Genomic DNA, 144,179 nt, shown 5'->3' on the forward strand with positions numbered 1-144,179 from the left:
GGTATGATGGAATGTTCCCTAATGTGTTTATATGAAACTCTGCTCATTTTTCAGGTTGGTTTTTGTCGAGTGAGTGATGTGTGTGAATGAGATTGGAGACAGGATGGCTGTGGAATGCACCGCACTGTCATTGCAGGTGCCTCTCCCAGAATTCATTTCTGTTCTTTGTGTGATGTCATGATAACATCAGTCCTCCTGCCACCGTGACAATGGCGTGCTGTTAACCCCACCCCCAGACCCCAATAATTATCCCGGGCTAGATTCTGATTGGAGGGGTCAGACTAATGGGGCACCCCATGTAAGGAAACCACAGAGATAAACTCATGCCAGACTGAATTACAACACTTGCATACACACACTCACTCTATAATTCACAGTTCAGACTCAGCGGGGCTCCAGCGCAGTCACACAGGACGAGTAATAATTACACGGAAATGAAACCTGTCATTTAACAATGTCATCTGTCCCTTTGCCCTCTTCCGCTCACTCTTTCATTCTCTTTGTTTCTCCATCATCAAGATGAAGTGAGCTGAAATGCAAGTCTTTCAAGTGCATCTGCCCACCATGTGTTCAGCATGTCCCAGAGTGTGTGTGACTGATTGACTGTGGTGAAAGCGAGCTGCCAAGCCAAACCAAAGTGACATAAATCTACACTTAACCACAATGGCTCCAACCATTACAAAAAGCTCTGTTTCAAAACCTAGTGTGCTGCCTACCTCTCACATAAACTGCTGCATTCTGAGGCAGCGTCAACCGTCATGAAAGCTCTTAATTGACCAATTTAAAACACTTTACATAGGCCGTAACCACACTTACCACACAAATAGCATATATATATATATTTTTTTTAAATACTTAAACAGTCGTAAATGGACATTCCAGTGAAACTACAGACTACAGACTTTTCTCTGGTGGGATGTTTGCAGGGCTTCTCTAATCATTTAGTCCTCTTAAACTCCGCCCCTCACCTTCATCTGCCTTCACTTTTGAGACCGACACTCACATCTTAACATCCAATCAGCAACCGATGCATCAATTTTATTAACGCAACATTAATGTTAGCAGGTAGCTAAGCTAACAACAAGACATTGTAATAAGCATACAAATACTTAGCACACATATTAGGTACAATAAAATATTTGTAATTACACAGAACTCATTTTACACACTTTTTTTAACAAATGAAGCATATTTATAATTCAAATCATCATAATCTGTCCACTATGCAGTCTAGGATTGCCTTCTTCAGGAGGGATTCATGTGATTTTGACTTAGAATTTGGCTGTTTACTATTTTGAATAAAAAATAGAAGCTTGCTTATTTATTTATATATTTATTTTTAAAGGGGCTGTGTAGAAATCAGAAACTCTTGTTATTAGCGACACCGGTGGCCGTTAATTGAACTACAGACAGCAACTTATTACTCGTGCTTGTGCTGCTCGCACTTAAGCTCGACTGAACGTGATTCAAGGCCACATCACGCCACATTGCATGCTGGTACGGCGCCGCCATCTTAAGAGGATCGTCTTCTGCTACTGATACTGAAATTAATACAGATACCTGCTTATCTTTTGTTTTGTTTTTTGCCTTGAAATTAAATATTCACATTCTTCATGGTATCGTTTTGCAGGGAAGAGAAGCTATTTTATTGCCTTGATGTTTTCACTGTAGTTTTGCAGAATTCCGTTCACAATGTATTCTATATTTATTTCAACACACAACAACCAAAATCTAATTCCTAAGCTTGTGAACAGTTTTGTAGTGGCTGTGTGCAAGTTATGCCAATTCACAAGCCAACCAACTGAGACACGTACTCTCAAAAGTAATGTTAATTATTAAACCAAACAAAACTCCCAAAAACACTCAGCAATGTGATTATTTTGAGTGATAGGCAGTGGGTTTTAATCAGTGACATTATTAATAGATTTTCTGTCCGGCGTTGTCTTGTTACCTCAACCTGCTTCCTTTAGCGCTTTTACCATTTACATAGAAAAAGTGAAAAAGCGTATTGCATTGTCCCGAAATGATGATGAGAGTTACTCTGGCAATTCTTGATACAGAAGGAATGACCTACAATGGCGACATTTTCAAAATTATGAAAGAAAATCAAAACACTGGCTTAAACTCAATAGCAGAAAGGCAGCATGATCCTCCTAATATGGCATCTAAACAAAACAGTAACCCAAAAATCAATACAGTGTGATGCCAGCTTCACGTTTGCTATAGCCATACTCATGGTGAAGTTCTTTTTTCGTTCTTCACTTAGAAGGAGTTGGCAATACAATACCTTTGCAACAATATACTTTTAACGAACATCCTGATGCAGTCGATGCTGCTGAGAGCAACCTTTATGTGCTGATCTTGCTTTCCTCTCAATAATAAAAAATAAATAAATAAATGACAGCGGTGAGAAAACAGCAGTCCAGAAAGCATCTTGATCGTAGTGATGTGGATATTTTTGGACCAGCTCTGTAATTCACCGGCATCATGTTCATGTTGACAGATGAGGTAATTAAAATTACATTGTTATGATAGTTTGATAATAAACACATTGACAATATAGTACAGAATGACTCTGTATAAACATTCATATGATGTCATTGAACGGAAGAGATGCTTTCAGGAGTGAGCGTAAAGGTCACATCCTTTTGATTTTCCCGGCAAAAATGGCCAGAGTCCTTCACATAAAAAACAGTCTACAGGCTTTCATAGACAACCTAGGAAGTTTGGGAAGGTCTCACTTTTTTTTAAAAGTTTATTACAAGTTTTTTACATATTGGCAATAAAAAAGTGATTAATACATGAACATTTTTACTTATACCCCCTTTAAAAAGGGATTTTCTTATCCTCAAAAGATACATGTGGTGCTGTTTTAGAATTGGGATCAAATGTGTCAGGGGTGCACCTATGATTCGTTGAAATGTTGCTTCCTTAGGCAGCTCACTAAGTTTTGGAATTGAGCAAAAAATGTGCTGAACTGTTGATGTGACTTTGTGAAGGGGATTCGATTTCATTGGTATAAGTATGTGTTATTGCACCATAATTTGATATAGTGTTGTGGAATGTGTTGTGTGAAAGTGTGTGTGGGTGTTGGTAGACATTTCACGCCACATAAGTTCCTAAGAAAGCAGTGAAATTACTTTCTTAGCACATTTTCTCGCTCTCTTAGTGTGCAATTATGCATGCATTATTTTATTATATATAATGAAGGTCTTAAATTGCATATAATTACCCGTTCTTATCCTCCAAATACACTCATGGGTGCAGTCTGGCTCTGATTTGGTTTGGCTCTGTTAGATAGCCAGTGGTTTGATTGTGCGCTTTATGTCTTTGAGAACATGATACTGCATAGCTCTAAATTGAGCACATATACAATATCCTTCTGCTGACCTTGTTTGTGTCAAATAAGAAACAATAAGTTTCCTGTTTTCCAAAACTGTTTCATATTTGGCTGAATGGATTTCTCTGACACAGTCATTTTATATAGTCTTGTCTAATTTGTTTATTTATGAGAGAGAGAGAGAGAGAGAGAGAGAGAGAGAGAGAGAGAGAGAGAGAGAGAGAGAGAGAGAGAGAGAGAGAGAGAGAGAGAGAGATGAGCAAATAGAAAAAAATATTTGAGAACAATAAGGACAGAAAGTACTGTGGTGGTATTTTGTAGTTGTTTTCAACTGGTTTTGACACTTAACCCAATGGCATGGTGTATTTATGGGACAAGATCAGCTAATACCATGGTACTGAATGCTGAATTGTACTGAATTGTTTGGTGCCAAGGTAACATTTCTATTTTTTAGTTTATATTTTCTTCTAATATTTCTATTTTATATTATTTCAGCTTTATTTCAGTTACTGAAAATCTGTTTGAACTGCACTGCACTTGTTCCTTTCTTCCCCCTTTTTTTACCAAACTGAATTTGCAGACTGCAGCAGAAATGAATGTAGTATAGGCGAGATTAAATTAAATGCTCATGAGGGAGTATAATGAATAAAGGAAGGTAATAAAGGAAGTTTTGGGAGTGATAAAGCAAAGGTTTGGAGGGCACACAGTGGGTGGAGACAATATACACAAAAGCGCCCTGTTTTCCCCCCTGCTGAGGCCCAGAGGGCAGCCCAGGGTCAGACTCTCTCCCTGGGGCATCTTCTACTCTAGCCCCAGGCTTCTGACAGGCCTGTGGGAGTTTTTGGGAGGTCCTGAGAGAGGCCAGACCCTTTACACCTCAGAGACCTTACTTCACCTGCTTCTCTCTCTCTCTCTCTCTCTCTCTCTCTCTCTCTCTCTCTCTCTCTCTCTCTCTCTCTCTCTCTCTCTCTCTCTCTCTCTCTCTCTCTCTCTCTCTCTCTCTCTCTCTCTCTCTCTCTCTCTCTCTCTCTCTCTCTCTCTCTCTCTCTCTCTCTCTCTCTCTCTCTCTCTCTCTCTCTCTCTCTCTCTCTCTCTCTCTCTCTCTCTCCTCTCACCTCACTTCTATTCTCTCTACATTCCCACATATTAAATGCAGTAATCACAACTCTACAACCATTATTAGGTGAATATGACATATGTTTTTTACATTCTGATAGAAATGTCCTGTGAAAAGAGAAGATATTTCCATATGGGTCAAGCATGTTTCATCTGTATGTTTAGCAGCTTAATGACGTCTGTTGGCTTCGATTTACATGGGTTGGAGTGAGGTCGCTGTTTTCAACACTGCTAAATCCATGTTGGCAGGTATATGGAAGTGTTTATGTTGTTGTTGTTGTTGTTGTTGTTGTTGTTTTCCCTCCACAAATGTCTTTTTTAATTTCTTGTCTTGTCTATGTGTGTGTGCGTGCACAAGGGTGTGTGAATGTTTGGCCAAAGGGCTTTGATTAGAATCAGACATGTGTGAGTAAAGGTCAGCAGATGGGAAAGCAATAGGACACATACAAAGAGGCTAAGGGACCGGAATGGGGAATACATTTTCTTCTAATACAATCCTCAGGTGGAGAGGTTTGAGCGGACAGATTGTTGATGTTCAGTGTTAATCATAATTCTCATTGTTGTGTTTGTTCCGGTCTGATGTGATCTGGCTGTGTTTGGACAGAGTTGTGCAGATGGAAGTCCTCACAGCGGCCTAAGTTTAAATCACATCATCAACTCTATAACCCAAACTACACCAACTCAATCAACTACAATCAGCAAAATGCCCTGTGATATAATTTCCATCCCAGTAAACATTCTTGCCCCTAATAAAACTTTTGTGAAGTTTTGTAAGTGTACTTACCAAAGAGACAACAGTGTCAGTGAAGTGAAATATGAAATATGAGGCATGTGATGTGTGCAGAAAACAAAGATATATCAAGGTAAATATCTCTTCACATACATTTTTTAATTATGTGTATTAAGGACATATAGAAATGGACTTAGAATTCAACAGTATTTCATAAAAAAACTGTTTTATGTTCCAAAGAAGTTAAATATTCCAAAGCTGAGGTTTCTAATTCCAGGTCTGGTTTAATCAGAGACTTTGAGGGAAAGACTTGGATATAGATCAAAAAGGAAAATGTGCATGTTATTCATCTAGCCATGAGATGAACTGTTCTTTTCCATCTTAAATAAAACTGAGGAGCAGAGGTACAGGCCCAGGGTGAGATGAGATGTTCCTCAAACACAAAAGAGACAGAATTATGAGCCTGTAAGATATTATGCGTTACAGTTCTTAAGTTTTTATGAACTGTGGGGTTTCTGTGAAAGTGTGTGCAGCACGTGTGTAAAGTGTAAGAATGTGTGTTATGCGTTCTTTGAGATGTGATTGCTGAGGGGAGGATGGATGTGTGTATGTGTGTGAGATGGTTGTTTGTCGGCTTTGAGAAGGGAGTGCTGAGTGAGTGAGAGTGCTCGTTTGTCATTGAGATTTGTTTAATTACAGCCTGTCCTTCTCTCCCTCATCCCTCCATCCTCAGTAATCTTCTCCTCCTCATTTTCCTGTGTAAATCCCTCCCTCCATGATGGAGGCTCCGTCTCTCCTTCAAGGGAGGGCAATATTCGGCTGACTGAAACACTGGAGAGACCAGCAAATGAGTAGGAGTGCGTGTGTGTGTGTGTAAGTGTGTGAGAGAGAGAGAGAGAGAGAGAGAGAGAGAGAGAGAGAGAGAGAGAAGAGAGAGAGAGAGAGAGAGAGAGAGAGAGAGAGAGAGAGAGAGAGAGAGAGAGAGAGAGAGTAACATACAAAGAATAGGTTGCACTATTGTGGAAAAAATCATTATATGTTATACATTATTAGGAGAGAGAGAGAGAGAGAGAGAGAGAGAGAGAGAGAGAGAGAGAGAGAGAGAGAGAGAGAGAGAGAGAGAAAGAGATTCTTGAGCACATGCAGTGATTCCTGCAGGGTTTCATTTAGGGATTTGTGCATGTGTGCTTGTACATACTCATCCGTAACTTTACCATTAACAAAAACAGAAACACAATCGCAAAGAACACACACACGTAGACCTTTTCTGCATCTTCCACCTCAATATTAGCAGATTTTGACCTTTTTTGATTAATGCTGATTTATAAATATACTAGCATTCATTGTTAATTAATGTTTGGTTATAAAGCAAATGAATTAATCAAGAGTAATGTTTCTTTCTTTTAATATTTTTTTACTTTTGAATGGTGGCGTATGTGGTAGCGAGTGTATTAATGTGGAATTTATTTTATTTTCAGTCAGGAGAGAAATCCCAAACCTGGACAAAACTCACAAGTAAGTCTGACAGAAATTGCAGTGAATTCTGAGCTTCGGTCTCTGAAGGGATGTCAAATCACAATGATCTGTGCTATAGTCTGAGGTGAACTCTCAATAGAATCCATGTCTACCATTCCTTGCAGACCAGTCCTACTTCTCGCTCTTTTCTTTCTTTCTTATCTCTGTATTTTCAGGCTATAGACTGAATTATTCTGGCTGGTAATAAAGGATCAGTGTCTGTGGGGTGACACAGGGCAAGACATAAGCGTGAAGGATGTAGCAAGGTCCTGTGAGAAATTACTTTTTGATCCTCAGTCACTTTCATTTGTCCAATCGGTTTCCCTCTCCGAGTTTGTGTCTCTGAAGGGGTCTGTCTGTGATGTTTATAATGTATAAAGCTTATGAAACTCTGGATTGTCTCTTTTCGTGCTTTTGGTGTCTTTTCCTCTACTTTCCATTTGACATCTCTTTCAGTCATACCGCTAAATGTGTGTGTGTGTGTGTGTGTGTGTGTGTGTGTGTGTGTGTGTGTGTGTGTGTGTGTGTGTGTGTGTGTGTGTGTGTTTCCAGCATGGGTGTGTCCCTCTTCAGTTAAACAATACAAGTTTACGTGATCAGGAAATCTCCACTCTCCACCGCGGCAATTGGACAATACAAGCTTGACCTTTGACTTTTACAGTCAGTGGGCTGAAAGAGGAAGGAAATGTCAGATTAAATACAGGTTACATGTGACCTGTATTTAATCTGACAACTGTCCTAATACATATTTATAATGCAAACTGTCAAAATCTTTTATTGTTATACAAGTGTTATGACTGTTCAAATTGATGTTTGAGCTAAATCGATTTTGAAAGTAACATACAACGAATAGGTTTCATATTATTTAAAATGTTTTAAAACTTATACTTTGTAATAGCTTACTATAATGTCTACTATTATTTTAATATACGTTTCATTATTTAGACAGAATTGTCACTATTAGAACAGGATTTGAACCAGAATAACTAGATTAGCACTACTGTGTTTTTAAAAGTTTTTGTTTTTATTATTTTATTTTTATTTATTTTAATTTTTGTTGGTCCCATCTTGTCCTTCCTAGAGCACAGGGAACTGTCATTGGTGCCCCTTTAGCAAATGAAGATGCATGACGATTATACAGTATGTGTGTTAACTATAGAGTCTAGATATTTATCTTTTATTCTAATATGCATACAAATCCATTCTGCCTTTGTATAAGTGATGTATGTATACGTGTAACAAGCAAACGTCTCTCCATAAAAGCGTTCCATTTTTGCCTCTTGATGAGAACTCAATGTCAGTGCTGATTGGTTGATGCTGCCGTTTTGGAAACTAGATTGTCTTTGAATTTAGAGTAGTGAGGAGTACCTCACCTTCCCTCCATTCACCAACTTTCTCTCTCTCTTTCTCAATCACTAACTCACTCCACTGTGGGAATGAGGCTGTTATCGTGGTGGTGATTTGTGCTGATTATGGATGTGGAAACAGAGCGCGGTCAGTAGATTACCTCCCTTTGCAACAGCAGAAAATTAGTTCCAGAACATCAGACATACCTGTGACTGTGTGTTGTAAGTTTTTTTTGAATGTTTCCACAGCATTTTTCCTGTATTATCTTGTTTTGTGGAATGCGTGAGGAACCACACACAAACACAGTCCCTAGAATGAGGAGAGTGATGATTTGTGTCCGCACCAGTCATCCATCAACTAAACTAATTCAGCCCTTACACATAAACACTTGCATACTCACCAAACTGTATTTTATTCATCTGTGTTTTTGTCTTGTCCAGTCAAAAGATCTATGCCGATATTGTATCAAGAAGAAAAATTGCTTAAGATATATGTAAGATGTAATAAGTAAGAAATATGTATTTATTTTAGTGTACCACTCACATTCTATTTATGTTTGTGTTGCTGTTGTGCCTGCATGTAAAATTATTTATCTAACCCTATTTCTCTCTTTCTCTCACACATTTTATCATGGCAGTCAGAAGGAAACAAATTAATAATAATAATAATGAAAAACATAATCATGAATATAGAGGCAAAGCAGATGCAAGATGAAACCCATGTACAAACATTCCTGAAGAATTATGTTATTTTCACAAAACTAAGTTTGAGTGAAGATGAATTAAGCTCGATAAGGTAAAATCCTTTTTGACAAAGCAAATCTTCTGTCAGCAGTAAATATCATTGAAAATACTGTATTTCAAAGTCTCACTAGAAGAATAACAGAGCCATCAGACAGCCCAGAAAGGAAAACATATTATTGTACATCTGTTTAAGACTATATAGATTATGATAGCAGCCTTCATAATGCACACAGGTCATATAAATTAAGCTAAGGTGAGTTTCTGTGGAGTTTAACGTGAACTTATCTGCTAACTCTGCCATTAAATCAGGTTTTGCTTGGACTCAAGGGAAGATTTGAAGGCGCGGTTGGAGGTGAATGATGTCCTGACGTTTGTGTGACTTTGTATAGGGGTTTTGGAGCTGACAGATAGATTTGTCTTCACAAAGGAGTAAGCTGTTTAAACAGATGAAAGACAGGGCCGAGGCCTCATGCGTACTGACTAGTGTGTGTGTGTGTGTGTGTGTGTACGTCTTTGTGTGAACGATAAAGCTTTAATATACACATAGCTGTATGTATGAAGAATGAACTTCATGAGGAGAAGTCAAAGTAACAAACTGGAAGATTAATACATTTTGTATGCGTGTGTGGCTCAGGTTTTCCCCCCTACGTTATGGGGACAAAATGTCCCCCACAAAGATGGCAATATCCAAAATACTTGTGGGGACATTTTTTGATCTCCATCAGGAAAACACGTTATAAATAAAACAGAATGATGTTTTTTGAAAATTTAAAAATGCAGAAGGTTTTCTGTGATTATACAGTTTGTAAAGTATAAAAATCATGCATGAATCATGTCCCCAGGCCATAAAACATGAAAACCCAATGTGTGTGTCAGTCTGTCTGTCTCCTTTACTCAGTATGAGTCTGGGATTTGCTGCATGTGCAAGTTTAAAGGTCACTGGCTGCAAGGTGAACACCAATGATGCTATGCCAACCTCCTGATGCTTATTGGTCAGCTGCCAGATGATTGCCGGAATGCTGCTGGGTCATCTCCACATAGTGTTTGTGATTGCTGGGCCAGTGCCATGTAAAAGAACATTTTGATCAATGGCCGCTGTTGGGAATACCAGATTTTGACTGGGTCCATGCCAAAGAGCCAAAGTGTGAGTGAATGTGGATGGTCCATATGTGTTGTACATAGCGAGATAAATTGCTTTTTATTAAACTAGTAAAGTAAGTAAAATAATGGCAAAAGTTTTTGAAACAAAAAAGCCTGTTGAATTGCACTACTTGAAAACAATAGCATTAACCATGCTTGCATTTTAATGCATTGTATTTTTAGGGCTTTCATTTTTTTGGGCTGAAATTCAACATGGTTGAATATTTAAGCTGTGAATATTTCAATTCAAAACATTTTTAAACACATTTTCATTATTAAAAATGAAATAATCCATATTCACCTTTCATATTTCAATTCCAAAATATTCAAACTGTTTAAAAATACAACCTATAATATTCAACAGGCAATTTTCAGTCCATTTTATTTCTTTGCAGATTTGCTTCCACAAATTCAGTGGTTCAAATTCTACAGTAAATTCAACATTGACATCCACAGGAACTGCAGGAAAAGCAGTAGATTACCGAGCATACTCTCCATCTGCTGTTAGTCGACCTCACCAGCAGGTGGTGCAAAAGCGCTTGTTGTTGACAAAGACCAGAGCAACAGTTAGAGCAAGCCATTCATTCATAAAAACTCATTTACAGCAATTGTGATGATTATCTGGGTCAGTATATATGCGGAAAAGATTATAAAGACACAAAAGCTGTGTTTATGTTTCATTCAATAACTTCATTGTTACTTTCCTTCATTGTTACCTACATGTTATCAGCTTTCTCATACCATGAACGGGTTTATAATCGGTTTCCCTCAATACCTCATCATACACAAGGATTCCCCTTCCGTCGGGACAAAACGCTTAACGTAGCTTAATGGACTAATAAAGTAACATAAAAGACCAAACTCGCACCTTATTGGGGGTGTAGGCTGTACTATATAGGCTACAGGCAAGCAGATGGACTCAGAATATGAACTTAACGTGCAAAGTTTGATGCTGAGCGTTTCCCAGTGATATACTGGCATTAATACTAACACTTTCTCTTCTATTCTATTCTATTCTCTTCTATTCTATTCTATTCCATTCTATATATAAGTATGCCTACATGTACTGCATTAGATTAAACTGGGAAGGGTCATAGCACTTGCACATTGTTGGCCTATTGCCAGTTTAACTATAAGTCGCTTTAAATAAAAGCGTATGCTTAATGACTAAATGTAGGGTAAATGTAAAATTGACTTGACATCGGACATTCGCACATTTAGGGACCGTCTCTAAAGTTGCATACAACATTGGTATACACCTTTCTAACTTCAATAGCAAACTTCAATTTATTTGAATAAATATCCAGATCTAAAAGGTGCGCATTAGGCTATGCCTGACACGACATGAACACTTTACAGTTGGTTTTATGACTGAAAGTCATTCTCTTCAAATGCTATTTAAGTTAGAAACGTGCATACCAATGTCATATGTAACTTGAGCGACGGTCCCTAAATGTGCGAATGTCCAATGTCAAGACAACTTTATGCCATTATATCACTGGGAAACGCTCATCATTAAACTTTGAGCGTTAAGTTCATATTCTGAGTCCATCTGCTTGCCAGCGAGTTTGGTCTTTTATGTCACCGTAATAGTCCATTAAGCTACATTAAGCGTTTTATATGTCCAGCAGGGGAATCCTGAAATATTGAGGGAAACCCTAGTAGCCTACTGCATGCAGCAAATGGCTGCAATATAAAGTTAAGGCAACTAAACAACCAAGAGAAATACATGTCAACCTCAAATGTAACATTGGATCTGTACATCTGCATCGGGGGAATAACATTATAATCTCGTTCACGGTAGGGAAAGATGCATGTAGGCTACGCAAGAACAGTAACCGTGAAGACACTGAATTAAACATAAAACAGCCGTCATAATAATCACAAATACACTTACATTGCTGTAAAAGAGTTTTTACGAATGAATGGCTTGCTCTAACTGTTGCTCTGGTCTTTGTCAACAACACGTGGTTTTGCACCACCTGCTGGTGAGGTCGACTAACAGCAGATGGAGAGTATGCTCGGTAATCTACTGCTTTTCCTGCATTTCCTGGATGTCATTGTCAACGCTGAATGTACTGTAGAATTTAAACCACTGAATTTGTGGAGGCGAATTTGCAAAGCAAAATACAATGGACCGAAAATTGCCTGTTGAATATTATAGGTTGTATTTTTAAACAGTTTGAATATTTTGGAAGTGAAATATGAAAGGTGAATATGGATTATTGAATTTTCAATAATGAAAATGTGTTTGAAATGTTTTGAATTGAAATATTGACAGTTTAAATATTCAACCATACTGAATTTCAGCTCATTAAAATGCAAGCGCTAAAAATACAGTACATTAAAATGCAAGCATGGTTAATGCAATGCATATTTTTTTCAAATAGCTAGTGCAATTCAACAGGCTTTTTCGTTTCAAAAACATTTGGCATTATTTTACTTCCATACTATGGTACATTTTTTATAGTGCATTGGATTAATTTGTTCAGTCTTGGCGGCGGAGTAAAATGTCATGAGTTTTGCATTTGAAAAATGTACAAACCATCTGCTTCAATATATCGCAGAGGTTTTGTCTTTCTCATCCCTCTTTTTCACTTACCCTTTGTCCACAGGTAACACAATTCCTCTTGAAGAGGTTATGTGGTTTTAACCTTTGACCCCATGACCCTTGTTAGTGGGTCCTCGTTAAGTTGTGAAACGAATGGCTGTTTGTGGTTCTGTGGATTTCGGTGGTGATTGTAGTTCAGCAACTGAACCATTCAGAATGTTTTGCTTGTAGGCTTTTAAAGCAGTGCAAGTGTGTGTTGTGTGTATATTTTGTATATCTGTGGTTTTGGCTCTGGCTAATCTACTCATCTCTGGGGAGTCTGGACCCTGGACTGTGTTGAGAGTGTGGTGCATGTGTCCATTCTTGCCTATTATGAGTGTGTGTGCACAAATGAAAAGTGTGTAGTTCATTTGTTCATACTGTTGAGATTTGTATGTGGTCATATAGATTTAGAAATGTTAATACATTTTAATAATACTTAATACCTTGCTGATTTTAAGAAGCCTGTGTTTTTTGGATAGTAGCCATATATACTTATGCATGTGTGAATGCATCTAATAGACGCAGTGTGTGTTCATGTATCCGACTATAAAGTCCCTGCTGTGGCTGGTTTGAGAGGGTAATTGGTGGTAATTGGCAGTAAATGTCCAGGAAGCACAAAGACCATTTCAGCTTTAATCTATAAACAAAACTGCCTATACTTTAACTATGTGGGTCCAACGTATAAATTACCTCTTTGTGTTGGTAGATGACTGACTGTGTATATGACATAGTTATATATGTGTGTGTATGTGTGCGTTTGCCTATGGGACCTATTGCCTTAAAGTCACACTGAGGGATTAGGACCAGGCGCCATATGGAAATGGGAAATTAGCCCGAGGCTGTGTATGTGTGTGTCCAGAAGGCTTTGTAGAAAGCGCACTGGTATTTCCATTGAGACGTTAAGACATAGCGCACAGATTCTTGACAGGAAACAGGCTTATAGTGGACCTGTGCACGTAGGTTAGGGAGTGACTGTGTATATTTATTTGGAAGAGAGAGGCATGGTGTCCTCATGTTATTTAAAACATTATGTGTCAATTTACTCACCCTCATGTCATTCCAAATCTGCATAAATTTCTTTCTTCTGTGGAACACAGATCAAAAGAACGTATTTTTATTGTTTTTGGTTACATGCCTGAAATAAGCTCTGTGGTTAACACAAGCTCAACATATTTTCATGTTTTATTCTACGGCATAAAGGCGTTTGCTAACTAGTGGCTACATGGAACTAGAAGCTTTAAGGCACATTAGATGTCATCATGATGAGCAGCATTGTTGTGTTTATACTCATGTTCCTGCAAACTATTCCAACTGGTACATTTTAAATAAAGATTGCAAGAGTTTTTGGAAGGTTAGTGGTGATGATATTGAAGTCATGTGACCCAGGTGTAGTTCTTCCATAGTCTAGCTGTACTTTTTTACTTCTGCCATGATTTTACTACAAAAGTCATACAAGATTATCATGTTTATTAATAAGAATCATTGGTCACAGCTTATTTTCTGCAATTATCCAAAAGTCAATGAAGAATCTTTTTGGCCTTTTGTCGAGGTAACCAGGGTGATGCTCACTTTTGAGTTGCAACTTTTGTATAGTAATCATTTTTGTGTCCATACATTGTGGGTCAGCAGCCAATCAGAAAGAAAAACAAAGCATTAAATGGCAAGTGAAGCGAGCGTTAGTGGTTATTAGTTTCTTGTTTTGCGGCCAAATTCCATCCTGAATTGTATTGTTCTCTTTAAAAGTCAAATCCATACGACAATAATCAAAGTGAATAAAATATAAAAATAAATGAAAAAGGAATGGGACTCTTTTGGAGGAGGTGGTCTGGGGTTCTGGAAAATGGGTTTGGCAGATAGTATACAGTAGGTGGGGCAGAATGAAGTTTGGATCATTATTAGGGGACTTTTTGAGGAGGCTAGTGGAGTTATGAGAAGGTTTAGAGGTTCATTGGGGGCAAGTGGGCTCCTTTTAGAGGAGGTTTGGGAGTCAAACACTTATCTAAAATAAATCCCTGTGTTTTAAATAGGAAGAGGCTGAGAGAAAGGTATTTGTATAAAATAAAAGCTGGATTAAGGTGAGGTCTGGTCTTCATTGGGTTCAGACAGAGTAGCAGAGCCTAATAAAACCCTCTTGATTGTCTTTAAGCTTTATAACACCCTCATTTCCTCACACATAGATGGACACACACAAACACATAGATAAACATTCTCTTCATGATCTTCAAATGTTTATTTTGTGTGCTCAAATTAAAATAGCGCAGGCCAGCTTTGTTCAATGTCTTTGCTGTATACATCCGTACACTGAGGCATATATCACCATTTTATGTGGCATTCCCATGAACACACCCACAAACACACAGATATTCTCTCGGTGGACATCTGCAATGGCTTTTAGTAGCAATATAAATCAATGTGATTCACTTGTTATGTTGCTGAACGTTGTGTGTGGGGCGATGAAGTCAGTAAATTAATTGGATTCACCCTAAACACATATTAAATGCACATTCTGACATGCCACACACACACACATTCATCTTGTGTTTTAATGTGTTTTAGTGTGTTTAAATATCTGTGGTTTATTGACTTGTTAAAGGGATAGTTCAATCCAAAATAAAAATTCTGTCATCATTTACTCACCCTCATAGCATTTCAAAACGGTATGCTTTTCTTTCTTCTGTGAAACACAATAAAATTTATTTTGAAGAATGTTGGTAGGAAATAGTTTTGGTGGCCATTGGCTTCCATTGTATGAACAAAAAAGAAATTTCCTAATATATATTTATATGTCCCACAAGAGAAAGTAAGTCATACTAGACACGAGGGAGGGTGAATGATATCAATTTTCATTTTTGGGGGAACTATCCCTTTAATGACTTATTGTAAATTTTGTTACACAAAGCTATCGTATGACTTTAGAAGACTTTAAATATAGTATGTACCACTTTTATTACTTTTTTATGGTGTGTTTCTGTCCATTTAGAAAGCTTTCATTGTAATTGCATGGAAAACAGTTTCCTTTTTTATTCTTTCCTTCTTTTGTGTTCTGTGGATGGATGTCATACGGTTAGAGGGTTGACATGAGAGAGCTATTCAGCTGCTAAAACCTTTTCCACACAAACTTTAGTGTTAACAGTTAAGACTGCAGAATTGCTGATGCTGATACAGACTCCAGACGCCCCCAAAAGCCAAAACACAGTAACCGGATCAACCACAAAACAGAACTGAAATAAAGCCAGGGAAAGATGTAAGGAAATAGAGGGAGGAAACAGGCTAGGGAGGAGGTAAAACAAATCTTTTCATCCTTTCAGTCACTAATTTCTGTTCAAACTGAGGAGGTGGCTCTGGACTCTGTTATGTGGATGGTTATAGCAGAGGACAAGGATAAAAGAAAAACAGAATGAAGGATGAAAAGAGGAAAAAAGTTCAAAGTGCTTGCTCTCACAGGTTTGGAAGCATGAGCGCGCACACACACACACACACACAAACACACACGATGTTGATGTAGCCTACCGTTTGTGGTCCACCGCCCCTTATGAAAATTATCCATGATTTTGTGATCGATTACTGTTTGTATTACCATAGTTTTCCGACAAATATGATTAAATGGTGGATAACATCATATCTATAAAAAAGTCCTTGCTTGAAATCCGTTCAGCATGATCCCCTTTGTCCATTAACATTGTCAGAGTCTGAATCGGGCTCGAAATGGCTTGAAATTGACACCATCGTTAATATTTACATCTGAATAGAGCTTGCGGTTATGAAGGGGCGGGACATTTTCCGAAAATATAATAATTAATAATCATGCATAAAAGACAATTATTATTTATTATTCAAAAATATTGACCAATCAGTATCATGTAGGTTTTTCCGCAGTTTCTTAGGAACAAGTATTTTATAATTTATTTGACAGAAAAATCATTCAGTTGAGTATAATCAGCATGTATCTTATTATTTAATATATTCAGCATTTTCAGCTGTGACTGTTTAGTGTGTGTGTGTGTGTGTGTGTGTGTGTGTGTGTATGTGTGTGTGTGTGTGTGTGTCCGTGCTCTGAAGCTTTCAGGTAGCTTCTGGTGAGTAATTGGCCTGTTTTACCACTGTAAACATGAATGTCTAATATTCAGCTGTTTTCACATTAAAAACACATCTTCAAACCACACGTGCATTCACGGTCCAACAGACTAAACATGGCCATTGATTTGCACAAACTTAAATATTTATGCTAACCCATTTTTCTCAGAAATCTACATTCACACACACCTGCAAACATACAGACCGGCACTCAAAGCCACAATTATCTTTAAACATGCGCATTGTTGTGACAGTTATGATTTATGAGCACCAGGGTTTTCAGGGTAAACAAATAAATGCAGTCAGAATGTGCAGGAGGTCAAAAGCTAAGAGTCACAGTCAATGACAATGTCACTATGATCATCTGTGTCAGGGTCACGACCCTAACTTGCTTGACCAATCGCTGCGAAGCATCACGCCCTTTTCAGACCGCAAGCTGAAGCGACGCCTAGTGAGTGCGTGTTAATAGAGCTTCATTACTAATCACATTATAAAAAAGAGTTTCATGTAATCACCTCAAATTTAGAGAAGATAAGAATTAAACCATAACAAACCCAAACCCACAAATACATTCCACATAGAGCCTCGAATAGACATTTGAGCCAGGATGCACAGTTCAGGGTGTAATTGTACTGTAGTTTTGCGTTTAAATCTGTTCATTTATCTTTCTACTGGCCAGGGAAGTTCTCAAGTTCTTGTGTAACAAGCCATACGCTATAAATTCACCCTATTCTGGAGACTTCCTCTGTTAATCTCTGTCATCATGTCCCACACTGGAAACACATGCACGCAATATATACAGTATATACACACACTATATATACATATGTCTGTAAGCAAGCTTGCAGTGAATTGTTAACAAATAAATGTGTGTGCATGTGCTTCCATGCATGTTTACTCATTGTCGTAGTAGCTGTTATCGGTCTGTTATCAGAAATAGCTTCAAGTCAGGAAAGGGTGGGATGACAAGTACACTGCCATATCCTCAAAGAGAAAATAAGTCTGATGAGAAACGAGCAATGGAAGAGAGCAGAATGAGCGCCGTGTCAGAGGTCACAGTACAATCAAGACTTTCTATAATTGACCTCTTTCCTCTTCATAGTGTCAAAAGGTCAAGCCCCAGTAGGGATTTGGGGATACCTCACATTTCATCTGTCTAGCAGGTGGTTTACACACACTCTTTGGTGAAACAACTTGTCGCTTTTCTAGCTTTTTCATTCTAGTCCTTTCTCTTCCTCTCTTCTGTTCAACATTCAGGCAAGTTAAAAGACAAGAGGGTATTTGAGATTTTGTTCATCATGTTTATCAGATTCACAAACACTTTGCATTAGTTTAACACCGTGTCTACACCGGACGCAAGCATTGACGCCTCATTGTGCTGAACCACAACAGCTAAAAGCTAAAAGCTTTCTACACTGGACGCGATAGAGCGACAGTTGCAAATCCATTTGACCATATGAGAAGTATCGTGAGTGCTTGGAGTACGTCATAAATAGAATGAGGCATCAGTTTACTTTGTTTTTTAGTTTGTCGTTGTGCCACATCCAGTGTAGACAACATCACTTTAATGGGTTCTATTGTCTTTTGTCGCATCGCATCCCGCTGCTCCCGTCCAGTGTAGACACGGTGTTACTGATTTAAATCTGCCATCTTTATATATGTATATATATATGTTTGTATGTAGAAAATGTAGGCTAAGTGATAAAGAAAATTACATGCATACAGATGCATTACTGGTCTACACTACATACTAAAACATCTAGATAAGGCAAAGAAAGAATTGGAGGAGCTAAACCTATAGAAATTCACATGCACCATCTTAAATGTGTTCTCTCGGCCCACCAACGTACTGGCTGTCAGTCTAAATCATTGCCTGAATCCTTCTGTATATTTAGACGTGAGCTGCTGTGTTTGGACATGGAATGACTGAGTACTCCTTGCAGACTTTAACTAAGAAATGTCCTAGACAATAAACTAAAAGTCTGTTAAAAGAGGTTCTAGTACTTTAGACAGTTTGCACTTGGCAAACAGTCATACTGTGCCCAAAGTTTCTCCCTATATAAAATACCTCTCTCTCTCTCTCTCTCTCTCTCTCTCTCTCTCTCTCTCTCTCTCTCTCTCTCTCCCTCCCTCCCTCTCCCTGCTCATTTCCAATCACCCGTTGCTATAACAGTAACCGCTCTGGAAGTGGTATGCTGACATCATGCACTAATGACGTCTGCATTTTTGCCGTTTGATTGTCCTGATCAAAAGATCCCACAGCGTTTTAAACGCTCCCAGAGTTTAGGGACCACCGATCCCCCCCCCCCCCCCCACTCCTCAGAAAAACATGGTTTACAAAAGACACTTTTTGAAACCACCTCCCCAATTCAACCCTTGAGTTAATTAAAATCCTCAAACCGCAACAATAGCGCCAAGTGGCAGATCAAGGGAGAGGTGGAATGTGGCCTGCTATATATTCTGACCCTAAAGTCAAAATAATCAGAATAGAATTCTGCAAACAAATCCAAGCTCAAACACTTACGGGCAGACTGAATGAGTGCATAGAACAAAGAATGAATTTGTGGTTACTGCAAGAAAGCAGGTAATTCCCTGTGAAAACGTTCCTTCTAACAAATTCTAACAATCCTTCTAAATGTAAATACATTGAAACAATGTTTAATCTGTAATTCTATTTGATAATGCTAGACTTTTCAACAATTTGGAACGGCATTTTACTTGAACAGTTTTATTTCCAGGTGCAGTGGGTCAGATCACCAGCAAAAGTGGAGTTTAAATAATATAAGCCATTTCTTTCTATGACAAGTGGCAAAATTTAGCCTATAGAAAAATTAATCATCTTAAAATGATTTTGTAACATGTTAACTGGTTTATTAGCTTGATTGAGGTGTACCTGGTTGATCTTGGTGGCACAAGCTGCTATGTCCATCTGATCTATCATCAAGACCAGCTTAAAGGAAATGGCCATAAATGACCAGCATGGTCCTGCTAGAAACCGTGTAAAACCAGCTACTAGCATATATGTAATTTAATGCTAATATCCAAGCTAACTATTTTATGGTTTATGTCATAGCACTTAAAAGAATGGTGATTAATGATCATAATCCATCCAGACTTTTTAATTATCTTTCTTATCTGACATCTTTCTTATGCAGTTAAAGGGATAGTTCACCCAAAAATGAAACTTCTGTCATCATTTACTCACCCTCATATTGTTCCGAATCCAAACCCATAAGACTTTGGTTCATTTTCAAAACACAAATTAAGATATTTTTAATGAAACCCGAGAGGTTTCTGTCCCTACATTGAAAGTCCAGGAAACCAAAATAGGTCATGACATAAAGGCCTCGTGGAGAGGGGCCAAGATGGCGTCTGTCTAAGTCTTGTTGTGAAACAATGAAACGTGTGCATGATTATGTACAGACACCTATGCAGGAGTATAAAGTCGCTGTTACTTTTCTACCTGATACTCCTATCAAGAGTCCACAGTCGAAGATGCAACGCCACACTACAGAGCCATCAAATGCTGTTCTCTTGGAAGCAATCGAGAAGCTAGGGAAAAAACAAGACTTTTTAGAGAAATTGACGGCAATTGAAAACTACTCAAGCCGCATCGCTGATCTCAGAGTTAAAATGGACGTGATCTCCAACAAGGCCGACCTGTTACTAACTCCAGTGTAGTGAAGGATGAAGTCACGTCCTTAAAGGGTTAGTTCACCCAAAAATGAAAATTCTGTCAGTAATTACTCACCCTCATGTTGTTCCAATCCCGTAAGACTTTCGTTCAACGAAACAACACAGACGCGCTACGCTTAAACACTACGTAAAAAAGACTCGAGGCCCAGAGAGAAGGAAATGAAAAGTGGAATAAAGTCGTTATTTTTGTTTGTTTTTGCACACAAAAAGTATTCTCGTCGCTTTATAAACTTAAGATAGAGCCACTGGAGTCACTTGGACTATATTAACAATGTCTTTAATACATTTTCTGGGCCAGCAAGTTAAGGTGTCCATAAGCCTGCAGGAGGAGTGATCCGGCTCTCAGATTTCATCAAAAATATCTTAATTTGTGTTCCGAAGATGAACGAAAGTCTTACGGGGTTGGAACAACATGAGGGTGAGTAATTACTGACAGAATTTTCATTTTTGGGTGAACTAACCCTTTAAAGACCGAAAACAAGCAACTCTGGGAATAGCTGGATGAATTGGAGGCATACAAAAGGCGGTAGAACCTTCGGATTGCCGGTATCCCTGAAATGGAAGGTGAAAATGTAAAGAAAAAAGTCTGGCAGATGTTCTCCAATCGTCCATCGACGTAGCCCACAGGCATGGAAAGAAACTCACTCAGCCCCGTCGCATTATTGTAGCTACATTTAATCTCTCGTACGCACCGTGACCGCATTTGGGCCGACGCAAAGCATTCCCGAAATTCTCAAACAAAAGAACATCAGGATAACGGAGGACTTAACACAACCTGCAAGGGAAGCTCGAAATAAACTGTGGCCACTCGTGAATCAAGCCAGACTTTGAAAAGTGCAGGGTTTAGGGTTCAATTGCCATCATCAACGGGAAGAAAGTCACAGTGGACAACATCTAGTGACTCTTTAGCGGTTATAATTCGTAGCGAGCTCTGTCATCTTCATGGGACTGTTTTTTGTTAGGGTTCAAGCTAGTCTAGAAATATTACTGTGAGGAGGTCTAGACAAGTATTGCACTCCCTTTTTTTCCATCTTAATCCGTAAAGAAAGTTCTAATTTTATTTACTAAATAATTTAATTTGGTTATATGTTCTTGTTTGTTGTTTTATGTCAATTAAGTTGACTTGTTTTTCACTTAATGTTAGGGGAATCAGAGACTTAACCAAACGCAAAGCTTTATTTCTATTTTGTAAATCGAAATGCAGAGATGTCTATTTTTTGCAAAAAAAATGCATTCAAACTTGAACGACTAAACTTTTTGGTCCAATCAATGGGGGAGTAAAATTATCGGCATGGTTCCAATAATTCTGCTGGGGTTATGATTTTATTTAATCAACATTTTAAAAACACTGTGCTTGAATCACATCGTTCAAATGAAGGCAGATGGTTAATTATCGTTATTCAGTTTGGGGAAAACATTGTTATTTTAGCTAATGTCTATGGCTTTAACAGATCCAATCTTAATAACAATCTTTTTACAGATTTAACCTCAAAATAAATATCTTTAAAGATAAAATACCCATCTACATCATTAGTTTTGGGAGGGGACTTTAATGAGGCTCCTGATTTATGTTATGATAGATTTCCTCAGATATGGCACTACCACTTTTAATAATAATTAGTGATCTATGTTCCAATCTCTCATTGGTAGATACAGATTCTTACATAACGACATTTCCTCTTCCTTTACTTGGTTTAAATCTGACTTAACACAAAAATCACGTATTGATTAATATCTGACAATCAGATTTATTTTGTTAAATCATGTACTATTTCCACTGCACCATTAACTGACCATGCAGGTATCGAGTTAGAAATTTCTGACATTACCTGTTGCTCCTTAAGGAAGCCAGGGTATTGGAAATTAAATAACTCTTTGCTACATAATTCTAATTATTGTTTGGGTATTAAAGACATAATTGATTATTTAAAAAAATAAATAAAAAAAACTAATATTTCTCATACCTTAAATTGAGAATTGTTTAAATATGAATGTCGAAAATGTTCTATTAAATTTAGCGAAGACCTTTCCAAATCAAATGGATTACAATATGAATCTTTATTAAAAGAAATTAACCATATTACTTGTCTTGCCTCTCCAAATGAGGCAGAGAAAGAAAGTTTATACTTGTTAAGAGAGAAATTAGACACTTTTTATATGGAAAAGGCCAGGCGTTTGTTTGGTCCAGAGCCAAATCTAGAAGCCGGGGAAAAACCAATTTTTTTTAATTTGGAAAAAAAACAAGAACTTTCTTTATCAAAAACTATACATCATCTTTTAACTCTGATTCAAGTGCTTTATTTTTTAGCAAAATACTGCCCTTCACTCACTGTGTAAGTATAAATAACAAAAACCTTTGTGAAGAGATGTCATTGAAAGAATTAAGACAATATCATTAAAAAAACTCCTTTTAACAAAAGCCCAGGACCTGATGGTTTGCCTTTTGAGTTTTACAGAGTTTTTTGGGAAGATATTAGAGTTTATTTTGAAGGTGTTTAATGAGTGTGCAACAAATGGAGAACTTACAGATTCTATGAAACAGCGTTATTACACCACTTCCAAAACCTAATAAAGACGTGTTGCACTATAACTGACCTATACGTATAACTGGCGCCCAATTACGCTACTTAACTCGGATTACAAATTATTAGCGTCTCTGAATGCAAATAGGTTGAAACCATGTTTGGAGGAAATCATCTGTCACCCAGTCTTGATTTATGAAGGGAAGAAATATTTCAAAGAACATCAGAATGGTGTTAGACCTTATAGATTATTCATATCTGGTAAATGAGTAAGCTCTTATTTTGTTTTTAGATTTTTATAAGGCTTTCAATACCATGGAGCACAATTTCATGTATCAAGCCCTTCGTCAGTTTGGTTTTGGCCCAACCTTTACAAATATGATCCACAAATTTTATAATAATATCTGAAGTTTCTTTATCCTGCGGTACATCCTCTCATTTTGTTATCCAAAGAGGCATTAGACAGGGATGCCCTATATTTCCCCGTTTTTTTTATTTTTATTAGTAGCTGAAACTTTAAATCTTTACACTGTACATTGCTCTCAAATTAAAGGTATTGAGATGGGAGATTTCACTTTAACTATTAGTCATCTCGCTGACAACACTTGGTTATTTCTGAATAACAAAGATCAGGTCCCTGTTATTCTAGAGGCACTTGAACTGTTCTCTGATGCCTCAGGTCTATCAGTGAACCAGTCTAAGAGTGAGATTATGGCTGTTCACCATCTGGATGATTCAAGTATATCTGGAATACAGGTTAAACAGGTAGTTAGATATTAGCAAATCAGCCTCAGAGAGAATTACAGAAATGTTTTCACAAAGATTACAAAAAACTAGAAATATTTTTAATTGTTGGCTCCAAAGAAATGTATCTATTCAAGGTCGTGTATTGATTTCCAAGGCTGAAGGGATCTCCAGACTTATATATCCTGCATTATCTCTTTATGTAGACTCTAAAATGTCTACAGCAATTGACATTTGATTATCTGGAGAGGCAAGACAGAGTATGCTAAAAGGAAACCCATAATTAAAAGTGTATCAGATTAAATGCTTTAGATTTTGAAACTATTAATATAGGCCTATTTAAAATGAACTGGATCAGGCACTGATGTCTTTGTGAGAAGAATTTTCCATGGTTCTTTATCCCCAAGCTCATCTTTAATAAATGTGGTGGTCTTAACTTTTTACTTGCTTGTGATTTAAAATGCACTAAACTCCCAAATTAAGTTGTCTAATTTTCACAAACAAGCTTTGGATGCGTGGAAATTGGTATACAAACACAATTTTACAATTTTACATATTTATAAATGTGTAATTCCTAAGAAAGTAAAAGAAAATCCCTTTAAAATAATAAATGGATATTATCCATAATGATTTTATCAGTAAGCTTAAAGAAGGGGTTTCTCCATTATGCTGTTTTTGTAAAGAGGAAACAGAAACAATTGTACATTTATTTTTTAGTTGTAATTATACCAAATTATTATGGTCCAAAGTTTCTCTATTGATTTTTGAGGTGTTTTACAAATTCATCACTATAACTGATATAATGGTCTTATTTATGGATTGTGATACTGGTTTACTGGAAATGGATAATATAGACAAATGCACGTTTCCGTGTTTACCAATTTGTTGCACTTCACATGCATGTCTATCATTGTTTAGATGTAAATAAAATCCTAAATAAAATCTGTTCATCATTTAAAGTGATTGCATCTCTGCAGAAGACTTTGGAAAAAATGCTTGATTCATATGGATTAAATTTACAACAAATTTTTAACCTTTTTGGATCTTTTTAGTTCTGGTTGCAGTGGAGGGACAGAAAATGAGAGAATTTTCATTTTTGGTTGAACTATCCCTTTAAGCTTTAAACTTTTTTTTAAGATAGAATGATTTATGAATGGATATAATCTCTCTCCAGTGTAATCTACATAATTTTCCAAGTCAGTGTTTTATGTTCCTCCCAGTTGCGTTCCTCTACAGATGTAATACTAAAGATATGTTGTCTTTATTTTTAAGGTGTAGCCTAATCTTTTGATGTTTGCCTATAGTGAAGCTGCATGGGAAGCGCTCGGGCCGCCTGCTGTTGCTACGGTAACCTCATCACGCGACCGTGACTACTGTTCACTGCGGTCAAGCCAGCCGTGGTTTGAAAATACACGGTCAAGCCAGCCGCCAAAAAAAAAAAAAAAAACGTGTGCGCCTATTACTGTGAATACGGTAATTTCAGTAACAGCAGAGAGAACGCGCTTTCAGAGCGCTTGAGTTGCCCAGATCTCTCTCTCTCTCTCTCTCTCTCTCTCTCTCTCTCTCTCTCTCTCTCTCTCTCTCTCTCTCTCTCTCTCTCTCTCTCTCTCTCTCTCTCTTTATCTTTTTTCTTTTTTTCTCTTTCTCTCTCTCTTTCTTTTTTCTTTTTCTATCTATCTATCTATCTATCTATCTATCTATCTATCTATCTATCTATCTATCTATCTATCTATCTTTTTTCTTTCTTTTCTCTCTCTCTCTTTCTTTCTTTCTTTTTTCTATCTTTTTCTTATCTATCTATCTTTTTCTTTCTTTTTTTCTCTTTCTTTTTTTCTCTTTCTCTTTTCTTTTTGTCTTCTTTTTTCTATCTTTTTCTTCATCTATCTATCTATCTATCTATCTATCTATCTATCTATCTATCTTTTTTCTTTCTTTTCTCTCTCTCTCTTTCTTTCTTTTTTCTTTTTTCTATCTTTTTCTTCATCTATCTATCTATCTATCTATCTATCTATCTATCTATCTATCTATCTATCTATCTATCTATCTATCTATCTATCTATCTATCTATCTATCTATCTATCTGTGAGAGACGATATAATAAGATGCCGTATTTTGAGAGTTTTTGTACTTTACTCTGTTATCCTTTTAATTTACACTCATGTTGTCTTTGCAAGTTGTGTATTTCTTTGACTAATGTTTTTTTTTTCTTTATAGGTCACATCTAGAGAATTTTTATGTAGAGGTTTACAACATAATTATTTGCAAAAAAAGCAGTAAAATAAAGTATACATTCTTTCTAAATACATCTTTTTTGTTTTCATATTTTTTACTACATTAAAAGTTTCTGAAATTCAATGTCACATTTTACTGCAGCATTTTGGAGATACGTCAATTTATTCGACTTCAGAGGCCTATAAAGACCTCATTTCTAATAAGTAGAAAAAACTAATGGTCAGTTCTTATAGGGGACGTCCCATACGGTATGCACACCTCATATCAAAACATTTTACTGCAGCATTTTGGAGTTTTGTCACATTTTACTACTTCAGAGACCTATAAAGACCTTATTTCAAATAAGTAGAAAAAACTAATGGTCAGTTCTTATAGGGGACGTCCCATACAGTATGCACACCTCATATCAAAATATTTTACTGCAGCATTTTGGAGTTATTTCACATTTTACTACTTCAGAGGCCTATAAGGACCTCATTTCTAATAAGTAGAAAAAAGTAATGGCCCTTTCTTATAGGGGACGTCCCATACAGTATGCACACCTCATATCAATACATTTTACTGCAGCATTTTGGAGTTATTTCACATTTTACTACTCCAGAGGCACATAAAGACCTTATTTCTAATAAGTAGAAAAAAACTAATGGTAAGTTCTTAAAGGGGACGTCCCATACAGTATGCACACCTCATATCAAAGCATTTTACAGCAGCATTTTGGAGTTTTGTCAAATTTTACAACTTCAGAGGCCCATAAACACCTCATTTCTAATAGGTAGAAAAAACTAATGGTCAGTTCTTATAGGGGACGTCCCATACAGTATGCACACCTCATATCAAAGCATTTTACTGTAGCGTTTTGGAGTTTTGTCACATTTTACTACTTTAGAGGCCTTTAAAGACCTCATTTCTAATAAGTAGAAAAAACTAATGGCCATTTCTTATAGGGGACACCCCATACGGTATGCACACCTCATATCAAAACATTTTACTGCAGCATTTTGGAGTTTTGTCACATTTTACTACTTTAGAGGCCTATAAAGACCTCATTTCTAATAAGTAGAAAAAACTAATGGTCAGTTTTTACAGGGGACGTCCCATACAGTATGCACACCTCATATCAAAGCATTTCACTGTAGCGTTTTGGAGTTTTGTCACATTTTACTACTTTAGAGGCCTATAAAAACCTAATTTCTAATAAGTAGAAAAAACCAATGGTCAGTTCTTATAGGGGACGTCCCATACGGTATGCACACCTCATATCAAAACATTTTACTGCAGCATTTTGGAGTTTTGTAACATTTTACTACTTCAGAGGCCTATAAAGACCTCATTTCTAATAAGTAGAAAAAACTAATGGTCAGTTCTTATAGGGGACGTCCCATACAGTATGCACACCTCATATCAAAGCATTTTACTGTAGCGTTTTGGAGTTTTGTCACATTTTACTACTTTAGAGGCCTATAAAAACCTCATTTCTAATAAGTAGAAAAAACTAATGGTCAGTTCTTATAGGGGACGTCCCATACAGTATGCACACCTCATATCAAAGCATTTTACTGTAGCGTTTTGGAGTTTTGTCACATTTTACTACTTTAGAGGCCTATAAAAACCTAATTTCTAATAAGTAGAAAAAACTAATGGTCAGTTCTTATAGGGGACGTCCCATACAGTATGTACACCTCATATCAAAGCATTTTACTGTAGCGTTTTGGAGTTTTGTCACATTTTACTACTTTAGAGGCCTATAAAGACCTCATTTCTAATAAGTAGAAAAACTAATGGTCAGTTCTAATAGGGGACGTCCCATACAGTATGCACACCTTATATCAAAGCATTTTACTGTAGCGTTTTGGAGTTTTGTCACATTTTACTACTTTAGAGGCCTATATAGACCTCATTTCTAATAAGTAGAAAAAACTAATGGTCAGTTTTTACAAGGGACGTCCCATACAGTATGCACACCTCATATCAAAGCATTTCACTGTAGCGTTTTGGAGTTTTGTCACATTTTACTACTTTAGAGGCCTATAAAAACCTAATTTCTAATAAGTAGAAAAAACCAATGGTCAGTTCTTATAGGGGACGTCCCATACGGTATGCACACCTCATATCAAAACATTTTACTGTAGCATTTTGGAATTTTGTCACATTTTACTACTTCAGAGGCCCATAAACACCTCATTTCTAATAAGTAGAAACAAATAATGGTCAGTTCTTATAGGGGACGTCCCATACGGTATGCACACCTCATATCAAAGCATTTTACTGTAGCGTTTTGGAGTTTTGTCACATTTTATTCCTTTAGAGGCCTATAAAAACCTAATTTCTAATAAGTAGAAAAAACTAATGGTCAGTTTTTACAGGGGACGTCCCATACGGTATGCACACCTCATATCAAAACATTTTACTGTAGCATTTTGGAGTTTTGTCACATTTTACTACTTTAGAGGCCTATAAAAACCTAATTTCTAATAAGTAGAAAAAACTAATGGCCATTTCTTATTGGGGACGTCCCATACGGTATGCACACCTCATATCAAAACATTTTACTGTAGCATTTTGGAGTTTTGTCACATTTTACTACTTTAGAGGCCTATAAAAACCTCATTTCTAATAAGTAGAAAAAACTAATGGTCAGTTCTTATAGGGGACGTCCCATACAGTATGCACACCTCATATCAAAGCATTTTACTGTAGCGTTTTGGAGTTTTGTCACATTTTACTACTTTAGAGGCCTATAAAAACCTAATTTCTAATAAGTAGAAAAAACTAATGGTCAGTTCTTATAGGGGACGTCCCATACAGTATGTACACCTCATATCAAAGCATTTTACTGTAGCGTTTTGGAGTTTTGTCACATTTTACTACTTTAGAGGCCTATAAAGACCTCATTTCTAATAAGTAGAAAAACTAATGGTCAGTTCTAATAGGGGACGTCCCATACAGTATGCACACCTTATATCAAAGCATTTTACTGTAGCGTTTTGGAGTTTTGTCACATTTTACTACTTTAGAGGCCTATATAGACCTCATTTCTAATAAGTAGAAAAAACTAATGGTCAGTTTTTACAAGGGACTTCCCATACAGTATGCACACCTCATATCAAAGCATTTCACTGTAGCGTTTTGGAGTTTTGTCACATTTTACTACTTTAGAGGCCTATAAAAACCTAATTTCTAATAAGTAGAAAAAACCAATGGTCAGTTCTTATAGGGGACGTCCCATACGGTATGCACACCTCATATCAAAACATTTTACTGTAGCATTTTGGAATTTTGTCACATTTTACTACTTCAGAGGCCCATAAACACCTCATTTCTAATAAGTAGAAACAAATAATGGTCAGTTCTTATAGGGGACGTCCCATACGGTATGCACACCTCATATCAAAGCATTTTACTGTAGCGTTTTGGAGTTTTGTCACATTTTATTCCTTTAGAGGCCTATAAAAACCTAATTTCTAATAAGTAGAAAAAACTAATGGTCAGTTTTTACAGGGGACGTCCCATACGGTATGCACACCTCATATCAAAGCATTTCACTGTAGCGTTTTGGAGTTTTGTCACATTTTACTACTTTAGAGGCCTATAAAAACCTAATTTCTAATAAGTAGAAAAAACTAATGGCCATTTCTTATTGGGGACGTCCCATACGGTATGCACACCTCATATCAAAACATTTTACTGTAGCATTTTGGAGTTTTGTCACATTTTACTACTTCAGAGGCCCATAAACACCTCATTTCTAATAAGTAGAAAAAAATAATGGTCAGTTCTTATAGGGGACGTCCCATACGGTATGCAGACCTCATATCAAAGCATTTTACTGTAGCGTTTTGGAGTTTTGTCACATTTTATTACTTTAGAGGCCTATAAAAACCTAATTTCTAATAAGTAGAAAAAACTAATGGTCAGTTTTTACAGGGGACGTCCCATACGGTATGCACACCTCATATCAAAGCATTTCACTGTAGCGTTTTGGAGTTTTGTAACATTTTATTACTTTAGAGGCCTATAAAGACCTCATTTCTAATAAGTAGAAAAAACGAATGGTCAGTTCTTATAGGGGACGTCCCATACGGTATGCACACCTCATATCAAAGCATTTTACTGTAGCGTTTTGGAGTTTTGTCACATTTTATTACTTTAGAGGCCTATAAAAACCTAATTTCTAATAAGTAGAAAAAACTAATGGTCAGTTTTTACAGGGGACGTCCCATACGGTATGCACACCTCATATCAAACTATTTTACTGCAGCATTTTGGAGTTATGTCAAATTTTACTACTTTAGAGGCCTATAAAAACCTCATTTCTAATAAGTAGAAAAAAGTAATGGTCAGTTTTTACAGGGGACGTCCCATACAGTATGCACACCTCATATCAAAGCATTTTAATGCAGCATTTTTGAGTTATTTAACATTTTACTACTTTAGAGGTGTATAAAGACCTCATTTCCAATAATTAGACCACAGCCAGGACTGCCTCCCACGGCGGCGGCGCAGGAGGCAGTAGCCATGGAGTGAAGAGTCCAGACGCCACCATGGGGACTGCCGGTGGTGACGACAGTGATGGATGTGGAGCACACCGCGTAGCCAGAGAAGCCATGAGGCAGTGAGACACAAAGACCTATGCGACCGTGGCTGGGCCGCAGCGACGACCCCCTGAGGTGGAAGCAGGGATCCTGAGGTTAGAGGCTGAGCTGGAGCGACCATATGTGAAGGTGGAGCCTGAGGGAGTGCGGGGCTAGCCAAAGCTGAAGAGGTGGAGGGCCACAGGGCAACAAATGGGCCACAAGTCCATGGCAAAAGTGGTGCGATGACCAACCCAAGTGGAGCCGACGTGCCGAGGGAGCCCGGCGAGGCCGAATGGCCAATGGTCCACGTTGGAGTCGAGGGTGGTAAGAGCACAGGAGCCAGGGCGATGGGTAGAGGTGGAGTGGAGGCGGTGCACTCAGAGGCTGGAGGCGGAGCCACAGTCTCCACACTCCCAGGAGGAGATGGCTCCCAGCAGGCCCAAGATGTAGCCGTGCCACTGAGAGGAGGCTGAGATGCACTGCGGGACAAATGGGAGGAGGAGATGACTGGGTGGCAGGAGTGTCTTGGGACTGCAGAAACATACAGATACTGAGGAAACATACACATTTATTACAAGTGGTTTGGAGAGGTGGTGGGAGAGGGAGGTTGGACGGGACAAGTGAATTCATTCTCGCTGCTTTCGGTGGGCTCATGCTGCTGATCCTCACAGTCTGGGTGATCTTGGCTGGGAACTGGGTTGTGAGTGGGACTGGCGTTGTTGTCCACAGTTACGACGGTGAGTGGCGTCACAAGCATTCACAAGATGCCAGCAACCACTCTACAAATTATGAATTTCTACTTATTTAAAATGAGTTCTTTATAAGCCTCTGAAGTAGTAAAATGTGACATAACTCCAAAATGCTGCAGTAAAATGTTTTGATATGAGGTATGCACACTATATGGGACGTCCCCAATTAGAACTGACCATTAGTTTTATCTACTTATTAGAAATTCGGTCTTTCTAGGCCTCTGAAGTAGTAAAATGTGACATACCTCCAAAACGCCACAGTAAAATGGTTTTATATGAGGTGTGCATACTGTATGGGACGTCCCCTGTAAAAACTGACCATTACTTTTTTCTACTTATTAGAAATGAGGTATTTATAGGCCTCTAAAATAGTCTAATTCGACATAACTCCAAAATGCTGCAATAAAATGCTTTGATATGAGGTATGCATACTATATGGGACGTCCCCTATAAGAACTGACCATTACTTTTTTCTACTTTTTAGAAATGTGACCCTGGACCACAAAACCAGTCTTATGTGTATTTTTTCTAAAATTGAGATTTATACATCATCTGAAAGCTGAATACACAATCTTTCCATTGATGTATGGTTTATTAGGATAGGACAATATTTGTCCGAGAAACAACTATTTGAAAATCTGGAATCTGAGGGTGCAAAAAAATCGGAATATTGAGAAAATCGCCTTTAAAGTTGTCCATTTCTATTGGCGATAGTGCTGCATCCATTCACAAAAATAAATGTTTTATATATTTAAGGTGGGAAATTTACAAAATATCTTCATGGAACATGATCTTTACTTAATATCCTAATGATTTTTGACATAAAAGAAAAATCTATAATTTTGACCCATACAATGTTTTGTTGGCTATTGCCACAAATATACCTGTGCAACATAAGACTGGTTTTGTGATCCAGGGTCACAAATGAGGTCTTTATAGGCTTCTGAAGTAGTAAAATGTGAAGTAACTCCAAATTGCTGCAGTAAAATGTTTTGATATGAGGTGTGCATACTGTATGGGACGTCCCCTATAAGAACTGACCTCTACTTATTAGAAATAAGGTCTTTATAGGCCTCTGAAGTAGTAAAATGTGACATAACTCCAAAATGCTGCAGTAAAATGCTTTGATATGAGGTGTGCATATTGTATGGGACGTCCCCAATAAGATCTGACCGTTAGTTTTTTTACTTATAAGAAATTAGGTCTTTATAGGCCTCTGAAGTAGTAAAATGTGAAGTAACTCCAAATTGCTGCCGTAAAATGTTTTGATATGAGGTATGCATACTGTATGGGACGTCCCCTATGAGAAATGGCCATTATTTTTTTCTGCTTATTAGAAATGAGGTCTTTCTAGGCCTCTAAAGTAGTAAAATGTGACAAAACTCCAAAATGCTGTAGTAAAATGTTTTGATATGATGTGTGCATACTGTATGGGATGTCCCCTATAAGAACTGACCATTAGTTTTCTCTACTTATTAGAAATGAGGTCTTTATAGGCCTCTGAATTAGTAAAATGTGACATGACTCCAAAATCCTGCAGTAAAATTCTTTGATATGAGGTGTGCATACTGTATGGGACGTCCCCTATAAGAACTGACCATTAGTTTTTTCTACTTATTAGAAATGAGGTCTTTATAGGCCTCTAAAGTAGTAAAATTTGACAAAACTCCAAAACGCTACAGTAAAATGGTTTGATATGAGGTGTGCATACCGTATGGGACGTCCCCTATAATAGCTGACCATTAGTTTTTTCTACTTATCAGAAATGAGGTGTTTATAGGCCTCTGAATTAGTAAAATGTGACATGACTCCAAAATGCTGCAGTAAAATTCTTTGATATGAGGTGTGCATACCGTATGGGACGTCCCCTATAATAGCTGACCATTAGTTTTTTCTACTTATTAGAAATGAGGTGTTTATAGGCCTCTGAATTAGTAAAATGTGACATGACTCCAAAATGCTGCAGTAAAATTATTTGATATGAGGTGTGCATATTGTATGGGACGTCCCCTATAAGAACTGACCATTACTTTTTGCTACTAATTAGAAATGAGGTGTTTATAGGCAACTGAAGTAGTAAAATATGACATATCTCCAAAATGCTACAGTAAAATGTTTTGATATGAGGTGTGCATACCGTATGGGATGTCCCCTATAAGGACTGACCATTAGTTTTTTCTACTTATTAGAAATGAGGTCTTTATAGGCCTCTGATAGTAAAATGTGACATATCTCCAAAATGCTACAGTAAAATGTTTTGATATGAGGTATGCATACTGTATGGGACATCCCCTATAAGAAATGGCCATTAGTTTTTTCTACTTATTAGAAATGAGGTCTTTATAGGCCTCTAAAATAGTAAAATGTGACATATCTCCAAAATGATACAGTAAAATGCTTTGATATGAGGTGTACATACTGTATGGGACGTCCCCTATAAAAAATGGCCATTAGTTTTTTCTACTTATTAGAAATGAGGTCTTTATATGCCTCTAAAGTAGCAAAATGTGACATAACTCCAAAATGCTGCAGTAAAATGTTTTGATATGAGGTGTACATACTGTATGGGACGTCCCCTATAAGGACTGACCATTAGTTTTTTCTACTTATTAGAAATGAAGTCTTTATATGCCTCTGATAGTAAAATGTGACATATCTCCAAAATGCTACAGTAAAATGTTTTGATATGAGTTGTACATACTGTATGGGGTGTCCCCTATAAGGACTGACCATTAGTTTTTTCTACTTATTAGAAATGAAGTCTTTATATGCCTCTGATAGTAAAATGTGACATATCTCCAAAATGCTACAGTAAAATGGTTTGATATGAGGTGTGCATACTGTATGGGACGTCCCCTATAAGAAATGGCCATTAGTTGTTTCTACTTTTTACTAATGAGGTCTTTATAGACCTCTAAAATAGTAAAATGTGACATATCTCCAAAATGCTACAGTAAAATTGTTTGATATGAGGTGTACATACTTTATGGGACGTCCCCTATAAGAAATGGCCATTAATTTTTTCTACTTATTAGAAATTAGGTGTTTATGGGCCTCTGAAGTAGTAAAATGTGACAAAACTCCAAAATGCTGCAGTAAAATGTTTTGATATGAGGTGTGCATACTATATGGGATACTGTATGGGACGTCCCCTATAAGAACTGACCATTAGTTGTTTCTACTTATTAGAAATGAGGTCTTTATAGGCCTCTAAAGTAGTAAAGTGTGACAAAACTCCAAAACGCTACAGTAAAATGCTTTGATATGAGGTGTGCATACTATATGGGACGTCCCCTATAATAGCTGACCATTAGTTTTTTCTACTTATTAGAAATGAGGTGTTTATAGGCCTCTGAATTAGCAAAATGTGACATATCTCCAAAATGCTGCAGTAAAATGTTTTGGTATGAGTCGTGTATACTGTATGGGACGTCCCCTATAAGAAATGGCCATTAGTTTTTTCTACTTATTAGAAATGAGGTGTTTATAGGCCTCTAAAGTAGTAAAATGTGACATAACTCCAAAATGCTGCAGTAAAATGTTTTGATATGAGGCGTGCATACTGTATGGGACGTCCCCTATAAGAACTGACCATTAGTTTTTTCTACTTATTAGAAATGAGGTCTTTATAGGCCTCTAAAGTAGTAAAATGTGACATATCTCCAAAATGCTGCAGTAAAATGCTTTGAAATGAGGTGTACATACTGTATGGGACGTCCCCTATAAGAACTGACCATTAGTTTTTTCTACTTATTAGAAATAAGGTCTTTATAGGCCTCTAAAGTAGTAAAATGTGACAAAACTCCAAAATGCTACAGTAAAATGTTTTGATATGAGGCGTGCATACTGTATGGGACGTCCCCTATAAGAACTGACCATTAGTTTTTTCTACTTATTAGAAATGAGGTCTTTATAGGCCTCTAAAGTAGTAAAGTGTGACAAAACTCCAAAACGCTACAGTAAAATGCTTTGATATGAGGTGTGCATACCGTATGGGACGTCCCCTATAAGAACTGACCATTAGTTTTTTCTACTAATTAGAAATAAGGTCTTTATAGGCCTCTAAAGTAGTAAAATGTGACAAAACTCCAAAATGCTGCAGTAAAATGTTTTGATATGAGGTGTGCATACTGTATGGGACGTCCCCTATAAGAACTGACCGTTAGTTTTTTCTACTTATTAGAAATAAGGTCTTTATAGGCCTCTAAAGTAGTAAAATGTGACATATCTCCAAAATGCTACAGTAAAATGTTTTGATATGAGGCGTGCATACTGTATGGGACGTCCCCTATAAGAACTGACCATTAGTTTTTTCTACTTATTAGAAATTAGGTATTTATAGGCCTCTAAAGTAGTAAAGTGTGACAAAACTCCAAAACGCTACAGTAAAATGCTTTGATATGAGGTGTGCATACTGTATGGGACGTCCCCTATAAGAACTGACCATTAGTTTTTTCTACTTATTAGAAATGAGGTCTTTATAGGCCTCTGATAGTAAAATGTGACATATCTCCAAAATGCTACAGTAAAATGGTTTGATATGAGGTGTACATATTGTATGGGATGTCCCCTGTAAAAAAATGGCCATTAGTTTTTTCTACTTATTAGAAATGAGGTGTTTATAGGCCTCTAAAGTAGTAAAATGTGACATAACTCCAAAATGCTGCAGTAAAATGTTTTGATATGAGGTGTACATACTGTATGGGGTGTCCCTTATAAGGACTGACCATTAGTTTTTTCTACTTATTAGAAATGAGGTCTTTATAGGCCTCTAAAGTAGCAAAATGTGACATAACTCCAAAATGCTGCAGTAAAATGTTTTGATATGAGGTGTACATACTGTATGGGGTGTCCCTTATAAGGACTGACCATTAGTTTTTTCTACTTATTAGAAATGAGGTCTTTATAGGCCTCTAAAGTAGCAAAATGTGACATAACTCCAAAATGCTGCAGTAAAATGCTTTGATATGAGGTGTGCATACTGTATGGGACGTCCCCTATAAGAAATGGCCATTAGTTTTTTCTACTCATTAGAAATGAGGTCTTTATAGGCCTCTAAAATAGTAAAATGTTACATATCTCCAAAATGCTACAGTAAAATGTTTTGATATGAGGTGTACATACTGTATGGGACGTCCACTATAAGAAATGGCCATTAGTTTTTTTCTACTTATTAGAAATGAGGTCTTTATAGGCCTATAAAATAGTAAAATGTGACATATCTCCAAAATGCTACAGTAAAATGTTTTGATATGAGGTGTGCATACTGTATGGGACGTCCCCTATAAGAAATGGCCATTAGTTTTTTCTACATATTAGAAATGAGGTGTTTATAGGCCTCTGAATTAGTAAAATGTGACAAAACTCTAAAATGCTGCAGTAAAATGTTTTGATATGAGGTGTGCATACTGTATGGGACGTCCCCTATAAGAAATGGCCATTAGTTTTTTCTACTTATTAGAAATGAGGTCTTTATAGGCCTCTAAAGTAGCAAAATGTGACATAACTCCAAAATGCTACAGTAAAATGTTTTGATATGAGGTGTGCATACTGTATGGGACGTCCCCTATAAGAAATGGCCATTAGTTTTTTCTACTTATTAGAAATGAGGTCTTTATAGGCCTCTAAAGTAGCAAAATGTGACATAACTCCAAAATGCTACAGTAAAATGTTTTGATATGAGGTGTGCATACTGTATGGGACGTCCCCTATAAGAAATGGCCATTAGTTTTTTCTACTTATTAGAAATGAGGTCTTTATAGGCCTCTAAAATAGTAAAATGTTACATATCTCCAAAACGCTACAGTAAAATGTTTTGATATGAGGTGTACATACTGTATGGGACGTCCACTATAAGAAATGGCCATTCGTTTTTTCTACTTATTAGAAATGAGGTCTTTATAGGCCTCTAAAATAGTAAAATGTGACATATCTCCAAAATGCTGCAGTAAAATGTTTTGATATGAGGTGTACATACTGTATGGGACGTCCCCTATAAGAAATGGCCATTCGTTTTTTCTACTTATTAGAAATGTGGACTTTATAGGCCTCCAAAGTCAAATAAATTGACGTATCTCCAAAATGCTGCGGTAAAATGGTTTCAAATGAGGTGTGCATACTAGGTGGGACATTGAATTCCAGAAACTTTTAATGTAGTAAAAAATATATATGAAAACAAAAACCAAAAGATGTATTTAGAAAGAATGTATACTTTATTTTACTGCTTTTTTTTGCAAATAATTATGTTGTAAACCTCTACATAAAATTCTCTAGATGTGACCTACAAAGAAAAATAAAAAACATTAGTCAAAGAAATACACAACTTGCAATGACAACATGTATATTAAAAGGATAACAAAGTACAAAAACTCTCGAAATATGGCATCTTATTATATAGTCTCTCACAGAAAAAAGAAAGAAAGAAAAAAGATAGATAGATAGATAGATAGATAGATAGATAGATAGATAGATAGATAGATAGATAGAGAAGAAGAAGAAAAAGATAGAAAAAAAAGAAAAAAGAAAGAAAGAGAGAGAGAGAGAGAGAGAGAGAAAAGAAAGAAAAAAGATAGATAGATAGATAAAGAAGAAGATAAATATAGAAAAAAGAAAGAGAGAGAGAGAGAAAGAGAAAGAGAGAGAAAAAATAAAGAAAACAGATAGATAGATAGATAGATAGATAGATAGATAGATAGATAGATAGATAGATAGATAGATAGATAGATAGATAGATAGATAGATAGATAAACAAGAAGAAAAAGATAGAAAAAAAGAAAAAAGAAAAAAGAAAAAAGAGAGAGAGAGAGAGAGAGAGAGAAGAAAGAAAAAAGATAGATAGATAGATAGAAAAAAAAGAAAGAAAAAAAAAAGATAGATAGATAGATAAGAAGAAAAAAAAAAGAGAGAGAGAGAGAGAGAGAGAGAGAGAGAGAGAGAGAGGGGGGGAGGGAGGGAGGGAGAGAGAGAGAGAGAGAGAGAGAGAGAGAGAGAGAGAGAGAGATCTGGGCAACTCAAGCGCTCTGAAAGCGCGTTCTCTCTGCTGTTACTGAAATTACCGTATTCACAGTAATAGGCGCACACGTTTTTTTTTTTGGCGGCTGGCTTGACCGTGTATTTTCAAACCGCGGCTGGCTTGACCGCGGTTACTGTTCGCGAGAGTCAGACGCGCTCTAACTAACTTTACTGAAACGTTGTTTGGTAACGCTTATTGGAGAATATACTTATGAACAAACAAACAAAAAAAAATTCTGAGAACCATTACCTCGCACACTTGATACCACTAGTAGGCTATGCAGTAAGATGAACTGAACTCGAGTGACAGGCGAGGACCAGGGGCTCGAGACGCTGAGAGGGCGGGGAGGGTGTTTCTCAGGACTGAACGAACGAACGAAGTAGCTACTGCACAAGAGAGTGAGAGAGAGAGAGAGAGAGAGAGAGAGAGACTTGCGCACTTGAACTGAGCTGTGTGGGGAAAATAGCGCACAGGGGCATATGCGAGCGGCTCGAGCTTTAACCTGAGACCTGGGATCTCACTACTCGGGTCCAGCTGTGGATGTCCAGCATCTTTTGTTGCTGGTTTTCGTTCAAGCTTTTATAAGGGGAAACAGCCTTGAGTCTTTACAGTTTGAGTAAAACCTAAAGAAAGGTCCATTGAAAGTGATCCATTCAACATGGAATTACCGGTTCTGGTTTTAGTGGCGGTGATCCTGTCTTTCGGGACCAGCACTAAACTGAATGTGCCGCGTCTTCGCCTGTCATACAAAGGTAAATTACGCACATCACATTTATTTGAATGCGTTTATATATTTTATTCATCTTTACAAACGGAACATAAAGCCAAAGATCTCATGAAAATGTCAAATGATTTGGTTAAGATTTACCCGGCTACTATGAGGAGAGAACACGGTCCAGTGCTTTAAGTAGGCTAGCAATATTAATGATTGCTTATTTTCACAGTTTGAGTGTTAAAGTTAATGTTGCCATCCCTCGGTTCATCGTGTGTGAGAATTAGTCTATAGGTTACAGGTGCGAGTGGTGACAGGAATGTCAGAATCAGGAAAAAAAAAGTATTCGTTGCGAAGTAGGCCTATGCTCACAAACAGTTAAATTGTAACGAAGGTTTCCATTACTCAAATAGGCAACAGCTCCAGCACACAAATCATGGACGTGTACTGACAATGCACATAAGATAAATGCAGAAAAGAACTAGGCTACAAGTAGTAGGCTTTGAATAAATATGAATTTAATTAGAGCATAAGGTTATATTGCACAGTGGAAATACTGTGTGTAACACAAATTTCAACAATGTTTAACATCGTTGTTTAGCCTACATCAATTTAACCTAGTTTTTTTTTTTTTCACAAATAATGTCTTTATTTCCTACTTGGTTGTATGTGTTTCAATTATATTTTCATCATTTGTAGGCTATAGTGGTCTAAAAAAAGTGATTGTCACTGATTTTTCTAAGGCAGTTTTTACAGTGTATGACGAGACCTGCACAGAACGATGTTTCCAGTAAGCTGTTTCCCCTGTCGCTTTTCGCACTTAGGCTATATTGCTCTCTCCACGCATCCTGCTTTGCACATTGAGTATTTTTAAGCTTTGCGCACAGCCCCTCTGTGACCTTATCAGATTCAAATCTGAGCGCCCTGTTCGACTCGTTTACAGCGCCGTTTCCGTCTTTGCATGGCAGTGAGCTTCTCTAGAGATGTTGTGGCTGGTCTTTTTTAAACTGTGGGAAAAAGCTGCGTCAGGACTCCGGGCTACTGTTTCAGCTGTTATCCAAAACTCCGGAATCCTCTTGCCTATATGCTCTCCTGGCGCGCGCTCACCTCCCCGCGGTCAGACTCTCAGCGGTGCGCGAGACAGTTTGTTCTTCTTCCTTGTTTTTAAAATCGCACTTTGCCTCTCTATTACCGGATTTATAGAGTGCAAGGAGAATGTTGCAGTGGCCTGGGGGAGTTTGAGATGTTTTAACTCTTGTTGTTAGATTAGACGCTGCAGCTTTAAAATTATTAAAGGAATAGTTCATACAAAAATGAAAATTCTGTCATCAATTACTCACCCTGATTTCGCATGACTATTTCTTCCAAGGGACACAAATGAGGCGTTAAATTGCGGTGCGTTGTTCGGCAAATGTTCGCTTGCGAAACCCAGTAATTTCCATAGGAATCAATTCACTCGATCGTGAATTTCGCGTAAGGGCGAATGAAATCAGAAAGTTGCTTGGTTTGAAAGAGATTCTGTGTTAGCTGTGAATCTTTTAAATCTTCATATTACATATAAGGGTCACCGTGATTTTGCCAAGACATGTTCCTGGATCAACATATTTAATTGATCCTGGAATAACATTCCTGTCCCAAAATTTAGTCCTTACCCTATCCCTACCCCTAAACCTAACCCTATCCATAACTTTTCCCTAAATCAGAGGGAAATGATAGGTGAATAACACTGATGTTGAAGCCTCACCCTGGTACTAAGCCTAAGCTTGACATAAACTGTAAACTTGTCCCTCAAATCTTGATTGGAAAGTTGTTCCAGGATCAATAAAGATGTAATTCCAATAGTGTTTTGGATTAATGTTTCATTAACCGTATAAGATAATGAAAAAAATTGTGTTAGGAGTTAACCATAGCAACAGACCAACAGTGTGCTTCCGGACAGTGCAAACTAGCATAAATACTATTGGCTATATTTTGATATATCACAGAAAAGGTCACTGTAAATTTCGATAAAGCTGACTAAAACCTTTTTTTCTGTGTGTTCCTTGAAAGAATAAAGTCATGGGTTTGGAATGACATATGGGTGAGCAAATGATATTTTATAATGATATATATGACATATGGGTGAGCAAATGATAATTTTATTTTGGGATTAACTATGCCTTTAAAGGAGAACTCCGGTCAATTTTAACATTGAGCTCATTTTTCTGTAAATTTGGAGTGCTGTCAATACAGAGAACAACGACAAAAATCGGTGTTGCCTACACCGTGTTATCCTCTTTTTAAAATTTGCACTCTGTTGACTTCGATGGGGCAAGTTTTAAACCTGCTTTTAGCCTCTTAACATCCTTGATGTGTCATTACAAGTGCCCAGCTAATGTGAGTGATTCCTTTAGAGTTAACACGGGTGAATCTGACTGCAGTAGATGTGAAAAATATGAATAAAAATGAAGTTAATTCGGCCAGCGCTCATACCTGTATTTACATCCTGTTTTCGGTTGAAGTCCAAAGTAATTGACTGTCGCGTGAGCTCGACAATGGACTACTTTGGGCTTCAACCGAAAACAGGATGTAAATACAGGTATGAGCGCTGGCCGAATTAACTTCACTTTTATTAATATCTTTCACATCTACTGCAGTCAGATTCACTGTGTTCACTCTGAAGGAATCACTCACATGACCTGTGCACTTGTAATGACACATCAAGGATGTTAAGAGGCTAAAAGCAGGTTTAAAACTTGCCCCATTGAAGTCAACAGAGTGCAAATTTTAAAAAGAGGATAACACGGTGTAGGCAACACCGATTTTTGTCGTTGTTCTCTGTATTGACAGCACTCCAAATTTACAAAAAAATGAGCTTAATGTTAAAATTGACCGGAGTTCTCCTTTAAGATAAACTTCGCTTAACCCTTATTTACCTGGAGGGTACGGAACAAGGTGGTGGCGTCAGGAAGTTGGTTTGCATTACCTAAGTGTTTATCAGTGCCTCAAAAGTTCTTTTCATTAATGATTATAAGCTGAGTGGAGTGTCCAGTTTCCCTCCAGCAGTGTGAGTGCGTGACTAGAGCGCATCTGTGCAGAGTTTAATGTGGTCATCTAATGCTCGCCCAGTCCCTGCGTGGAGCTCTGATTGCATGCAATCGGCCTGTGTTCTTCTCCATGGACGCGCTATTAACCTTGATAATGAACAGCCTAGAGATACGTTCAGTCGGACTATATATTTCGATTTTCACCGCTGACGGGTCTCAGAATGCCTGTTGATCATTCTGCCAAAATGACTTAAGCATGCACACATTCATCAAGCTGTCCAAGCTGTATGGATTGGTCTGGAGGGAGCTTGTTATGAATGGGAAATGAGGGACGGCCTGTATATGCCAGCATTTGGGCATTAAGTGTGTGTGGATCTGTGGGGTCCTTTGGTGGGTCAGTTGTGAGTGCTGATTTAGGAGACAGTTTTTCCAACCAAGCTCCCTCACTCACTTTCACACCCGCATGCATTCATATACGCACACTGGCACACTTTTCTCTTTTATGGTTGAACATACACAGAGAGGCAGAGGTGGGCGGATCTGTGTTTGTTTTAGTTTACATGAATGAATTAATGAGTTTATTTTTTTAGCGTTGCCCAGATGTTTGTGGAGGGTTTTGTGAGGTCTGGCTAAAGAATCTGTCACTAAAAGAATGTTTGATGATTCTTTGGTTTCGTTCACATTCTCTCACTCCCTAAATATTCCCAGCTCCCTGGAACCGTTTGGTTGAGAGAGAAGGCCACAGAGTTTCATGTCTGTAAGATGGATGTTGTGAAACTCTCCCATGAGATTGGGGTTCTAGATTAGGAATTGCTCTAAATATTAAAGGTGCTTTGAGTGATGTTTGAACTGAAACTGGCAGACTAGCGACTGAATTAGACATGCTTCCTCTTACCAAAAGCCCAATTACAAAGATACAGTTGGCCCTTTGAGAATACTGTAATCAGAGACGAATCAGGAGAACAGCAGCTTGTAGCAAAATATCCATTCTGACACCACAAACTAACATCTGCTTATAACAGCTGAACATGGCATTTAGCTTGAACGGTCTGCATCTCAGATTCTCTCAAATATGGGCTGCTCTATGAATCTGCACAATGATTGAGTGGCAGAAAGTGCTTTAAAGTCTTTTGGTTGGCAAAACAAAGTACCTGCATGAATTTTTTTTCCTGTTTACAGATATCTCAGGGCCTAATTCAGTCAAATCTGTCCGGTAGTGGGAATATTTTCTGCCATACCAGAAAAAAATGATCTCACAGCACCTTTAATCCATGCGTGGTCAAGGGTAGACCTTTGAAGGGCATATGCCTTATCTTTCAGATAAAGATAAATACAATTTATAAAAAACAGTTTTGCACATGCACAGTTTTTGTGTAGTTGATCTGCAATCTTCAGAATGTGTAATTTATTATTTGAAGCATTATAAATACACTTCTTTCAAAGCAAGCTCTCAACCCTAAGGTTAATTATAGTCACAAGTATAGCCTACATGCCAGACAAAGACGAGTTACAATTGCATTATCTAGGTCTGTAATGGTGCGATCAAGTTCGTATTTATGGCTGGGAAGTCATAATTACGACGCCAGGTGTAAGATTGCGATGTACAACATTACATCAATTTAATTCTACTTCCACAAAATGATGAATAAAGAACGTGCATTAGGTGTTTATGAATTTATGAAGGTGCTGTAAACTGAATTATATATTTTATCGTAATTGTACAATACTGTCTTACTGTCAGATGTACATGCAACTACAAATTGTAAATTAAAAAAGTACTAGTTTTATTGTAAATTTAAAACAAATATTTAATACATTTCATACATCAACTGTTTTCTCACTGACACGCACTCAGAACAATCCAGAGTTTCCCACTTGTAATTTTGACAAGGTGGTGTTCATTTGCGTAAATATGAAAAAAAAGAAAAAAAAACTTGTAAACACAATCTTTTCCAGTACTGACTTCACACATCTTTAGATCGAAGTCATAAAACAATACAATTTCAGTCTGACTAAAGCAGTTTTAGATCTCACTCAAATGAAACTTTTTAAGTGCATGTAAATTAACTGATTCACAGATTGTGTGCCGGTCCAAGTGGAGTTCAGAGAAAATATGGTGTGTGAAGTAGGAAAAAATAGGTGGGCAAAACTGAAACATATTGAGGAAATGAATATCGGTCTGAAGGTTTAGTGCAAATGCATGTAGAGTTCACACACATGCTTACACACTGGTACAGTATACATACACACACACGCGCACACACAGGAGACAAGAATTCAGTGTTTGTGCTGTGTAAAATGGATGCAGGTGGAATTTTAATGAAAACACACATTCCCTCCATCCTTGTGGAGTCAGTCAAGAGTTTGCGGTGTAATGCGGCTGAACAATGCAGCATTGTGGCGGTTTCCTCCTACGTTGAGGAGAGTTCGCAGCTCACCGCAATTAGGTCACAAGCCCTGGACGTGATCACACGCACTGATAACGACCACAACAGCTGCTGGTCACTTAAACTATGATTTGATTTTTTAACCCCTTAGCTGATGACTGTCCTGGGAGCCGTCACACGAACACATGCACACTTAATTGCAGCTGTAATGGTCTCAAGCACACTGCACAAACACAGCTGCCCTCTGTACACACTAAATGCACAGACACTAACATATGGAAACATGGCTTCTAAAAGGGATCAGGGTTATAAAGGGCAAAGAAGAAAGGTGTCAGAGAAAGTAAAGAATAAATGAAGGTAAATAAAAGGAGGAATGGTGTGGACCGAATTAATTTCACCCACTGTCATATAGATTGTGTGAGAAAGAATCTTTCTTTTATTCTTTCTTGCTAAATATGTAAACAAGTCGTGGAGTCTGTGTGTGTAGCCATAAAAAGGTGTTTTGTCTAGCTGCTGGAGTCTCATTGTGTGCGTGTGTGTACAGAGGGGAAAGCAGTGACTCTCATGGCTGCTGTCCAGAGGGGTTTATCTAAACCCTCACGTTCTGAGTCTTGCTTTGGGGAGAGAGGGGATCAAGAGAGGCCAAGGAGCAGGAGAAGACAGAGGGACTAAAAGAATGAGATTGACAAAAGGAACGCTGAGAAAATAAGCTAGAAAAAGTGGGTTCGAGGGGGATTGAGGGGCTTTTATGAGTTTACCAGTAAGAGCTAGTGTTGCTGGATTTGCCCTGCAGTAACGTGAGTGTGTGTGACAAATGAAGACAGACAGGCAGAGACAGAGAGAGAGAATTAGAGGAAACAGCGCAGATACTATGATACTATAGAGAATTACGTATATGAACATGCATAGCTACCAGTCAAATGTTTGGACACATGTACTTATTCTTGTTTTTATAATAGTGAAGTCATCAAAACTATTAAATAACACAAACAGAAGTTTGGGGAATAAGATAAGACCTAATTTTGAAGAAAGCCTGCTATTATTTGTCTAGATTCCCGATCTACACACTGTAGAATATATGATGGGTAGTTTTAAGTTTGGGGTCAGTAAGATTCTTTTCTTCAAAAGTAATTAATTAGTGACATGACATATGAAGGCCGAGTATGGTAACCCATACTCAGATTTAACCCTTTCAAGTCGGCGCGCACACATTAGGAGCAGTGAGTAGTGAATACACACACACACTGCAAACCGTGGACACACACACAGCCCGGGGTGTGATTGCCTTACTCAAGGGCACCTCAGTCATTTCCTGCCAGTATTGAGATTGAACCTACGACCTTCGGGTTACCAGTCTGGCTCTCTAACCATTACTTCCCCCTAATACTTTTATTCATCAAGGATGCTTTAAATTAATCAAATTGACATTAAAGACATTTATTATGTTATAAAATTAATGATGGCGTTAAACTGTCTTCAAAATTGATTGATTCAAAACTAATAAGAAATATTTCTTGTGCACAAAATCAGTTCACAATATTACAGTTTATATATATATTATAGTAAAAACAGTGATATTGTGAATGATTTTGTATGTTAAAAATCTTACCGTCCTCCAACTTTTGAACGGTAGTGCATATAGTGTAAAACAGAGTGGTGTAAGTGTGTTTTGTGCATGATAATGAATGTATTCAGTGAATTTGAGATGTCTTAGTTTGTTTAAGTCTTAACCTGCTGTGAAATGTTGACGTACTCTATATTTGATTTGATATCTGAGAAGGACAGTCTGTGTGCGAGAGAGAGAGAGAGAGAGAGAGAGAGAGAGAGAGAGAGTGAGTGCAGTTCTTAACATTGTGAATTCTCAGTGCCTGGGAAGACACCAAGAGATCTTCCTGTCAATGTTCAACTCTGTGAACGCACTCCCCTGCTGCTCACTGCATCAGCCAGTAATCAATTAGTTCCACTACGCAACTGCTGACAGAATCAGCCCAAAGCCCCCCAAAGATCAACCTGATACTGATCTCACACACACACACACACACACATGATAAAGTACGTACACGTTATATATTAATGTATCTGTCTACACCAGAGCGGAGAACATGATTAACTTTCTATGCAGTTTCCTCCTGAGGGTTATGTATTCATCTATTACATATTTATATATCCTTTCTCACTTTCTATCTTTTTATCTTCCTCTTTCTCTGTGACTTAATCACATACAGACACACGACCCTTTAGACAAAAATGAGAATAAACGCAATCCTTAAGGCAAACGGCCCAGTCGGTTTTACCACAAGACCTCTCCCTCCTTCCATTTTCATTCACTTCATTACCAGTAAGCGAAAATCTAAAAGGCAGGCCAGATGCCAACAAGCATGTGTGTTATTAATGGTTTGTTTAAAAAGTTGGTGGTGTGCCACTGTGTAGAAAGCCCTCTGATGTAAGAAAAAGTTTAAGAGAAAAAGGAAAGGAATAAATTTTCTGTGCTGTATCTACAACATCTGTCACTGCAATTCCAACACACCCTGTAAACTCTGGTTTGCATTTATTTAGCATTTCTCTACTCTTCATCATCCTCTTTTCTCATTGATTACGCAAACACAGATGTGATTATAAGCTAAATGATTTTAAGATCATAGGGTTTGAAGAAAAAACATGCATCAGTTGAACAGGCCTATATCTTTTTGAGGTGTGTCTGTGTGTTGTATGAAGCCTATAATACCTGGAGAAAGCATCCATTAGCATTCGCGTTCATCTTAATGGAGAAGAAAGATGATTTGTCAGCAGATGAAGTTATGACATCCTATAACTGGCCTGCTCTAACCAGACTTCGTCATGCCATACAAACGTCTTGTTTGTAACTACGCCATGTGTTCTGACACCAACAGAACACTACATTTTTAGTTCTGTTCCAAAGTGTTACGCATTTACTGCCATCCGTACAGCCTCTTACTGTCACACTGGAGGATGACCACAACTGTGTGTGTGTGTGTGTGTGTTAGAGAGCGAGTTCTTGCCAACTCAAATCTCTGCATAGTGTTGTAATTTTGTCAAGTTTGATGCCATTAAATTGGTGATTGTGAACTGTTATTTTGAGAGAGCCCAGACTACCTGTGTAATTTTGACAGGGGGACTGTCCTGATACCCAGATGGTATTGCGGTCTTGGCCACTTGAGAGCATGTGCACGTGGCAGGAAGTTAGTGCTCAAGATTGTCCTAGATGAATGCCAAAGCTCAGTGCCCTTAACACACACTAAATTCACACTCTCTTATGCCGCTTCAGAGCTTTATTTGAGGCTAAGTATATCCCATCATTGACCATGTTCAGGAACTCACGTGGAACAAAATGTCAAGTATTTTGTAAAATGATTGCAACTGCTTTTTATCACTTAATTAGTGGAACCACAGTTACAAAATTATGATGTCTGATATATAGGGACCTTTATATATATATATATAAAGGCGTTCAAACAACTCGACTACTGACCTAATGCGTAAACATAATGAGCAGAGCGCTAGCCAGAAGGGATTTAAACTTTGTCGGCTGAAGACCTAAGTTTGGTTTGAAGACAGACCTAAGCACGTGGAAGCACATACAAATGTACTAAGCACAATGTTTTCTCATTTCTAACACGCACTCACAGCGTTGGTCTAAGATATATTGAAAGAGAGAAATGGAAAATACTAAAAATTTCTTCAGATGTATGTGTTTCTGTTACATTTAATTGTCTTCACATGTGTGTTTATGGGGAACACAGGGTTGATTCATGACTTATTGAGATCATCTGCCACCATTGTACTCTAGAGTAGAGCACTAAACCGCAGGTTACCTCAGGGTCTCGCTGCAATTACTGTTCCTGTATGTACCCGCTGGATGAGACGCCTGTTAAATGACAAATAACCAGTGATCTGTGACTCTGTAGATGTGCTCTTTTGTACAGTAAAGGAGTATCTGGGTCAGTATTTCACTGTTTGGACCGTGTTCTGGAAACCAAACCCTTAAAAGCTTTTATATCTCTTTGTGAAACTTGCACGCAAGATCACTCCAATAAAGAAAGAACAAAACTCTTTCTCCTTTGTTCAGCTTGTGAGTTTATTTGAGGTTTATATCAAAATACCTCACACAATGTCAAATCCCAGAACTGTGTGTTTATGTAACTGTGTTTGAATATATCTTTGCCAGTGATTGTTAAAATCTAAAAGTCTTTTGGTTAACTCCTTAAATGGCCGAGAGCAAGTTTTAATTGATTTATATAGAGGAGAGTTGTGGTGGTAGTTGTTGCATGTGTGTGTGTTTTTATAATTGTGGTTTAACATTTGGCTTTGTTGTTTGGCTTCTGTTTGTGCTCTTTTCAGCGGCGCCCCATTAGCGGCTTTAGACGCGTGCCACCCTCTCAACGAGGCCTCATTCCTTCTTCAGCTGCTCTTTCTCCACTCTTTTTTTTGTCCAACCTCACATTATATGAAGGGAATGTGGAGGGAGTGTAGAGCTGTACTTCAGGATACTAGAGAACGATAGCAAGAGAATGTGTGTGGTTCATCTATTCCCTACATTATGGGGACAAAATGTCCCCAAAAAGAGGCACATTTTTTGGTCCCCATGATGAAAACTGCTTATAAATCATACTTAATTATGTTTTTTGAAAATGTAAAATTGCAGAAAGTTATCTCTGATGGGTAGGTTTAGGTGTGTGTGGGGGGTGGGGGTGGGTACTTATTTTTAGTTTAAAATGACAAAACCACCCACTGGCGGCATTGGGGCGGATATTATCATCTGGGAAATCGATTTAAAAAAAAAATTTGGGTTAATATGTAGTAGTTATAATTAGCTTTTTATAAAAACAGTAGAAGTCTATGGTATGTCTTCAATTAGGTAATACACACACACACACACACACACTTACAATTTAGTAAATGTGGCAAATTCACATGAACAACTTGAACATGATGTGAAATCTGCATGGGGAAATCTTTCATGAAATTTATAATTGTGGGGAATCCTATTAAAATGACTGGATTTAGCCCATGACAATTTGATTATTTGCTTTTTTGTCAATACAACATTTTTGCATTTAATGTGGACAAATGACTGTAGATAAATCAGCTAGTTACTCAGTGTTAAGGCATTGAGATGTTCAACAGAAAGCACAGTCTCTTCAAGAAAGCCACTTGCCAAGTTTGGTTAAAATGCCTCCGCTACAAAAAGTACTGACGTAAACTTGCAATCCGCAATATTTTGACTTGCAGCTTTGAACAAATAGTCACGGCAATAAAGCACAATTAAATTTAATAGACAACAAGAGAAACAGATAAAGAGGGATTTAGTTCTCAGAGAACTCCCATCATTCACAAGTGCTTCTCCTGCTGTTCTGGATTTAAGAAGATTGTCGTTTTTCTGCACTCCATCACCGTTCTCTCCTCATAAAGTCAGTCTACTTTGACCAGGAGAGACAGATTTATTGTCCTTTTTCAGTTTAAATGTAGTGTTCACTGTCATGCCATTCATAATTCATATCTCCTTCTCTTTCTCCCTTTCACACAGATCTATTGGCCACAAACCGTACCTCCGTTTTCAGTGGTTTCCATGGCGATCTGCACTTGTCGGCTGTGTTTTTGGATGAATATCACGACAGGCTTTTCCTGGGAGGGAAGGATGTTCTCTACTCACTGAGACTGGATCACACACATGATGCTAAAGAGGTAGCGGACACACTATCGTTGCGATAAGGTTAAGATAATAAGCTGCCACACAAAACACAAGTGTAAGAGCTCTGAAAAAGTGCAAGTGATGATGTAGCTGTGTGAGGGTATGTTAGTGAGAGGTGTCATGTTATTCAGTTTGCTCTACTGGAGACTATTATCTACAGACAAAGATAAAATCAGGAGACGCTTACATGTGCTGACACATTTTACACTTGATTAGTAAGGTACGCATCCTACATCCTAAGGCATCCTACCATTGAGAGAGACACTCACAACAAGGTATATAAAAGCATTGTAAAAACATAATTTTTTATAAATATAATATTCATAATGTTTTATAATATCACAACTATTATAAAATCATCATTTTAAAAATGTCATTAAATTAAAATTATATTTAAAGCAACCTAATAGGGCTAATTCTGGCTAATCAAATTAGCAAGTTTGTAATTGATCAAGTAATGTTTGAGCATCAGGTTTTTACTGTAAAAATGTTTTCAATTAAGCTTTCAAAAAAACTTGTAAAATATGTTTGTGTAATAACACACTGAGGGATGCATGGCACAGTGATTAACTAGGAAACTTAAAAATGGCACTTCATGACAAAAAGGCTGCCCACTCCAAGGGAAATTTTAGAGAGCTCAGGGCTCCTTTCACAGAAAGCAAGACAAATATGTTTAACTTTATCACAAATATCATCTTTTATCTCACTAATATCAAAATATACACATATGAAATTTTGTTTGGTGATACTATAATCCAATTGAATACATTAAAAATTAATTTCTTTGTATTTTGTTTCCTTTAGAACTGTTTTCTCATCCATCAGAATGTTTATTAAAAATCACACAAAAACAGCTGTCCACAAACACACATTAAAGTCATATAAACTGACTTCACTTGTTACAAAGACTTGTTTAGACCACACTTAGACATATAAACACGTAAATGGTCTTGCTTGATTTTACAAGATCAATGTTTGGTCCCCTTTTTTGTGTTATTGTCACAGTTTTGTGGTAGAGTTTATAAAATAAAGTTGTAAGTTATGAGAACAGCCACAGTGTGTGCAAATAAGTATTGACCTAAATGGACTGTAAAAGCAGAAGTGCTTTTGGTGTCTCGACGGTTTGCAGGTTTTTTTTCACTATGCAATTATCTTTGTGTGTGTGACTGAGGTTAATTAAAGCCTCTGTTCATGTGAATATGTTTTGATTCAAGTCACTGGAGCCTCAACAAATGTGGTAGTTTTCGTATGTAATCTCCAAAGAACTTATCATTGTGTGTGGCCTTGTTAAATGACATGAACAGGAAGAGGAAGTGCATTGCCATGGTGACAGACACCAGGGAGTGGCTGCCACCTCTGAGGTTATGACCCCTTGACCTTTGACCCTGGGACAGGCTTGTTCTGCCTTGTTAGACCCTTACGCACTCTGTAAGGCCGCTGTGCCACCACTGGCCACTGAGTTTTCACATGATTTAGTACATTCAATACTAAGAATTTAGCCTAAATACATAAATTAACAAGGTATAGAAAAAGTAATTGGCCTTTTTTTAGCCAGAAAACAAAATGAGGATGTTTGGATGTGTGAACTTACGTGTAAAAGATTGTTTTGCAGATGCTATCAGTAAAGCTTCTCAGTGGAAGTGGAGAGTGCCACAGAAATCAAGCAATGATTCATGATATTGTTCTTTAAGCGGAAAAATGATTCAATCCTGATCAGACTTCCTTCTTCCCTCTTTGGCTTGTATTTACTGTAATACCCAATCATCTGCAGCCTTCATCATGGCTGATCTCAGTTCTTTTCGTCTGTAAATCTTAGCTGCAGTGTTTCTCCCGTGGTTAATGGAGAATGGTAATCTTAAAACGGTGTATCCGGAGCAAATTAAGAGTGAATGAGTGAGCCAGGACCCTTTTCTTCACACCATGTTTATATAAACAGTGTATTATACTATTGTGTTTTATGATTAATAATGACCTTTTAGGTCGATATGACTCAGTGATGGTAGGCTAACATACAGTGCTATGCATAAGTTTAGACACCCATGCTAAAGTTGACTAAAAAGAGGAATAAAAAATCATCTTTTGGAAATTGAACTTAATGCCTTAATTAAAAAAAATAGGAAAAATCCAACCTTTAAGGACACCAATTTTCTTTGTGAATGAATAATGTATCGTAAATAAATAAATGTTCTTCCTTAAAATACAGGGTGCATAAGTTTGGACACCCCTATGTTAAATTCCCATAGAGGCAGGCAGATTTTTATTTTTAAAGGCCAGTTACTTCATGGATCCAGGATACTATGCATCCTGATAAAGTTCCCTTGGCCTTTGGAATTAAAATAGCCCCACATCATCACATAGCCTTCACCATACCTAGATATTGGCATGGTTTTATTTCAGTTAGCCTAATAGCTGGTTTGATTTGCATTGAGAGATGATCTTATGGAAAGTTCTCCATGCCAATCTCTAGGTATGGTGAAGGCTATGTGATGATGTGGGGCTATTTTAATTCCAAAGGCCAAGAGAACTTTATCAGGATGCATAGCACATTTATTCCTCTTTTTAGTCAACTTTAGCATGGGTGTCTAAACTTATGCACTGTAGCCTAACTATTTTTAGTCCAGTTGCAAAATGTCCTGAAGAATAAAGGTGATGACTAATTAAGGAAACAGGAAATACTTTTATGCACAGGAAGGATGCTGGGTAACGTAGTTGATTACAGGTTCCGGATTTAGACAATGTCAAAATGTGTAAGAGCTTGAAAGGATACATAAAAACGAATGACTCACTAATGGTTTAATCATGTGAAGGCTGGAACAGATTCAAGCTAGCTGGTTTGTGGAACAACATTTTTTGAATGATATCTACAATTTTACAAGCAGTAGAATGACTTTGTAACTGTGTGATGCAAAAAGGTTGATCAGTCAACAAGTCCAGACAGTATTTACATTTAATGCATTACATTGACAGACATATTCACAGTGACTTAAATTGCATTCAAAGTGTACATCAGCTCCCTGGGAATTTAACCCATGCCCTTGGCATTGCTAGCTACAGGTACATGCTACAGGATCACTATTTAACATTATTTTATTTGAATATGTTTCTGTCAGGACCACTATCGTCAAATACGATTAACAATTAGCATACAGTTAGGATTGGCGGTATGGTTCTGTTCTGGGCAGCCTAGCATGGATAAGAACAGGGAGAGCAGCAAAAAAAAAAACCCTTAGGGTAACAGAACAGAACCAACATGAATGTATTGCAGATATCATTAATTCAAGATTTTAAAGTACAACATCATTCGAGAATTTAGTCTCATTTAGAGGGGAATCAGAATGCCAAATCCTGACTGACGAGAGGAGGAGATGGGGATGGAGGAGGAGAAACGTGATAGCTGCTGATAATACTGAAGGAGCTTATATATGTATACAGTGATAGGCGTCGTATTCCTATAGGTAGACGTAGTAGACGATGCAAGCTTGACTAATGTGACCTGCCAGAACTGATGCTACGCTTAATTTGTGTTGGAAACATGAACTTAATGTGTGACGGATATATACTGTTATATGTTTGCTTCAATACTTCTTTTAAGGAATTTGATACTGTATATCTAATCACACAAATTGCTATTTAAAATTATATTATGTTAAGTTTTGCTAAAGGAGACCATATAATGCAATGAAGTTTGCAAATGTTTGCCGATCTGTATAAACAATCCCAAAAGTCTGTGTGAGGTCTGAACGTGGCAGTCATCATATGCCAGACTGTTCTTTGACACATGAGAAATGAATGTGTCAGGATGTGCAATCTCTGTATATATATTTGGATAGAGGATCCAGCAGATGAAATTGTTTATTTCTCAATCATTCATAACATCGGAATATAGGTTTTTGTGAATTTCACACTCTCAGATATTGTTTTCATAACTCTATTTTTGGTTTTTGTCACACACCCACCCTCGGAGGCATAACTCACTTTACCCCACATACTGAGCAGAGTCAAATATAAAGTCATTTGTAGTTTGGTTTCTCAGAAGAGTGTAAACACTGGCTCTGTGAGACTTTCAAAACATTGCACTGTTTAATTGAGTGTACAGACACAGCAACATCAGCTCAACCAATGGCTCAAGACTGTCTGTTTGTTTGACCAATGGCAGTTTATTAGTGTTCAGAAGGTTCATTATTTTTGCAATTACATTTAAAGCTGCAGGTGGCTCAGAAGTTACTCACTTCAGCTTTAAAATCAGAATTACATTGCGATCAGAAATTGCGATCATCTTTTCTCCACTATTGTGACGAATATTCGAGTGGAACAGCTTCTTGAACAGAAAAAAAGAATGCAGGGCGGGACTTGATTTTGTCCATCTAGAATTGATTGAATCATTGGATCGTTGTTGTTTGCTAATTGCTGTGATCTCATGTGAGTAAAATATGACAAGATATAAGAAAAAAATATGCACACAGATAAATTATTTATAATAAACACTGCAACATTTGATAAAAAAAAAACAATTGTCCATTTTGATTTCATGGTGACTTTAACTGGTGTCTGATTTTGTAATTGTTTGGATCTTTAGAGGTTTAATTAGTCTTAACAAGTAAGTGAGTTTGGGTGTGGGTGGGACAGCGCTGTGCTTATTGTGTGTTTAATTTATGAGATGATAAATTTAATCTGTTTTTCCTCTTTATCTCCAGATTCATTGGCCTTCGTTGCCTGGGAACCGTGAGGACTGTATTCTCAAAGGGAAAGATCCCGAGGTGAGTGAATTGCTGGTTCTGATTCTGAATTCACTAAGAACATCAACAAACTCAGAAGTCGGGTCAGTGTGTCATAGTTTCCAAAGTGTATTTAGGAAAGCTGGCATACTTTAGATGTCAGGTAATTTAGTGAAAATCCTAAATCCATCAGATGACAGTAAAAATCATCAAATGTATGTTTGTTTTGGAATGTTTGGTCAGTGTGATTCTCAAACTTATGTCATGTGGTTCAATCTGGAGTTTCAAATGAAAACATCTGTCCATCCTCAGCTATACTGTGAGTGTACTGCATTTGGCGTGATGACTGGAGAGTAGAAGCCAAACGCCCATAAATGAGATTTGATCCACTAAATTATTGTTGTCTTGCTTCCAACCAAGTGTGTGTGTGACTCATGAGTCTCTTAAACCTAATGACCAAAGAAGGCTGTCCCAATACACAGAATGTAGTTATTCTTTCATTTTTTTAAACCCCTCTTTGCTTTCTCTTTCTATTTCTGTCTCTTGTTCTTTTTCTTCTCATTCAGCCTCTCCATATTTCTTTCAGCATCATGAATAGGTTGATTATGTTTCAAGTTAAAGCTTTCCTGTCCTCTGTCCCCAATGGTGGAATGTCTTCAACACACACACACACACACACACACACACACACACACACACACACACACACACACACACACACACACACACACACACACACACACACACACACACACACACACACACACACACACACACACACACACACACACACACACACACACACACACACACACACACACACACACACACAGGGATATACACTCTGCATCTGTTAGTGTTTAGCATGTTTCGCTCATAAAGTGGAAATGTGAGGTGCCTCCATGGTTACATGCTCTGGTGACTGTCCCGGCAGTGTTGTTTGATGTGACAGGTGAGTGTGATTTCACAGCGGTGTTTAATGACTCTGTTCATTGTGTGAGTATGTGTAAGGAATATTTGTTTTTCATTTATGCTCTAGCTGGTGTAACAATGAACAAACACACAGATATGAACTGAGTTTTATTTAACAGAACACAGCTCACACATCCCGAAAAATGGCTGGTGTCACTTTACATGAATATGGGACATTTTAGTTTCCTTTTTTTAGCATTAGAAGCACAAATCCTCTTTTATATGAGAACTATTAGATAAACTAATGTAAATAGATTAATAAATTAAATAAATAATAGATTGTTTTAAACCCAAACCTCAGAAGTCATGGCCTTCTTAACTGTATACAACAATTAAAATCATACAACAATTTCTTAATTTTGACATAATCTGTTGAATTGATAAAATATTTGAATTATTAACACAATTTAATGACCAAAATCATTTATTTATTTATCTATTTATTTATTATTTATTTGAATATGTACATTTAATTAAATACTTATTGCTTAAATAAAATTTCACAAATCAGTGTTTTATCACAAGTCAGGTTTGTCCCAAATATTGATAACAGGGCTAACATTTTTTTATATAAATTGAAACCATTAAAAATTAAACCATTTATGTTTGAGTAAAATGAAAATATTTTGTTTTATTCTCTAAATTACTGACAACATTTATTTATTTTTAAGCTTCCGGCTCTGTTTTATGCCCTGTTTATGCTAAGTGACTGGCACATTGCTGCTTTGGATCTCTCTTGCGCTCTCAGTCCTGCTGGATAACATCTGGTCGCAGTTTGAGCATCTGCCTGCATCTTTTATGACCCTTGATCTTTCCTTCATTTATGCTCCACTGATTTTGACCCTGCACAGTCAATGAGGCTGCATACAGGTGGCCATAGTTAAGAGTGTGTACATGTTGATAGTGTGTGTTTGTATGTGTGTGTGATGTCTTCCTCTTTCTGTACCCTTCAGTAATTTAAACTTAAGAGCTTCATTCCTATGTTGAAAGCTCTGATTGGGCTTCAGTGAGTTTTAAGTAGGGATCATTTTCTTGATATTTGTTCGCTCTTTTTTTCTGATCCATTAAAATTAGCTGATTCCTGTAACTCTCCATTTAAACACTCCAGGGGAAATATCAGTCAAACTCACACATACCAAAATCCTTTAATTTCCTATGAGCATGAACTGCATTTGATGAGTTTAACTTGGTTGTCCAATGTAAAATACATGTGTTGGTGTAAGTGATTGTGCTGTAATGATCCAAATTGTACGTTAATTTGCTACCAAAACCCCAAACATTTTAAAATGACCTCTATCTTTGTGTGTTTGGTACAGACGGAGTGTGCAAACTTTGTGCGTTTGCTGCAGCCATTTAACCGCACTCATCTGCTGGCCTGTGGAACTGGAGCTTTCCAACCCGTGTGTGCGTATGTGAACGTCGGACACCGTGGAGAGGTAACATATGAGCTAACACTCCCTCCCACTACTTCACACCTAGTTTGTTTGTATGCACATCAGGAGAATCTAATTTACTTATGTATCAGAGACCAAATTGTTTAAGGTCAGAGGTCACCCACCAACAGACTGACCCTAGAGGTCAAGACTAGATCATGAGAGAAGATACAAAGCAAAAACACAGAGGATTCAGAGCAGAGGATAGAAAAGAGAGATATTGCTTGCATGTGTTATACACATATGAATATTCTGGCATTGGACAGAATACAGAGTGAGCTGCTCTTACTTCCTTTGAGGTTTTTTATCTTATGTGTCACCTCAGGGCGTCAGAGATGTCTGACAAATAGACAATAGTACATTGTGTAACTGAACTGACACAGTTCACCACAGGTTTAATCTGTTTTTGGCATCAACTGGACGTCTGACATCACTGACAGTAAAAACTACTCCCTTTCTATTATTACACATTAGATGAAAACTCGTTTACACTTTAATTCGATTGTCCACTTTAGACATTCTACTAACTTTAAATAACTTTGCAACTACATGTCAACTAACTCTCATTAGAGTAGAATAAGTTGATATGTACTTCCAGGGTTACTTCTAGTCAGTAGAATGTCTGTTGAGGACCATCAAAATCAAATGTTATCAGATATTAAGCAGACAGTCTACTAATACTCTAATGACTGGTAGTTGACATGTAGTTGCAAAGTTACTTACAGTTAGTAGAATGTCTAAAGTGGACTATCGAAATAAAGTGTTACAAAATCTCATATGATACAGCCTAGAAACTGAAAGTCAGATGATACTATTTCATTTTGTTATCAGAGCAGTATTTATCTGCTGCAAATAACATTTAAGAACTTAATTAGGGTGAATTGAAAAGACATGTTAATGATAAATATACAACCAATAAACTAGTTAAAACTTTAATGTGGATATTTTACGTCAGTATTTCACTAAAGAGGACACAGGGATTTATTCTTTGGAAATTGAATCAGGAATCACTAAACCGTTTATTTGAACCGGTTCATATAAATGTAAACCCAAACTAACCATTTCCCTGTTCTACTTACAGTAAGAGAGAGAAAAAAGATTGTGTACGAAAGCACAATCATTGCCTCAGCTCTTTTGGCAGTAAAGCTATGTGTTTGATAGACCATGTCATGAATAACTATGATGTAGTGTTGTGTTATGCTATTCTGGTGCTTGTTTCAAAAAGTAGTTTGTTACTTGAAAAGTAAATTCAGCTGAAATACTGTCAATTCAGCTGCTACTGATAAATGTGAAAAAAGTAAAAGTTACTCCCTAACATTGATTGTTTTGTTTGGGGTCAGTTTATTTTTATTTTTTTTAGTACTTCAGCAAGGATGCATTAAATTGATCAGTGACAGGGAATACTTTTACATTGTTATAAAAAAATCTATTTCAAATAAATGCTGTTCTTTTGAACTTTCTATTCATCAAAGTTTTGTGAAGAAAACATTGATAAGAAAAAAATGTTTCTTGAGCACCCAATCGGTGTATTAGAATAATTTCTGATGATGCTGAAAATTCAGCTTTAAAATCACAGGCAGGGGCGTCATGCAAGCCAAAATTCTGGGGGGGGGCACAATCTGAGACGTTGCAGTTGTTTTCTGACGGGTGATATGGATCATGTTAGGAGGGGTCAGGGGGTTTCTCCCCCTGAATTTTTTTTTGAAATTCTGGCTGCTAAACATATCATTTCAATGCAGTTTGGGAGGGACAGAAATACCTTAACGGAGCTAGCAGCAACCCTCCTCTATCTGAGGACTAATTTAAAGTATCCGTTTTGTAAGTTTATGTAAAAGACAGGTTGATGAAAGAACTGTAAGCTCAAATTCAAAAGCTTTTGAAGTCTACATCAATAAAGCATGTTTACACACACACTTACTGTACACTTAGGCCTACTACACATGATTTTAAAAACAGTACCATTGCAGTTTTTGCACGGGTAGCCTATCTTTTTTCACTGCATTTGAATTAGCTGAACCGTGAATAACAGTCTATGGGAGAAACATCAAGTCGATGCCTTGATAACGTTAGGTTGGATTTTGCAGTTAGCCTACAACAAACTTAACACCCTCGTTTCTATGAAACTGAAAACAATTGAACCAGCTGAAGACTTTGACACAAGACAAAACAGAACAGATGTTTCAAAACCGATCAGATAACGTTACTATGGCTTTGTATGGCACGGCAGTAACGTTAGCCAACTAGTTTACGGTTAGACTAGGCTAGCTCGATAACGTTACACTGACACAACTTAAGTTAATGCTCTGAATTCGCAGCTAATATCAAATCCATAACTTTTTGATCAAGTTAAAATTTCCAGGTCAACCACAAATAATCCCACTACCTTTTAATATCATCCGATAACTAATTCAATGTCGATTTGTTGCTTTGCCCACTTACCACTTCAAGACCATCTGTAAAACATTGCCAGCTCAACGTGCGAGACGAGTGAGTTGCTTGAACATACACAGCAAAGATTCTAGAGCGCTACGCGCGTGGCGGTCTAGATTTGATACACAGACACCATATTAGGAAAAAGGGGCGGGCTGATGCTGACCGATTTATTACCCTATTTTTTACAGTCTATGTTTATTACACATCCAGAAGAATACATTGGAGTCGTTATAGGCTCTGGTATATTATGGAGCATAATAGGAATAAAGTTGTGACAAAAAAATTATCAGGGAGGAAAAATCTGAGGGGGCACGTGCCCCCTCACTTTGAATGGGCATGACGCCACTGATCACAGGAACATTAAAGGGATAGTTCACTTTGAAATTAAATTTTGTTATGTTTTAGCTTACCTCAAGGGCATCCAAGATGTAGGTGTCTTTTTTTCCGCAGTAGTTTCAATTTTGATAGTGTATATATCTATGCACCAGTCTGCGCACACGTCACACACCAGGATGCGTGCGCGCCCTCAGATCACTTGGACGTGGCTGTGTATAAGAGGTAAAAACGATATAAATACTGTTCGTTTTCTCACACAAACCGCTCGTTTCGTGTCTTAGGCCATCAATGTGTACTCACGATGGGGAATTGTTTAATTTGGACGATGGGGAATTGTTATAATTTGGACTCTGTGCATGCTCTTTGAGGGGGTGACCATAGACCTGCATGATATGACTGTCAGACAAGAACGGTTTGACCTAAATATATCAAAATTGAAACTACTGCGGAAAAAAAGACAACTACATCTTGGATGCCCTTGAGGTAAGCTAAAACATACCAAAATTTAATTTCAAAGTGAACTATCCCTTTAAGTCCCCAGGTTTTGTTTATAATCCGTTCTTATACGATTAGGTGAAATCAAGAAGTAGTAACGATATTGAATATATCTTTGGAAATATTAAAAGGGCCTTGGGGTCTCTAATACACCAAACAGAACATGATGATTAATAATAAATTAAAGTATTGTAAAAATAAACAATATATTTTTTCACTAGCAAGAGAAATTCATGTCTCAGCTATAGTTTATTGTTGAGTTGTGAAATTGATGTGAATGTTCTGACTTCTTGTTGGCAGCATGTGTTCAGTTTGGACCGTACCACTGTTCAGAATGGGAGGGGGAAATGTCCTCATGACCCCAAACTACCCTTTGCAAGCACCTTCACAGGTACAGTGCCAATGTGTTAAGTTTCTGTGTAAAAGTTCATGCCATTACATGTTTGAGTTGTGTATTTGAGTGTGTGTGTGTGTGTGTGCGTGCGTGCGTGCGTGCGTGCGTGTGTGTGTGTGTGTGTATTTTGGCTCGTGTGTGTAGGGTGGAGATTTCTGCTTGTCATTTGTCAGAATTTATGGGCCTTTGTAGATTGACTGCTCTGATGGGGGAAATTTGAGGTGCTCTTCAGGCCAGGTTTAGTGTTACAGGGGTCTTCTGTGTTTGAGTTTGTGGGTGTGTTACAGTCTTCTGGGGCATAGACACATCTCCCAGTGCGTATAGTGTGTGCCTTTACAACAATGCACAATCTTGGCTTTCTTTGCTTGTCATTTTGCCAAATGCAATATGTTTTGGGACAGATTTTTAAGATTGCGTATTAGTGACCTTGGAGATCTTTCACACACTAACATGCACACATTTCTGTCAGATAACTCATGGTTAACAGAGTTGTTTTTTTAAAGTATGTGTTCATACAAACACATGCAAATTATAAACATGTAGTTAAGTTTAGTAAGTACAGTAGTAACTTCTAATCTCAGAAGTAACGTGTGTCTGTGACTTTGAACAGCTATTGACTGTATATCAGGACTCAGCTGATTTATAGGTGTGCGAATGTGGTTTTTTTATAGCTGATAACATGATTTAATGAAAATGTTAACAGTGGGGCTTCCTGCAGAATTATTTTTACTTTTCTTATCTCTCACGTAAGTATGCAATGACCTCCAATGCTCTTTCACTCTCTCTCAGGAGGAGAGCTGTACACCGGTCTTACTGCAGATTTTTTGGGGAGAGACTCTGTGATTTTGAGAGGTTTAGGAGCTCGCTCGCCCATGAGAACAGAGACAGATCAGAGAATTCTACACGGTACAAAAATACTTGATATTGATTTTAATAAACATTCTTATTGCTTATGTATTTTCTGGTGGAAATTATGGTGATGGAAATGACAATTTAACATTTTTGGAAGAAAATGTATATGACTCCTTTGTCTTGCTAAAACAAATTTCATAGCACCATGTGTCATAAATATTTTCATAAACATATTTTGAACAATTATTCAACCGAAAAGCTTGATTGGAAATGAAACGCTATATTTATTAGTGGAAAACTTGTTGTGGAAATCAGTTTTGATATTGTTTATGAAAAATTGTTAAAATAATTTTCTTTAATTGAAATTAAGATTCAATGAAAAAAATATTATTATATATTTTTTTTACATTCCAAATAATAATATTATATAAATAATACTAAAATATCTGGTGGGAAATAACCAATCATAATTTGTGTATTTTTCATAGAGTAAATATTGCAGTAGTTATTTCAGTCTTTATATATTCATAATATTCTTTATCGTTTTATGATGTATTTTCATATTTTAAATCTTGGGACTTTAAGTGCTCATCATTGATGAAACACCCAATTATTCTTAAAATTATTTCTTATTGATTTGTAAAATCTACAAAAAATTAGATCAGTATAATAATTGTATATGTGTGTGTGTGTGTGTGTGTGTGTGTGTGTGTGTGTGTGTGTGTGTGTGTGTGTATGCAGAGCCCAGGTTTGTTGCGGCCCACCTCATCCCTGACAGTGCAGACAGAGATGACGATAAACTTTATTTTTTCTTCACTGAAAGAGCAACAGAGACCACAGAGCGAGACGATGAAGGAGCCATACACACACGCATTGGACGATTGTGTGCGGTGAGGCAAACCACAACAAACACCATATACATACATCCAGGCACAAGTAGACCAGTATACTGGAATGCAATGCTCTTGCCTTGTTGTCAACCCCATACACACAGCTGTTGGATGGTTTGCATGCCTCTGAATCACACACACACTCACCGATTACCCCAGTATCCGTACACACACATACACACCGCTAACACACAAGGGTCTGTAGAGTAAGGGGAGCAGTACAAATCCCTCTCTGTCATTCAGAGGTCAGTGTTCAAAGAGCCGGGTTCATTCGCACATTACTGTCACTTTGACTGCTATTCATTGTTCAGCTCTAGCACATTCCCAAATCACACACACACACACTTAAACTGCAGAGAGGGTGATTATTTCCGCATATACAGATTACACAGATTTCAGATCCTTTACACCACCCAGCTGTTTTGCTTTTTTGGGATCCGTAACAATCCTTCCCTTACAGTGCCTTAATCTCCATAACTGGGTGCTGCTGCTAGATATTTTGTGATACTGAACTGTTCTTGTTCCCACGGGAACAGTTACAACTGAATGTTTATGTATAAACAGTGTTCAAATTACAGGGGTTAGTGGTGTGTGACCCCTTTAATTAAACCAGTTCACCCAAAAAAGTCAAATGAGAACTGTCACAAACTCAATTTAGTAAGTGATTGTGGGGGGAAAGCATTGTATGGATGCACTGTGGCACCTTTCGTATACTAGTATATTATTATTTAGTATGCTATGATTTGGGATGCACTAATTCTAATCTTGCATACTACTTAGGATGGATTGTATACAAATTGAGACGCAGAGACAGTTTGTTTTACCAAGAGGTCATTGTGTGTGTGGTCTGGGGGTAATTTGAGTTTTTGCCGATCTGTTCAGAAGTGAATTCAACGCCTCATGATTTATTGTTTATGTGATTTCAGAGTGATGTGGGTGGGCAGAGGGTTTTGGTGAATAAGTGGAGTACATTTATTAAAGCCCGACTGGTGTGTTCTGTTCCTGGACCTCACGGCATCCAAACACACTTTCACCAGCTGGGTGAGACGATAAACTAACACTCCCTCAGCTCTTTTATATACAATATTATATAAACTTGAAATCATTTTGATCTCTTACGCCTCTTGTGTGATGTGTTTGTCATGCAGAGGATGTGTTTCTGTTAAGGACCAAAGATGAAACCAATCCAGAGATCTACGCAATATTCAGCACAATCAGGTCTGACTCAAATCCAGACTGAGACAACATCTGTTTATTTCATTCAGCTTTCATCTTTGTATAATTTTTTAATCCATTTTAAATTACACTTCAATGTCTTTTATTATATATATATATATATATATATATATATATATATACAGTGTGTGTATATATACATATATATTATGCCTTTTCCTCATTTTAATCCAATTTAAATGTTAATTTTCATTATTTATTTTAATGACTTTGTCTTTTCTTATTCATTTTTATGTTCTTAAATATTGAAAAAAAATACATTTATTTATTACATTTTTTACATTATTTTATTTTTAATGTTTTATATTTTTTTTATTAAATTTCTTTTATTATCTTTAATTTAGCTGTTTTGCTGTATTTTTTATGCCATTGTAAGGAATTTAAATCGTCATTGTGTGTGAAATGTACTATATAAATAAACTTCATCATTTTTAAGAGCATAAATCAGGTATTTGTTTAACAGAACATTTTCTCTCTCCAGTAATGTGTTTCAGGGCTATGCAGTGTGTGTCTATAGTATGGCTGATATCCGTGAGGCGTTTAATGGGCCATTTGCTCATAAAGAAGGACCGGACTATCAGTGGGGACCTTATGAAGGACGAGTCCCTTATCCACGACCAGGAGTTTGCCCCAGTAAAATCACAGCCCAGCCTGGCCGTGCCTTCCGTAGTACACTGGAGTTTCCAGATGTGGTTTTGCAATTTGCTCGAACGCACCCACTAATGTGGCGCCCCATTTACCCCTCACATCGGCAACCACTGCTGCTCCGCACCGGCGCCCCCTACAGGCTCACACACATCACTGTAGATCGCACTCAGGCCGAGGACGGATACTATGATGTCATGTTCATCGGCACTGGTAAGGAGCTTCATCACTTTACTTAATTTTTAAGTGTATTTGTAACCGTGGTTGAATAACTGTGACCTTTGACCTCTTCAGATATTGGGACAGTGCTAAAGGTTATCGTACTAGGAAATGGTAACTCTCTCACCAGTGAGGAAATCACACTGGAGGAAATGCAGGTGTTCAAGGTCTGTAAGCTCAAAAGTGTGGGACGTTTTCTATTTGAATATATTTTAAAATGTAATTTATTCCTGTGATATCAAAGCTGAATAATTACAAGAGCATAATTACTTTAGTCTTCAGTCAGTGTCACATGATCCTTCAGAAATCATTCTAATATGCTGATTTTCTGCTCAAGAAACATTTCTTATTATTATCAATGCTGAATTTTTTGATGAATTGAAAGTTCAAAAGCATTTTTTTGATATTTAAATGTTTTGTAATAATTTAAATGTCTTTACTGTCACTTTTGACCAATTTAATGCATCCTTACCGAATAAAGTATTAATTTCTTTAAAAAGTCTGACCCCAAATTTTTGAACAATACAGTATATCTGAGTACTTTTATATCTGTTTCTCATTATATTTATCTCTGTAGGTACCCACTCCCATAACCTCCATGGATATATCTGTGAAAAGGGTAAGTTCATGCATCATGTACACTCACTGTACAGTTCCAGTAAATTAACGTAAGCGTAGTAACGTAAGCAGCACCATAAATTAATTTTCAACAAAATTCCCAAAGAGGCTTTTACTTTGTGCAGAGACTCCACTTTGTGTGTATATGCTTTTTGGCTCCAAAGCAATAAACATTCATGCAAAACAACCAGTTGTTATTCATCATGAAGCGGGTGCTTTATATCCAAACAGTTCACTTACTTCATGGACAGTACTGGAGCCACAGGAGTTAAAGAGAGTTCACCCAAAAATGAAAATTGTGTCATCATTTATTTACCGTCAAATCATTCCAAACTGTTTTTTTTTACTTTCGTGGTATTCAAAAAAAGGATTCACACTTAAACACATGCAAACTAAAGTGACTCAATACACATTGCACCAGGTTTCATGTCAAAAATGTCAAATGGTGTTGGTTCTTGTGTTGAATATTTGCCTTGAATTTTTATTAAATAATGACTTAAAGGTGCACTATGTAACTTTTGGCCCTCTAGCGGTTAAAAAACAAAACTGCATGCATTTTGTGGAGGAACATTGTTTTGGTTCTTCTTCAGCTCACGCTTTTACAACCCCATTTCCAGAAATGCTGGGACATTTGTAAAATGCAATAAAATCAAAAATCTGTGATTTGTTCATTCTTTTAACCTTTATTTAATTGACAAAAGTACAAAGAAATGATTTCTAATGTTTTCTCTAACCAAGAAAATTGTATTGTTCGTTTACCACCTTTCCTTTTAATTACACTGTTAAATCATTTGGGAATTGAGGATACTAACTGTTTATACTAAAGATAATACTAACTTTTGCAAGTGGAACTTATTTTGTTTCACAGTGGAAAGAAAGTAAATGATGACTGAATTTGTTATTTGGTTGAACTATCCCTATTTTGCTCAAGGGAGCAACTAAAATTGTTAATTTTCCCTCTCTCTCTTACAGCAAACTTTGTTCGTGGGTTCACAGACGGGTGTTGTCCAGGTTCCTCTGCACCGCTGCAGTTTGTACGGTAAAGCCTGTGCCGAGTGCTGCCTGGCTCGAGATCCATACTGTGCCTGGGACGGACACACCTGCACACGCTACCTGCCGAACACAAAACGGCGTTACAGGAGACAGGACATCAAACATGCAAACCCAGCACTGCAGTGCATGGACCAAAACCTCAGTGGTAAGAAAGAAGGAGAGAGGTGACAGCCTCCTTAACTGAGTGCAGTCATGCAGCATGAATGTCAATGCACTAGTGGCCTCCTCTGACAACTTCAATTTCATTTACATGTCAAAGAGCTCACTGATGTGAAAGTGTAAGAGAAGAGCAATTCCTCCGGAGATTTGAAGTTAAATACTTTAATCATTTAAATTAGAAACTTCAATACACCTTTGAGCTTGTTCTAATAGAAAGATTAATAGGGTTTGAAGGGCAGTCTCACTCCACTGAGACAAACTCTCTGTGAAAGACAGGAACTGATAGAGTGAGAGATGAACAGACAGATCACTCTCCATCTCATCACAGAGGAGAGAGAGTATGAGAGGAAAGAACAAAAGAGGTGTGAGTGAAGAGCGCTTGAGTGTTTGCATGCCAAAGGTGAGGATGTTGGTGATGAAAAGGGATTATATGTATGTGCACTCTTATCCAAACACACATGCAGTGGAAAATCCCTGACTGGCCTTACTCTGAACCTTGTTGTGTGACTGTGTTAAAGTGTCATGTGATTTTCTTTGTAGTGGAGGATCTGGATCTGACTGAAGAACGGGTCATTTATGGCACTGAGAACAACAGCACCTTCCTGGAGTGCATCCCTCGATCGCCACAGGCCACTGTCACATGGCACATTCAGAGAGATGACCACTTAGAAGAGGTGAGAGACATACAAAAGGCTTTGAAGATATCTACAAGGACACCAAAAAAGTATTCGGACAATTAAAAATGTCGAAATATCATTGCATTATGTTTTTAAAGGGATAGTTCACCCAAAAATTCTGTCATCATTTACTCCCTCAAGTTGTTCCAAACCTGTATGACTTACTTTCTTCTGCTGAACACAAAAGAAGATATTTTGAAGAAAGTCGGTAACCAAACGACTGATGGACCCCATTGACTTCTATAGTAGGAAAAAAAAAATACTATGGATGTCAATGGGGACCAGCAACTGTTTAATTACCAGCCTTCTTTAAAATATCTTCTTTTGTGTTTAGCAGAAGAAAGGAAATCATACAGGTTTGGAACAACTTGAGGGAGTAAATGATGACAGAATTTTCATTTTTGGGTGAACTATCCCTTTAAACTATTTTGATGCCAGGGTTCTCTTTGTGAAAGACTTACTGTTTCTGGCTCCAAGTCTCTACTCCGTTTCAAATGAATCTCAACAGCCTTTTATGAGCACTATTAATTTATAGAACACCTCTTCGGTAATTTTTGGCTGAAAATTTTTACATCTGTTTTTTTTATTCCACTTACATGGCAAATGCGCATATCCGATTCATATCAGATTTATTTCCACATATTGAATGAGGCCTGAAACCGATCTGAGAATATCAGAATCCATGTGCTTTTTTCCTGCTTGCATGTTCGTGGGTCATATCCGATCTGTGCCACATGGGAGGAAAAAAATCGGAATTGGGTCACTTAAACCATTTTATGTAAATGTGGCCATTATACTAATGTATAAACCCAAATAGATCAGTTTCAAAAAATTTGTATAGTCCCCCCCACACACACAAAAAATACTGTTCCAAAGTAGCATTAGAGTGAATTTTGGTTTACAACAAACACTGAGCAAACTAAAGGCGGTAATGGTGAAGAGAAACAAGTACAAACTATTCTAGAAAGTACTATGTTAAGTAAAGATGAACAACAAAATATACATTTTCAAAAAGTATTTCACGTTTAAATTATTAACCAAAAAATATACAGTTTCAAATGAATACATTTGGACACATTCTGTATGTGAACATGCCCATAGTTATGAATAGTTGTATTTTTACTTTTAAGACACTTTCAAATATCTACTGAAAATAACCTTGAAACTAACTGGTGAGCAGTCATTGGGAAAGAAAAGTTAGCATCATTTGTTTGCAGATCCCATTTTGTTTCTCTAATGCAATGAAATGTATTCATTTTATTTATTTATTCATTTACTGTATTTGCGAAATAAACCATGTGATTTGTACATTTCCAATAATTCCTTTTTTTCCTCTCTGTTCAGGTGGAATTAGATGAACGTATCATTAAGACAGATGATGGTTTGTTGTTCCGGCGTGTGTTACGTCAGGACGAAGGCATCTACGTGTGTCGATCTCGGGAACACGGGTTTTCGCGAACACTCTCACGCTTCTGGTTGGACGTCTTACACGCCGACGCCCTTTCGGACCTCCTGTCACGTGACAGCAAGTATAAAGTGTGGTCACCGTGCCCCGCCAGCACAGCCCCTGCCAACCGTGGCCCAGCCAGGGCGTGGTTCAAAGACGTCTTGCAGCTGATTGGTCCTTCAAATTTGCCGCAGGTGGAGCAGTACTGCGAACGCGTTTGGTGTAATGAGAAGCTAAGACGCAAACACAAAAGCATGATGGACAAATATCGGCAAGCGCAGGACTCCGCGCGGAAATCCCGAATCCAAAAGAGCACGGGAGAATCCCGAATCCGCTCTCCACGGGACCTCAACACACTAGAGTAAAATACAGACCCACGTGAAGCAAAATGGACTTCCAATGGAAAAGTGGACTGGATTTTTAGATGCCCTTATACACACACATAAATACTTGTAAAATAATGTAGGTTTTATGTCTAGCAGTCCAAGCTCTCTCCATGTTAATTAGGACATTCTTGAGCGCCCTCTCCAAATATTCGTGTGACCAGGACAGCCGGCCCTCATCACTTCACAGTAGACCGTGGCTGATGTTATATATCTCACTTAAGAACTTAGCAGCTGCAAAACCTTTTTACTGGAACAAATGAGGATAGACAGGATGGGACTAGTAGACTGGAGCGCTGCCACTGCCAAAACAGGTGCCAAAAAACATACAGTATATCCATTTAAGATTCGTCTGGCTGTGATACAACTGGGCATAATGCTTAGAGACTTTTCCTCAACTGAGAGCAATGGCAGTGCTCAACAAAACTCAGCTTGCCAGTGCATTAAGCTGTAAAGAATTAAAAGTTTGTCTAATTAGACTTTTTTCTGGTAACTAAATCATAGGTTGACGACCGTTGAGACTTCAACAGAACTGATTTTGTTCTTAATCAGCTTGAAACACCACATCGCGATCATGAGCTACAGAGCTTTGTACAGTAAAAGTTTCCTTTTCATTCTTTGCAATGTAAAGTTTTGGTAACACTTTATAGTAAGGTCTAATTCTTAAGCTAATGCATTAGCTAGTATGAAATATCAATGAACAATAATTTTACAGCATTGTGTGGTTTTTTTGTAATATTGACCTATTTGACATTGTATAAATGAACATTCATTTATTATGAATGAACATGAATTAATGGTATATTTATAAATGAACAATAACCTAGATTCATAAATGCTGTAAATACTGTTTGTTGTTAGTTCATGATACTTAATGCATTTAATGTTATTACGCAGCTCACTGGAATACTCGACTCTAATTGGTCAATTCAGTGGTCTGATTTTTCGTAATATCTGTTGTTATGCATGGCAATGCTGTAACTGAAACTGGTGTTATGTCTCACACCGCAGACTCGCTCTTTCTTGTTTCTCAAGTTGTGCCCAAATGCCCAACTAGACACTGTGTACTTATAACTATGTATTACTAGTCTACACACTACTCAGGCTGCGTCCCAATTCACAGCTCTAACTGTGTACTGGAGGGGGAGAGGCTAACAGACTCCAGTGCTGGATGAGAAAATAACTGGATAAAATTCATACACAAGACGGTTGAGTACATAGTGCATAGTGTAAACGCATAGTGTATAGTACGCATTTTGTCACACGACTATAGAAATGCGGCTGGTGTTATCTATCTTTCAATTGTATTGAAACCTCTGAGAACTTTAGTATTAATATTACTGCAAGACCGTTGCCGTGTTCGCCTTTTTTCTATGCCGATTTTGTACAGTATGTTGCCGTGGACTTTTTTTTATTTTAGCCGCAGTTAAAGATGCTATTCTGGTAAGACTATAATTTAAACTCAATATGTCATGTGCACATATTTATTAGGTGAATAACCATGTATTTTAACGGCCACCTAACTGTACATTTTTCATGAATTGAACCTTATTATAAAGTATTACAATGTTTTAATCATATATAATTTAAATGATGCAATACTAGACAGCTGATATGATGTTTTACCATCCATTGATGCAAAAGCTGTTCAGCGGCTAAAGTAACCTTGATGCGAACATCTGTGTCCTTTCTCGCTGTTCACATTCTCGTTTACTTTGTACATCTATACGAAAAACTCCTGCATCACTTGAACCATTTATTTATTTATAGTTAGAAAGGTCTGGGGGGGAAATGAATGCTTTCTCTAAAACATTGCTGTCTGCTGTTTGGCTTGCAAACTTTCTCCAATGTTTTTTAGAACTTCAGGAGAAAAATCATCAACAAATCAAGCAAAAGAAACAAGCTCACTTAATATAATTTGATCTGTTCATTGCCCTGACAGGACTGACTGCATAGACTAGTTGCACTGAAACTGCTTTTTGTGAATGGGTACAGCAGAACTGCTCTGATCCTTCATTTGTTATCAGCTTTTTAATGTAAATACAACATTAAAACAATAATCTGACTGGAGTGATGTACTTTTAATAACATGAACAGCATTTTTTCACTCTTTTTAAACATTGATTGTACTGATTTTAGTTCATTTTCTCTGTATATAAAACACAGCACAAATGCAGTGTTTTAACCAGTGTGTCTGATATATTTATGTGTTATTTAAAAGTGATTCTTGCATGCTGAAAACTCCGACCTCTGTTTGGTTCAGTGATACATAAATAAAAACATTTCACAGAGAGTTTTATGGGTTTGTGCTTCACACTGGGTCAGCTCAGAGCGACCCCCTCTTAGCGGGACCCAGGGGTTGGGTGTGACCCTTCGGCATTACAGATGTTCCTTTTACGATCTCCATCGTGTGCTGGTTTATCATGCTGAAAAGGTCTTTTTCTCCCGAGATTGTCTTTGTCAGTGCTCAATTTAAAAATGACTCCATTCAAGTGAGGTCATATGTTGGTGTCATTAGTCATTATGGGGCTCGGCATTAAGAACAAGCGGCTGTGCTGGGATATATTGCTGCTGGAGAACAGACCACAGTAAAAGAGCTATAAAAATCAGCGAAGACGTTCATAAACCAGAGCCAGCCAGAACCGAAACACCAGCTAAACGAGGCCCAAATGTGCGTTTATATGTGATGTAGTTAGCAGGTTGATGCGGTTACATTGTATAACTGTCAAATTGTGCCATGGTTTCGCTCTCAGTGTTAAAAAGTTAATTGCAAAGTCATGTATCTCTGTTTTTATTTCTACTTGTTTTTAGAACCCAGACCTGAAGAGTAAACTTTATCACATAACTCGCCTCACCTTTGGTGCAAGACACTGTTTACCCAGAATTACTCAGACCTTTCAAGGGGGCTTCAAGATGACTTTAAACTATTTTAAATCAGAAAAAAAAACAAGCATTAAAATGAGCTAAAACAACAAGTGTGATTTTGGAAAAGTCATGTCAATTAATACATATTTAAAAGGCTATGTTTGGGCATTTTTATAAAAACATTTTTCGTGTAGCCTACACGACGACAGTGTTTTTATGGGGGCTTGAAAATATCAACTTTTGAAAACGGGTTTCATAGTGCAAGGTTTTAAAAACGATACCGTTATCGTCTCCACATATACTACAAAAATGCGAATTTATGAAAACACTGACGTCACTCGCATGCTTATTACGTGTTTAGTCCAGTAGCGTAGCCAGGAATCACAATGTGGGTGGGCCCAGAGAAAATCAGGTGGGCACAGCCTAAAATGCATCTGTTATCAAAATAGGCCAACACAACTACACCTGCTTGAATACACCACAGTTTAATCAGAGCACAAGCATGTATGTCATCATAAGCAGTGTTAATAAAGAACATAACGATAAGAACAGCATTTCCACTGCGCGCGGCCAGGCCACACCACACACACACGCGCATCTGACAGATGCGAAACAACATCATCAAATCAGCAGGACAGTAGTGGACGTGTGTAAAAACCAAAAACAATGCTTGGTCATAGTCTGGCTCAGCGGCCACATAAACCACGTTATATAAACAACATTGACTAGGCAACTACATAAACGTAGATTTGCTTACTTTTGATGACTAGCTTATAACAGGAGACGACGGGGCTGGGGGTCGCACACAGTTTTAAATTCGAACACATTATTCTCTGAGTGTAGTGTACACTACACACACCGGCGGCGTCTGTCCGCTGCGCCCAGCAACGGCTCAGGACCTTGTTCAAAATCCTGCCGCGCCACAGAGCGCTATTTACATAGTTTTATATTAAATTTACATTTATTTGTCTCAAATCGTAGTTAATGAATCTGACTTAACCCTGGGCTGCAATATACGTTTAGTTTTATATTCATGTACAGAAATCAGCTGCTTGAATGAAAATTGCTGACATTATCGGATTTTCAGGTGAGAGTTGTCCTAGACGCGGCGCTGCGCGTCCAGTGTGCGACCCCCTTAAGAGTTGAACACTGCAATGATTTCGTTATTGTCCAACAATGCAGTCAATTCTCCTGAACATCTGCATTATCTTCCTCCTGTGTGCGTGGTCTTTTTGACACAAACTTGTTGCTCTGTTTTCATTTTAGTTTAACATAACGTTCCTTAGCTAAACTTCAGTGTCCCTCTGTGAAATGTGCTCGTCGTTGTGAAGGGGGGATGGGCTGTTCGCAATCATCCGAGTCTGCGCGCTACGCGGGCATTTCGTCATCACCATGACAACCAAACAAGAATCAAGAAACATTAAGATTTATTTTTATAGGTCAAAATTGTTATAATCGCAACATAATTTCCTAGGCTACCTTGTGAGGCCACTGAGTGACTAGATGGGCCTGACTGACAGGTGGGTGGGCCCAGGCCCACCCGTAGCTACGCGAGTGGTTTAGTCTATGGTGCGTGTTTTTTTTTTTAACAAAGTGACACCGCCAACTACTGGCCTGTCAGCATAATACATCGTTTTTAGTAGTTTTCGCAGATCCGTGTGAACGGGATAGTTTTGACAATGTTGTCAACTAGGCTACGTGAAAAACGTATATGTTTTTAGCACATCATTGTCTTGTAAACATACACTTAGTTTATGTTTGCTTGTTTTTTAGCTTTATTTTGAGTGGATTCAGTGTATGGGTGCATGGAAAGCATTTCACTTTGGCAGTAGCATAAAGTGAAAGCATAAAATGTATTTCTTTCATGCGTTTGAAACAGTTTTATTACAATAGCCTAACCTTTCAGGGTTCTTTCAACTTTAGGAGGGAAGGGAGTCAAACATTACCTCTTTATGCCTCTTTCAAAGTTAAATAGCATTGTGGATGTAACAGATCAAAAAGTGCATGAATGTGAGAAAGGCACTGAACTGCATCTAGTGTCTACAGTGTGTAAACGGATACTGTGCATTTTCTATCATTTAATTCTTTGCCAAAATCTTGTGTTTTATTTGTCTTTGTGTGAAAGTTCACAGAAAGAATCAGAGTTTGATCTTAAACCATATAGCATAACTATTTTTGGCTATTGTTCATATTCGGGGTTAGTAACTTGCTCAAAGCCTTAAACCTAAGTCTATTTGTACCAAACTTTGGCACATATCTTGCACTGTTTTTGCTACAGACAATAATGATACCTTAAATCGAAGTTGCAAATTTTACAAAGCAGCGGAAGACAACTTGGTTGCTTACTGGAAGAAACGAGGCCACTAAAAATACCTACAGTATAGACACACTTTAGAAACATACTTTACTTGGGAATGTTGTAGGACTAACTTTTTCGAGCAAGCACCACTCAAATAAAACTCTTATAAAATGTTTTTTTTTTTTTTTTTTTTACGACAAAAACCTTTTAATTGTCACCTCCTCCCAAGTCTGCCTGACTGTACTCTGTTCCACCACAACCTCACATTTATCTGAAGTGCTCTAACTCAAGCTAAGCAAACACAAACACTTACGTCATTATGAAGGCTGCGGAAGTGCAAGTAATTGCTCTTAACAGTGAAATATAGCAGCTGCAGGAACTGTCATCATTGACGCACACGTACTTCCTGTTTAGAAACATGAATAAACACCCTCATGGTCCAGTCGGACATACCTGTTTACAATGGATTTTTACTGAGCAGCACAGCTGTATAGAAATATCCAGTCACCGTACAGAAAGGTGCACACTGCCAAAGTATGAATGGAAACACCATTGCTCACTCACAATCACTGCTTCATTACAGGTAGTTTAGCACAGGCTGTGGGCCACATATTCATTCTTTCTCTTTTTTTCTGTCCGATTTCCCCACATCCCTTGTAATTAGATCCCCAAATAATATTTTCTAAAGCATTATTAACTCTTAATTAGCTGATTTTCATTGTTTGGGCAGGTTGTGTTTTTCTACGCCACTTGTACAAACTCATCTTTCTCCGCTCATCTTGTATCTTCTCTTCCGATGTCATGGTTTGTTTTTTCAGCCTCTGATCTGATCTGACATATGTGAGACAGAGCAAAAGACAGAAAAGAAAATATGAGTGCAAGAATCATAGCTAGAGAGACAGTCTGTCGACACTGAGGCCATGCTTTCTTAAATCAACACCTCTAATGAGAGCCTGAGAGGTTAAGGAGTATAATGAAGGGTTAATTAGGGCTAATTAGTATCATTAATCATTACAGCTGCCACAGACACAGAAAATGAGAGACATTACTACCAATTAGCAGACAGAACGGAAAATGTGTGGCAAATTGTTGCGTTTTACGCATTTTTTGCCTATTTTTTTGCAATTAAAAAAAAAATGAAAGAAAAAAAGTTTGTCATCTTATCACTGTTTCAAAGAATCATTTTATGTTTCATAAAGTAAAAATTATTTTAATTTTTTTTGTACAGAAACTGAATAAACAAAAAACACCTATGGAGTTAAAGTGTGACAACTAGCGTGAAACATAGCGTGCACAGCAGCGCACTCGAGTGGTGAGATTGCGCTAATGCACACACAAAGTTTTGTCGCAATTTTCATTCTTTCTCTTACCTCACACTCGCTCTATTAAAAATAAAACATAGTTATTTGGAATTAACTGTATATTTTATTGTGTTAATCGTTTACAGTCTGATGCAACAATCCACAGAGAAAATACCCAGGGAGTAATACAGTGTTCATGTCAACTTTGGCCTTTGACCTTTGACTTGTCCACAAAATGAAACTCACACTTTTCCCCAATGTATAGAAATTCTAATATTTAACAGCACAAACACACAGAGCCTCTCTCACATTGACACAGACACGCACACAAACACACACTCTCTCTCTCTCTCTCTCTCTCTCTCTCTCTCTCTCTCTCAAAAGCTGAGAAGCGTCACAAAGCAGAAAGAGAACCGGATTAGTTGGAAATGCTGTTTGGATAGTCTTTTAAATTACCCAGAATGTCATGTTAGGTTATGTATTCAAAAGAAGGGAAAGAATTTCAAAATATACACACAAAGATGTTCTCATATTCTCCTCATTACACACAGGTCAGTTTTTTTCACAAACCACAACAACACATTAGCTTATCGATCCATAAATATACGATGAACATACCATAATCTCGCAGAACAGTTTTAAAACATGGTCTTTTTTTCATTGTAAAACAAACAAAAACTCTCAAGACGTTTAAAGTCATGCAAAAATTACCGTTAAGTAGCTATAACTTTTAGACAACTGATATAAATAACTACCACATGATAACCCACCAGTTCTACTCAAAACATTCTTACATCCGTTTACAAATGAATCGGATTCGGAATCGATTAATTTAATGTCGAGTTTCTCTCCGACACAGCAGAAACCACCAGAAGAGAGCGCCATGACAACACAGCGCGAGGCCATCGGGTCCACTATAACTCCTGCGCGAGCACCTCTCATTTACCTTGTAAAAGTAGCGACTATACTTAATTATATATATATTTTTTTTCCCCCAGGACGCTCCATGGTAAATTTGACTTTTGGAATCTGTATGATTCGCTCCCACATCGCTGTTTGCAATGCATTAAAAAAGAAATTTGGCATCAAGCGTCTGTAAACATGCATTTGCTGAGTAATTCAACACTCCTTTTCCCACGAGACAGAAAGAGTTATTAAAAAATAAATGGACAATTGGCTAGACTCTTAAATGTGTTATTTTAAATATTCATCTGAATTGTCAGAGTCAGGGCTAAGAACATTTTTCTTGGGCACTTTTTACTTGAGAGATGGCCTTGGATCCGTGTTTTCTCATTTAACCCATTATGTACTAGCATACATAAGACATTAGCTGTGCGGTTACAGAATATTGATGCTCATTTAAACAGTGAATATGGTAGAGCTGTATAAAAAGTGGGAAAATCTCACTCTCAAAATCTTACACAGACACATTCAAATATACATAACTATTCTGGCTTATTCAGTTTCAACAGGTTAGTTTAGAGATTAGACCTAAAAGTATCTAAAAAGGTTTCTCTGAAGATTTCCTTACCTGGTCCCAGACCACATTACCCATAATGCCCCTGTCCATCTCAGTCTCATACAACACATAATCAGAACACCTGACACATAACTTAGTATCTCAAAATAGTAATTCACCTTTGTTACTTTGTAGACGTGCCAGAAATGTAAATTTCACTGACCGCTTTCAAGGTATAGAATTACTAGTCAAATGAAAAAACATTTACTTAAGCACTTACACTCATAGTAGCTACAGCCTTACCAGATCACAAATGTACAGTTTTTTTCTCCTTTTTTGTCTTTTGTTTGCTTGAAATGTTGTGTTTTAAGTCTTCAAGCAGTGAAAGAAGAAGAAGAAGAGTGATGATGTTCATCTGGTGCTGGTGAGTCAGGGCCAAAGTGAGAGGATAATCTAATCTACAGAACACATGTAGCACAAACACCCAGATGAAAACATAGAAGAGTATACATGATTTACTCGATGCGTGTCCACAAGAGCCTGTTTACTGATTTACGCAGCACATGCATGTCTTTGCGTCTCGAAGATTTTCCGGTTACAACTCAAAGGGATTTTTTGGACTTCAGGACCTTGAGTTTGTGTTAGTATTTTAGATGAACTGGATGGAGTGTGGGTTACTGGATAGCCATCAGGAGTTGGAAGGTTTGGAGTAAAAGATGCTGACGGGAGCGGGATTGGGGTCGTGGGGGCACTAGATTGAGTCTTCAGACTGGAGATGAGGCCATTAGAGTATATAGAGACTAATAACAGGCAGTGGAGTGTCGTCACAGGGGTAATAAAAAGCTGAACAGGCAATAAGCAGTCAATGAATGAGATGCTGTGTGAGAATCTGTCCACCTCCAGTGGTTATTTTGCTCTTCCTTTCTGTCTCTCAGTCTCTCTTTCAACTCGGCCTCTCATCCCTCGCTACTCTCCCGCGCTCCGCGGCGCTCTGGGTGCGGGTCTCCCGTCATGCGTTCTGCGATTTCGTCCTTTCCTCACTTCCTTCAGGTGCTTCCACTTTTTAGAGTGCAGCGGATCGTGAGCCGGCGCCTCATTGGCTGGACCTGGCGCGGTCTTCCCTGATAGGCTGTGCTTGCGTGACCAAACTTGCTCACAGATCTGGTCGACTGTGTTTAGGTTTGGGTGATCCACCAACTGCATGAAGTCCCTGTACCACAGCTTTTGATTGGTGGACTGCCCGTGATTGGTGTGTGCAGGGCTGCGAGGGTTAAGAGCGGAGGGGGCGGGGCCGGCCAAAGGCAAAATCTCCAGCGTGATCGCAAGGAGCGTCTGGGTGAATCCATGTTCCATCGCGTGGCACTGATACACGCCTCCATCTCTACGCACGGCTCGTCTCACCAACAGGCCTCGCTCAGTCTGCAAAATACGGTCATCTAGACGAACCTGTGAACACACACACACATACACATACACAATGAATGCATCAAACATCAGTAGTGATTACACTGATAGGCGAGAGAGAATGAAAGTCATTAATTTAAACAAAGACACACATTTATCATCTCTTATCAACGCTGTCTGCATCCGTCTTTCTCTATAATAACCCGACATATCTACCCCAGCCTGCCTCTCTCTGCTCTCTCTCACCTCCTCCCGTGGGTTTTCCGGATGCTTCTGATAGGTCCATGTAATCTGGGCCTGTAGTGATTTTGGGATACATTCCAGGAAGGAGCTGCTTCCATCCACAGCGTACAGCCTCTTCTCCAGGACACGCTGCTTCTGATGGTCTGCAGGACACACACGCAAAACACTGTTATACTTGCATTGTCACTTCTCAGCCATGGTCATTCTAGTTACTCATATTATTAGAAATCATTTTACTTTCGATTTTACACTGTATATCAAGAAGCGACACACACAACACAGTAACAAATTGTGTATCATACAAAAATGTTACCAAAAAGTAAACAAAAATGTCCATAGAACCAAACACTGAAATATATGAATTGCACAGGCTCAACAATGTGTAAAAAAGAAATGCACTGATATTAAAGTTCTGGTCAACAGCAATAACACAATCATTATTTAAATGTTATGGCAGATAACTGATAAATAGGCAATATAAAAATTCTATGCAACTATTCTATACAATTTAACATTAAAAAATAAAACAGAAATTAAAATCAGTAGATGTACAGTATGAAAATGGATAATAATTTTGAGATTACGGATACTTTTAACATTTTTTATGTTAAAGCTGAATTTTCAGCATCATTACTCCTGTCTTTAGTGTCATATGATCCTGCAGAAATAATTCTAATATGCTGATTTACTGTTCAAGAAACATTTCTAATTATTAACAATGTTAAAAACAGTTGTGCTGATTAATATTTTTGTAGAAACCAAGCCACTTTTTTTTCAGGATTCCTTTATGAATAGAAAGTTGAAAAGAACTGCATATATTTGAAATAGAAATCTTTTGTAACAAAATAAAAGTCTTTCTTGCTTGCTTTCGTTTTTAAAACTCTTTCTGACCCCAACCTTTTGAGTAGTCGTGTATTTTATCTCTGATACATGTGAGCAGACTTGTGACCCACCAGATGAGAACCATTGCTTTAATTCACAATGTGAATGAATAACAGTAGTGAGAACTGAGAAATGACTCCTCCTAGAGGCTGACAGATGTACTGTAGTATTACCTCCTGAGCAGAGAGCATTGGGATCCCCATTCCTCACATCCTGACGTCGGAACCTTCTACTCACATCAATACACACAAAAATATATATATAAAAAACCTTAACAAAAAATACTGTCTATAGAAGCTTGTTTCCGCCACTGAATAATAAATAAATAATAATGTGCGACTTTTTATCTCACAATTCTGACTTTTTTTCTCACAATTGCGATATATCAAGTCAGAATTGTGACTTTTTTTCTCAGAATTGCGATATGAAGTCAGAATTGTGAGAAATAAAGTCGCAATTCTGAAAAATAAAGTCACAATTGCGAGATATAAAGTCGCAATTCTGAGAAATAAAGTCTCAATTGCGAGATATAAAGTCACAACTCTGAGAAATAAAGTCGCAATTGGGAGATATAAAGTCGCAATTCTGAGAAATAAAGTCTCAATTGCGAGATATAAAGTCAGAATTGCATGATATAAAGTCGCAATTGCGTTATAAAGTCAGAATTGTGAGATACAAACTATTCTGAGGTAAAAAAAAAAAAAAAGTCCATCTTTTTTTTCTTAGAATTGGACTTTATATCTCACAATTGTGAGTTTATATCTCACAATTCTGAGAAAAGATGTCAGAACTGCGAGATATAATCTCGCAATTATGTGTTATAAAGTCAGAATTGCATGATATAAAGTCGCAATTGCGAGAAAAAAAGTCAGAATTCTGACTTTATAACACGCAATTCTGACTTTATATCTCGCAATTCTGAGTTTATAACACGCAATTGCGACTTTATTTCACGCAATTCTGACTTTATATCTCGCAATTCTGACTTTATAACACGCAATTGCGACTTTATTTCACGCAATTCTGACTTTATATCTCGCAATTCTGACTTTATAACACGCAATTACGACTTTATTTCACGCAATTCTGACTTTATATCTCGCAATTCTGAGAAATAAAGTCAGAATTGCGAGATGTAAACTGGCAATTGTGAGATAAAAAGTCGCAATTATCTTTTAAAATGTTTTATTTTGTGGCGGAAACAAGCTTCCATACTAAATGTATCTATTTTTCAATGTGAATCAGATTTCTACGAGGTCTAAAATTCAAAACAACAGGTTTGAATAAAGCCATTAATGAAGGTTTTACCGTTTTGTGTTAGGCAGGTAGCGTGTGCAGGTGTGTCCGTCCCAGGCACAGTATGGATCTCGAGCCAGGCAGCACTCGGCACAGGCTTTACCGTACATACTGCAGCGGTGCAGAGGAACCTGGACAACACCTGTATCTGAGCCAATGTACAGCTGTTGCTGTAGAAAGAGAGAAAAAATCATCACTTGATTTACTAATATACTGCTTTCATGTGATTCTTTAATACTCCTGTTTAAAAATAGCTGATATTTGATCAAAACCAAGACTCATTCTCACCCGTTTAGAGGAAATCTGCATACTGGTAATAGATGAAGAATCCTGCAATAAGAAGGCAGAATTTGGATTTATTTTTTCCATATGAGGACATCAATAAATAGATATTTTGACTGCTTTAGCTCACTAACAGTCACAAAATTCCTACATTGCTTCTCTCACCTTAAAAACCTGAAGCTCCTCCAGCAGAAGATCTGTGTTACTCCAGCTTCCCTTGGGCACAGAGATCACCTTCAGCACAGAGCCGACATCTGCAGAGAAACACAAAGGGGCTTTAACCAGGGCCGTAACCAGTAAAGACAGTTTGACTCTAGATGCTTCTGTCAATATTCAGTCAGTATTCTACCTGTGCCGATGAACATTACATCGTAGTGTCCATCAGCTGCATTGACACGGTCTACGGTGATCTGAGTGAAGCTGTATGGTATTCCGGTACGCAGGAACACTGGCCGACCCCCCAGTGGAGTAACTGGATTAAACATTAACGGATGGTGCCTTGCAAACTGGATTACGTTATCAGGGAAACCTTTAGTTGACTCAAAACTGCCGAAGGTCTTACTGGGACACTGAGGAAGAGAGAGAGAGAAAGAGATATCTGTAGAATCCGGAAGCAAAACCCATTCACATGATATCAACAGTCTACACACGTCAGCAAGTCCAAAACTATAACCAGTTATTGACAAATCTAAATCTATATTTACTTTTCTAACATTCACACTACACTACACTTACCCTACCGTTCAAAGTTAGGGGTCAATAAGATTGTTTTATTTATTTATTCTTTTATTCAGTAAGAATGCATTAAATTAATCAGATTATGTTTTTTTATTTATTTACTTTCTATTCATTAAAGAATCATGAAAAAGCAAATGTAACACTGAAGACTGGAGTAATGGCTGCTGAAAATTCAGCTTTGCTATCACAGGAATGCATTATATTTTAAAATATATTAAAATAGAAAACATTCATTTGAAATAGTAATATTATTTCAAAGCATAACAGTTTTTAGTGTATTTTAGATCAAATAAATGCAGCCTTGGAGAGCATAAGAGACTTCTTTCAAAACCATTAAAAAAATGACAACCCCAAACTTATGAATGATAGTGTATGATGTGAGGCGTATGAACTGTTCTCACCATGCCTGGCCGTGGGTATGGCACTTTACCCTGGAAAGGAACCCACTGATAATTGGGTCCTTCTTTATGGGCAAAAGGCCCTAAAAATGCCCGCCGAATGTCATTCATGGTGTAGAGACACACTGCAGAACCTTGAAAAACACTGCTGTAAGACACAAACACACACACAGACCGTTAACACGTTACAGTACAAGGAGATAAAAATAGTCACACAAATGCTGAATTCAGGTTTTTGGGTTTACTTTTTCTCATTGAAATGACCAATACTTGAATAAATTGATGTCATACTTCCTATACAAAAATAAAAATAAAAAATCATATTTTGTGTTCCACAAAAGAAAAAGTCATACAGGTATGGAATTACACGAAGGTTAGTAACCAATTTCAATACATTTAACTCCTTGGGTGAGTTAACCCTTTAAACCACACCCTAAGATGAACTCTGACCTGGAGGTGGTAAAAACTGTGTAGATCAGCGGGTTCTTTCTATCACGGGTCTGCAGCAGAAACACATCCCCTAAAGGTCCAGACAAAGGTCAGCAGGCAATGAAATGCAATTGTCAGTTATATCAGGATAATTTAACCCTAGTGTCTGTGTGTGTTTGTGAGCGTTCTTACTAAGTTCATCAAAATGCGTTTCGGTGCCATCATTGCCTGGAACCGAACACACAAGACGAGCCTTTAGAAATGTCGTCCACTTGTTTACTAGACTGCGCTGTCCTCCCATATCATTCTGTAACCAAAAAAAACATGCATGTTAATTTAAATCAAGATGATAAACAGCAGCCAATAGCCATTAGGCTTAGTGATTAATGATTGGCTCCTAACCCTGCAAAGCTGGCCAATCCGGGAATATGTAACCTTCCCGAATCCCTGAGCTTCTACAGCAGTTTCTCTGAAGAAGAAGAAGACTTTATCATCGTCAGGATTCTCACTTTCGGGAACACCAAATGCCGCTATAAACTTGGGCTCTGAAACACACAGCATCATCATAGGGCACATTGCCATTATACAAAAACAGAGATGCACATAAACTCATGGGTCAACAACAAATAAGAGTATGCAAGATAAATAACAGGAAAAATATAACTTTTTAAAATATCTAGTTTAAAATGCATACTTCATATGCATATCCTTTCTAATATATAAATAATAAAAAAATCCCAGCATGTTGGTTAAACCACATGACTTTGATTTGGCTTTTAAATATTTATACTATTGCAAAAAACCCTGAGAATAAATAATGTTTTCTTTTAAGAATTTCATCTTTTTAAATGAGACTTTTTGGACTTTATGCCCTCGAATTTTTTTTCAGAATTCAGAAATTCAAAACATGCTTATCACAGAGGATGTCTATTTAAGTCACTATACGTGTGGATTGCATTTTTTAAAATGTTTTTTAAAATAAATCATACACAAACGCACCATTGAGCCAGCGAGAATCGTGCTGTTCCGTTCGTATGGAAGGCCTCTGTCCCATGCTGCGAAAGATTGTAAAGTCCCGACCCATCAAATCAGTGGCAACGCCGGCATAAAGCTCATCACCTACATGATGAAGTAGATATGGTTACTGATTGGTCATGATGTAACAGTATCTTTTAGATGGGAGATAGAAAGATGAACAGTGGCAGCTAACCAATCAGAACAGATGCTGATGTGTGGCGTGGGTCATACGGACTCCTTCCTTTCCCATCTTCTACCAGAGAGGGGTCAATTCTAAACACATGATCCTATAGAGACAAAGCAAAAGATACTGTAGCTGTACATTTGACCATCAGAAAGACAAACAGGGGCCATTTATCACACAAACTTATTCATATGCATCCAAACAAACACACACTTACCTCTATCTTCTGTCCCACCTCCACAAAAGCACAGGTGGGGTGGAAAGCCCCAGTCCCACAGGCGTACAGGTGAGTCCGATTATAATGGTGAAGCACTTTCACATAGTTTACACAGTCCGTCTGCAACACATTTTATGGAGGACATATTTTACATACTTTCACCAGTTCATCTGTGAGACTGCCACCATCTGGATTGACTATCAGTAGCACAGAGCCACAGGCAGACGAAAACATTTTCGGTTAATCTCTTAAGGGACCTCGTATGGGGCGGATCATAAATGAAACGTCATTGTATTACGCATATCCCTGACGACAGTCTGACCTTTGCCTGCTCGCTGTGATCCCGGATCTCTCTGTAATCTCTCACGCTCTCTCTTTCACACATAAAAACAAAGACACATCGACTGTTCAGCTGACATACATGGACACATATAGCCTCTCTGTTTCTCTTTTCCTTTGTGAATGTGCTCGCTGGAGCATGCCACATTTCCCAGAGTGCCTGGAATCACTACGACAACATTAGCGAGCGGGAACATCCGGATTCCAGGGTAGAGGGAGAGGATGCAGGGATGAAGCATGGCCCGAAAGAGAGGAACGTGAAAGAGAAGAGACAACATGAGACAAGAAGGATGACATGAGACGTAAAAAGACGACATGGGACAAGGAGGAGATGAGAGAAGATTGAGATGAGACAAAATGAAACAACAACAGAAGACCAAAGACGAGACCAGAGAAGATTTAAGTCAAGAAGATACAACTAGAGATAACCAGAGAAGAGGAGAGACAAGATGAGATGACCCGAGACGAGAAGAGAAAATACTGTATGAGAGGTGAAGACCAAAGTTGAGATGACTAGAAAAGAGTAGAAACAAGACAAGATGAAAAAGTAGATGTACTAGAAGACCAGAGCTACTGGACAAGAGACGTGAAAGACCAAAGATGAGGAGAGGAGAGGAGAGGAGAGGAGAGGAGAGGAGAGGAGAGGAGAGGAGAGGAGAGGAGAGGAGAGGAGAGGAGAGGAGAGGAGAGGAGAGGAGAGGAGAGGAGAGGAGAGGAGAGGAGAGGAGAGGAGAGGAGAGGAGAGGAGAGGAGAGGAGAGGAGAGGAGAGGAGAGGAGAGGAGAGGAGAGGAGAGGAGAGGAGAGGAGAGGAGAGGAGAGGAGAGGAGAGGAGAGGAGAGGAGAGGAGAGGAGAGGAAAGGAGAGGAGAGGAGAGGAGAGAGGACTCTCCAGTTTCATATGTTCCTGCTGTTTGGACTGTAATTATGCCTCACTCCATCTCTCTCTGACTAACAGTGGGCTTTCAGCAGCAGAATGAACCCTGAACTGAACATCTGTTCAAATGTGCTCAAGAAACACACACACACACACACACACACACACACACACACACACACACACACACACACACACTCAATAATTTCAGATATTAGGCACTTCTCCTTTAAGTTCCAGAGGACAATGTGACACTGACCCACTGTCCCATGAAGAACTGTCCCAAAGCAAATAAGTTAAAAAAAATAACTTGATTGTGTATCTATAATAATCTATTTAATCAAATATAATTATAATCTGCATTTCATCCACCATATTAGATTTTACTCATCACATTGCATTCTGGGATGCAAGAAAATGGCAAAAACAAGGTATCTTAGTAGGCAGCATAATCATACCAGCTTAAAAGGTGTGTGTGTGTGTTTTGTGTGTAACCTCTGCTACCTCTACAGAAAGATGTGATTGACATGTGCCCTCCTGCCATGCTTAAACCCTGCACACAAACTCACACATACACACACATACAGAGCTTGTGGAGAACAAAGGCCTCTCTTTGAGCTTAACGCACCCTGTGAAGAGTGTGTGTGTGTGTGTGTGCACGCTGTACGGAGGGGGTGGCGGAGTAGAATCATAGAAGACCAATTAAGTTGCTGACAAACTGTGTTTATACAGGAAGGGGTCTCTCCCTTTCTCTCTACCTCTTGTACACACACACACTGGTGCTTCTGTTTCGAGAGCTTTACAGCCCTCAATAAGGGAAGGACGTGTTAGGGGTGTGTGTGAGCATGTGTGTGTGTGTGTGTGTGTGTGTGTGCGTGCTGATGGGCTCTTTGAAGTGAGCCCACGAGACAAAGAAAAAAGACAGAAAAAAGAAAGAAAGACTGAGAGAGAGAAAGAGACAGAGTGCAGAACAAAAGAAAAAGAGCTTTAAAATGAACAATGTCTCTCAGGAGGAATAAACCGTATGTGTGTGTGAATTTCCTGCTGAGACGCGTGCGGTGAACTTTCAACTTTGACCTTATTAGCCTGATCACTGGATCCCTGTGTGATTGTCCACATGTGGTCATCTACTATCAACAATTTATAAATACAGCATTGTGAGTTTGTGAGACATTGTTAAAATTACAGTAAATGTAATAATAAAAGGAATTAATTCAAAAATAATTTGATTAAAATTTAAGTCATTATTCACAAATAATCTTCTTCTCTCTAAAGTTGTTGACTTTGACTAACTGCTGTGGGATCATTGGGTTGAACTTTAAAATCAACGTAGTATGATTCATGTTGATCCGATTCACAAAATCAAGCCAAATGATTTGTTCACAAAATAATTATACTCATTTGGTTCTCCAGTTCAACTCACTGACTCAGTGATTCAAATGATTCAAGAGAAGAGTTGTTTCAATTTCAGTCTCATTATATGAAGCTGCTGTTTAGCTTCAGAAGATGTTGTATGACAGAGACTGAAAGAAAGGAAGTGAGAAAGAAGTAGGACATGAAGAGATTGAAAGACAGAGACCCGAGATTAAGGGAACTGAGTAAATTGAAAGAAATATTGAGTGAGAAATCAGAGTTCAGACTGAGACCGAACAAAAGAGAGATAGCATGAGAAAGTGAAAGGTCAGGGGGAGAGTCTTAGGGAAAATCTTAAGTCTTTATTCATGGAGGTCTGGTTCTGTCCCTGCCGTCCTGTACACACCTACATGTAATGAGGGTCAACTCACAGGTCAGCGCACTGAACAAAGTCTGTGTGTGTGTGGCAGATCTCATTGTCAGCTGACCTCAGTCCCACCGTAGAATGAACCCCGACACACACACACATTTTGAAGTTACACAACCTTCCACGCCCTTTAAAATAAAGAGAACATTCAGACAGACACAGTGTCCAAAAACATCCCACACACATCCGCTTAACACACCAGATAAAACACACACAAGCTACAACATACATGAACTATGACCTTTTGACAAACATTTTCATCATGTTACAACATAAGTATCATAGACATACTGAGAAAACCATAAAAGTACCATGGTAATAGAATTAGACAATAGTATGACAATACTATTTTGTTTTAGATTTTTTAATATGCCATGGAAAAATCATGCATTTTGGTCGTACATACTCTATGCAAGTTTGAGGTCGGCAACATGTTATGCTCACCAATGTTGCAATTATTTGATCAATAACACAGTAAAAATGTACAATACTCTCTTTTTTAAAAGAGTTTCCCATACACAAAAGAAATATATTTTCAGTATATATTTTGGAATATATGCAAATATTTGAAATTGGCCCAATAAATTTATTTCACACTTCATTGAAATATATTCTGAAATATAACAAAAATATATGATGTTAAGTGTGAAATATATTTATTGGGCCAATTTCAAATATTTTGCATATATTCCAAAATATATACTGAAAATATATTTCAAATATATTTATTTTGTGTATGGGTTAAATATATTTTTAAAATGTAATTTATTCCTGTGATGTCAAAGCTGAATTACTCCAGTCTTCAGTGTCACATGATCCTTCAGAAATCATTCTAATATGCTGATTTAGAGCTCAAGAAACATTTATTATTGTTATCAATGTTGAAAACAGTTGTGCTGCTACATATATATTTTGTACACTGTGGTACAGTTTTTTCTTTGTTGAATAGAAAAGTTAGAAAAAAAAGAAAGTTTAAAAGAACAGCATTTATTTGAAATAGAAATCTTTTGTAACATTATAAATGTCTTTACTGCCACTTTTGATTAATTTAATGCATCCTTGCTGAATAACAATATAAATTTCTTGAAAAAAATTCTTGCAGACTTTATAAAAACATTCCATTTTATCAGTAACACTTTATAATAAAATGAATCAAAAAACTAAATAAAACTAGCATTATTACAATATATGATGCGTATCAGATAAGCAAATATTCATTCATATTTTGAGAACATTAAATATGTTATGAATCTTCTTTGTGGGCCCCTTGAAGTATGTTCATGGATCCCACAGACCCCTGATAGAAAACTTTGGCTCTACATTGATTTCTACATTGATGTCTGTAAATGATGGAGCCGTTTGTGTGATAGCAGTGCTAATTGCCTTGTGTGTGTTTGTGTGTAAACAGCTCATAGGAGAGATGGTACCGATAAGTGTGTGAACCAGATATGTTAATGACCGCAAGATCTGATTATGGCAGAGACTCACATTGATATCTTTCCCGGCCCAGTTGCACTCTTCTCTCCAATCAACAGGTGCTGGCCAGTAGATCTGACAAAGAGAGAGTTCAGAGGTGAGGAAGAGTTTTGGCTTAAGGTTAGGATCTAATTTTGCAGGGTTAGACGTGTTTAGTAGCTTGAGGGACATTCTCTCTGAACCCCATCAGAGACGCAGTTAAAACACGTCCAGGGGCGATGCACACATGCACATACATCCGGACATATCCTCTCATAACCACACCTGTGTGTGCTTGTGTGAGTCTAGAGCTATAGCACACAGTGACCGACAACTCTCACTAATCATTCCTTCTCTTTCCTTCCTAAAGAAATAAAAATCCATCATTCTGTCATCGGCACATTGGCCTGGACCACCATAAATCATCTGGTGTGACTTTAAAGGCTGATTAACTTTACACAAAATAAATGCTAAAGCTTCTTCACCTATTCTATAGCTCAAACACACACACAATTTAATCACGTGTGGGCGGCACAAAATGCAAGTGTAAACAGGCTTTTAAACATCCAATCGTGTAATCACTTCATTTGTTAATATAAGTAGGGCCAAGTTATGACCCTGGACTACTTCATTAAAATAAATGTATGACAGAGATATTAGAGAGAGCACAGGACTGAAAAAAGCTGGCAGCAGATTCACAAAACATACCTAAGAACAAAGTTTGTTGAACATCTGAAACGTTTGTTGATCCTGGGACAACATTCCTGTCCGAAATCTAGTCCTAACCCTATCCCTACCCCTAACCTAACCTACTCATAACTTCTCCCTAAAATCAGAGGGGATGATGGGAGAATAACACTGCTATAGAAACACCTAAACATGACTGTTAGCCTAAACTTAACATAAACTGTAAACCTGTCCCTCAAATCTGATTGGTTGATTGGAATGTTGATCCAGGAACATGTTGTACTTGGTGAAATCAGATTCGCCTTGTAAATAACCTCAAAATTTAGGATAAATCTCAAAAGGAAAGATGTTTAATGAATTTATTGTATTGTTTTTAAATATTAAGCATTACAACAACAGATATTATTACCACAATATTGTTGTGGTATATTTTAGTATAGAAAATATATAATATACATACATAATATATAATATTATTAATAAAAATCGTACTATTATATTAAAATTTATATATATATTCTTAAAATATCTATAAACACTTTAAGACTTTAAGAAGTTTTCAAGAATTGCATTTAAGAAATATCTTACAAACTTGTGAACTTTGTGAATCCGCCCCCAGGTGTTTATGCTGTATATCAGTGAGTTATCATTGACTTTGTTAAAAACAATGATTGACTTTGTTAAAAAGACAAACAGAATGGAAGATGAAGGAATTGAAGAAGAGTAAGGAATGTTCCCTACCTTCTGTTCCTGTTTGCTGATGTTGTCGAGGCTGAGAGATAAAAGAAAGTTACGAGCTCCAACAAAGAGCCGCCCCCTCTCCTCGTCCAATAGGAGAGCTCCGAAACAACACGAACGCTCTAAGTCAAACCGCTTAACGCCGTTAAACTGCTGAAGATCTGGAGAACACACAAAAAAACTCAAATGTAAATCCAAACACATGTATGCAGACAGAAATATGTACATGAGATACAAGCCAGTTTCATCACCTTTATAAGCCAGCTTCATCCGGGGTGAGGAAGGTGAACTTCTGCTAGATGAAGCACTGACGTCGATCAGCCCGAGCAGGACCAGCGAGCTGCATATCATCATCATCATCATAGTCATCATCTTCTGAGGAGGACCAGAACTTCTTATCAGTTATAAACAGCAGACAGCTGCCACACAGATGGTTGACTGGGATGCTGGTTGTCGTGGCAGCTGTTGCCGTGGCGGATCTCAGTTGTCCTGATTGTTGTGAAAGTGATGCTGTGGATGTGGAGTTTCCTCTCTACACCGAAAGCTGGACACCAGAAAAAAAAAAATAAAATAAAATGTTTAAGACTTTTCATTTCCCTTCCATAGCTAGTTTTCAGTACTTCCTGACCCCTTTTTCACCCGCTCCAACACTAGTCCGATAATAGCCATGATATTTCAGATATGCAGACGCACACACTCACACATGCTTTATTTCAGTAGCAGATGGTCTAAAACTACTGTCCTGTCTAAGATGAGGAGGGAGAAATCTGATCTCATATCACACACACACACACACATACACATAAGAAGCATTTGGTCTTGTTGAGCCGTTCATTTTGGTCTTTTTATGGTTCTGGTCCAGATTCACTGAACGCACAAACTGAAAGCCAAGATCCACTCGGTCAGAACACCGTCCAGCTCTCATTTCAGACCAACAACATCTAATTGCTGCCGTGTGTGTGTGTGTGTGTGTGTGTGTGTGTGTGTGTGTGTGTGTGTGTGTGCTTGTGTGTGCTTGCTTACTGCACTAGGTCATATTCAGCATGCGGAGGGTAAAGAAATAATGAATTAGAGGAGAGAACAGGAGAGGAGCGGTCTGACTCTATACAGTATCATTTTGAAGCATATCATTCAGATAAAATGCAAAAACCCTCAAGCTTAAACAGGAACCTCTTAGTCAAAACAGTCAGATAATTGAACACACTGACGTATTTATACACTTCTTGATTTTAATGTTCTCACTTTATCTCATATTTTGGGTTTAAGACTGTGTGTGTGTGTGTGTGTGTGTATGTATGTGTGGACATGTTTTTCTACACCGGTGGGGACTTAAACCTGAATGCACACAGACTCATGGGGACTCGTGTCACCGTGGGGACCTAAATTGAGGTCCCCATGGGTACAAAAGCTTATAAATCATACAGAATTAGTTTTTTTGAAAATGTAAAAATGCAGAATGTCTCCTGTGATGGGTAGGTTTAGGGATAGGGGCAGTGTAAGGGGATAGAATATACAGTTTGTACAGTATAAAAACCATTACGTCTATGGAGAGTCCTCACAAAGATAGTGCACCAGACATGTGTGTGTGTGTGTGTGTGTGTGTGTGTGTGTGTGTGTGTGTGTGTGTGTGTGTGTGTGTGTGTGTGTGAGAATATGAGTTCAGTATTTAAGACTTTAAGAGGAAACCGTATGATCATTTTATACTATTTTTGTCCCTTTTTGTTATACTATTGACAGCCCTCCAACCTGTCCTCCCTTTTGTCTAATGCATGCCAAAATAAAATAGGGAGCATCTTTAAATTTCTTTCTTTATCTCTTTCTGGTGTTCAGGTGCTAGTAAAAGACAGATTATTGCTGTATTTAAGTACAGTCATAAGATTACAACCTTTGCAGAATCTGCAACATGTTAAAAAATAAGAGCGATCATAAAAATTGCATTTTATTTTTTATCTAACACTGCCCTTTATAAGCTATTTCACATAGAAGATGTTTATATTCAGGTAGCCCAGGTAACAATACAGAGTATTAAGCACTCATGAACTTTGAATTGTTTCATTTGTGTAAATTGAGTTATTAATTTGGCTTGTGGACCATAAGTAAACATCTGTTATGTAAAATAGCTTATTCAGTACTACATTTTTAAGTTCCCTATCAATTTTCTTAAAAAAATATGAACATTTTGAAGATTCCACCAGGGGTATGTAAACGTTTGATCACAAATGTATACATGTGTGAGTTTTAGGTTTAGAGTTAGATGATAGAAATATATATTTAGCTCAGTATAAAAACAAAGTTATATGAAAACGTCCCACTATGATCTGTGTGTTGAAATGAAGACAGAGATAAGTGATACGTGTTATAAGAGGATAATACAAAAGAGAGTGATAAATTACAATTTTAAAAAAATCTGTTACATCTCCAAAACCCTGTTAGCAACACACACACACACACACACACACACACACACACACACACACACACACACACACACACACACACACACACACACACACACACACACACACACACACACACACACACACGCTGCAGTGTTGAATTTTAATAAGTGTTAGTGAGCATCACCAGTAAGATGAGAGGAGACCTACTGACTCCACTGAATATAGATTTAACTCCCCGCCCCACACACACACACACTAACACACACAGTTTTACTGCACAGCTAAAATGTACAGAATCCTGAAAAACAAGACTATCCTTCAGCGTGTGAACTTTTTAAAAATGTATTTTAAACAGAGGAACAAATACAGCAGCATCCCAAACCAAATATAAAAGTGCTTTGTTTTTCTTCCTCTCTTTCTGTTTCTATCGCTGTGAATAATGGAACTATTCACACTGGCAGACAGCAGAAGTCTCATAATAAAACACACACACACACAGTCCCTCTGTCTGTAGCGCTGTCACACTGATTAGCTGTGCTAATTTACTATAAACACACAGTTAATATGAGCTACTGCAGGCCCGCATTCGAGTACATCCAGCAAGATTCACACCCCCCGTCCTGGGAGATTTATACAAGAGTAGAGCAGAAAAGTGCATCCCAGCGCCCTTCACATCTCTTTAAGCAAAGAGGCTGTGCCAACGCAGCAAATCATACATCATCATTACAGCCAAGGCTGTTGCAGGACACGCTCACTCGCTCACTCGCGCACACACACACACACAGAGGAAGCCTCTTCCACAGGAACCAGGGCTTAAAACCAGACTAAATGCTGCTAAATCCTAAATAAACAAACAATAATTAACCTTAAGACCTCAATGCCACAATGACAACACCAGACAAAACAGACCAAATGAGAGAGAGAGAGAGAAGAGAGAAGGAGGTAACTGTGTCATAAGCCTCTCGGTTCATGACGCTCAGTGCAAGTGAGACCCCAAAGAGAGAGAAAGAGCGAGAGAGAGTGAAAGAGAAGAGGAGAAAGGAGTCAATTGTTCTCCTCTGGACTGCGACCAACTGTCAGAACGTCCAGTAAGGGAGCGAAAGAGAAAGGAAAGATCAAAACGTGTGAGGAAAGGCTTTGCTCACATGCAGGGGGAAATAAAGGGATAGTTCTCACACAAAAAAAGAGAAAATTCTGCCATTACTATCCCATGCTGTTCAAAACCTGCACGACCGCATGAGAGTTCATGAGAAAAGTCTGATTCATAAATGAACAGTTCTTTTGAATCAGATATTTTCAATGAATCAGTTGATTCTGTGTACAGAACTAGTGTAAATGGCTGATTTGTTCAGATTATCAGTGAATTCATGACTTAAATTTGAGAAAGTCTGTTCTATAGTTAAATTACTTGGAATATAGTGTACAAGTTGTATGAAGTTGTATGAACTACTTTCATTCAGCCCTTTTCAAAGCTTAAAAGCTCCAGAATTGTAATTGCTTGGGAAAAAAAGCATCCAGCACATTATTCACATTTTCTGCTTTTGTGTTTTAAGAAAGAAAAAAAGACATGCGATTTGAAATGACAGTGTAAGTAAAAGATGACAGACTTTTTGTTTTGGGGAAAACTATCCCTTTAAGCAAATGCAGGTAGTCTTTGTACTGGAAAGAAACAACCAACCTTGCTGACTTTTGTGTTTCAGTCTTTGTAGGTCCAACAAGGGCACACTGGCACACTAACATGAGTTATTTTTCCCTCCTTAGTCTCTCACTTGTGACTCTCTCTCTCAGGCACATAGATGTGAACATAAAACCACTCAAAACCCTCTTGCTTTAGACCAACTACATTCTCTGAGATAAAACTATGTATACACATAACAAAGACAGACACAAATCCCTTCAAATGGAGTCCAGAGAATGAATTTGGCGGATCTTAGCACTGTCAGAAGCAAACAGCAAGTTTCGGCAAGTGTGTGTGTGTGTGTGTGTGTGTGTGTGTGTGTGTGTGTGTGTGTGTGTGTGTGTGTGTGTGTGTGTGTGTGTGTGACTGCAGAGATCTCCCAGGTCAGCCACAAGCCCTCGGTCCATTTAAAATAATACACACAAGTACAAAGCTCTCTCACACAGGCACTGTCAGAATGATAGATAGAATGAACTTTAAATTAGAAGAAAAAGGAGGAGAGAGAGATACAGAAAGAGAGTTAAGGAGAGAAAGGGGTTCAGATGGTCTAAAGAGCTCTTCTTCGGGCTGATTGTGTAAGTCTGTGTGTGTGTACGACAAGCTCCACTATTACTATAGATTATACTTAATTATATTTAGTTAGTGATCTGAACAAACGAGTAACCATAAGTATTAGACTTCAGCAAGTAGTTTGCCTTATAGTAACCACCTAGAAAAGCCCTTGCATCCACGCAAAACACCCTTGCAACTGCATAGTTACACTAATATCCCAATGAGAGCATCTTAGCAACTGCATAGCAACGCCCTGACAACCAGCTACAAAACCATAGCAACCATATAGAAAAGCCCTTGCGTCCATGCAAAAACACCCTTGCAGCTGCATAGTCACACTAAAGCCCCACTGAGAGCACCTTAGAAACCGTATTGCAACACCCTGGCAACCTCCCACAACACTCTAGCAAACATCTACAATTGCCCAAGCAACCACCTAGAAACTCACTTGTAACCGCATAGCAACGCCCTGGCAACCACCCACAAAACCATAGAAACCACCTTGAAAAGCCCTTGCGTCCATGCAAAGCACCCTTGCAGCTGCATAAAGTCACACTAAAGCGATGCCCTGGCAACCACTGACAATTGCCTTAGCAACCACATAAACTCCTTTGCAACCACCCACAACATTTGCCCTAGCAACACACTACAAAACCTTTTAGTAACTGCATAGCGATAGCAATGCCCTGCCAACCATCCAAATCATGCTAGTAACCACCAAGAATTGCCCTAGCAACCCCCTAGAAACACAAAATGTAAAAACCTGTTTAGGATTACTATTATTAACATTATGTAGAGCTTCACTCACACACATAAGGATTTCTGTAATGTATAATGTGTGTGTGTGTGTGTGTGTGTGTGTGTGTGTGTGTGTGTGTTGCGGGGCTCGGTGCAAACACTTCTGGAGGGTTAAGGACTTATAGGACAAAACTCTTTTTCTCTCTCTCTCTGTCCCAGATAACAGTGCTCCTTAACCCCAGTCTGGTTTTCTGATTACCATGGTAACGTTGGGTATTTGATGGGTGTGCTGCTGTATAATCTTTAAAGTATATTAAACACTTTAAACCCCTTGAGTTCAAGAGTGTGTGTGTGTGTGTGTGTGTGTGTGTGTGTGTACACACAATGTCCTGTTAATGTATTGTTTCTGGTGTAGAGAGTTTGTAGGGTCAGCTGTGTAAAAGAGCCGATAGAGTGGTGAGCTTTAAGAAGATGTCATTTGCCAATAAATGAAGGGTGTTTCACTTATAAAGTTTGAATAGAGGACACAGATACAGAAACACACACTCTCTGGAGTTCAGAAGGTAATAAACTCTTGTCCGACACCACAACATCCCACGACTTAAACAAATGAGCATTACGTCAGCATGGGCAGCTGACGTCAATAACAGCTGATTCATCACACTTACACATTCACATGAGAGATTCACTTCTTGTTAAGGGACTAGTTCTTTCTGAGAGTACTTTTAAAAGTATATTATGCAATGCAGAAGGTAACGTCATTTCAGCTACAATGTACTACAGGCTCAGTGGACTTAATAAAAATAAAACCTCTTAAAACACACTTTTCACATTCTCACTCATTTAATATTGTCTACCAAACATGTCTAACTGTGTATGATATATACATGCATCACTAGAAAATTCAGTTATTTTTTCTCTGAAAATCATTAAAGAACATGTTCTTTATGTTCTTTCATCTTAACATATTTCAAGCTCTTTACTGAGACTGTTCTCTCCTTTCAAAAATAGTACTAACTTTACAAAGAAACTTTACTGGGGCAAAAGTGTTGTGGTGGAAAAATATATCTAAATACATTCTCACACAAATTTTTGTTATTTTTTTCACTATTTGTTTAGATTTTTATAGTTTGTGTTTTAAAGTCTAGCTCTGAGGAAAAAAATACAAAAACAAGGGTGAATTCATGGGTGACTGGGACACTTTTTGCCACTGAGATGACTTGGAAATGTGTCCTGATCAACCTGAATTCACCCCTACACAAAAAACACATTTGAAATGTAGCATATACAGTATATATATATATAATTCAGGTTGATCAGAGCTAGACTTTAGACTAGACTATATATATATGCTACATTTCAAATGTGTTTTTTGTGTAGGGGTGAATTCAGGTTGATCAGGACACATTTCCAAGTCATCTCAGTGGCAAAAAGTGTCCCAGTCACCCATGAATTCACCCTTGTTTTTGTAATTTTTTCCTCAGAGCTAGACGATGAAGGCATAATAAAAAAGGCTCCAAGACTATTTTTATGTGATCCTCATATAAAACAAAATAGTTAAAATCTGTAAGTAAAAAAAAAAAAAAAAAAAATCAAACCCAAATTCGAAGAAACACCTATAAATAGTGTGTGTGTAGCACAAAGACCATCACTAGAATGACAGCTGTCCCGTCTGTGTGAACTCGGGATGGCACAGTGTATGAGTGTGTCTGTGTGTCTTACACAGGGACATCAGTCCATCTCAGCCCATGTTGTATTCTGAGTCATTGTTGCTTGAGTTGTAAGACCCGTAGCTAATCACCATGACCATTGTTGACTCGGCAACATGACATTAAACAAATTCCAGAACTAAGAGGGTGATTATCACTACGGCGACATCGCAGTGTCATCCACTCGGATCCGGCCATAATATTCAAATCTGATTGGCCAGTAGACGTGAACCACCACAATTGACTTAACGTTTTGGGACTGAGGATGTCATAACTCACCCAGCTGACAGTTAAATGTGCTAATTAAGGCTAAAAACACACCAGCATTTAGAAGGTGAAAATTACACGCTCCTCATTTCAGCCCTGGTTTAAGAGTTTTGCTTCTCATGGTTGTGTTTTTTCACACACTCTCCTCTGACATTCACAAAACGTCCCCTCTGAACCTGTGATTAGGGTCTGCACACATTCCACATGTTTCTCAAACTGAATATTATCTATAGTCTATTTCACTCTCACACTTTTTCTCACCCCCCTTTTATCTCTCCCCCAGGGTCAAACCATCATGAAGTTAAGCCCTTTCACCCATAATCCTCTGTGTCTTTGAAGTGGACACACACACACACACACATACACACACACACACACACACACACACACGCGCACACACACACACACACACACACACACACACACACACACACACACACACACACACACACAGTTATTTAAACGAGGACATATATACATATAGACTTATTTGCACTTCTAGAACATAATATATTATTTATAAACTGTTCTTCCATTGAAGGACATTACTGGATGTGTCCAAAATTTCCTTTTCTTTTTAATCTTCAAAAGGGGGTCTGAGGTGGTCTTGCAAGGGTCAGTCACCTGGACTGTGAATTATCTCCAGCTAATTTTTGTGAAAAAGGAAAAAACTGTTTTCAAAACAGAAAATATATGTTAAAACAATATTAAGTTAACTTCACTTAAAGCTAAAGAAGCTAAAAATAATGTTTAACAATCCCTTCCACAGTCAAATAAAATTACTATGTAATTTATATGAATTTGTACGTAAAAAAATATATTATTTTAAATACAAGCTCATACAAACATACATTAATATGGTACTAAATTCATGTTATTATAATGCCAGGCCTAAAATGTATTTTTTTGATAAAATATGTAAAGTGGGTCTCTGTTCTGTTTCTTTATCCACTAAGGGGTCCTGGCCTGAAAAAGGTTCAAAGACCCCTGATTAAAGTAGCTAAGTACATCCATGCACGCCTACTTTTAGAACAGAGACCATCTAAAAACTATCAAACCATCATCAGAGTGCTGCACATATCTGTTTCAGCTCTTTTGCACCACACACAAAGCATTTTCCCATGAGACCGGTTTAGCTCTAGTCCCAGGCCACTTCCAACGGGCCATTTTCTGTGACCTAAAACAGCAGCAGAGTGGAACCAGTGGGAAATCCAACACAAACCACACACACTCACACACTGACAGGGTCAATCACTGGCCACACCCCCTGGTAGGATTATAGATGATTGACAGGTGCTTTATAAATAAAATGACACTGATTAATATGACTTCAACCTTTTATTCTTGTTCTCTGTTCTTCTTTTTTCCCCTCACTCTCTATTTTGTCTAGTAGAAGTGAAGGTCACATTTATTTGGATGGAAGTGGAAGTAGATTTGGAAAACACTTTGACAAGTTTTCTGCTCTCCTTCCCATTCCTGTCCCTGCCTTCACACACAGCGCCTGACTCCCTGGAGCGGCTGAAGATCTGCTCCCAGTAAGAGCTGTCAGAAGAGATTCTGGTGACTGGATAAAGAGACAGTGTGTGTGAGTGTGTCACAGCATACCGTCAAGAAGCTGTCAAGGCCTCTGGTATAATACTAATGATCATACACACACAGCAGTAACATTATTCATAGGGATGGTGAGAGATTATCAGTGGCTTGACTGATTATGCCGGGAACGTGATGGGAAGAGAGTGGCGGATCACTGCGGGAGTTTGAGCCTTCGACCCACAAGTCTCTGGGTTTCAGTTCCACGCAAACCCAATGAGACCATCAGAGCGTCTCAAACACACACACACAGGGGCTTCGCTGCACTGTATAATACTTTTATCACCTTACATTTAATCCCTTGTCAGTTCTATTGCAGTTTTGCTAAATTTGACTGACTCTGGGTCTTTCTTTCTGTTGCACACACATGCACACACACACACGCACACACACACACACACACACACACACACACACACACACACACACACACACACACACACACACACCTCTGGATGAGCTGTCTCAAAAGAGGCAGAAATCCCCTCTATTAGAGTGTAATTGAAAGGCAGGGGCAGCAGTAAAGAGAGATAGATGGGTTTTACACACACACACACACACACACACACCTTGTTTCTCAGGTGTCAGTTAAAAGTGTGATTGGACCATGCAGGTGGGCCATTTATGGTTTCCAAGGAACCACCCAGCTGGGAAATCACCCTCAGAAAGAAACAGAGCAAGGTGTACTTAACAGGTCAAGGGAAAAACACACACACACACACACACACACACACACACACACACACACACACACACACACACACACACACACACACACACACACACACACACACACACACACACACACACACACACACACACACACACACACACACACACACACACACACACACACACACACACACACACACACACACACACACACACACACAAACCATAAAAAACATCTAGTCCTCTGCAATTCACTTTTGATTAAACAAAAACACACTTTTCTCCTCATCTAAAGCCAAAAAATCCAAAACCCATCTATTATAAGTCAGACAGACAGACTGAGACAGAGACAAAACTTCTAAATGCATCTGTAAATGAAGCCTAAGAAACCTGAGTTGGTTAAATGGTAGTGGAACAAATTATGTAATGGCCTGCAAACAATAAAAATGTTCTATAAAGAATTTATTAGATTCACAGATGCAGAATCCACAGCAAAACTAGAGTATTCAATTATTTTACATCATTAACCAGAGATATGCACTTATATACACCATCTTTACCTTGTGCACCCACACACAAATCGAGTGACACGCACACATAAAAGATCATAGAAGAGCAAACACAATGAACACTGAACAGCGGGTTTTAACGATATGTGGCATGACAAATGTCAAGTAACTAAACGTGGATAAGCAGATCTACACAGGGAGTAGACGGCACAGACGCCAGCCTCGTGTGTGTGTGTGTGCACACTCAAGACTGTGTTTAGTTGGGTGAATGTTTAATTTAATCCAGTAATGAGCGCAGCTGCAGAACTGAACAAATGTAATTTCACACAGAACAAACGGCCTATATATACTGATGAAGAAAGAGTAGCTTTAGAGATTAAATAAAGTGTTTTTTTGTACTATCAAAATGTACTATCAGAGGTTTATCTTTCACTTGTTTTTTGTTTTTTCTTCCAGAATTCCAGGTGGTGATGCATGTGAAATATTCCAGATATAAAGCCATACCAAAATGAAAATGAAAAAAAAAAAAAAAAAAAACTGGGGCAGTTTCACACAGACTGGCTCAAATCATATACTTTATGATGCTGTGAAACACAGTGTGACAAAAATGTACATACAAAAACAGCTAAATAATTCCATTTTACATTGTCATAAAAACAAATATATTAAATATACAAAAAATATAAAAGTAATGCAGTACAAGGCCAATAGGAAATATATATGGACCCAGACTGTATACAGTGAGGAAAATAAGTATTTGAACACCCTGCTATTTTGCAAGTTCTCCCACTTAGAAATCATGGAGGGGTCTGAAATTGTCATCGTAGGTGCATGTCCACTGTGAGAGACATAATCTAAAAAAAAAATCCAGAAATCACAATGTATGATTTTTTAACTATTTATTTGTATGATACAGCTGCAAATAAGTATTTGAACACCTGAGAAAATCAATGTTAATATTTGGTACAGTAGCCTTTTGTTTGCAATTACAGAGGTCAAACGTTTCCTGTAGTTTTTCACCAGGTTTGCACACACTGCAGGAGGGATTTTGGCCCACTCCTCCACACAGATCTTCTCTAGATCAGTCAGGTTTCTGGGCTGTCGCTGAGAAACACGGAGTTTGAGCTCCCTCCAAAGATTCTCTATTGGGTTTAGGTCTGGAGACTGGCTAGGCCACGCCAGAACCTTGATATGCTTCTGACAGAGCCACTCCTTGGTTATCCTGGCTGTGTGCTTCGGGTCATTGTCATGTTGGAAGACCCAGCCTCGACCCATCTTCAATGCTCTAACTGAGGGAAGGAGGTTGTTCCCCAAAATCTTGCAATACATGGCCCCGGTCATCCTCTCCTTAATACAGTGCAGTCGCCCTGTCCCATGTGCAGAAAAACACCCCCAAAGCATGATGCTACCACCCCCATGCTTCACAGTAGGGATGGTGTTCTTGGGATGGTACTCATCATTCTTCTTCCTCCAAACATGTTTAGTGGAATTATGACCAAAAGGTTCTATTTTGGTCTCATCTGACCACATGACTTTCTCCCATGACTCCTCTGGATCATCCAAATGGTCATTGGCAAACTTAAGATGGGCCTTGATATGTGCTAGTTTAAGCAGGGGAAACTTCCGTGCCATGCATGATTTCAAACCATGATGTCTTAGTGTATTACCAACAGTAACCTTGGAAACGGTGGTCCCAGCTCTTTTCAGGTCATTGACCAGCTCCTCCCGTGTAGTTCTGGGCTGATTTCTCACCTTTCTTAGGATCATTGAGACCCCACGAGGTGAGATCTTGCATGGAGCCCCAGTCCGAGGGAGATTGACAGTCATGTTTAGCTTCTTCCATTTTCTAATGATTGCTCCAACAGTGGACCTTTTATCACCAAGCTGCTTGGCAATTTCCCTGTAGCCCTTTCCAGCCTTGTGGAGGTGTACAATTTTGTCTCTAGTGTCTTTGGACAGCTCTTTGGTCTTGGCCATGTTAGTAGTTGGATTCTTACTGATTGTATGGGGTGGACAGGTGTCTTTATGCAGCTAACGACCTCAAACAGGTGCATCTAATTTAGGATAATAAATGGAGTGGAGGTGGACATTTTAAAGGCAGACTAACAGGTCTTTGAGGGTCAGAATTCTAGCTGATAGACAGGTGTTCAAATACTTATTTGCAGCTGTATCATACAAATAAATAGTTAAAAAATCATATATTGTGAATATCTGGATTTTTTTTTTTAGATTATGTCTCTCACAGTGGACATGCAATTACGATGACAATTTCAGACCCCTCCATGATTTCCAAGTGGGAGAACTTGCCAAATAGCAGGGTGTTCAAATACTTATTTTCCTTACTGTAAGTTCACTTAATTTTTATTTAATTCTGTCACCATTTACTAGCCCTCATGTCTTTCCACATGCGTATGGATTTCTATCCTACATAAAACACACATGGAGGTTCCTCGCAGAATGTCCAAGATGAATGCAAAATGAATACATTTATTCATACGATGTGATTACAATGACATAGAATCCCCTCTGTTTCTCTATATCAACACCTATTTTAATTATCCACCATTACTATTAATTCAATGAGGTAACATATATACACACACATATATATATATATATATATATATATATATATATATATATATATATATATATATATATATATATATATATTTATTTATTTTTTGTTATGGATTGAAGGTAAGTTTTAATTAAAAGTTCAATAAAACACATTTTAGGCTGTTCAATTCTAAAGTACGGTGTGTGCGTAGTTTCCAAAGGAATGCAAGCAGGAATTCTCATCATTGTCTCCACTGAGCACACACACACACACACACACACACACACACACACACACACACACACACACACACACACACACACACACACACACACACACACACACACACACACACACACACACACACACACACACACACACACACACACACACACACACACACACACACACACACACACACACACACACACACACACACACACACACACACACACAGAGTATATTTTATGTTCAGGAAAGGTCAATACCAGCTGATATATAGTACAGAAAGTATCTGTGCTAATGGAAATGTGGGAATTGCAAGTGCTAATCACTACTTGAGTTGATTAATTAAAGAAACAATCCGCACAGTAATAAGGAAACCACAGAATTACACTTTTCTCATCTCTACACACATACACAGACAAAACTGCCCCACTATCTGCTCTGAGGTGCCCTAGGGCAAATAACCATTGAGGGTGTGTACAGCAGCCAGGTGTGTGTGTGTGTGTGTGATTGACAGGTATTGATTTACTATGGTTGAGAGTGCTAGTGGGTAGAATCTCAAAGGGAATGGACATTCAACACTACACACACACAGTTATTATATTTCACTTGATCATTCGTTTCTGCAGTGGCGCTTCTGCAGTATGTAAATATATCCACTGTAGATGAAGGTTAAGAAATCAAATAAGTTTGCTAAGAGAGGATTATTTTCTCCATCTCTCTCTCTCAGGTAGCTTGTTAGGGGTTTGTGGGCATCAAATCAGAAACTGCAACCACCCCCAATCTCTCTTTATCCTGGGACTCCATTTTTCAAACACACACACACACACACACACACACACACACACACACACACACACACACACACACACACACACACACACACACACACACACACACACACGCACACACACACACACACACACACACACACACACACACACACTGCTATCTGTGCACATCCAATATCTTCTATCTTCTTTCATTATTTAAAAGCTGCTGCTGAACACACACTTTAGTCGACCACTACGGAATAATGAGCTAGGATGCAACATAACCACACACACACTCACACACTCACACACTCACACACACACACACACACACACACACACACACACACACACACACACACACACACACACACACACACACAGACATGAGCAGCATACTATTGAGGGGTATATGTAGGGACACATTCTCCCCCTTTTCATGCGCGCTGTGCACACACACACACACTTCTACTCCTTGATGAGCATTAGCTAATCCACACTGACGGGCCTGCTCCATTACCCATAATCCTTAATGCCTTTTTAATGTATCGTTCTTACTTTTTCACTCTGTCTCTCTCTCTCTCTTTCTATGTAGTGGCATCTTTAGCCGATGGATTTGAACCTGTGTGTGTGTCCAGTCACACTCAGTCCGGTTCTATTAAAGGAGAAATCTATCAGTGTCACACAGTCATTTGCACCTTCTACAGAGGTGTCACGCTGTATTCCATCCCCTATTACAACCAGTTCCTAGAGCTCTAGTGAGGCCGAAGGTGAATGACAAATGGGTTGGGAAGGAAGTAGAGAGGGAGAAAGAGGAATGTTCTTTATTTACAGTTGTTTCAATGCCTCTTAACAATTCCTGTTCCTTAAAGCTTCCATTAACAATTCATTAATGGAATGAATTTGAATTTGAGGAAGAACTATTTGGATAACTGAAATGCAATTCCAGTTACCTAAAGGGACATGGTGAAGAAAAAAAGTGAGATGGGAGGAAAAATTATATGTCAATGCTTTTGAGTTCTCTCCCAAATGAATTGAGTTCCACCAAGAAACTTTGCGTTCTATCACAAAAGTTTCACGGGAAATGCAAAACTTTTGCGAGCAAACACAAAAGCATTGAAATACAGTATCATTTTTCTTTCCATCTCATATTTTTTCTAGCACCATGTCCCTTTAGGGGCTCTGTAGTTACCAAATGCTGGATTTACTTAAATACTAAATGAAACAAAGTGGTCACATATTTCATTCATTTAAATATTTCTTTTTATAAAATACCACAGACAAAACTCATAATGTGTCTTTCTAAACCAACCTACAACTTGCAGGTTGTCATGATTTATCTGTTGCCTCTTTAATCATAGCCACACAACAACAGACGTACACACTTACATGCACTACACAAACAAACACACTCCCTGTTTTAAAAAGCATGCGTTCAGGAATGCCTCCCTCTTTTTAATCAAGCAGCAATGTTTTGTCATCTTTCAGACCCATATGAAAGCTCTCACACACACACTTCTGTGGGCACTGTCTAATGACATCATACCTCTATACTTAAAAAATAAACATGTAGTGATGGAAAATACTTCAGTCAAAAACACATTAATCCGAGAGGGGTTTATCGAGCTCAGTGGTATGTGTTATGTGTATCTACTGTAAAAGCAGTGTATACAGTATTTGTATGTGCACGGTTTAACTGTACAGTATTTGTGCAGGTCAAATGTTTTGTTTTCATGTTTTTCTACTGATATCTACTGATTTAGAAAATATCATTACCTCCATTTAGAAACCTGTTTAAAAGTTTCGGCTCAGTAAGATGTTTTTTCTTTGAAAGAAATAAAGCATTTTTATTCAGCAAAGATGCATTAAATGTATAAAATGTGACAGAAAAAGCTTTTATAATGTTACAAAAATTTCCATTTCAAACAAATGCTTTCTATTTATCAAAGAATCCTGAAAAAAATGTATCATCATGAGTTCCATCACAACTGTTTTCAACATAATAATAAGAAATGTTTCTTGTGCATATTAGAATGATTTCTGAAGGATTCTGTGACACTGAACAACTGAAGTAATGGCTGAAAATTCAGCTTTAACAAGCTGAATTTTGATCAAATACATGCATAATAGAAAAAAATCGTACTGCCCCTAAAAATTTGAACGGTAGTGCCTGTCTAGTGAAACTGTGTATGCGTGTGTATAGTGAAAGTGTGCATAAGTGAGAAGTGAAATGTGGCAACAGCAGCACAAAAGACCATCACAATGACCTTAATCAGCACATGCACACACACTTACGTCATAAAACAACTTGTACACCACTCGCACACACACCACTGCGTGAACACACAAACATTCATGATGTGCATTTGCTACAGTATCATTACAAAAATCAACACCCTCCTGCACTGCTCTCTAATCCTTCCTGATCTATCATTCTTTCTTATCTTTACATCTCCTCTCCGACCAGAGTATGTTGTCCCACCTTCAGTAAACTGACCTGTTCAACTTTTCACGTTTCTACACCTGTTGACTTGGTCCTGTTCTTCTCTCGCCATCTTAATATCCTCTAAAAACTCTCTGCAGACATTCTCAAGAAAGACACTCGACATAAACAAACTCAATATCTGAATAATCAAAACAGGAAGAGATAGCAGCTCTGTTATTGGTAAATTATTAACTTTCGGCAAGCTTTATACCAAACCAGCACTTTGGTCTTGCTCAAGCTACAATGAAAGTTTCGTTTAGACTTAAAGACATTGTAAAAGATTACAAAACCTCTTGTAATGAAGTGTCGTTGCATATAGGGTGGTGTTATGTGTGACTACAGAAAACATGTCTGAATATACAATATATCAAAAGAGAGAACAGAGCCTCTGCTTTAAAAAAAAATTATAGAATAATATAATTATGTAAGCTTCATGCATTCCTTTTTTTTTTATCAAAATTGGTAGTTAAAAAAAGCAATATTTTGAACAAAAAGTTAAAAAATTCACATTTTTGTCTAAGACTTCGTCCAGATTGGATTCAGAAGTAAATCACGTCCATCAAAACCCCCAAAGCCTCACAGTCCTATACCTCTTCATGGGTTCGTTAGGCAGTTTTGGTTTATTTGCCGTTTAATGTTGGATGATTGCGTTAGCTTACATGTGCGTAAGCAATGCTTCTATCGCTTGTTTCTGCTTCTTCGCCTATGTTTTGATCCAGAGATTCTGTACTCTTTCAGAAGATGCGTAATAGCACCCCCCAATTGTATTACATTACAAACATGGATGGAAAGAGTTAATGGGCAATAAGAGATAAATTGACAATATTAAAATTCTGTACTATTTTGTAAAAAAAAAGACCAATCATTTTAAATGCAAAAAAATAAATGTAAGCATTATAGCATTACTTTCATAGACCTATTTATCAACTGACTTGTGATTTCTTGAAAATATATAATACATAAACCGATGTGTTGGTTTGTAGTTTAATAAATTCAAATGGCAAATAACATAAAATCAGAACAGTCAACTTGATGTTGTTGTGGAATAATTTTCCAATGGATGCCAGAATAGCATGTCAGAATCTGAAATCTCCAAGCTCACCAAGTCTAGGAAGAGCCAAAAGTGCTCATGTTAGATTTATGTTTCGAACATAGTTCGGGAAAGCTGCTACAGTTATCCCACATGATGTTTTTCCACATAATCCCGCACATCTCAAAAACACGAGCCGTTAAATCGCTCCTCTATCCCTACACTACACCATGTGCCACTTTACATGATCGCTTTTATCTAGTTTTGGGCCACAAGACACAGCTGTTCATCCTAATAGCTTCATTCTACAGTATCTGAACATGTGAGGTAGGATTTCGGATGCAACCACTGAGTCACACTGCTGTTCAAGAGACAATGCTGTAGGCCCTAATCGAGTTTTCTCAACCACAAAAAAATAAAACAATAAAAATACCGCAGAGTATTTTAATATGTCTTCATCTGCCTGCAACTTTCATAATAGAGCAACAATGGAGAATTGATTATGTAACAACAGTATTTAAAGGAAGTTTAAAATTTCTGAGGTTGCTTTATCGACCCAAAATATTCCAAAGTCTGTGCAAACATAAGTGACATATCACTTTTCCATGACCTTTTCAGGTGTGTATGATTACTTTAAAAAATCATTTTGATTTCGACTGATTCAATAATGAATCATTCAGTGAACTGATTCAACTGATTCATTGAAAAGAACTGACTCAAAAGGACAGCACTATGGCTTGTTATCAAGTTTAACACAATGTCTAGCTGATGAAATGTTTTAAAGTGAAGTATATTATGCCTGGAGAGCGCACTTCTAAGATTCCCGATATATTTTCCATGGCTTTGAACTCAGCAACATTCACAGTGATGTACAGAATGATTTCTTTGTTACAAGACAACCTAATGTGTCCAGGCCTACAGGTCCCACCGCAGTTAAATAGTACTACACTCCACAAAACAATCAATAACCCCACCATAGAGACACTCGCCCACACCCACCCTCAATCTCCAATCAGAACAGAATCTCCAGCAGTGACAAGACATCTGACAACTGTGGTCTAATAGATGGATATAAAGGGCCCTAAAAGAGAGTGTGAGTTTGTGTGAGGGTGAAAGCATGAGTGTGTGTGCGCTTGTGTGAGGAGGGGGAGCCAAATTAATCTGGGGTCTGATACCCCCCTATGGGAGCAGCTCAATTAACGATCCACACCGGCTGAGGCACCGGGCTAAAAGCCATCTCACTCTCAATCTCTCTTACTTACTCTCTCTCTCTCTGTCTCTCTACCCACCCCCCAATCCTGAGAGCAAGAATCAAGGAGCCAGAGAAAAATAAAGAAAGTCACTTGGTGATGCACATTGAAGGAAAGTCTGGGACCGTTCGGTTGTGTGCTGCGCGAGTCGTTGCGTGTAATTTCATCAAGCACATGCACACACAATGTTCTCTTAGAGTCGCCACTAAAACAACACGACATTCTTCCCCTCACCGAAAACACAGCTGACCAAAAACACAGCACACGGTGTTTCTGTGTGAATGCATGTGAATGAGAGAGTGTGTGTGTGTGTGAGAGAGAGAGTAGGTATGTGAGTGTTTGTGTGTCTAATTACTATTTTGGGTAGTGTATGGTATGGATTATGTGTGTTTTAGTTTGTATACATACTTTGCTATAGTTTGGGGCCAAAATCTGACACAAACACTCTTTTGGGATGGCCAGGATGTTCGTAGTTTAACTGACTGATTGATTGATAAATAAAATAAATAATGTATTGTAATTGTAAAAAAAGTATATACACACACACATATACTGTACATATATATATATATATATATATATATATATATATATATATATAGATTTCAATTATTGTGTGTATATATATATATAATATATATTTATATAAGGGCTCATTATATATATATATAAATGTCTATGGAACATTTCCACTCAGAAAAAAATGTGTATGTGTTTGTGGGTGAATGTACAATCTTATCTTGTCATCTTTCCATTAATCTCTGATGTTTTGGGGTTGAAAATACAAAAATCATAAAATGTTGATGATGAAGTGATGATAACAGTCTTTTGCTCTTTGTGTGAACCAAAGAACATCATCCCATGAGCACCACAGGAACCGTCAGAGTTGCACCGGGGTAAATATTTCAGCAGAAACACACTTACAGAACGAACTTGTCTTTCCCTATCACTCTTCCATTCTTTATCTGTCTCTATCTCCCTTGCTTATTCACAGACCATTTAATCTTTTAATATCACCCTATATTAAGAAAACACAGTCCAGTTAGATCAGTCCACACACATACAGTACAGAGAAAGACACCCAATCTAAACAAGTGTTTATACCCGTAACAACACATCAACCCATAATTTATCTATACGTTACACAACATCTCAGACTAAACTACAGTACTCATATCTAAAAATACAATACCAAGCCATCATTCATGCACATGCACAAAGAGGTCGAACAGCTTGTCGCATTGGAGGGCTCCTTACCCAATATACACATTCTCACTTTTTAAACTGTGTGTATGGCCTTTATTCAAAGTATTACAAATATCAAAAATATTAAATACAGGTTAATATAGATACATCTCAGATAATCACAAATGAAAGAGGCAGAACCTTCCACACACACTCCTACATGCACACACAGCATTGCTAGAAAAGAAACTTACCTATTACTCTTTCAGCTTTTTTCTTTCTGCTTTAATCTCTTTCTTCCACGAGTTTTTTAAGCCTCAAGTTCATCCGTTCCTGACAGGTGCCATGGTCCCGTAGACTCCAGAGGAACGACAGGCTCACACACACACTCTCCTCAGCCTCTCAAGAACACACACACACACACGCCGTGAGGAATAATGACAGATCACAGCAGCAGAAACAGTCCACGCATGAACATGTGTCTCCAATGTGAAGTCCAAGACTTCTTTTAATTCATGTGTCTGTCTTTTCCCCCCCCCCTCTCTCTCTCTCTCTCTCTCTCTCTCTCAGTCTCTTCTGTCCTGGTCTGAAGTTATTTTCCAGACTTCCTTCTTTCCTTTTTCTCCTTAATTTTATTTCTTAGTGGCTAATTCCACAGTTTCTTTCTCAATCTACCTTCTTTTTCCCCCCTCTCTCTCTCTCTTTCAGTCTTTCTCTGCTTTGGTTCTTGCGCTGACTGCTACCGCAGAGCTCTCCAGATTTCCCTCTCTCTCTCTCTCTCTTTCCCCTCCCTCGGTCAGCCACTCCCTCCTGGATGGCAGGCTATTATGGGTGGAGACTGGTCAGAGGTAAAAGTCTCTCTTTCTCTTGTGAATACAGGGATGTACACTATCAGATGTGTGTTTTGTTACGTTGGAATGTTTTAATTAGTTCTGGATGAGTTCCTGTAAACTGCAGCGCAACTTTAGTTCAACTTAGGAGTGTAATGAGGTAAATTATTAAAGGGATAGTTTACCCAAAAATTTAGTTAACCCTAATGTCAACTTAGGAACTTTAGAACTCAAAATGACTATGTTTTTTTAATATTTTAGTTTTTCAAGTCTTCTGAAGCCATATGATAAGATTGTGTGAGGAACTCAGAATCATTATCCACTGAACATCTTTCATCAGAGGTCATAAGAAATTAGCAATGTCTGATTCATGAACGAATCATTCTTGAGTCAGATATTTTCAACGATTCAGTTGACCCAGTTCACAAAACCAACCTACTGTAAATGATTTGTCCACAAATTGGACTGATACGGTTCTCAGATTCAATGATCCGGTCGCAGTGGTTAACAGCTCACTGGTGGGAAGTCAGTGAATACAAATTCGAATCTTGGTTGGTCACAAAAAGATATTGTAGGACTTCAAATGACATGAAATACAGTGCACGCATCGTATGAATCACTTTTATGATGTTTTATGTTGCTTTTTCATCCTTTTTTGAAGCTTGAAAGTCCAGTCACCATTTATTAACTGCAGGAAAAAGACACTTTTCCCCCACAGTCTCTACTTTTTTTTTGTTCCAGAAAGAAAAAGGAATACATTTATATGGGTTTGGAATAATAATAAAGTGAATAAATTATGACAACATTTTCATTTTTGGGGTGAACTATCCCTTTAACTCTATATTTAAAACAGTTTCCCATGAACATATATCCGTCTAACAGTTGAGATCTGCAGTCATTACAAACACAGGTCAGTGTGAGCTGCACTACACACTTTCGACTGAGTGGCGTCATTATGGCACCAATGAGACACTCTAGAGGGCAACAGTCAGCAAATATGATTCCATCAAGCTCTCAAACACATTTACATTTTCCCTCTATCTCCTTATTTTTATTCTATTTTCCTCCCCCAAACACACACCTTAATTTCTAGGCCTTTGCCACCTGAAATCACAATAATCAGAGATACACGACTGTAGCAAGTTGCACTGTGAGAGGAAGAGAGGAAGAGGAAGTGAGATAGAAAGAGGGAGAGCTGGCCCATGTTATATGATACTTACCATAAGCTGTCATGGAGACCTGATGTCGTCAGCAGCATATAATGTAAACCTTTGTTTTCCATTAGCTTCACACACACACATAGAAACAGACAATAACACACATGCACAGGTGTAAGAGTTATTTAAAATATCATTAGATATTTTAAGCAAGAAAACAATGACAAGCAATTAAGAAAAGTAGCACAGAAATTCAAAGTGAATCCCCATTTGCAACCTATTAAACTTCCAGAACATGACAGATTCAGATTGAAACAGGATATTGTTTATGAGATAAAAAATGAGGAGATAAAGCCAGATGGGACTAGATGCGAGTTTGCTGAAACAATGTTTAAACAGCCACTTGGCTTGGCTTACTTTATTCATTAGCCCATACAGTAAAAAGCAACACAGGGAAAAAAAAGAAAGAAAGAAAGTCATCTGAAAGTCGGAAGTGCACGTTTGTATACATATTGATGAAACATTACCATTTTTTTTTCATATGGTTCGCATTTCGTTCACAATAAGAGGTACCAGGATAAGACATCAAGAAAGTAACTAGTGTCAATTCTGATTACATGTAGAATAGTGGGATAACAATGGATACTACGTCCCTACATACACTATTAAAGGGGCCATGAATTGAGAAATCAAAATTTTCCTTGATCTTTTGACATATACAGTAAGTCGTAGGTTATTATAAAAATATCCTGTAAGTTTCAGAACACAAAATTTCCTCAGTAGTCCAGCTTTAATTGACACCAAGCTGCCCAAATATTTTGGATTTTGTCACATTACGATGTAATAGTGTGGCAAAAGACATCATTGCCTCTTTAGCCCCGCCCATCGATTCGCGCATGTCATATACACAGGATTACTTCAGCAACAAAACAATAGAGATGCCTCTGAGGATTACAAGAGGTTTTGTGAAGAAGCGAACCTTATTTTAAACGAAGTTCCAGATCACGTCAGTAAGACACTGTTCGTTTGTTGGCTTAATTTTCCTGCAAATTCGTTTTTAAACAAGACACTGTTCAGCGCAGGCATTTCAAAGAGACTGAAAATAAAAGATGATGCAGTGCCAACTATATTGGATTCAACAGCAATGTCGCAACGCACAAGTGTGAGTAACAATGTTTTTACCATGTGTCACTATTGCTATTGTCTGTTACAGATTGTTTGATATGTTTATTTATTTTTTGAGTATTTATTTTTTGAGTATTTATACTGTAGCGCCGCAGTCAGACTGTGATAGTTGAGATTTTCTGTTCTTTCATTTGCTACGGCATTTAAGGGTTTAACACGGGATTTCCGGATCCGGAAGAAAGCACGTAGATAATGTTGTTTTACAGCACCATTCGCTATAATCCTGAATAAAAGATTCAGTTTTATTTAAAACACGACACTGCAAATTACAATTTATCTCTCTTTTGAAAAGGATAGGCTAAAAGAAGGACAGTGCGACAAATGATGGTGCATTCATTCATAATTCCATTTACACAAAACAAAGTTATCATGAAAACTATAACTGTGGTAACTCAGTAGCCTACTTCAACTTTACTTGTCACAACCAGGAAATATAAAGCATATGTAATATGCATAAATGCTTCACATTGTTGTTGGGTGCGTTTCCTCCGAGGAGGCAAGGGAGGCAGTGCCTCCTCAAAAAACTGGATAAGGTTTTTTGTGTAAAAGTCACTTGTTTTTATAAAGTAACTTTGTCCAACAGCAACACCCACAGGTGAAGTTACAGTGGGAGACGTGCCTCCTCTGTCCCCATTGACTTAAAACAGATCACCTAAAGCATGCAGAGAGTTTAGTGGGGGTAACTGAAAATAAATGGGGGAAAGTCACGTGAGAGGAGGCAATGTCTCCATCGCGCTATGATTGGATATGATAGGTTATGATTGGTTTGTGCGATAAATCCTGCCTCTTGTTTTCGTGCGCGTTCTCGGATTGGCCTGAATAAAGACAATGATGGCGTTATTAGGAAGACTAATATCACAACAACTTTATGTCACGTCAAAATCAAACTTAAAATGGCCTGAAAACATGATGACTGGGTTTTTATTGAATCAGCTTGGAGAAATTAAAGATACATCTTCGTGTCTGTTTACAAGCTTGTTGACTGCTAAAAATAAGTTGACTATTAAAAAGAAAAGCTGAACATTAATAACAAAAAACATATATTATGAACAAATAATATACAGTACTGTGCAAAAGTTTTAAGCATGTTAGTATCTTCACCAGTTTTTTTTTTGCCTGTTTTTATTTCTTTTGCCGTAGTGTCAGTTGGAAATATATGTTTACATTTCCAAACATTCCTTTTGCCATTAATTGTAATAATCCAGAGAGATTTTTGTATGCACATGGAGTCTGACAATAGCCGGTATGATACACACGGAGATCTGATCTTACCATCATCGAGTCCATCTGGTATTACATGAAGAAACAGAAAAAACTGAGACATGTTCGAAACAGAGGGTTAAAACCAGGACAGAAAATAGCTTATTACTTCTAAATTAGAATGTTTTTTGATGTAAATCTATATCCAAATATATAACCAAAAGTTTATAGATTATTCAGATGTTCTTCACACTAAGAAAAAGAGAGTTAGTTTAAGAACTGCTCACTGAAAGGTTCTTAGGGGAACCCAGAATGGTTCTATGGCATCACTGCAGAAACCCTCTTTTGGAACATTTATTTTTGAGTGTACATGGAAACAAGAACATATTGTACACACACATTTTCACCTGCTCATATCCCACTTTCTTCTCTTTCCTTTTCCTCTCAGCTAAAGGATGATGGAGAACACACACTTATATACACATAGTTGGTCTCTCCGGGCCACATTCATATGTGTGTGTGTAGGCCTGAATGGTCCAGGTGGAGAAACAAATCAAGAAATGGGACTGGTGCTGTGAGAGCCATTAAGGCCAAGACCACCCTAAATGAACTAACACATGAAATTACACAAATCACAAAATATGTGTTCATTTAACCTGGCTCATATCTGAGACATACAACCTTGCATTAAATTCCCAAGTCAAGATTGCTTCCTTTTATCTTACAGAAGGCCTAAAATAAGGACAGGTTCCTGTAATTACAGGAGTATTCCTGTACAACCATGAGTTAAGAGGCTCGCTCAAGGGCACGGCGGTGACAGAACATGATGGGCAACTTGGTAACCGTTCATTTCACGGGCTGCCCCAACTGGAGATTAAACCTGTGACCTCTGTTACCACATCAGCGCTGTTACTCCGCACAGCCATTACTCCTCATCTTATTCTAACCTCAGAGACAGTATAAGGAGGAGACGAAAAATGAATGCGAGGAATCATAATGCTCAAAATGTCAGCTGAAGTAATGTATAGCAGTCCTATCTCTTAGTTAAGAGCCAATAGAGGTATTGCTTTTCATCACCTATTCTTGAATGCATCTGCACATTAGCTTGACTAGCCTGAAAAGACTATAGCACAGTTTGGGGGGGGGGGGGGGGCAACATTTATGATCCCATTGTGATCTTGACAAATAGTTTTGGGGATTTCCATCTTTTCCTTTTCAAGTAGTTAGTCTATGTAAAAAAGAAAAGAAAAAAAGATGGATGTGTTACAAAGATGGTTGCAAAAAGAACTGACTTTCTTTAAAGGGACTTTGTTTGCCCTCACTCTCACCCTCACCCACTTTCCTTGTTAATGCTAGCTTTGATTTTGATAAATGAATAATGCCATGATTAATTTCCTTTTTCATTTACACATTTGAATTACATTTACACAATACAACCATGTGGTATACATTTCCTACTGTAACCACATGCAATAATAATATTAATTTATGATGTTCCTTCTTCTTTCTCAACTAAACCATGTTGGTAATTGATTTCATTAAATTAAAATGTTTCTACATCCATAAATAATATACGTCACATTCAAAGCAAATGCTGTAATTTGTGACAGCTCATTATAGTTTTGGTTCCACAACAATCTGCATTGATGCATTAAGGGGAAAAATAGATTATAACATGTATTTAATTTTTTTTTTTTAAATAAGACTTTTCAGTGTCATGTGAAGGCTTTTCTGCTCAGATGTTTGGTAGGGTATAGGGTAAGTTTGCTCATAATGGATGGCTTCAAAGTCTGTCCTTTATGTCACCGATCTCCTATACAACAGAAGCTTATACAGTCTTGCTACTGTAATTTATTCAGCTGTGAATGTTATCGTAAATCACTTCAAGACTCTAATGACTAAGTATTAAAGAGCTTAGAGTTGTAATACATTTTACAGTTGAATCTAAATCATAAGAAATCAGAGAACAACTACTTCCTTGTCTTATCCAATAGTATGATTTAAAACGTAAACAACAACTCAACTTTAGCTGAAGTGGGGAAAAGGGAGCCATAGTATAGCCCACCAGAGATACTGTATATAACTGGAATTCTGCCGAACACATGATGTTGATGATGATTAACAACACTTAATACCCCGTTCTCTGGTCAGAGAGCTGAATCAAATCAAAATGTTCCTTGCTTGATCCCTCCGTCTTCCTCTGTTATTCGCTTCAGCCAGCATTCCTGATGGACTGAGTGGAATTCAGGCATTCCGGCCAAAGTCTTCCGCACACACACAAAGCGCACTGGAATTCTGATGTTGTTTCAAAATGCGGAGCTGAGCCCCCTCTCCCCTCAGATACTGAATGCATTATTATATTGTGTGTGTATTATTTTACTGCCGACTGTCTGGTCAGTATTGTTCCTGCCGGGATGACCTTTGACATGTATCTCCGCCTGTTCTGACCCTACAGTCTCGGGGCACTTGCAAAGTTAGGTGTGTGTTAATGTCAGACAAGAATGACTTGTCACCTGCCAACAACGTACAATACTCGTGACATGATGGCAAGTTGATGAATGTGTTCACCAGCTATATACACACATACACGACTCAAGGTCTTTGCAAGCATTGTGGCACATTTGCTATCAGCGTGGCCGAGACCTTGAAAACAGTTTATCAATCACTACTGGCTCAGTTAGGACGAGAGATTGTGATGGAAGAAAAGAGGATGGGATCAGAATGTGAAGAAACCGTGGAAGAGGGACACAGCGGTTTCTGGCAAAAGAGGGTTCCGCTGTAGCATGCTTGACTATGTGCGTGTGTTTTGGATACAGAGTATCTATGAGCGTGTGTATGCATCACTCAGCTCTAGCGTACAAGTCTGTTGTTATTTATCATGCCATGAGCCCAGGCCTTAAAGTCACCATCCACAACCACTGTCACCACAACAAATAGTTTGAAAGAACAGAAGAATTAGACTCCAAAAAACATGTGTTAACTATTAAACTGTAATGTTCAAGCAATAGTCAGGTATACTATCATTGGAAAGTTTGGGGTCAGTAAGATTTTCTTTTCTTTTTTTTTAAAGAACACAATACTTTTATTCTACAAGGAGTCTACAAATCAATCAAAAGTGACAGTAAACTCATTTATAATGTTACTATTTCTACTTCAAATAAAAGCTGTTCCTTTGAACTTTCATCAAAGAATCCTGAAAAGTATCATAGTTTCCACAAAAAATAATAAGCAGCACAACTATTTTCATTACTGATAATAAGAAAATTAACTTGAGCCCCAAGAATGATATCTGAAGTAGGGGTGTGTGATATCACGATTTTTGATCGTGGATGATTAAAATGTCTCCATAATCTGCTTTTGAAGAAATATCGTAGTATCATGCTACAGTGTATTCTATCAGTTGCAGTTCTGGTGCCTCCATCTCAACATACTGTACAATGCGACGTACACATGTTAAAGGGTTAGTTCACCCAAAAATGAAAATTCTGTCAGTAATTACTCACCCTCATGTTGTTCCAACCATGTAAGTCTTTCGTTCATCTTCGGAACACAAATTAAGATATTTTTGATGAAATCTGACAGAATTTTGACTCCTCCATAGGCTTCCAGTGTGACCGAAACTCACCGGCCCAGAATAGTTATTAAAACATCGTTAAAATAGTCCAAGTAACTACAGTGGCACTACATTAAGTTTATCATGCGACGAGAATACTTTTTGTGCGCAAAAACAAACAAAAATAACGACTTTATTCCACTTTTCATTTCCTTCTCTCTGGGCCTCGTAGTGTTTTTGCGCTGCGCGTCTGTGTTGCACGTCATCACGCAACACACACATGACCGGCGTCGGCCAATAGTGAGCCTACGTGGTGACGTGTAACACAGACGCGCTACGCATTGTGCGCAAAAAGACTACGCGAACCAACTAGAGGCCCAGAGAGAAGGAAATGAAAAGTGGAATAAAGTCGTTATTTTTATTTGTTTTTGCGCACAGAAAGTATTCTCGTCGCTTGATATACTTAAGATTGAGCCACTGGAGTCACTTGGACTATATTAACGATCTCTTTAATAACTTTTCTGGGCCAGCAAGTTTCGGTCACATAGAAGCCTATGGAGGAGTGAAACATGGCTCAGATTTCATCAAAAATATCTTAATTTGTGTTCCGAAGATGAACGAAGGTCTTACGCGGTTGGAACAACATGAGGGTGAGTAATTACTGACAGAATTTTCATTTTTGGGTGAACTAACCCTTTAACGCAGAGGTCAAGTTACACTCACAGGATACTGCAATTCACAAAATTCTCATTATTTGCATGTGCTTTAAAGCCTTGGCGTTTAAACATTTCATTTGCGTGCTGATGCGCTGTCCTAACATGCTAAGTGCATACTGCCGAAGCGTACATGCACTTAAAAGTCTGTCAGACAGCGCCTGGTTACTGGACTAAGTTATCCTTTGACTAAGCTGGACACCGCCATGGACATCGCTAAAGACATCGGCACCGGCACGAACACCGGAACGGGCACGAGAACAGACACACCAGCACGGACATCGGCACATACACACCAGCACGGACATCGGCACGGACATCGCTACAGACACCGGCACCTGCACAGACACCGGTACGGACATCGGCACCCGCATGCACACCGGAACGGACACCGGCACGGACACACCAGTACGGACACCGTCACCGGCATGGACATCGGCACCCGCACGCACACAAAAACGGACACAATCACGGACACACCAGCACAGACACCGGGACCGGCACCGGCACGGACACCATCACGGGCACGCCGGCACGGACAACGGCACAGACACACCGGTACGGACACCGGCATGGACATCGGCAAGGACACTGGCATGGACACACCGGCATGGACACCGGTACGGACATCGGACATGATATCGAGATATGATATTTTTTGCCATATTGCACACCCCTAATCTGAAGGATCATGTGACACTGAAGACTGGAGTAATGGCTCCAGGCATTACAGGAATAAATTGCATTTTAAAATATAATAAAATAGAAAACAGATATTTAAATTGTAATATTTCACAATATTACTGTTTTTGTTCTATGTTTGATAAAATAAATGTGGCCTTGGTGAGTATAATAGACTTCTTATAGAAAAATCTTACAGACAACAAAACATGTTGACAGTAGTGTATTTAAAAACAAAAAAATTATAATATATACATAATTTACACTTTTTGATTTGTTTGTGTGCCATACCTGGACAGGTTATACAGTAATAGCATCAGTGTAGCACAGAACCCATTTGGATTTGCTTCACAAATTGGCCTATATGAGCCTACTGTTTATTTAAAAAAATGCTGAGAAATGCTCTCATAAGTTTGAAAAGAATTTAGTGTAGGAGAAAACCTGATATGTTAAACTAAAGAGTTATTCTATCACATTAGCTTTCATTATTTTTTTGATTTTAAGTGAAAACAACACATCATAAAATGAATCAGTTTAAGAAGAAAAACTTTTTTTTTTTTTTTGAAAGGCTTGCCATCAGTGTGAGATTAATACAACACAAATGTTGTAATGCAAAAATGCAAATGTAAAACATTAATTGTGCCATTTGCACAAAAAAAGTGGAGTGTTTTAGTTAATTAATGTGAAGTGGCAATTAAAATACATTTAATCAAATTGAGTTACGTTATTCAGTTCCAGGTTTGCAAATATATGTGTTTTCAGTGGGTTTGAAGCCCATTTCTTAATTTACTAATCACATTAACACTACCCAGTGGTTTATGCCCTTAATTGTCTGTTTTAAGCCACAGAGCTATTTCCTGTAACAGATGTGTGTTATTCCTTAAAAGGGAGACAGAAAAACTGGAAAACCATATAAAACACACAATCCATGCTAGCAAAAAGGCTAGTTGAAGAGAAAATGGTGAGATGCGAGATGTAAAATGAGGACAGAGATGCTAGTCAAGTAAGGATGAAACAGAACGAGAAACTAATTTTCAGGAAATTGTTTCATATTCATGCAACATAATTGTACAGATACAGTCTGTCTGTGATTTCTACTCCGACTTTATGCCAGTTATAAAGACGCGCACACACATTAGCTGTTTTACAGAAGTTTGCACAAAGATCGGGACTTCCCTCTGCTTTTCAGACACTGTAATTGAGAGACTTTAAAGCATTTGGGCTTTTCCCTGACACACACACTGACTCATACACACATGCTTGAGCCACGTGTGAGGGACTTGGTAATTGCTAAACTCTATGAAAGACTTTAAATTTGTAATTTGTATCTGCTAAAAGCGAGGGAATATTAATGTTTATAAGAACTGAACTGAAAAAGAAACAAGAAAGAAAGGGGAATTCACTTTATCAAATGAGGACACAGTGGAGGAGTGGGAATCTGAGTGTGATATTTCACGGACATCACTGTATGTGATGTAAAAGGTCACTGTCTGACCTTTTACATCACCGTGACATCATCATACATTGTCATCGAATGAATTGCTAATTGTTCTATTACCACACATGCATACATGTCACATCAGTTACATTAATGCAATGAACAAACACAGTTCATTCAAAGCTCTGAAAAGAATTGCATTCAATCAGCCCAATCTGTTCTCAATCAGTTTTTTTTCCCTTTCATCCTGCCATCTGCAAATTTACCATTTCTGCTTTATAGCTCAAAGTGCCTTCTTTTTCTCTCTTTTCTCTTGCCATATCTTCTAAAGAGGTAGATCTTGACTGGTGGGTAAATAATATAATCATTGGTGCACAAGAATGTTGAGGCCTTTACAGGTCACCAATAGGCCTAATTTAACTGCATTTACCAATACTGATCAAGTTATTTATTTTTTAAAGTGTCGCTTGCCAGATTTTAAGTTAATGAGCTGCATAAAAAAATATACCAAAATACAAAACTTCAGACAATTTACATTTTTGTGAAATACAAAAAATAATTGTAAAAGTTGTGAATAGTTCTGTTGTCACTATCAAAAAACTTCATGAAACACTGGCAACCAGTAAAGCTGGAGCTCACAGTCAGCGTCAGCGGTGATGCGTTAAAAAATGAGGAACAGTATGAGGTCGGTGACCAATCAACCGGTTAACAAGGACAGCAAACATAAACAAGTTTATTTAGGTTATGACATCATTGGTCATGTATCTGAATTTTTTTTTTTTTTTTTGGAAGCATAATATTCTCTAAACAATGAAAAAAGAAATTATGACCAAGATTACATAAATGGTTCCATTTGCAATGTGGATAAATACACATGCCGACCATCATTTGTTTTGTGCAGTGAATTACCAGCATGCCGAGAGCATGAAACCATCAGAATAAAAAAAAAAAACACTGTTTAGGAAATTATGCCGTTGGTTTGGTGAACAGTGATCAAAAATGACCAAAACCTTGTTTTAAAAAGCCAAAACCTTGTTTTAAAAAGCCTCTAAAACTATGTAGAAATGAAGTGAGCGAGAAAAGAAAGTTTTCTTTCATCATTCATCTCATTTTTCAACTCGCTCAGAAACAACTCTTTCGCTTTTGTTTGATCTGTTCCCAAACCCTTTGATGTGCTGTGCCATATCATTTATAAAAATGAAGTGTAAGCACACAATAATTATTAAAGACACACACACACACACACACACACACACACACACACACACACACACACACACACACACACACACACACACACACACACACACACACACACACACACACACACACACACACACACACACACACACACACACACACACACACACACACACACACACACAAGATATCAAAAGCTGCCCATTAGACAGATACCAACCACTCTTCAGTGTAGTCCTACACGCACACACTCCCTCAATTGAAGGTAAGTTAGTTAGCCTACATTTTTTCCTTTTACAGATACAAATCCCTCACTGTGTGTTAAATGGTGAAACGTGTTTCTTTTCCGAACCGTTTGCCCACTGACACCAAATTCACTTTATTACCTTATTCTTTTTCTCTCGCTTTTCTTTCTTTCCCTATCTTTCATCCTTCTCATTGTTAAAGCAGATGTTTGTCTGGCTCTTCCATTAGTATGAGCTGCTGCGCCTGTGTGTGTGTGTGTGTGTGTGTGTGTGTGTGTGTGTGTGTGTGTGTGTGTGAGAGAGAGAATGAGGAAACTAAAATGACTTAGCATTTAATATTAAACATGTGGGACAGCAATGAACTCTGGGTAATGGAATGGTGCCAAAAATACAGCCTGCAGGTGAAGGAAGGTTGAATATTAACAGGTCTGTGTAATAATAATTGGGTATGAGATTGGTTAAATTAGGGGTCTACATAGGTGTTCTACAGCGGTGATACAGGCAATTTGCTTATGGAAAAAACTATTCATTAAACAAAAATATAATAAATAGTATACAAATTTAATAAATAACAAAGTATTTAATACTTTAATATGGTACATGTTTTTAGAGGCCAGGCATACAGAACTTAATTGTATGCAATATTTAACAGAGCATCATATCTTAATCCACCAAGAGGTCTTTGGTCGCAAAAAGGTCAGAAAAGACCCCACAGGATCAAAATCATGGACTGACTGATATATCCCACATTACAGCATTATTGCAAACCTATATAAAAAGCACACACAAAATGCCCTTAGAGAAAAAAAATCTTCAAAAGTCTTTATTCAGATGCCATAAAAAGTCCACAGCAAAAAGACAAAATGTTTTCGCTATCGCATCATCAGTGTCTACTTAAATTATAAGCTTACATTATAAAAATATGAATATTTACTATTGCGTTTTATTCTTGTTTAATATAGAGTGCATTTAATGAATTTTTAAAAACATTTCTAAATAAATGTATTTGTATCTGCATTCACACTATGTAATTCATATTGTAAATACATATTTTACAAGATATGTCATTCATAGTCTATGATTACAAAGTTACACACACTCAAGTTCATATTTTAATGAAAGCTTAAGCAACTGCACATTGCAGAATTCAGGACACATCAGCATCAGGCACCATCAGGATATTAAATTTCCCTGAATGCCATGTGGCTAAAGAATTGGTAAGGCCTCAAGGAACTGCTCTTACACACATACACACAGACACACACTGCCAAATATCTACAGTGTGCTTGTGTGTGCATGACAATTTTATTTTGTGGTTTGAACTTGAAGTGAATGGCATAGAGCTCTTGAAGAGTTTCTTGGCCTCTATTTTTTAACCTCCCTTTCTTGGTCCCTCAAAAACTGCTCATTTCAGAGGATCAGGGAATGGAACAACGCTTACACACTGACACACATTTTCTGTGGCAACCAGCAGTGGTTACAGCTAATGAGGTGTGCAAGGACCAAGTGGCCACACAGACGAAAACAAAGAGCTCCATCTGAACTGTCCTTGGCCACACACACTCATGTTGTGTCTCCAGGAGTTAACACAAAGGGACAGACTGAGTCACTGGAGAGAAAGAGCCACTGAAAGAAAAGGAGAAGAAGAAAAGGAGTGTTGAGAGACTCTGGGGTAGTTCACAATGATGGATTGTCCATTTAACCTGCCTTTGAACTGAATGACTATGAATCAGATTCATTTGATTCACAATTAACTCTGTTCTAATTCTGAAACCATCAAAGCTTTAAAAACGCTTGACTGGATGGCATGGTGACAGGATGTCACAACGAATATAATATAAAATAATATAATATCTAATATTTGAGCTCTAGCACATTCGTCATTATGCGACCGGAAGCTCGCGCTCCAGACTCTTTGAATGCGCTCAGGACCCTCCCCGCTGATTTTAGAGAGGAAATTATGGTTAACCTTTCGGGTAACATACATAGGCGGAGGGTGAATCAACTCAAGGGTAAATCTAAGGAGATGCGCCTCACCTTTAAAAACATTTAAATAGATTTCCTTGAAATTGTTTCAAGGTACGTGTCAACGCACAACCTACACATCCCAGCATAAACGCTCCTGATAAACTGTTTGTTATTAAAACATCTACGTTCACAAACCACTGTTAAAGCAACACTAAGGAACATTTTTTACCTTAAAATAATGTTTCCAAAATCGTATCAGTGGTTCATTAAGTCGTAACAGGGTCAAAGGCACTTCTGGATTCGCTTTGCAGCCCTATATCTGCTATAACCACACTATGCAAGTTTGCCAAACCGGGTCGCGTTTCTGTACAAATTACAAATTTTACAAATTACTACAAATTTGACTTGCTTTAACAAATTACAAAATTTACAAATTACTACAAATTTGACTTGCTTTACGTCAAGCGTTACAATAGTGATTATTTAGTTTTTCTTCGTTTCTGATGTCGCAATACATCATACTTTCATGAAATCATGCAACATACTCTACCTGTGGACATCGTTCATTCCAAAGCCGGTGCTGGATAAACAGCGAGCGTGCGTGCGACGAAATTATTTACGACAGCGGTTATGGACAATTCCGCTTCCAACCTGTAGGGCGACCGAAGAGGAAAAGTTCCTTAGTGTTGCTTTAATTTTAACAGAAAAGCAAGCAAACTGTATGCGGGATTTGGCATGGCAGACAGTCCCGTTATATGAAGCTGACTGCACAGTGAACCTCTTATTTACATAATATCTACACTTTTTTTGTAATAATGAGAGGATTTGTGAGCGTGCAGAACTCAGAATCTACTCTCCACTCAAAAAACACAGCCAAGTTTTTGTTCAGGGCGAACTTAAAGGGGTGGTTGATTATGATTTCACTTTTCTAACTTTAGTGTGTAATGCTGCTGTTTGAGCATAAACAACATCTGCAAAGTTACAACTCTCAAAGATTAAAGCAAAGGGAAATATTTTCTTTTAAAGAAATTGCTTTTTAAGGACTACAGCAAACTGCTGGTAGGGACTACACAAGCTTCCTCCCGGATTAGTGAAATCACAAACCCTAAAATTTACATAAACCCTGACCCCGGGAACGTGGTTTATAGATTATGATGACAGAAATGCTAATCAATGACTAGAAGATAAGATAACTACACATAAGCTACATAAATACATCAACTAACCATTCAGAAATGTCCTGTTGCATTCTACATGTTGTCACTTCTTCTTGAGTCTCTCCATCCTTGTCTGACTCCGGTTTGAACATAAAAGGAATTTTCAGTGCATGTCTGTGTGAGGTAACACAGGAGGTGTTGTAGCTCCGCCCTCTGTGCCGGGAGCAGAAGCTCATTTGCATTTAAAGGGACAGACACAAAAACGGTGCGTTTTTGCTCACCCTCAAATAGTGACAACTTTAACATGCTATATAAAAATATCTGTGGGGTATTTTGAGCTAAAACTTCACATACACACTCTGGGGACATCAAAGACTTATTTTACATCTTGTGAAAAGGGCATTATACCACCCCTTTAAACACCTCTGATTGACCATTGCATTCAATAAATCAACAGATATGTGTTTGTGATTGGCTACATTGCTCAATGCTGCAAAAACACGCTTTAAATTGACGCTCTACAAAGCGCAAACTAAAAGACAAAAAAAGCACAGGATTGTTTGACAGATCTGTTTCGCCAATATGCTATTATTACAGAGAAAATAGAAGAAGAGCTATGTGGGCAGCTTTTCCATCTAAAAGCAATCAGAAGCAGCAGCAGGAAGTGGCTTGAGAGAAAATTCCACGCTATCTCACGTCCGTGGCCAGGGTAAAACTAATGAACACCCAGCCTTACACGTGCTCCACCTACCATGTAAATACAAATATAAACATGAAAATAATTATTATTTAATCATATAGTATAAATCATAACAATGGTACTAGCATCTGATACCACCACAGTACCAAGGTACCGCTCCAATACTTTTATGTACGGCCCACACAAACTCACAATCCTGTCATTCACAGACCATGTTTTTTTTCAGTCTCACCCTCTGCTTGCTCTTGTCTAACATTACCTGGCTGGCCAGTGAACCACAGAAAACACACAATGTGCCAAATTAGTAAAGAGGCAAGCCACACACACACTCAGGCATACCAAGAACTCAATTCCACAACACACCTGTCAGCAACAGAGAAAGACAGAGAAACAGAGATGGAAAATATCCTTCATGTTACATGGCCCTGAACTGAGTCAATGGCCCATTCTAAATCTCTGAATCTTAGCGAGCGTGTATATTTTAGTGTATGCGGAAGGAAGAGTGTTTGTGCGGGTATGTGCTTAACCCTGTGTGTGCTGCTCAACAGGGAAGGAGGAAATTAAAATGTGGTTAGTGATTAATTGGGATTTCATAGCATGTAATACACACAACCACAGAGCACAGTGGGCATGGGATTGGTTGAAGGTAACTTGGCAGATGTCCCTACAGAAGGAGGGAGAAAGCCATAACGAAAATAAAAAAGAATGATCAGGGTGGACACATTAATGATTCATGTTAAAAAAAATGAGGCGTACATAATCAAATGTAGGAAAATAGTTGATCTAAAATAAGACAATGTTTTTTTAATCAATCATTATAGAAGCAATAAGTAGGGTTTAAAATCGAGAAATTGTTTTATTCAGCATAAAACATACAGTTATTGACTCTGATGAAACCGTTCTTTTTAGTTAATCAAAAACATACTGCATAACCAGTGAAGGGCGATTTCTGAACAAATGAAAATCCCTCACTGTCTGTTAAGCCTCACCAATCTGACAACAGAATTTAGTTTCTGTTCAAATATTTTTCCTCAAATCCAAAATAATCATTAAAAACTCCAAGCCTACTACTAAGATTATCCAGATCACTACAAATTACTGTGCTGAGGCAAATTCCTAATTTACAAAGCACTTTAAAACAGATTCACTCTTCAGCAATAGCAATGAACGGTCAGTCCCTTAAAGGGATAGTTAACCCAAAAATTAACATTCTGTCATCATTAACACACCCCATGTCATTTCAAACCTGTATGAGTTTCTTTTGAAAAAAGACATTGAAAAATATTGGTAAACCAGTTTTGGTGCCCAAAAATAAAGAAAAAAATAAATTTCTCAAAACATAATTTTTTTATGTTCCACAGAAGAAAAAAAGGTAAATTGATTTTTTTTAATGGCACCAAGCAGCATCAACGTTAAGGGTGTTGCTAAAATGTATTATTGATAAAACAAATCAATAGTTAGCTGCTTCGGATAAAATCCCTGCCAAATGCGTAGCCTCCAAAAACTATGTAAAGATGCCAACATAATAGTATTATCACCACAAGTCAAATTAATTATTTTGCAAAACATTTAAGCCAACTACAAAGTTTAAATCACTGAACATGTATCAGTATTTTTTTTTTTTACAATGCAGGTATGCATTAAAATATTGAATAGTTTTATCCAGAAGTCACTACGCACACCTGACCCCTGTTCCCATCTGTCCTTATCTTACAGAATGCTGAGAAAAACATGTCACCAATAAACCATCCTCAGGGGAGAAAAAGAGATTGATAAAAACGAGCGCTGTGAGGGGAGGAAAGATTGATGGGAACATTTGCAGCACATGGATGTGCAATATATTAGCACATATATCAGCATAAACCTTAGCCCCTCTCTCTATCGCTCACTGTTCACCTGGACAGGTGTGGACTTGTTCTGAAGGACAAGTGCTGGGAATGGTGTTTACATGGGCTCACATAACAGAACAGTGCCCTTTAGTGTGCAGTTATTTCCGTGAGATCGTTCAAGGAAGATTTGTCAAAAACAGGAGGTCCATCTTAGTATGTAGAATAATAATCAATATGGGCTTTACAAAGGTAATTTCTTAAACTCTTCCATTTTGTACACACAAACAGGAATATTTAGTTGTATCCTTTGAGCAGTACTACAGACAGTCAAAAATGAAAAGGACACACAACTGTAAACATGTAATTAAGTGGTAATCTTAACGGGTAAACACATTTTCAAACTTTCATGTTCATTCATTCCTTTCCACCTCACTCTTACATTTTCTGCCCCTATTATTCTGCCTCTCCATTCCTAATATATGACTCAATAGTATAATTGCAAGAAGGGGAGAGAAATATACAGAAAGAGGACAGAGAGAGAAAGAGGACGAGGAGAGAATGCACCCTCAGGGTTCCATGTTGTTTGGGCCTGCCTCCCAACACTCACATTCACACTCACACTCATTTTTTCTTTTGTCAAATCGACTAAGATAATTAACGTGGTTCAGATAACATACAATTTTGAGTTTCTGTTGATTAAACCAATCTCCCTCATTGTATTAACAATTTTTTTTTCATTTCAAAGAACTTAAAATAAGTAACCTGCGGTTGCCTTAAAATTTTAAGTTAAACCAACAATACATTTTATTTACAGCGAACGCACACACACACACACACAGCCTAATGTACAATAAACCCTCTTTCTGGTATAGGCCTATATAAATAGTACTGTAAGCAATCAGGATTACTGATTTTGAATAACTAATAAGTAACGCTTTTAACACCCTCCTCCCCCATCATGTGAGAGTTAGACAAAACCGGGACAGCGAAATAAAATGGATAGTGTGAATCACACCATAATGGGTTGACAAAGAGGAGGAGGAGGAGAGAAAGAGGAAGACCGTTCCAAATCCTGGTGAGCTCATGACACAAAGGTAGGCATTCTTAACTATGCTGCCACCTAAGACATATCGTCTTGGCCAAATCCTAAGGCTACATTCCCGGAAAAGGCAATCCCAGAATGAAAAAATAGAAAAATTAATCCAAGTAACTGAAAAGTATAGTTCAGTGTAGCTAACAAACGATTGTTTCCTAGTACTTCCGTGTTGTGTGCTTTTGTATGCATACATCAAGTCATTAGCTTAGCTACATGCTAACATCAAACTCTATTGAAACCAGTGAAGCTGATGAGCTTTTACCTTGAGTGCCACATTTTTAGAATGCCATGTCATGTAGGATATGCTGAAAAAGACGCAGGACGCAGGCACAACAGTCAAACATGGCAGTCTAATGCGTGTTTACATAGAAAGTATCACAGTGCAATGGAAAAACAAGTTCTGTGTGAATGGAACTATAGAACATTCCAAATCACTGACTTTTGTGGTTCCATAACAGTTAAAAAGTCGACTTAGAAGTCAGCTAAGTATGCAGGAAGTATGCAGCTCACTAAGTTCTGGAATAAAGTCAGAGTGTTACATTAGAAGGTTACATTACCCAAATAACTGGAGGAAAGGGGTGGTGTTAACATCAGCTGATCCAATAAGAGAAAGAGAGTGAGGTTTATATCCATTAATGGGATAATCGGCTTGTTTCGGGCAGTATTAAAGCATTAGGATGTATTAAATGTCTGGTGGTTTAGCCGTTGTTGGACAAATGTAGCAGTTTTTGCTGGCAGGTTTTGAAAGCTTATCCTCAAGAATATTTCTGCATTTCACAACCGTATTGTAGGTTAACAGTGACATTATTAGTTTCTGACTACAATGTGAGTGCCGCCTGAGGCCAAATTCAATACTGCAGTGCTTGCCAGTGTATTGCTATGTGGTTTCTATGGTGTTCCGAGTGGTTGTTATGAAGTTGCTAGGGTGTTAGATGTTTCCAAAAGTGTCCCCTAAATTTTAATGATATTTTGGTTCCTCTTTTCTTTCTGTTTCCATCTCTCCCTCTCTGTGTCACTTTTAATGTGAACAGATCCTTTAAATTCATTTCTAAATTCACCCTGACATTAGTTTCCTCATAACTGATGTGATTCACCCTTGGCATCTACCATGTGCATACGTATCCAAGCGTGTGCGCGTGGTAAGCTGTGTTTGGTCTTGTCCCTCTCTCGGTGTTTGCACTCACAGGGCCAATGGCAAATGCAAAATCCAAAGTCTGTGTGTGGTTGTGTTTATGTTGCTTATTGATGTATTTGTTTGTATGTGTATTCATGTGTGTGAATCTAAAGGTGGTCTTTGTCAGCAGGGTTCACACCTGTTGTGTGAACACCTGAAGGCTGTACTAATAGCTGCTCCAACTGCATTATGGTCAGTACCTGTTGCATATCCTGCAAACAATATTTCCGGTGTGTGTGCTTGTGTGTTACTTCTTTTTCCTTGGGTGTCACTGAGAGGCCAAATCTAAATCCCATAAATAGTGAACAGAAAATAGAAAAGGAAAGGAGGGACTTGTAAAATTGATGGCAAGCTGTTCACTTGACCTGATTTTTCCAGGAACAACCTCAAAACAAAGCTTGCATGTGTGTGCACATGCAAAAACAAAGCTTGCACATCTGTTTGATGTTGATTTTTTCTCTTTTGCTTAAAGTGATAATCCACCCCAAAATGAATATTCTGTCATGTTTTACTGATACCATTCCAAATGTATGACTTTCTTTTATTCTGTGAAACACAAAAGGGTGAATTTTTGAAGATAATCCCTGCCAAATAGTGAAATGAAGTATAGAGTTTGAGTGTGATGTCAAACTTTAAAAAAGAAAGAAAAAGCACCATAAAAAATTCTCAAATTATATATATAAAAAAATGTCAAGACTTGTTTGCTACCATCTTCTAAAGCCATACGACGGCCATATGCGAGCAACAGAAATAAATTAAAGTTTTTATTTCAGGTGAACTATTTTTCTTTAAATGTAAAGTGTGTAATATCTGCATCATCAAAAGAAATTCCCCAAAAAATTTGCACAATGAATATTTTTTTCCCCTGAAATTCACCCTGATTAACCAGACAGTCCCGGCCCAAAACTTATGCCACTAGTTAGGCCAATGTTGCTGGGTCAGGGATCCTAAAACAGAGCAATGTTTTGATCTATATGTTTTGCCATTTAGCAACAAAATTCTTGACATACAGGGGGAATAAATGGATTACTTATAGTTGCCTATGTTTACATATTAAGATGGGATAGGAGAAAGTGAAAATAATTACTTAATTGTGACAAAGATAAATAAAAAAAGAGCAAGAGAGCAAAAAAGATATAATGTGGCTATAATGTGGGACAATAAGTGTGTGTGTGTGTGTGTGTGTGTGTGTACGTGTGTGTACGTGTGTGTATGTGTGTGTGTGTGTGTGTGAGAGAGAGAGAGAGAGAGAGAGAGAGAGAGAGAGAGAGAGAGAGAGAGAGAGAGAGAGAGAGAGAGAGAGAGAGAGAGAGAGAGAGAGAGAGAGAGTGTGTGTCAGCCTAGAATATTACACTTGAAGGTAGACATGTGCAGGCTGTTTCTGGACCCACAGGACCTGCAGTACCTCTCTGAGATATAAATCAGTGTGTGTGTGTGTGTGTGTGTGTGTGCGCGCGTGTGTGCTCTACATATCAGGCACATTCAGTGGACAATCTTTTTCCACTTTCACACAGACACGCACATTCCACATTTAGAGTAAAGCCATTTTTCTAGCAAACAAATTTCCAACAAACAACCACAAATTTTATGATTCTAAAATTCTCATTCAACTTCTGCAGGACAATGTCGTCCCAGCAGTCCTTGCTTCACCTGCTTGTTTTAGGCGCGGGACGGGGCGTTTTTACTGCTTGATAAATATAAGCAGCACAGCACAAAGCTTCATGTGCTCATCGTCTCATAATCAGGACCGGAAATATATAAATATTAAGTCTTTTTAAAACAAAGAAAAGCGATGCCAGGATGATGGTTAGTATGTGCCAAGAGCAGGAAACTGTACATTTGTGCAGTGAGCGGATGTCAAAAAGATCAAATCTGATAACATGATCACTTTATTTAGTGTTCATGTAAACACTATGTTCGGATTTATCAATCGAAATTATTTCATTCCGATTGAAACAAAGTGTCCATGTAAACTTAACTTATGGCGTAACTATACACAGCTCCTTTTATTGTTTCTTGCAACCTTCTCAGCTCAGGGTTAACCACACCTTGAGCAACATAATGACCTAAAGCCTAAGTAACACGTTTTGACCCGCGCACTGTGTGTATATGCGAGCACATGCTTCACACACAAACACACACTAGTGTCAATCTAGGTGATTTAGGTGAGTGTTTTAGAAAACTGTGTAAACAATTTAATGGTATTATTTCCTTCTATTTCATTATATAATAGCATTACTACTACATATACATATTTGATAATGACTAATATCAGAACGTAGAGCACAGTGTTAGGTGTGTGTGTATAAAAGTGTGTTTGCATAACCCCGACCTCTTTTGCGATAGGTCTTTACACATACCCTGAGGATAACTCTGATTGATGGAGGAGAAGATAGATGGATAGAGGTATGGAAAAACAGGTAAGAGAGCAGCTGACTCTGACACCCAGGGAGTTCCTGGTGAAAAAATGCAGCACTGTAGGACATGCTAGATGAAAATCTTTCTAATCTGTGCTGCTGACAAAGATGCCTGATCTGAAATCATAATCATAAATCTGTAACGGCTGATCTGATCTGATCTGACAGCATAAAAGTGATCTGAGGAGGAAACATTTCCTGTTTTGGAAATGTTTACATGGATTTAACCTTAGATATGCGAAAATGGTCTCAAAAATGTGTGTAAAAATTCATGGAACACAGAGAGCGTTTTACCAGTGCTCCAAATTACTCTATTTATTAATTTTTTTACTTAGAAAATGTAGCTTTTTCAAATCTTAAGTCAAGAATTAAGATTGAAAGTGTCTGAATTACAGCAGCTGGTTTTAAACATTATACGCAAATATACGGGCTGACTTCTTCAATGAAAGTAACAATGATATTTACTCGCCCTAACCTAATGGTAACTCTTACACCATTTAACCAGGCACAACATCTTTTACATATAAATCTGAATTTTTAGTCCCAAGAAGCCACAAGTAACAGGTCATTTTTGCCAGTCGATTAGTTCCCGTTTTTGTAGCGTCACCTCATCCACTGGAAAATATCACTGGTCTGGAATATCAAAACTGTATATTAAAGGAAATTACTCAGGAAATTACTCACTGCACTGCATCTTTCTGACACACAACAACAGTAGCTGACAGGAGATGAATAACGGGACTTCCATCTTTACTCCAAATGCCGGTTCAAACATAGAGCGACTTAATGCAGCAAGTTAAACTTTTCAATGCCATACTTGTCGCTGTCGTTCATGTAACTGAAAGCCGACAGAGCCAGTTCTCAGTTGAACACTGATAAGTAAGTGGAAATGATCTTTGTAGGTCACCTTTTATGAACACACATTCAGGAACAGCAGCCTTTTTTAGTCTGGTCCTGTTTTAAAATCCAAACATTTACCTCAATAGCTTGGAGTACATACCAGATTTTCACACAGAGAGATAATTATAGACTTTCTCTGTGGTATTGAAAGTTGATCCGCAGTAACGGTGCAAATCAGATAACAACCACTTTTACTACATTCAGAAAGAGAGAGAGACAGTAAGCTGTAGTGAAAAATAACTGGGGCAAAACCCTAATGAAACTGGAGACAAGACAAAAAAAATTTGGTCTGTCTAAATTCAGTCTAAATATTCAGTCAAACAAGTCTTTCACACACACATACACTCCTGAGCAAAAAAAAAAGGGCCAAGTGTGTTACTACTTAAAAAGCCATTGCTGACTCAGAAAAACATCAAAGACAGAATTAAAGGAGCTGTATGTAAGAAATCTATTTCAATTAATCATAAAATTGCCCTGATGTGTCACTAGACATTAAGAAATCATGTTCATTTCAAATACTTATATCACTGACAACAGTAGTATGGCTAGGATATTGTCATTTAAAAAGTGGACTTGCAGCCCTCAACTGATGTTGATGTTTTCATTTTGTGTTTTGGCCTGAGCGCCTCCCTCCACCTATCGACCAATCACGAAGTCAGTAGTGTTTCGGGATCCGGGTTGCCAGCTTTGCTCTAACCTAACCTACCCTAACTCTAGTCGGATAAAAATGTCTAACGTTACTAAATCAAAAAGACCTCGTTATAATTCAGAAATTCGTTGTGACAAAGTCCGAAATAAAACCAGAATTTGTATAGGAGATGCTTTTGAAAGATGGAGACGGCTGAAAACGGAGAAGAATTTGAACACAGACGCCAACGTTGCTAATTTTCTCCTAGACAGGTAAGATTCATCTATGCTTGGCTAACTTGTACTGGATGTCAATGGACATTTCATATATTCATGACAGTCGAACAAAGTTATGCGTGTTCAAGCAACGTAACGTTAGCTCACATGGACGTATGCATTTGCAATGCATTATAGGAGCCCGTTTCTCTGTCATTATGCTGAGACGCTGATGAAAACATTAGCACGACCACTATGGCAATTTGAAACGTAATTGAGACAAGCCTAACTTTACCTCAGAAAAAAATATTCGTCATTCGTTCTTCAGGTATATCGTGGACTAAGTTACACATGCTGCAAGTTGACCTGTATGACCATTGCTAATGTAATTTAGTTACTCTAACAATATTTTCTGATGGGACTGAAAACAACCCTGTGATAGCCATTGGTGATATTGAATTTGTCCCGTGTTATAATTTCTGTGGCAAATGTTTATTCTGTTTTTAGCCTATAATATGACAAAAACTTTAGCACTTGTAAATCAAGGTTTTTTTTTCGTATTGAAAATTAAGGAAGTATTATTTTGTTGTTTAAGTCTATATGTTTTTTTGTTTTCTTTTACTATTATCCTTTTTTTTTTCTCAGATTTTTTTTTGAATTGTAATTGTATTTATATGTTCAAAATAAAGAAATCAAATCAAATTAAATATCAAATCAAAAACGCTTATCTCTTCAGCTATTATGGCCCCAGCACCTCAACAATTAGTAATTTTTTAAAATAAGTAATTACTCATCAAAATATCTCTCATAAAGCATAAACACAATTAACAGAAAAAAAAACTTACTGTGTACGTCTCGTCATCACTTGCCATTGGAAGCTCATTGAAGCAGCCTACGTTTCTGCTGAATCCTGCAGCTTATCTGGCAACCTCGAGTCAGGGGGGAGGGGGAGGGGATACACGGCTCTACAGTATTTTTAAAGTGATTACAGTACCAGTTTTGTCCACAATCCTACATACGGTACCTTTAAGTTTTTGGCAGAATATGGGAAGTTGTGTGTGGAGTGATGAATCACAATGAAACAAGAGTTGCATGGTGATGCTCCAGAGCGGTGCCTTCGATCTGCTGAGAAATATAATTATAAAGGCATCTCTACCATAGAGAAACATGGAGGCAGAGGTGTCATTGTGTGGGGAACCTTTTTAGCTGCTGGTATTGGTGAGATACTTTAAGGTGAAAAGTCATTTAATGCTTTGGAGTACAGGATAATATTGCAGAATGGCTTGCTTCCAACAAATGAAAAGTTATTATCTAAAGAGGAATGATCAGATGATATTTTTCAAAACAATAAAAAAATAGACAATGTCATGTCAAGTCAAGTCATCTTCATTTATATAGCGCTTTTAACAGTATGGATTATTTCAAAGCAGCTTTACAGAGATAATAAGAAATTACCATAACAGATTGTTTAGGCTTTACAACAGCTCTAGGATAAAGTTATTGTCCAGCTAAAGTTAGTTTTGATTGATTGATTCACTTCCGTTGCGAAGATCATTAGTTATAAACTTAGGGGCCGCTAACACAACACCGATCTAACAGGAAAACCCTTAACGTGCTCCGGCCGCCCATCCGCACAAAACAGTGCCTGGTGTCTCGAGAACGCACTCCCTGAAATAGGTTCGAAGGTGCAAAAGATTATCCGTTATCTCTGCACAAACCTCAAAAACGCAAACCCACGAAAACGCAGATGTCGCGCACATGCGCATTATGTGTTCAGTCCAAAGGTCCAAAGTCCACAGGCGTGTAGTCCTTTACAAATCAACCCTCAATAAACTACTTGTCTGGCCTTAAAAATTTTATAATACAGAAATGTTTTGTCGCGTCTGCGTAGCCACGCGAACCGGAACTATCCCCCCCCCCCCCAAAAAAAAAAAAACACATGGGTGGCACTCTAACAGGCTAGCGAATTACTAGCGTGCTGTGCTAGCAATAACTATTTAGAATGAAGCTAGCGATGTCAGGTTAATCTGTGATGTTGAGTAAGCTATATTTAGCAGTATAAACAACAAGGAATGATAGAAAATAATGATTCAAAATAGAAAGATATACGAAGCTTACAGACGAAAAACAAACTCAGCAGCAGCAACAACAATGCTCCTGCCAAATTGCAAAGACAACCAAGAAGTGGCTTGAGAACAAGTCCATCAATGCTCCTGCCAAATTGCAAAGACAACCAAGAAGTGGCTTGAGAACAAGTCTATCAGGCTCATGTTTTGGCCTATTTTCAACTACTACTATGTGTTTAAAGCCATTAACTTTAACACTGACTCATCATCCTGTAAATAGTGGTTTGCAAGTTGGGGAAGGCTATTCCGTGCTAAGGTACTTTATCTACAGTGTTTGTCCAATTCTTGATCATTTCCAGACCAGTGATTTGTGATTAAAATTGTTAAGACCATTAAAATACCACTAAATATTTTGCCATTGGCTTGGCCCAATTTTTATTTATTTACTGGAATTACTTGTACAGCCATTACTGGTGTAAATAGTAGCTGAACAAAAGTGTATTTGAACCTGAAGGGATGATGTCCAGAGAATTGCTCCGGTAGGCTAAATGCAATACTTCAGTCATAACTGAGGGGGGCTTGAGCGAACTAAGGTCGTTCTGAGTTTTAGTTCTTTGGATTTTATGATTTTTTTTTTTTTTGCTCAGACCTGTTACCCAGGCTCAAGCCACTGCCAGACTTGCACAGCAGTCTGCTGCAGGGGGGGACCAAGGGCCCAAGAAAACCACGCCGACAACGTCGGTTTGAGAAGTATCTGGGTACTCCAGTCCCTGAGACCTCACTGGACGGCCTCGAATCCCAGAGAAAATTGGGGAATTACAAAGGAAAGACGAGTCATTGAAGTCATTGTTTAAAAAAACTGCTAGTGGAAAAGTGTCAAATCTGTGTGATGAAAAGTATGTGATTGTGATTTATGAATGATGTGTTGCAAGCCAATGATGTTACTTGTTTAATTGTCCCTAAATGTTGTAGACCCCTTGTCTTGCACCTCGCACACACCGTTCCATGAGCTGGTCATTTAGGACAGAAGAAAACATACACTCGCATCAGTTCACGTTTTCATTGGCCTTCACTTTACACTGACGTACAGATATTCTGCAACACGTGCAACATGTCAGAAAACCAGTGATGTGTCCCAGCGGGGCCCTTGTACCTTCTCCTTGTTATCTTTACTCCCTTCAGGTGCATCGCCATGGTTGTGGGGCCACTTGAGAGGAGCCTTTCCACTCCGTTCCATTACCACCCCAAAGATCATCCAAGCCCTTGTGCAGCTGTTCTCCAGGGTGGGAATCCCTGAGGAGATTCTAACAGATCAAGGTACTAACTTCACGTCGCGGCTAATGGGGCAGCTTCACAGCCAGTTGAGCATCACAGCCATCAGAACCAGCGCATATCATCCGCAGACAGACGGCTTGGTGGAGAGATTCAACCAGACACTGAAGAATATGCTGCAGAAGTTTGTGTCAGACATGGGATGGGACTGGGACAAATGGCTCCCATTCCTGCTGTTTGCTTACCAAGAAGTACCTCAACCTTCAACCGGTTTCTCCCCTTTCAAGCTCCTATATGGCTGGCAAGTTCAAGGACCCCTGGACCTGATACGGAAGAGCTGGGAGCATCCTGCTTGCAGAGAAGAGAAGGGTATCGTTCAGTATGTGCTGGAGATGAGGGACCGGCTTGAACGTTTTCAAAAACAGGCAAGCGAGAACCTGAAAGAAGCACAGATAGCTTAGAAAACGTGGTACGACCAGAATGCAAGAGAGAGACAGCTACAGCCGGGGCAGAAGGTACTACTAATACTACTGCCAACATCGATCAACAAGCTGATAGCCAAATGGCAAGGGCCATACACCGTAGTGAGGAAGATGGGACCGGTGACCTACGAGATCCACCATACAGATCAGGGTAAAGCCAAGCAGACATATCACCTCAACCTGCTCAAAGAATGGAAAGAGCCACCTGTAAAGCAAGGGATGACGATGATGGTGAGGGAAGTGGCGGAGATGACTGATGAGGCACAGAGAGAACCAGCAGAGGTGAACCTGAAGCACCTGAAGGACCCCAACAGGGTTCAGCTGCGACGCCTTCTGGAACGGTTCCCTGTTTTGTTCCGCCAGCGGTCGGGGATAACAAAGCAAATTCACCACACAATCCACCTCCCTGACCCAATGCCTTCAAGACAGCGACCATACAGAGTACTGGAAAGGCTAGTGGATTCCTTGAAGGAGGAAGTAAAGACTATGCTCAAAATGGGAGTGATTGAGCCATCAAGGAGCGAGTGGAGCAGTCCCGTAGTCATTGTCCCAAAGAAAGACGGAACGCTACGTGTCTGCATAGACTTCTATATTATCTATATTATTCTGTATCTCAATATTAGTTTTACTTGATCTTAGTGCTGCGTTCGATACTATAGATCATACAATACTCTTAGATCGATTACAAAATTATACTGGTGTTCAAGGACAAGCATTAAGCTGGTTTAGATCGTATTTATCTGACCGCTACCATTTTGTTTATTTAAATGGAGAAAAATCTATCATAACTCCAGTAAACTATGGAGTGCCGCAGGGATCTGTGTTAGGCCCTCTATTATTCTCAATATATATGCTGCCACTTGGAAATATTATAAGGAAACATGGAATTAGTTTCCATTGTTATGCTGATGACACTCAAATCTATATTTCATCACGGCCGGATGAAAACGCTAAATTATCCAAATTGACAGAGTGTGTTAAAGATATAAAAGATTGGATGACGCGTAATTTTCTTTTATTAAATCCAGACAAGACAGAGGTACTACTTATCGGTTCAAAAAACCACCCACAAAACCTCTCACAATACAACTTTAACATAGTAGGATGTCCTGTTACTTCATCCTCTACAGTAAAAGACCTGGGTGTTATATTAGACTGCAACCTGTCTTTTGAAAATCATATTTCATATGTAACAAGAACAGCCTTTTTCCACCTTAGAAACATTGCTAAGCTACGTGACATGCTATCAGTTTCTGATGCAGAAAAGTTAGTTCATGCATTCATAACTTCGAGACTAGATTACTGTAATGCGTTATTAGCCGGTTGTCCTGCATCCTCAATAAACAAGCTACAGTTAGTCCAAAATGCCGCCGCTAGAGTTCTAACTAGATCAAGAAAATATGATCATATAACACCGATTTTATCATCACTACATTGGTTACCTATAAAGTCCCGTATTAATTACAAGGTATTGCTACTGACTTATAAAGCCCTAAACGGCTTAGCTCCAGTCTATTTAACGGATCTTCTATCGCCCTATAATCCATCGCGCTCTTTAAGGTCACTAAATTCGAGGCTTTTGGTCATACCTAGGATATCCAGATCCACCAAAGGAGGGAGAGCATTTTCACATTTAGCACCAAAACTCTGGAATAGTCTTCCGGATACTGTTCGTTGCTCAGACTCGCTCTCCCAGTTTAAAACTAGATTAAAGACGCATCTCTTCAGCCAGGCATTCATATAATACTTTTAATCTTACAGTTAAATCCGACCTCTAGCATATAAACGCCAGAGGAGAACTGGCCCCCGACTGAGCCCGGGTTCTCCCAAGGTTTTTTTTTTCTCCATTAGGTCACCTGATGGAGTTTTTCGGTTCCTTGCCACTGTTGCCTTTGGCTTGCTCAGTTGGGGATATTTAATTTAATTAATCAATCAACGATACTATTGATCAGCATTACCAAACGTAGACGTTCCACTAGAAACAAACATTGATGTATTGTTCTAATTTATTGCTGTGAAGCTGCTTTGATACAGCCTGTGTTGTGAAAAGCGCTATATAAATAAACTTGACTTGACTTGACTTCTGCAAGCTAAATGCACAGTCCCGTTTCGATGCTTACCCCATGCCGCGAATAGATGACTTGCTGGAGAGAATCGGACAGGCCCGATACATTACCACCCTGGACCTGTGCAAGGGGCACTGGCAAGTGCACAGCATTCAGAACACCGATGGGGCTATACCATTTTACGGTTCTTCCCTTTGGCCTACACGGGGCACCTGCCACATTTCAAAGACAGATGGATCAAGTTCTTCAGGGATGTGAGGGATGGGCAGCTGCTTACTTGGATGACGTGGTGATCTTCAGTAACTCCTGGGAGGAACATCTGGAACACCTGAAAGATACCCTGAGACCAATCCAAGAGGCAGGACTCACCCTCAATGTCAGGAAATGTGAATGGGCAAGGCGGAAGACCAGTTACCTGGGGTATCACCTGGGTAATGGCAAACTGAGACCCCAAATGGACAAAGTGGAAGCTATCCGAAGGAGCCCAAGGCCTAAGACAAAGAAGGAGATGCAATCCTTTCTAGGCCTGGTGGGCTGGTATTGGAGGTTCATCCCTAACTTTGCATCCATCAGATTTTAGTCCCGAGAAGCCACAAGTAACAGGTCATTTTTGATGGCAAAATCAGCAAGGAGCCTGATTCAGTGGACCAAGGACTGTGAGGCAGCCTTCAGATCTCTCAAAGAGAAGATGTGCTCCAGCCCGGTCTTACAAAAACCCTGATTTCACCCAGAGATTTCTGGTCCAGGTAGACGCCTCAGCCACAGGAGTTGGGGTTGTCCTGGCCCAGGGGGATGGGAAAGGAAAAAATCCAGTGGTCTACATTAGCAGGAAGCTGGTGCCCAGGGAGACCAGGTACTCAGCTGTGGAGAAGGAGTGTCTCGCCATCAAGTGGTCCCTTGAAAGCCTAAGATATTATCTCCTGGGGAGGGAGTTTGATCTGGAGACTGACCACAGAGCACTAACGTGGATCCAGACAATGAAGGACCACAACTCTAAAGTAATGAGATGGTACCTAAGCCTCCAGCCATATAAGTTTAAGGTGCGGCATAGACCAGGACGACAGAATGTGGTTGCCGACTACCTGTCGCGGTACCCGTACAGTACACGACCAAGAGAAGAGGGAGGTGATGTGAGAAAGTAGACATTCTCGCTGGCACAGTGCACACACACACATACCGCACCCACACACACACTTACTCACCACGCTGATTTTACATTGTACAAGTAACAACACAGATTGAAGTAACACCACAGCAATGGTAGATTTGTAGTTCAAACAGTTTGTCTCGTTTATGTGTCGTGTATCCTGTAATTGTTTGTCGGGTGTCGCAAGTGTTTTGGTGTAATCAAACTGGCTGGTGGCGCCGGCGAAACCGATCGATTGAGTGGCTCCCGCTTATGACGTCACTGTTGGCGCTGCGCCAGCACACTATGTTAGAAGTCTGACAAAAACATTTGTGTTGTTTGTAGAGGGGCTGACAAATGAGGAAGAAAGTGTCAGTCATATGTGTTATTGTGCTTTGTTATGTGTTTTATGATGTATGAGGATTTGTGTTGAAACCTGTGTTTATTGGATATATGTGAAGTCTGATACACTTAGATGTCAATAATGATTTTAATTACCAAATAAATGGTACGCCCAGAGAAGCGGCGGAGTCTGGCCTATAAAAGGGGAGGCCAGACTCAAATTTAGGACTTGTTAACCAAGTCAACAGCGAGCGTGCAACTGTGGTGCTGTGAGCAAACTACCAGAGCGAGTATATTGAAGATACCCTTTGTGTATATTTTGTTTATAGATTTTTTTTCATCTTTATTTTCCAGTTTGTTTCTTTGACACTTTATATTTTTGGGTTTTGAAGATTACACTGTATATATCTTCACACCATCACTTGTGGACTTTTGTATATATCTTCGGTGCTGTAAATAAATTACACCTTGCACGACAGTGCTGTTGTGAGTAGAGCCATCCTTTTCTTTTTATATATTTATCACAAATGAACCCTCACGCTATCCAAAGCAGATCTCCAGGGGTTGCTTTGTGACACTCTTATACTTGGTCATACTAAATAGAGTTACAGACTAGGAACACCTTTTACTTTGAGTTCAGTGTGTGGACCGTTATCCATACCAGCATCCAAAATAGACTCAATAGGCAGATGGTACATAGCAAATTACCAAATGTGCCTTCACTCACACATACAATGTGGACACACCAAGAACCTGTATCCACACCCACCTACACAAATACCAAGAGCAGTAGACGCTGATAAACTCGATATGCTGTGAACTGCGAGCATGTGTTTGTGTGTAGTAAGGTGGTTTTGGATGATCTATGGGCCATTCTCCAGAATGATGGGATAGCAATCTTACAGATCCAAAACACACACACACACACACACACACACACACTTCAAATATTTTATAAAATGGTCTGTCAATTTCTTCACAATCCTTCCTGTATCTGTCTGTATTCAAAACAAGCACTCAGAACTGTTGTCAGTGACATACCGAAATCCCACCCATCCTGCCACCTGCTACTCAGTCATCTCGCACTTTATTACGGGCTGTAAGTAGCTATGGCGACTGGCCAGGTTGGCAGGTGAATGTTGAGGTCACTGAAGTGGGCGGGGTAAAGCTTTATGCCCCAGACATCACCGCACCACACACACTTACACATTAACATCTCCACAGAAACGACCTCTGCCCTTCCAGAACTCATAGATTTACAATCTAAAACCAGATGCTGCCACAGTGACACACCCATTTATACGAGACAAACTATTTGAACTACAAATCTACCATTGCTGTGGTGTTACTTCAATCTCAGAATTAAAAATGAAATATTTAAAAAGAAGAAATACACCCATTTAAAAGTTTGGGGTGGGTAAGATTTTTTTTTCTGGTAATAGTATTACAATTTAAAATATCTGTTTTCTATTGTAATACATTTTAAAATGTAATTTATTCATGTGGTGGCAACGCTGAATTTTCAGCAGCATTACTCCAGTCTTCAGTGTCACATGATACTTCAGAAATAATTCCAATATGCTGATTTGCTGCTCAGTAATGTTTCTTTGTAACACAATAATGTTGAACTTGTGCTGCTTATTATTTTTTGTGGATTTCTCTCAGCATCCTTTGATGAATGGAAAGTTCAAAAAAACAGCATTTATTTGAAATAAAATTTCTTGTAACAATGTAAAAGCCTTTACTATCACTTTTGAAAAAAAGGGAAATCTTAATAAAACGTATAAATAAATAAATGAAATCTTCTTGCCCCCAGTAAGATTAAGTGGTCTCAAAGTTTTGGACATGTACATTACGTTTTTTGTCATTATCATTATCATTATTATTATTAGGAGTAGTAGTACATTAAATATACTTTTATCAACTCAATCCTATAAACTCAAATGAGGTCATAATCTGAAAGGTCAATAAACCATGAATATTTTGAAAACAAAACCTAGTGTTGATGCCAACCAAGACAATGACACAGCAGGCATGGCAACCACGGGAACAATCAAGCATATCTTTGTTTACTGCCAAATACACACGCTGACACAAACTCTCAGAGAGAAAGAGCGAGAGAGATGAGCATACGAAAAGAATAAAACACCATATCGAATTGGCAGAATGTGGTAAGCGTGAGAAAGAAAAGAAAGAAAATAAACAGAGGACACAGGACAAGGTTCACACGGTGATTAGGATAAAGACAAAAAAATATAAGCGTTCTCTTAATATTTTTTTTTTGTTTGTTTTCCTATAAAAAATAATAAATATATACATACAGTATATAAGTATTCTACAAGATAAATATAAAAAATAGTTTTTCCCCTTGTTTGAAACATAAATCTAAATTTTGTTAGATTTATGCTTTCAACCAGAACAAAATAGCCAATATATAAATATATATCATATATACAGTATTATTATATATTATTAATAAAATATTTTCACCAATTTTTTCAGTTATTTAACTTGTTTTACGGCTGTTTAGATGTATTTCTGTAAAACAAAACAAAAACCCTGCTTTAAAATTATTTGTGCAGTGTATACAACATTCACACACCCATCCCTCACAAAACCCTCTTTTTCCCCTTATTTCTCAGTTCTTCATGTTTCTCTTTCAGTCATTCATTCATTATTCAGTGTAGGAACACAGGTGCACCTGTTTCAACTGACTCTTTTCAGACTAGCAGCTAGAGTCAAACACACATAATCCCCAACTTCGCTGACACACACACACACACACACACACACACACACACACACACACACACACACACACACACACACACACACACACACACACACAAAACACACACACAAACTTCAGTAGCACCCACCAGATCGCTCACTGAATGTCTGCCCTTTAACAGAGAGAGGAGGAGGCACTCAAAAGTCATCCGTCTTTTTTCCTCTTTAGCTGTATTGTGTTTGCAGTGCGTCACCTGGTGGAAAAAAGAAAGGATAAAAAGCCTACGGATGGAGAGATGAAAGGCAGAACAAAATCAAAGGATGAAAAGGAATGGAGGGAATGGGAGAGGTGGAGTGCACACAAAATGAGCAAAATAAAGC

At 38.1% G+C, this 144,179-nt stretch overlaps 2 protein-coding genes across 3 annotated transcripts; one reads left to right on the top strand and one right to left on the bottom strand.

Moving 5' to 3' along the window:
* Positions 1 to 38,531: 38,531 nt before the first annotated feature.
* sema3bl (sema domain, immunoglobulin domain (Ig), short basic domain, secreted, (semaphorin) 3bl) lies at positions 38,532 to 71,206 on the top strand. Its single transcript, XM_081349217.1, has 15 exons — positions 38,532 to 38,879; positions 49,798 to 49,955; positions 54,657 to 54,719; positions 56,966 to 57,085; positions 60,647 to 60,737; positions 61,530 to 61,646; positions 62,334 to 62,482; positions 63,409 to 63,523; positions 63,631 to 63,700; positions 64,200 to 64,576; positions 64,658 to 64,749; positions 65,160 to 65,201; positions 66,173 to 66,398; positions 66,953 to 67,086; positions 68,434 to 71,206. Exons 1-15 carry the CDS (start codon positions 38,786 to 38,788, stop codon positions 68,899 to 68,901), a joined length of 2,316 nt encoding a protein of 771 aa, XP_081205343.1. The 5' UTR covers positions 38,532 to 38,785; the 3' UTR covers positions 68,902 to 71,206.
* A 4,285-nt stretch (positions 71,207 to 75,491) lies between these two features.
* On the bottom strand, positions 75,492 to 110,151 carry sema3b (sema domain, immunoglobulin domain (Ig), short basic domain, secreted, (semaphorin) 3B). Of its 2 annotated transcripts, none has more exons than XM_081349116.1 (18): positions 109,683 to 110,151; positions 90,058 to 90,350; positions 89,810 to 89,967; positions 88,415 to 88,477; positions 83,934 to 84,053; positions 83,726 to 83,819; positions 83,515 to 83,634; positions 82,918 to 83,060; positions 82,708 to 82,822; positions 82,537 to 82,606; positions 82,090 to 82,231; positions 81,300 to 81,519; positions 81,116 to 81,204; positions 80,957 to 80,998; positions 80,681 to 80,838; positions 79,546 to 79,601; positions 78,494 to 78,633; positions 75,492 to 78,289 (listed from the first exon to the last, which is right to left on the bottom strand). In XM_081349116.1, exons 2-18 carry the CDS (start codon positions 90,176 to 90,178, stop codon positions 77,810 to 77,812), a joined length of 2,331 nt encoding a protein of 776 aa, XP_081205242.1. In that variant the 5' UTR covers positions 90,179 to 90,350; positions 109,683 to 110,151; the 3' UTR covers positions 75,492 to 77,809. The 2 variants fall into 2 exon arrangements, with proteins under 2 accessions (XP_081205242.1, XP_081205241.1); XM_081349115.1 differs by having other exon boundaries at positions 82,090 to 82,234.
* Between the last annotated feature and the right edge of the window lie 34,028 nt (positions 110,152 to 144,179).

Source organism: Scardinius erythrophthalmus, assembly GCF_964197995.2.
Source record: "Scardinius erythrophthalmus genome assembly, chromosome: 20".
Lineage (NCBI taxonomy): Eukaryota > Metazoa > Chordata > Actinopteri > Cypriniformes > Leuciscidae > Scardinius > Scardinius erythrophthalmus.

Coding starts and splice junctions, on each gene's coding strand:
- sema3bl (XM_081349217.1), top strand. CDS start 38,786: ATGGAATTACCGGTTCTGGTTTTAGTGGCGGTGATCCTGTCTTTCGGG. Junction 54,720..56,965: donor TCAAAGGGAAAGATCCCGAG/GTGAGTGAATTG, acceptor TGTTTGGTACAG/ACGGAGTGTGCAAACTTTGT. Junction 60,738..61,529: donor CTTTGCAAGCACCTTCACAG/GTACAGTGCCAA, acceptor ACTCTCTCTCAG/GAGGAGAGCTGTACACCGGT.
- sema3b (XM_081349115.1), bottom strand. CDS start 90,178: ATGATGACTATGATGATGATGATGATATGCAGCTCGCTGGTCCTGCTC. Junction 82,823..82,917: donor GGATTGGCCAGCTTTGCAGG/GTTAGGAGCCAA, acceptor TTTTGGTTACAG/AATGATATGGGAGGACAGCG. Junction 81,205..81,299: donor TGTAATGTTCATCGGCACAG/GTAGAATACTGA, acceptor GTTTCTCTGCAG/ATGTCGGCTCTGTGCTGAAG.